The sequence below is a fragment of the Rhinopithecus roxellana genome, chromosome 20 (genome assembly GCF_007565055.1).
Source record: "Rhinopithecus roxellana isolate Shanxi Qingling chromosome 20, ASM756505v1, whole genome shotgun sequence".
Classification (NCBI taxonomy): Eukaryota; Metazoa; Chordata; class Mammalia; order Primates; family Cercopithecidae; genus Rhinopithecus; species Rhinopithecus roxellana.
In genome coordinates, this window is record NC_044568.1 from 17,166,861 (window position 1) to 17,303,725 (window position 136,865).

General features: G+C 43.1%; 1 protein-coding gene across 4 annotated transcripts; it reads left to right on the top strand.

The window, feature by feature from the left end:
* Window positions 1-2,089: 2,089 nt before the first annotated feature.
* NUP93 (nucleoporin 93) lies at window positions 2,090-118,384 on the top strand. Of its 4 annotated transcripts, XM_030924876.1 has the most exons (23): window positions 2,090-2,214; window positions 19,961-20,153; window positions 30,324-30,441; window positions 51,838-51,876; window positions 71,093-71,155; window positions 78,248-78,376; window positions 90,679-90,753; window positions 94,502-94,591; window positions 96,697-96,836; window positions 103,091-103,223; window positions 104,652-104,809; window positions 105,946-106,111; window positions 106,399-106,492; window positions 107,322-107,513; window positions 108,229-108,355; window positions 108,471-108,543; window positions 108,836-108,880; window positions 110,375-110,491; window positions 111,509-111,627; window positions 112,854-112,971; window positions 113,413-113,496; window positions 115,298-115,426; window positions 118,107-118,384. In XM_030924876.1, exons 2-23 carry the CDS (start codon window positions 19,975-19,977, stop codon window positions 118,215-118,217), a joined length of 2,499 nt encoding a protein of 832 aa, XP_030780736.1. In that variant the 5' UTR covers window positions 2,090-2,214; window positions 19,961-19,974; the 3' UTR covers window positions 118,218-118,384. The 4 variants fall into 4 exon arrangements, with proteins under 4 accessions (XP_030780736.1, XP_030780737.1, XP_010363756.1 ...); XM_030924877.1 differs by lacking the exon at window positions 115,298-115,426; XM_010365454.2 differs by lacking the exon at window positions 51,838-51,876.
* Window positions 118,385-136,865: the final 18,481 nt, after the last annotated feature.

Genomic DNA, 136,865 nt, shown 5'->3' on the forward strand with positions numbered 1-136,865 from the left:
TCTGGCCACTTTTTCCATTTAACATTACGTTTCCAAGATTCATCCATGGTGTATCTGTGGCTGAAGCACACTTATTTTTCACTGCTGTGTAATGCTCCATTGCATAATAACCCACAATTTATTTATCCTTTTTTTTTTTTGGTTAACAGATGTTTGGCTTGTTTCAAGTTTTTTGCTAATATGAACAGTGCTGCTATGAAGATTCTTGCTTACAACCCTTGTACATATGTGTAAGAGTTTCTCTAAGGCATATATCTAGGAGTTGAATTGCTGGGTTTTACAATGTAGAAATACTCAGCTGTAAAAGGCAAGTGTCCTGGATTTTCAATTGGCAATGTTGCACAAGCATTTGTCTATGTCATTAAAAGTTCTTTTTTTTTTTTTTTTGACATGAAAAGCAAGGTAAAAGTATAAAACATTATTCAGATGCAAGATACTATTATCTCTGTGGATATTCTGATCACAGCAGAGTCTGGTTACATATTTAATAGCTTCAGGGCAAAGCACCAATTATTTATAGAGAACTCACAATATGCCAGTGTGAGGTATTAAAAATAAACAAAGCTGGACACTAGTTGCTATAGACTTCTTTTTTTTTTTTTTTTTTTTTGAGACGGAGTCTCGCTCTGTCGCCCAGGCTGGAGTGCAGTGGCCGGATCTCAGCTCACTGCAAGCTCCGCCTCCCGGGTTCACGCCATTCTCCTGGCTCAGCCTCCCGAGTAGCTGGGACTACAGGCTATAGACTTCTTAATGTTTGTGTCCTCCCCCTTCAAATTTATATGTTGAAACTCTGCCCCCCATTGAGATGATATTAAGAGGGTGAGGACTTCGGTAGGTGATTGGGCCATGAGAGTGAAGCCCTCATGAATGGGATTAGAGCCCTTTTAAAAGAAATATTGGAGAGATCCCCTCACCCTTCTTCTGTGTGTGGTTACAGGGAGAGGAGTGCTATATTAGTCCGTTCTCATGCTGCTGTGAAGAAATACCTGAGACCAGGTCATTTAAAAGGAAACGAGGTTTAATTGACTCACAGTTCCGAGTGGTTGGGGAGTCCTCAGGAAACTTACAATTATGGTGGAAAGCACCTGTTCACAGGGCGGCAGGCGAGAGAATGAGTGCAAGCAGAGGAAATGCCAGACGCTTATGAAATCACCAGATCTCATGAGACTTACTATCGCGAGAACAGCATGCCAGAAACTGCCCCTCCATGATCTGGTTACCTCCACCTGGTCTCACCCTTGACATGCGGAGATTATGGGGATTATAATTCAAGGTGAGATTTGGGTGGGGACATAGAGCCAAACCTTATCAAGTGCTATCTGTGAATTAGGAGGCAGGCCCTCAGCAGACACTGAATCTGCGGGTGCTTTAATCTAGGGCTTCCCAGCTTCTAGAACTGTGAGAAATAAATTTCTGTTGTGTGTAAGCCATCCATTCTATGGATGGGTCTGAGCCCACTTGTCCCTGCTCACCATCTTCCAGCCACACAGCCCTTCTTTCTAGTCTCCAAACACTAATCTGGCTTTCCCTGGAGACTTCACTCTTGTTCCCTCTGCTTGGAATTCTTTGAAGCCGGAACTTTGCAAGCCCCATCCTTTCTCATCCTTGTTTATTCAGCTCAAGATGTCACCACCTCAGAAAGGCCTCCCTTCAACATCCAAGCATTCGTCTCTCCCATCACCCTGTTTTTTCTTCATAGCTCTTCTTGCGAACTGCAGTTACTTATTTATTATATTTTGTTTCCCCTGCCAGCCTGGGAACTCAGTGAGGGCAGAGATCTTGTCTGTCGTGGTCGCCACTGTGTTCCCAACTCCTAGACTAGGGCTTGGCCCTTGGATGGCGCTCAAGGAGTAAGAAATTCCTTTAACTTAGGGAATTCTGGAATCGCTTTCTCCCGGCAGAGCCGACTCTAACCAAGTGGGAAAGGTGAGGTCTGCGGCTGCCTGTGGCCCGGGGTGACGGTTTGGCCCAAGGCCCTGCCTTCGTCCCGCCCCCGGCCCCGCCCCCGGCCCCGCCCCCGGCCCCGCCCCCGGCCCCGCCCCTGTTCTTGTCCTTCCCCACGGGTCTCCATAAAGTTCCTTTGGCGGCGCGCCGCGCGAGGGTTTCTGGGAGCAGCCAGCCTTGGCCAATCAGGAAGCGGGGTAGAGCGGCGCGAGAAGCGGCGGCCGCGTCCTCAAGCCGGCACCTGAGCGGCGGAGACGGCTGTAGTACAAGGTAAGGGTGTGTCTGGTCGCGTTCTTCCGACCCTGGGCTTGTTCTTGAATCCAGGACCGCCGTCACTGGGTGGAGCGCCGTACCCACGCTCGGAGCACCGCCGCTCACACTTCCCGTTCTCCTCATGGCAGCCGGGCACGCCTGACGCCGGCGACACAACGCCTTGTCGAGCCGCCCCAGAGGCTTAGAGTCGGGCCGCACCCCTGGGGGTGCCTTTCATTCGCCCACTTTCTGAATGTAGAACCTAGGCCTCCCGACTCGCTCTTCCCCACTGTGGCGGCCTCGCGCCACGCCCCTGCCCTCACCTCCACCTAGTGCCCCGCGAGCCCACCCTTCCTAAGCCTGCGCCACAACACCTGCCTGCTTACCTTCCTGACCGTGCCCTGCCTACTCGCCTACCCCTCGTGGACATACCCTCTAGAGAGGCATTGCCCTGCGAGGGAAGGGGGCTTTGGGGCGAGGGCAACTTCTCCCAACCCTTGGCTTACCTTTTGTACATCCAAGAGGATGCTAGTGGTTGGAACCCAGGGGTGGCCCACCCTTCTCTGTGCTTACTCCGTCCCGTCCTCTGCAAAGGCGAAGCCCAAGTTCACTGGCTTTCTTTTGGAAAAATTATGGGGCCGGCCCCATGGGTCCTTGGAAGTGTGAAAGACCCGTTGACAGAGCCTCTGGTCTGGGTTTGCCCTTCTGCTAGACGTGGGAAGGAGGTTTTATTTATTTAATCTTTGTTTTGACCAAGTTGTCTTTCAGCAAAAGTGAGGATCACCTTTTTGTATTCTTTCCGGGGGATGTGGGAGGGTATCCTCGGTCATCCTAGCTTTTCTTCTTTATTTTTTTTCTTTAAATCTTCCTTTGTGCATTTGTGTTTGCAATATTTTTATTTTCATTGATGGTGATCTCATAGCATTAAATACCTACATATCAGAGGCTAACAGATTCCATATTTATATCTCCATCGCTGGCCTCACCCCTGACCTTTATCCAGCCACCCACTTAATATCTCCACTGAGATGGATGATAGGCAACTCAAATTAAACATGCCAAGAGAGGGCTAGGAAGCTCCCCTTCATTACCCTCCCCAAACTGCTCCTGTTGCCTTTTTTTTCATCTGAATTATAGGAAAGACCCTGGCTAATAACCTTTGAGGCATTGTTGACTGCTCTCTTTCTTTTTCTTTTCTTTCTTTTTTTGGTTTTCTTTTGAGACAGTCTCCCTTGGTTGCTCAGGCTGTAGTGCAGTGGTGCGATCTCGTGTCATCGTGTCACTGCAACCTCTGCCTCCCAGGCTTAAGCGATTCTCCTGCCTCGGACTCCCAAGTAGCTGGGACTACAGGCGTATGCCACCTCGCCTGGCTAATTTTTGTATTTTTAGTAGAGACGGGATTTCACCATGTTGGCCAGGCTGATCTCGAACTCCTGGCCTCAAGTGATCTGCCATTTCAGCCTCCCACGAAAGTGTTGGAATTACAAGTGTTGGCCACCACACCCAGCCCTCTGTGTTTAACGCCACAAATAGTACTTGCCACCCTAGGCCAAGTCACTACTTCTGGTTTGGATTATTGAAATGGTTTCCCATTTGGTCTTCCTGCTTCTGTCCTGGCCCCTATTTTTTGCACAGCAGCTAGAGGGATCTTTTTAAAACACAAGCTGTCAGATTGTATCATTCCTTTACTTAAAAAAAAAAAAAAAAAAAATCCCTCCAATGGGTCCCTATCTCATTAATATGATAGACTAACCCCTTTACAGTGAGCTATAAGGCTTTTCATAATCTGACCCACTGTTACTTTCCCAGTCTCATTTTCTGCTCCCTCCCCTTCCACATGTTAGACATGCTTTGACCTAGGGACTTTGTGCTTGCCAGTTAGTATCCATGTAGTTTGCACTCACTTCTTCAGGGTCTTTACTAGGGAGGCACCTAGTGAGGCTTTCCCCATTTCCCACCTCCCTTCATTGCTTTAGTTGTTCTTAGCACTTACATTTTATGTATTTTTCTTGTGTATTGTTGTCTTCCCCCTGTAGAATGTGAGGGGATTTTTATCTGTTTTGTTCCCTGATGTGTTCCTAGCACCTAGGTCTGACACACAGTAGGTGCTCAAAAAATATGAACTGGATGAATGTTGCTGGCACTCTTGCAGGCATGGGGATGCAGTGGTGAATGAGACAGGCCTGCCCTCATTGAACTGATATGCCTATGGAGGGTACCACTAGCAATAAAAGCACAGATAGGAAGTGTGATGTCAGGGCTGTTTCTTTTTTTTTTTTTTTTTTTTTTTTTTTTTTTTGAGACGGAGTCTCGCTGTGTCGCCCAGGCTGGAGTGCAGTGGCCGGATCTCAGCTCACTGCAAGCTCCGCCTCCCGGGTTCCCGCCATTCTCCCGCCTCAGCCTCCGAGTAGCTGGGACTACAGGCGCCGCCACCACGCCCGGCTAGTTTTTTGTATTTTTAGTAGAGACGGGGTTTCACCGTGTTAGCGAGGAGGGTCTCGATCTCCTGACCTCGTGATCCGCCCGCCTCGGCCTCCCAAAGTGCTGGGATTACAGGCTTGAGCCACCGCGCCCGGCCTCAGGGCTGTTTCTTAAAGGAGGACAGGGATATTTGAATAGAGACCTGCTTGAAATGAATGAGCAAGTCATGGAACTATCTGAGAGCACTGCTGGTAGGGAGTAGAGCAAGTGCAAAGCCTCTGCAGTGTGAGCAGCTGGAGATGTAGTGAGTCTGAGGGTCTGAACCAGCTTCTTGATGGACTGACATAGAAAATAAGGTTAATGGATGTGCCAAGGAGAGGGACAGGTTGGAGCAAAGATCCGAAGGTGAGAGGGGCCACTCCTCATGAAAAAGTTTATTTAAAGAATGTGGAGTTAGAAGGAAGATCTTTCACAAGGTGTGTTCAGGGAACAGGTCACTTTAATTCAACAAACATGTATCTGGTACCTATTATGTGCCAGACTTAATGCTGAAGACTCAGAGTTGAGCATCTGTGGACCTTACCATATAGGAAATTTGCCACTAGAGAGGGAGACATATGTGTGATGAAATAATCACAACTACTGCACTAGGGAAGAACAGTATAGAAGATTCAGAATAGTGTGGGAGGAGTTTGGCAAAGGTGAGACTTTCCCAGCTGGCTGCAGCGTACATAGGAGTTCCCCATGTGACAAGATAGGGTTGGGGATGTGTTATAGAGAGTGTGTACCTAGCACATACAGGAGTATGAAGGGAGGAAGCAGGCATCCCAAGGAATAGAGAATTACTAGGGTATAACTGGGGGAAGGCAGCAAGAGATGAGGGTAGTAAGGGTGGCAGTGTCTGTTCTATGGAGAGCACCCTTTATAGCTCTGTCAAAACACGAGCATCTTATTCTGTAGGGGATGGAAGGTGTCCCTGATGGACTTAAGGCAAGAAAGCATTTCAGAAAAACCTCCCTGACCATGGGGAAGCTGGTTGGAGGAACAAGAAGGCTTAGTCGGCATGCAAGTCAGAGAAGTGGCGAGAGATGAGGGTATGACTTTGCAAAAGGTTTGAGAAGTGGATCTTGAGATTGGTTGAGTGTTGAAGAGGTGAACGGGGACCCCGGGGTAACTCAAAGGTGGTTTCTGGCTTACTTGACTGCATGCTAATTGTTTTACCAAAAGAGACTGGGAACCCACGAGAAGGAAGCATTGGTGGTGGCAGTGGCTAAGGGGAGAGAAGTGATGAGTCTGATTTGGGACATGTGTAGTTTGAGGCACCCATGAGTCATCCAGGTGTAGGTATTAGGTGGACAGTTGGAAATACTGGCTTGGGAAAAGAGTTGGGCTGGACATAGAGATATGAGAATCCCCTTTGTTTTGGTAGGTTAGCGTCCTCCTAGCTCACTTATTTGCTTTATATTAATGTCTATTAATACCTACATCTCTTCTCCCCTAAATAACATAAAGTTTGAAATATTTTGTAGCTTTATACTTTTTTATAGCTTCAACAGTGTCCTCAAACAGCTAGATCCCCCATACACATTGCTAACTGCCAGAAGAACCTTCCTCAAACCTTGCCAGAAATTCCTACATTGATCTGTAAGGTACACCAAAGTTATAGTCTTCTCTTCCTTCATTCATTTAACACATATTTATTGAGCATTAGGTGCTGTTGTTCAGTGCACGAGGAATGGGGCTGTGGACAGACCAGACCAGGTTCCCAGACTCAAGGAGCCTATTAGGAGACAGACAGTAAATGAACAAACAGGTAGACATGTGATGCCAGAAATTGATAATGTGCTACCAGGAAGATAAAACAGAAATGTGGTAGAGTGGACAGTGGGACTGCTTTAACTGGGGTGTGCTGAGAGGCTTCTTTAAAAAGGAAACCTTTGAGCAGAGATTTGAAGGAAGTAAGGAGGTGAGCCAGGTAGGCATTTTGGAGGAGAATATTCCTGCAGATACAGAGGAAATAGTGACTGTGAAAGCCCTAGTCAGCAGTGTATTTAGCGTATTTGAAGAAGAGCGGAAGGTCGTAGGACCAAAGCACATAATCCTGGGGAAGAGTGGTAACAGAAGAGTTGGGTCAGGAGGCAGTCATGTAGGCCTCATAGCACAGGGTAAGGACTTTGGATCTCAGTCTGAGTGTTGAGGGCTATTGAAGGTTTGAGCCCCTTCAAAGGCTCCTTCCCAGTGTGGTGTGGAGAACAGACTGGGAAGTGGGAGGGGACAAAGAACAGGGAGACAGGAGGCTACTGTATCACCTAGATGTGACACATGAGAGTGGCTTGCATCAGGATGATAGTGGTAGAAGAGACAAAAAGTGGGTCTGACTCATGTATATATGAATAAATGTAGTGTAGAAATGAATTGCTTATGTAGGGTATAAGAGGAGAAAAGACGTCAAGGACAGTGTCAAGGTTTTAGGCCTGAGCAACTTCTAGCATGAAGATACCATTTACTGAAATGAGGATGATGGAGAAGTTCCAAGTCCCTGTTAGATGCTAGAACACGGCCTTCTCCTTCTAACCCCTCCCACTCCATGCACCTTACTCTCTGTGCCCATCTCTGTCTTTGTGACAACGGCTGTTGCCCCTGCTGAAAAACCCGTGTACCAGTCGGCTCCTTTGGACACGAGAGGTCTGCTGTGAGGATGACATTAGGTTATACAAATAAAGCCCATAGTGGGGACTCATACACAAACAGAGCTCAGGAGATGATGTTGGGCAAACAAATGAATGGAGTAAAAGGAATTTAGATGAGGGAAAATTTCTGTAGGTAATGTGTATTGAGGAAGACCATTTGGTAGGTAGGACTTGAGTTGGTGGTAATAATGATAGCTAATGTTTATTGAGTGGTTACTATGTGACAGGTGAAGGAGATACAGTTACTTTTCCATTTCACAAATGAGGTCCAGAGAGAGTAATTAATTTGGGCAGAGTCATCTAGCTAAAGAGTGAAGGAGCTGGCTGGAGCTCAGGGCTGCTGTGGAAGGTTGGGTAGGTGTTTCTTTTTGGGAAAAATGGCACAGGGCAGGACATGTACAAGGATGGTCAGGGACGAAGTAAATCAGGTGACTGGTACACAAGGTTTATTCTGGGAGGTAGAAAGTTAAAAGCAGTATCTCACCTGGATCCCTGTGCGTGGGAGCCAGTGAGGTTTTTTTGAGCAGGGGCAACAGCCATGTCAGAAAGAGAGATGGGGTTGGGCGCAGTGGCTCACGCCTGTATTCCTAGCACTTTGGAAGGCCAAGGCGAGCAGGTCACTTGAGGTCAGGAGTTCGAGACCAGCCTGCCCAACATGGTGAAACCCCATCTCTACTAAAAATACAGAAGTTAGCTGAGCGTGGTGGTGCGTGCCTATAGTCCCAGTTACTTGGGAGGCTGAGGCAAGAGAATCGCTTGAACCTGGTAGGTGGAGGTTGCAGTGAGCCGAGATCTCACCATTGCACTCCAGCCTGGGGGACAAGAGTGAAACTCCATCTCAAAAAAAAAAAAAAAAAAAAAGGAAGATAGAGTAGGGTGCATGGAGTGGGGGGCAGGGCTAGAAGGAGGAAGGCCATGTTCTAGCATCTAAGAAGGACTTGGACTTAAGGGAATGAAAGTCTGGCCTTGGGTGATAGTGATGGGGGTGAAAGCAACAGTTAGAGGATGTTGCAAAAATATGATTACCGCATGCCATTTAAATCTGTTTAGGAGCTGGGCGCAGTGGCTCACACCTGTAATCCTAGCGCTTTGGGAGACTGAGGCAGCGCATCACCTCAGGTCAGAAGTTCGAGACCAGCCTAGCTAACATGGTGAAACCCCATCTCTACTAAAAATACAAAAATTAGCCCAGCGTGGTGGCGCGTGCCTGTAATCCCAGCTACTCGGGAGACTGAGTCAGTAGGAGAATTGCTTGGACCCCAGAGGTGGAGGTTGCAGTGAACCGAGATCATGCCATTGCACTCCAGCCTGGGCAACCAAGCAAGACTCCATCTCAGAAATCAATCAATCAATCAATCAATCAATCTGTTTCGGTAATGAGAGTTTGGAGAGAGAGGAATCTCATGTTATCTGAGTCTATAGTATTTCATTTCCTGAGTTTTAGTTAGAGAGTAGCAATAGTTTGGATAATGAGGAATACCTACCTGCTTGCTGTGGAAAAATGTACCTACATGTGTTTGGTTTCTGAGTCTGAGAGTGGAGGGACACCTGTAAGTAAACAATCTGAGGGCACACAGAGACACAAAGGAGAAGGGACAGAAGCCAGGGGCAAAGGTGGAGGAGGAGTTGGCGGTGGATAACTGCATTTGGAGACATGGTGGGTGTGACAGTTATGTGCTTGAGAGGAGATGCACCAGTGGTGCCTGGAAACTCACGGTTGGAGTTTGAGTGCACGGGGGCACGTGTGGATTTGACAGTCATTTCCATTGAGGCTTCAGGGGCAGTGGTGAGACACACCCTCTGAAGTAGGGAATTCAGAGCAATATTAAAATTAACAAGTTATTCAGGAGATTGAGACCATCCTGGCTAATACGGTGAAACCCCGTCTCTGCTAAAAAATACAAAAAACTAGCCGGGCGACGAGGCGGGCGCCTGTAGTCCCAGCTACTCGGGAGGCTGAGACAGGAGAATGGCGTGAACCCGGGAGGCGGAGCTTGCAGTGAGCTGAGAGCCGGCCACTGCACTCCAGCCTGGGAGGCAGAGCAAGACTCCGTCTCAAAAAAAAAAAAAAAAAAAAAAAAAAAAAAAAAAAAAAAAATTAACAAGTTATTAAAAATTATGTGAGATCACATATACTCATGGAAAAGAATTTGCACTGATAAGGGAATCAAATGAAAAGTAGAAAAGTCTCCCAACTCTCACCTTCGTAATGCTAGATTGTTTCTTGCTAAGTTAGGGCTTTGTTTCTTGCTATTCCTTCTAAAAAACTGTGACTCAGCCTTAAGTATACTGCTCAGGGAATTTTTACACATTTTTCACTCTTGTGACCACTGTCCATATTGAGATACAGAGCATTTCTGGTACCTTGGTCAGCTCAGACCACCATAACAAAATACCAAAATACCTGTTGTTCTAGCTTAAACAGAAATTTATTTTCTCACAGTTTTGGAGGCTGGAAGTCCGAGATCAGGATGCCAGCATAGTTAGGTTCTAGTGAGGGCCCTCTTCCTAGCTGTTCACTGTGTAGTCACGGGCTTTCTTTGATGTGTATGTGTGGGGAGAGGTAGGTGGAGGAAAGAAAGCTTTCTGGTGTGTCTAAGGGCACTTATCCCATCCTGAAGATCCCACCCACGTCACCTCATCCAAGTCTAATTACTTCCCAAAGACCCCATCTCCAAATACCATCACATTGTGGGCTAGGGCTTCGACATAGGAATTCTGAGAGAACACAATTCAGTCCTTACTACCCAAAAAGCTCTGCTGTGCTTTCTCCCAATCAGCACTCTCCCAGGGATAACCAGTATTCTCATCTCTAGCGCCATAGATTAGTTTTTCTTGTTTTTAAGATCCATATAAATGGAGTCATACAGTGCTTTTTTTTTTTTTCTTCTTCTTCTTTTTGTATCTGGCTTCTTCAGCTCACTGTGATGTCTGTGAAATTCATCCATGTTCTGTGTAGTCTGTAGTTTGATCTTTTCCATTGCTGTGTGTTTACCAAGGTATGAATATACTGCCATAAAAAGCCCAAGTGGGATAATTCTGTACATGCAGTGGTTTTAAAATTATTATGGGAGGAACCCAGACTTTTGTTAGAATCTGCACACCTTCTGCCTCCCAAGATGTGACAACCAAAAATGTCTCTGGCTATTGCTGAGTGTCCCCTGTGGGGCAGAGTTGAGTAGCATTGGTTTAGAGAGAAGAGCAAGAGCCAGAGCCAAAGCCAAAGGCCTTTGGGGGCTGACTTGGCGATCTGCCCGTTTATGCTAGTTGTAAGACAGCTAATATTCCTAAGGTTCTCTGTACGGATAATTTCCATCACCACTAAAATGCGGCTGTTTCCCAGGAAGCATCAAGTAAGTTTATTAAAACATCTCACATTTGTAAATTCTTTAAGGTGAGCAGGCCCTTAGATACCACCTGAGCAACCCCCTCATCCAGAGAGGATCCAGCCCCAGGGTCAGAGGGCTGGTGTGGGATGGAGCCAAGCTGTAGTCCACAGCACTTTCTTCCCAGCTGGGCCTTCTGCAGGACTGGACAGCCAAAAGTTTAATAAAGTTACTTATGTGGATACTTTATTTTTCTTTGTGATGCCAGGTTATTACTTCTCTTTGCTCATTGAAGAGGAAATGATACAAGTGATATTTTATGTATCAGGAAAGCTGATACTATGCTTTCCTTATTGCAAATATTGAGTCATTGAGGGCAGTACTGCTACTAAATCACCCCAGTCTTTCTCTTCTGTCTAGGTTAATTTATTTTAGGTCTTTGTTTTCTCCAGAACTCTACCTTCTGAATAATGATAAGGTTTAACTCTTTTACTTAGTCTCACAGGGCTATAAAGAACTTTCCAACAACAATTTTTTTTTTTTTTTTTTTTTTTGAGACGGAGTCTCGCTCTGTCGCCCAGGCTGGAGTGCAGTGGCCGGATCTCAGCTCACTGCAAGCTCTGCCTCCCGGGTTGACATCATTCTCCTGCCTCAGCCTCCCGAGTAGCTGGGACTACAGGCGCCCGCCACCTCGCCCGGCTAGTTTTTTGTATTTTTTAGTAGAGACGGGGTTTCACCGTATTAGCCAGGATGGTCTCGATCTCCTGACCTTGTGATCCGCCCGTCTCGGCCTCCCAAAGTGCTGGGATTACAGGCTTGAGCCACCGCGCCCGGCCCAACAATTTTTTTTTTATCCTCTCCTCTCTCTTCCAGAGGTGTCTGAAACTGATGTCAAGATGTAATTTTTGGGGGGTGGTTGTAATTGACAGCTGACAGATAATAGTGAAAAGTGGAATGATATTGTCATCTAGCTAGTTTATGTATTCAAAAGATAGGAGAACAGAATCAATATTAAACTTTCGATACCTTGAGTGAGGTTTTTCTCATCAATCTTGGATGAGAAAAGAATCAAAGAATCAGAATCATTCACAAGAATATTGAACACCATTCTTGTGTTTTACTCCTGTCATAGTGCGATTAATAAGGTTTGAGGGCAAAGTTTCTGCTTAAAATTAAATGCTAAATTTCTTTTGAATCACACCTTCATTATGGAAGTCTGGATTTATAATAAAAAGCATATTTGATAGTGGGCAGTACAACATACATTTCAACATTCTAATTGTCTTCTAGAAGTTCTTACTTAATGATACAAAGTTGTGATTAAATAAGTTATAATTTGGGATTAAATATTTACTAAAAGATTTTTTGAAGCAGAGATGTTTATAATTAAATGATAAAATGTTGCCAAATTGGCAACTTTGGAAAAAAGCTAAAATAGCATTTTACAATGATATAAATCAGCAGAGTTTATAAGATACTTTTATGTATCAACAGCTCCTTGAAGTAGGTAGAAATTATCATTTTTGATTGATGAGGAAACTGAGACAGAGAAATTGGAGTTTTATCTCAGAGGGAGATCAGTTTATCTGCTAGTAAATGAACAGTCTGGATTGGAACCAGGTGTTTGGGTTCACAGTGTAATCTTCTCACCCATTCTGTCTAAAATACGTTTTTTTCCATTTCTTTTACTGTTATTAAAAACAGTACTGTTTAGTGTTATTTTACTGTTATTTGAAATTTTTTAAATAATCAAAAATAATTATTTAAAATAATCAAAAAAGGAAGAACATTGTCAGTTGTACATTTGGAAGAAAGGATATAAATAGCAACATCTGTTACTTTCTCTGATGTATATAAAATCTCCCCCTTTGACAACATAAAAAAAAATAACAGCGCTAACAACTGTTTTTTTTAGGTTGCATGATCTTTGAAGTTGAAAGAGACAATATTTGGGTATGTTACTACATACATTTTACTAAATTAGAATTCCTCAGTCAGTATTGTTTGATTATACTGAAATTCTGCAGGAAAATAGCTGGTGTCATCTCCCCATGCAAGTCAGTGATTGGAGAGAGATTTCTTTAACATGGAAGAAAAGACAGATGGCTTTGTCTTTATTCTTTCATCTTTTTCTCAGCCCTTTGTATTTCTTGGATAAATGTGCTGTTTGGATTGTGGGTGATAAGGAAAAGGGAAAATTCACATGGGTTTAATATGTTGCATTATACTTACAAAGAACAGTGGATTCCCTTTAGCATCCTGTGCATTAGGTCAATGGGACAGGCATCGTCATTTACAAAACAGATTTCTTCCCCAAATATGCTTTCCAAATGAACAGTTTAAAGAGGAAACGAGATGGCAACACACCTATTGTGTCACTCATTTTATCTTTTTAACAATGTTTTCATACTGGGGCCTAGTTAGGGTAGCTTACTTATCAAGTCTAGCTTCAATACCTTAGGCCCAAGGGTTGGCAAACTATGGCCTATGTGCCAAATAAACTAAGAAGGATTTTTACATCTTTGGATCCTTGGGAGGAAAAATATCCAGAGAAAAATATTTTATAACCATTTGAAAATTATATGAAACTCAAATTTAAGTGTTCATGATTAATGTTTTATTAAAGTACAGCCATGCCTGTTGGTTTACATATTATCTGTGCCTGCTTTCAAGCTACAACAGCACAGTTGAGTAGTTACTACAGAGCCTGGCCCACAAAGCCCAAACTATTCACTACCCGTCCTTTTACAGAAGAAGTTTGCTCACTCTTGCCCTAGGAGACTAGAAACTGGGCAAACGTTTGGCAGATATGTCTAGGATGGATGGCTCTGAGGCTCTTTTATAGCTTCCTTTGTTTCATTTTCTCTTTCCCTTTTTCAGCTTTGGTTCTTTATTTTTCTGGAACATATCCTGGGAGTAACATAGGCTTAAGTCTAGAGAACTAGTGAGTAATAGCTATTTCTGGGATGACGCAATGATTCCCCAGCTTGAGAGTCCGTAAGACCTGAGTAAAGGAAGAGAGGTATTCTACTTGTGGCTGGTGCTTTAAAAATAAACAGGCCGGGCGCGGTGGCTCAAGCCTGTAATCCCAGCACTTTGGGAGGCAGACACGGGCGGATCACGAGGTCAGGAGATCGAGATTATCCTGACTAACACTGTGAAACCCCGTCTCTACTAAAAAATACAAAAAACTAGCCGGGCGAGGTGGCAGGCGCCTGTAGTCCCAGCTACTCCGGAGGCTGAGGCAGGAGAATGGCGTGAACCCGGGAGGCGGAGCTTGCAGTGAGGTGAGATCCGGCCACTGCACTCCAGCCCAGGTGACAGAGCGAGACTCCGTCTCAAAAAAAAATAAAAAAATAAAAGAAACCAATGAACTAATAATATCAGAAAAGATATGTGAGATTTTAATATAATAAGCATGAATACTATAACAGACAAAGATTCAGACCATCTACAAAATCCCGAAGGGGCCACTCTTAGAAAATACTGATTTACAATGGTTTAGAAGTGTTTAGCTGTTTGAATATTTAAGTGTCTACTCTTCTCTGGCTCAATTAAATATTTAACATAGTTAATATATTTGGAATGTGGAAATGATTTTATTTTTCGTAAGACTCACATGTTAATAGTAAATGAACTGAAATTATTTTGTGCATTTTTGCTCTGCCTTTATATTTAGTTCATTTCACCTTATATGCAGTTTGGGCATTTTTTCCACCTCATTGATGAATGTTGATATGCCCTAAAGGGACATGTGTTTTAGACACTAAACGATAGGTGAACGCAGACCAGCATAAGGAAGTAGAAGTTTGGCCAGCCCTTGGTTTAGCTCTAGGTAGGAGCTCTCTCTTTCAAACTGTGGCTTTTACTTTTTTCATTTAGTTCATTTGCTCAGCATCCTCTAGGTGTGGTGAAGAGATCTACATTATGGGACCTTTCCACTGAGAACATTCCTTATTTTTAGCATAGTGGGGTATCCTACTGTAGCTTCAGAAAAAAGGCGGGTCATTGTCCTTTGCTTGGTGGCAGCAGTCAGGGCGGGGAGCTTTTTATTGAAGTGTGATACACAAATCATGAGTCTAGATTGACTAATTTTCTGAAAAGTGAGCACACTGTCAACCAATGGTTAGATCAAAAAACTGAAAATTGCGAGCCCCCTTGAAGCCATCCTCATCCTTCCGCTTCTGTCCTTCCCCCGACAAGTGTAACCAATCTTGCCTTCTAACAGCAGTGATAAGTTTGCCATTCAGTTTAAGGTTCTCAGTTGCCCAGGTTGTTGAGGAGTTTCTATGGAGGCTCGGTAGCACTTCTGCCAAATCCTACTTACAGGGAGAGTAATTTGTTGCCCAAGGCCCTGATACTTTGCGATGCTCTCTGAAGTGCCTGCCAGTGTTGCCTTGCCAAAGGATTCCCAACCACGCCCAGGAGCTTAGTCACTGCTGTCGTAAAGGAGCCCTAGTGCTGTTCCGCTGTCCCTGCTGGCCTTTTCCTGTGCAGCCCCACTTGTGCTGCATTGATTGCTCCGGGTCCTGCTTCCATGGTTTCTTAGTGTTGCTTCTTCCTCTGCCTCTCCTCCATAGTTCCCCAAGGATGCAGCTGGTGTCTAGGCTGCATGGCCAGATTTTCCCAACGCAAGGCTTGGACTTCAGTTTTTTCCCCCATAGATCGTTTTAATTGTCTCTACTGGACAAAGCTTACTGAGGTTATTTTCATGATTAGTTTTTAGTCTTTTGGTCAAAGTTGATTTAGTGGTTTAATCTCTATATTTTGTGGCTAAATTGATATTTTGTGGTGGGGATAAAAATTGTCCTAAATTTATGAAATTAGGCATAAATTGAAGCATTTTAGTGCAGTGGGATGATGAATACATCAAAGTATAGATTTAGTTGCACAATGAGGGTAGCAAAAAATGTATAAATTTGGAAACTTTAATTAAACTTTTTTGTATAATTAATTTCTACTGGTTGAATAATAATGCAGGACAGATCCAGTTTTTCCCAAAAGTAGTATTTCATACATACCTCTCTTTTCTGCTGTGCAGATGTAGAACAAGCTTATTTTCTCTTTACTCCTACCCTGAAGTTTTGTAGCAAAATTCTTTTTTTTTTTTTTTTTTTTTTGAGGCAGAGTCTCGCTCTGTCGCCCGGACTGGAGTGCAGTGGCCGGATCTCAGCTCACTGCAAGCTCCGCCTCCCGGGTTTACGCCATTCTCCTGCCTCAGCCTCTCGAGTAGCTGGGACTACAGGCGCCCACCACCTCGCCCAGCTAGTTTTTGTATTTTTAGTAGAGACGGGGTTTCACCGTGTTAGCCAGGATGGTCTCGATCTCCTGACCTCGTGATCCGCCCATCTCAGCCTCCCAAAGTGCTGGGATTACAGGCTTGAGCCACCGCGCCCGGCCGCAAAATTCTTTCTATATGTGTCTGTTTCTTTTGGTTTCTAATTCTGTTCACCTGGTTTTTGGTCTTGATATTTAGAGGGAAAGCACCAGTCTGGACCAAGTGTGATATGAATTCATGCCATTTAGACTGTCACTGCCTTATGCTGTGCTGCCTCAAAAATGTTAAGTATCATTTGGTAGTCTGATACCAACTGGAAGGGAATGTTTTTGTTCAGGTCTCTGCTTGCTAGTGGGTGCCCGTTTGGCAAGGGGGTGCAGGAAGTCTTTGAGAAGGACAGACTCTCACCAACGGAAGAAAAAACCCCTCCTATTTATTCAAAATATGAGTACCTACTATGTGTCAGGCACTTCTACTGTTGTAGAAGCTTGGGGTACGTCAGTGAACAAAACACTGCTTGTGCAGCTTATATTCTCGCAGAGGTGACAGACAGTAAAGGATATGGGGGATTGCTGGGGTGGCTTGTACTTTTAAATAGCTTTCTAGGGCCGAGCGCGGTGGCTCACGCCTGTAATCCCAGCACTTTGGGAGGCTGAGGCGGGCGGATCACAAGGTCAGGAGATCGAGACCATCCTGGCGAACATAGTGAAACCCCGTTTCTACTAAAAATACAAAAATTTTAGCCGGGCGCGGTGGCAGACTACAGGGTCACAGCTATTCGAGAGGCTGAGGCAGGAGAATGGTGTGAACCCGAGAGGCGGAGGTTGCGGTGAGCCGAGATCGCGCCACTGCACTCCAGCCAGGGTGACAGAACCAGACTTTGTCTCAAAAAAAAAAAAAAAAAAAAAAAAAAAAAATAGCTTTCTAGGTTGGCCTCAAAGGCAGGGTGATAGGTGAACTGAAACAGATAGGGAGTCAACCTTGAGAGTTTCTGGGGGAGGAACATTCCAGTAGAGGAAACACGGAGTGCAAAGGCTGTAAGGCAGGAATGTGCCTGATCCGTTGGGGACCAGTAAAGAGGCCCCAGAGTGGCTGGCACCTGTGAAAGGAGTGGAGATAGGGCTGGAGATGAGTCTGAGTGATGAGGGGAGGTGGGGCCCCTTTTGTAGGGTTTCTTTCTGTATAAGAGGTTTAAGCAGGAGGCATGTGATCTGACTGTAAAAGGATCAGTGGTTGCTGGGTTGCTATAGACAGACTGTGGGAGGCAAGGGCTGAAGCTGGGAGGTTTGGGAGGGAGACTGCTGAGAGAGTCTAGGGAGGCAGCTTGGATGTGGGGAGGTGGCTAGGTAGAGATGGCGAGGACAGGCAGATTCTGGATGTATTTTGAAGATAGATTTGAAGGGCTTTGTTGGTTGATTGGATGTAGGATATGAGTTATGGGCCATCATGGGTTGGTCCAAACAACTGAATAATGAAGTCTTCACACACTGAGAAGGCCAAGGGGCAGGTTTTGTGGATGAAAAGTTAGAGCCCAGTTTTGGGATATTACGTTTAGGATGTTGTTCAGAGATTCAACCTTTATTTTACCATTGTCAAAACCATTATATATAATTAACTTAAAAAAATCTTTATTAGACCATGTTAAAGTAAATGACTGATTTTGTATTAATTACTTATACCAAATTCATTGCTCAAAATATTTGGGGTGGGCTGGTCATTTGAGAAGCTGAGCATTTCCTTTGTCTGACATAGGAATAAAATATTAGATGTATTTCTTTCTTCCTTTATCTTTCTTTGTCTTCTTTTTTTAATCATGGAAAAGTTTTGTTTCTTTCGGTTCTTTATTTAGGGATTTCCAAAGTTTTCCTCATGAAAGAAAAAAGTGTTTTCTTTTCCTTGACTCTGTTAGAAAAATTATTTTTATCTTAGAGTAAAAATAATGGGCGGGGGGGCGGGGGTGGGGTGGGGATCCGAAGAAGGGAATGCTTTGCTTTTCTTTTCCCTTTCTGGTGAATGACCATGGTTTTGTGTAATTAGTAGAATGTCATTGGCCTTGAACATTCCTGAGAAAACAACATTTCTCTGTCAGGGCGGAGTAGTTGTTTAAAAATGCCCCTCTCCTCAAAATTCTTGTGTTTCTTCCTCTCTCCCTGAGGATACCTTCCTAATTCTCCCATCCCCATTTTCTCACAAAAAAAGATTGCAAATTACAGCCTGATTATATTGGGTCAAAAAAATTACAATGTTTGTTTAGAAACTTGAGGTTAAGAGTTATTTTGTACGTTAATTTTTGTTGAAGATTAAAGTCAGCTTGGAACTTCACAAAGAATACCGAAGTGGCTTTATGTTTACTCCAGCTGAGTTATTTTTGTTTTACCCTTGTTCCCTTGCCTTTAAAGTTAATGTCCTTTAATGCTCATTTTTAAAAGTTCTTAATGGATTTATGGCAGTAACAGTGTCCTTTTGACAATTAACCTGTGCTTCGTAGCTGACGTATAATTATTCGCCAACATGACAAAACCCGTCTCTACTAAAAATACAAAAAAGCTGGTAGTGTCACCCCAGTTGGGTATGGTGGTGCACACTGTAATCCCAGCTACTTGGGAGGCTGAGGCATGAGAATTGCTTGAATCTGGGAGGCGGAGTTTGCCATGAGTCAAGATTGCGCTACTGCACTACAGGCTGGCTGACAGAGCGAGACTCTGTCTCCCAAAAAAAGGAAAAAAGTATAATAAGAGCTATTGTACAAGTAATTTTTTTAACAAAAAATTTTCTTATTAACCTTTTAGCAATGTAATTTTTTTTTTTTTTCCCCAAGACAGTCTCACTCTGTTGCCCAGGCTGGAATGCAGTGGTGTGATCTCGGCTTACTGCAACCTTCCGCCCGCCCGCCCCCGCCCCCCGAAGTGATTCTCCTGCCTCAGCTTCCCAAGTAGCTGGGATTATAGGTGTGTGCCACCACACCCAGCTAATTGTTGTATTTTTAGTAGAGATGGGGGTTTCGCCATGTTGGCTAGGCTGGTCTCTAACTCCTGACCTCAGGCAGTCTACCCGCCTAGGCCTCCCAGAGTGCTGGGATTATAGGCGTGGGCCACCGTGCCCAGCCAATTTTCTTACCATGGTGCTACTTTTTATCTTCTGTTGATTTAATTAGTGGTAGGAGTTAAAAACATTCTCTTGGTCAAGAACCTTATATAAGAATAGTGCATTATATATTCTGTCCTATTGGCATTTCTCAAAGTAGCAGGTACAGTAACAAATCTAATGTCCTGAATGTCGTATATAGCAAGCAGGCACAGATCTGTGCTCTCAGTAACCTTGTAAGATAAAGAATGTATGATTGGAGACCTGGACTTGAGTATAAAAAAAAAAAAGAAAAAAAAGAATTTATTCTATGTTAGTGAAGGAGCAGGTGTATTAGAATAACAGTAGGGGAGAGAGGGAGAGTTAGTGGTGGTTAGTCCGAAGATTGCCTGTTTTCCTGGTCTTGGTTCAACCAAATCACAGTAGAGAGTATTCTCGGCATGTAACTCAGCCTCTGTGAACTGGAATTTGTTCTTTCTACTCAGGAGCCTCACAGGGTGGTTGTGAGGATCATTTGAGATAAGGTCTTACAAATTGCCTGGTGCTTTTGGGGTGGTAGTGCTTTTCTAAGATGGGTGAAGAATAAGAGGTATAAGGTGACTGTTCTTTAAGCCTCCTAGAGGTTGCCACAGTGATTTCCATTTCCTTATCTGCTTTGAGTCTGTGGAAGGAGGCAGGAATTCTGGTCCGTGACTTGATATCCATGCATTTGTTCTGATGGCAGAAATCAGTCTTCGGGCTGTCAATATGCACAGAAATGATCTGTTTTTTCACAGCCTGACTCATTTTCTCTGTCAGGCCTGTTCTTGGGCTATGTTCAGGAACAAATCCTGCTTGTTGATGAGCTGTGTCCTCGTCTGTTTACAAAAAGTTCTGCTGTTTTGTTAAGCTTGTAACAGATTCAGGCAGTGTTTGAAACCTGTCTTTCCCTTGATTTAGATCTTTTCATTTTTTCTCCCATCTAGGATCTGCATCTCCAATGGATACTGAGGGGTTTGGTGAGCTCCTTCAGCAAGCTGAACAGCTTGCTGCTGAGACTGAGGGCATCTCAGAGCTTCCCCATGTGGAGCGGAACTTACAGGAGATCCAGCAGGCGGGCGAGCGCCTGCGTTCCCGTACCCTCACACGCACGTCCCAGGAGACGGCAGATGTCAAGGCGTGAGTACTGGTAGGGAGGCCCCTTTACTACTGGGTGGCTTGGGGGCAGGATCTGTTTCTTCTTTCCTGCCTTGAATTCAGATCCAATCTGTGAATGACAGCCACTAGCCAGATTCTTGGGAACTCAGAAAGGTTTTATAAAAGGACAGCAGCCTTGGTTTGTTTCCCTGCTTCTCAGGTTTTCTAGCCTGACTGATATCACAGGGAGAGATGATGAGCTGATATCACAGGGAGAGATGATCACAAGGTGGGAGGGGGTAAAAGAGTTCTGTCATGCTGAATCTGGTCACAGTAGTTCCTGCTTGAGGTCAATGACTGTTGGGTCATAAATGGCTCCTGTTATGTTAATACATATGGGCCCCACAGATAAGTTACCTTCAAAGCCAGAGAGCACTCAGTGATGAGGACAGGTTTTAAGAGCATTTGGAAGAAATTGATGAGCAGTTAGTGATGTGAAACCATCCAAGTGAGGAGTGATTCTGTCTGCTTGTTGTCACTGACCCGGGAGGCTGCTTCTGAAAGGCCTTGGAAATACAGTGCCCCCAGCTGATTGTAGAACAGGAGAGTGAGTGAGCCCCAAGAGAGTGCAGCTGGGGAAAAGTGCTGACTGACTGGGCTGGCAGCCACTGCTGCCACACAGCATCAGTTGGGCTGTTGATTCCACAAACATGTGTTTAGGATCCACGCTGTGCCAGGTCTGGACTATCTCTGGGGCGACAACCATGAATTAGACATGGTTCTTGCTCTCAAGGAACTTATAATGTGGGGAGTGGGGCAGAAAAAAACTATGCTGCTTTCCTTAAGAGATGTGATTTACCGATTATTTACTGTGTGTTACAAGCTTGGCTAGACTTAAGATTTTGCTTAATTTTCACAACCATCATTAGGCTACAATCTCCACATTACAGTTGAGCAACAAAGGCTCAGAGAAGGCAAGTAACTTCCAGATCACACAGCTGGCGAGTGGTAAAGTAAGGATTCATACCTAGTGAGGTTGACTCCAGAGCCCATACTCCTCTGATTGTGATGGAAGGGCATGGGAGGATGGAGAGGGTGCTGCTACTTGTGCCTTTGATGGGTCTGGAAAGACACTGAAATTCTGTGCAGGAAATATGGGAAATTGTCAGTCATCTCCTCAATCTTCATTCCTTGAACTTGAGAAAGAACTAAGTGCTAGTGTTAACGTGGGACATTGTCTGCTCTAAGCATTTAACAGATGTCACGGGAGTATTATGTAGGAGTGGGCTACATTCTTGTTCTTGAGAGCTGAATGTTTTGGCTGCTCTGTCGAGTCAGTAAGGATGTTGTGGAAATTCTTCTGTAGGCCTCCCCAAAATGTTATTTTCTAAAATAACTAGTTGGTTTTGGTTCTGTTGGCATTGGTAAAGGCAAGTCAGAGGAACCCTGGCAGGGATTTTTCACCCTGCAGCCTTGCAGCTAAGTGCAGCCAACTGCTTCCCTACATTGCTTTTTCACAGCCCAACCAGACTTTAGACACTTCTGCTAACTTGCCTTCCCTGTAGGCTCCTTACCTGCTTCTCCTGGCTGCCTATGGTTACCCCCAGTCTTGAGCATGCAGGCTTTGTGCTGTATGCAAAAATGCTGCTGAAGTGAAAGGCCCATGATGTCAGCTGAGTTGCTATAGTTATAGTTTAATTGCATCAGCTTTACAACCTATTAAGAGCAAAAAGGGAAAATGTTTTCTTGGTAACAATTATCAGTCATGCTCTTTTTCTTGTAAATTTCCATTCTTTTTCATCTCTTTCTACCTCAAATTCATTATTTTAGGGAGGAGGAAGTTGGAATGTTGAAAGAATGGTTATAGGGTGGGGCAGGTGCTTAAAAAGAAACCAAAGGGCTGATGACTGTATTTTTCCATCTTCTTGATAGGCAGAGACATAAAGTGTGGTGTGAATATTTTAGTACATACAGTATGAGGGCAGAAGAGAAAACTAAGTAGGAAAAATTTTCTTACATGAAATAAGTTTTGAAAGAAAATTCTGTCTTTAAGATTTTAGATTATAGATTTAAGATTGAAATATTATGTGCCAAATTTATTTATTTGTCCAAATACATTGTGTTGAATATTTTGTTTTAGAGAATAGCTTTGGTAACTTTTTTTATGTGTGTCTTTGATCTTTTAAAATTGTTCAATTTTTTCACACATGAAGAGTATGCCTAACATATATAAAGATGTAAATCTGGGTTTGCAGCCCATGAGCTACATCCAGCCTTAAAGTTTTATAGGAACACAGCCAGGCTTATTTGTATTGTCTGTGCTGCTTTTGTGCTACAGTATGAGAGTTGAATAGTTTTAACAGAGATCATGTCCCCTACAAAGCCTGAAATGTTTACTATATGCTGTTTACAGAAAAAGTTTGCTGACTCTGGTATACATAATAAAATGAATGAATACTCATATGCACATTGATCAACTGAAACAGAATATTGAGCTTGGTGCCATGGCTCATGCCTGTGACCCCAACACTTTGGGAGGCTGAGGGAGGTGAATCGCTTGAACTCAGGAGTTCAAGACCAGCCTGGACAACATGGCAAAACCCATCTACAGAAAATTAGCTGAGCATGGTGACACGCACCTGTAGTCCCAGCTACTCGAGAGGCTGATGTAGGAGGATTGCATGAGGCCAGGAGGTCAGAGGGTGCCCATCATCAATTGCATACCTCTCTTTTCTCATCAAATATGCTGCACTAGATTTTTCCATTCAAACTCTGAAATCAGACAACTTGGAGGTCTATAAAGGAAAAGCCAGTAGTCAGTCTTTCTCCCTAACTTTGTCATCCAACGTAACCAATGTTATTAATTTGCTTATTTGTTCACATACTTCTCCATGTTCATGCAAAGCATATATAAACATTTATTTTCCCAAAGTTTTACAGCACATTGTAACTCTCCTTGTGATAATACTATAAGCTGTTGTTTAAGCTCTTACTGTCAGGCGCTGTGCCACACACTTTATACGCATTATGTAATTTCTTTTAAAAATAACCCTATGAAAGTGTTATGTGTGTTTTAAACTTGAGGAAAGTCAATAGTGAGTGGCCAGGCTGGAATTTCAAATCCAACTTAGTAAGAATTCCTCATATTTGTATGGTACTTTTCAGTTTCTGAAGGATTGTCATAGGCACTGTCCTGACTAGTCTGCAGTGCCTGAGAGGTAGGATAGGCATTTTTCCCCACATTTAACAGAGGAAGAAACTGAGGCTTGGAAAGGTGATGTATCCAAGATTTTCAGTAAGTGACAAGTGAGACTTGAACCCAGGCCTTCTGATGTTTTATGTGCTTCCCGTGTATGCTGGGAACAGTCCTTGTCCTTTTACTCTCCTGGAACTAGAAGGAGACTCCAGCTTCTGTGACTTTCTGCTCATGGGGGACCGCCTGGCTTTTGGAAATTGAAGCAGTTAGAAGGCAGGGAACCTTCTAAGGATTTTTCCACCCTTACAGACTGAAAGTTTCTAGTACAGGCTTTATTTATAAAGCCATCCCTGTCCTAGGTTCCCTGTCTCCTTCATCAGTCCTTTCTCTCCCTGCATATGCATCGTATAAGCCATATACTGCATAAGCCACACACTGAACAGTTTCTACAGGTGTCCACCACTTAAATGACCTTTCTTTTCTAACAATTCTAGTAGCTAATTTTTAAATTCTGAGGTTCTCAAAATCCTGGTATACGTTAAAATTATTTTGGCACTGGATACATTCTTATGTGTCTGGTAGAGTACAGCACCATGGGACAAAATTTAGACATAGCTAGCAAAATTGACCCAGCAATTCCACTTCTAGGGTTTTGTCCCAAAGATATACTGGCAAAAAACACCCAAGAAAACCCTGTGCACAAGGATATTCATTACAGCATTATTTGTAATAGCAAAAATTGAAAACAAATGTCCATCAGTAGGTGACTAGTGGAATAATGTAGTATGTCTATGTAGTGGAGTACTCTTCAGTAGAACAAAGGAATGAGAGTATACAGTAACATGGAGTGATTCCAGGACATATTAAGTAAAAAATGCAGGGTAGAGAAAAGTGTTTAGTACTCTATCATTTGTATAAGAAAACAAGTGAAAGACATCCCATGTTCATGGATCAGAAGACTTAATAGTAAGATATTAATATTCCCTAAATTGCTGTACAGATTCAACACAGTCTCTATCAAAATCCCAGCTGGGATTTTTTGCAGAAAGTGACTAGTTGATTCTGAAATCCATACGGAGATGCAAGAGACCTAGAATAGCCAAAACAATCTTTAAAAAGCAGAAGAAAGTTGGAAGAATCACACTTGCAATTTCAAAATTTACTACAGAGTCACAGTAATTAAGACTATGGTACTGGCCTAAGGACAGACATGTAGATTGATGGAATGGAATTATTAATCCAGATAAACCTATGTGTCTGTGATCAGCTGATTTTCAACAAGGGTACTTAAACCATTCAGTGTGAAAAGAACAGTCTTTTTCAACAAGTGATGCTAGGACAGTCATGTCAAAAGGACCCAGAAACCAAGTTGAAGAGGCTTCTACTGGCCAAAGATGAGATGATTTGATCATCGATTAGGATAATAATTGCATTGGATTGAAACATATCAAATATGTTTAAAATTTATGAGTTTATATACTAAAACAAAACTCATTGATTGCCTTTGGAGAGTACTAAAGAACCAACTCATTATTCAGGGTAATTACATAGTTGATTTTAGAGTTTCTTGGAATGGAAGTGTTCTAGCTAATAAAGGAATTAGGATATTAGGATACCACCATTTTGCAACCACTGAGGAGTAAATGGATCTAAGCAATCATCATCAAGACTGCAAATATTTCAGGTGGACATAACCAGATATTAAATACCTCTTGATGTAAAGTATATAGTAATCTAGCCATAAAAATAGTGCTACCTCAATCTAATCAAACCCTTGGAACTTTGAATTTGCAGGAAATACAGAGGACAAAGGAGCATGTTAAATGATATCATGGGGATTCCGTCAGTAAAACGTTTTCTGTGGGAAACTATAGAATTGCTACTGTGAGTGCAGTCAGTGGATCAACAGCATCGGCATCAACCATGAGCTTTTTAGAAGTGGAGACTCTCAGGCCCCATCCCAGACCTATTAAATCAGAATCTACATTTTTAACAAGGTTTCCAGGTGATTCATATGCACTTTTTTTTCTGTTCTGTACCTTTGTCATCACATGTACATTTAAAGCTTGAGTAACACCGCTTTACAAGATAAATAATCCAGAGTCTTCAACAAAGAGATTATAAGAAAAAAAATGAGATGGAGGGGCAACGTGTTGATGAAAAGAGATTTAGGAGGCATATTAATCATCCACAAGTAGAGACCTTATTTGGATTTCATTTAAACAAACACAAATTTAAAAGTTGTGAAAAAATTAGGCAATATCTTGGATATGCTTCAAAATAAGCATATTTGTTGATAGAGAGAAATAGGTAGGGATGTAGATGAAACAGGGTTGACTACGACATGCAGATTGTTGGGGCTGGGTGATGGGTATAAGGAGGTTTACTATTTTAATTTTTTTGTGTGTGTGAAGAAAAGAAGTTTAATTGATTCACATTTTCACAGGGTGTACAGGAAGCCTGGCTGGGGAGGTCTCGGGAAGCTTATAATCATGGCAGAAGGTGAAGGGGAAACAGGCACATCTTCACATGGTGGAGCAGGATAGAGGGTGAAGGGGAAAGTGCTACATACTCTTTAACAACCAAATCTTATGGGAACTCACTGTCATGAGAACAGCAAAGGGGAAGTCTGCTCCCATGGTCCAGTCATCTCCCACTGGGTGCCCCCTCCAACGTTGAGGATTACAGTTCGACATGAGATTTGAGTGGGGACACAGAGCCAAACCATATCATTCCACATCTACCCCCTCCCAAATCTCATGTCCTTGTCACATTTCAAAGCACAGTCATGGCTTCCAAACAGACCCCCAATGTCTTAACTCATTCTAGCATTAACTCAAAAGTCCAAGTCCAAAGTCTTATCTGGGACAAGGCATGTCTCTTTGCCTATGAGCCTGTAAAACCAAAAACAAGTTAGTTACCTCCAAGATACAGTGGTGGTACAGGCATTGGGCAAATGTTCCCATTCCAACAGGGAGAAATTGGCCAAAACAAAGGGGCTACAGACCCCATGCAAGTCCAAAACCCCGGAAAGGTAGTCATTAAATTTTAAAGCTCCAAAATAATTTTATTTGACTCCATGTCTCACATCCAAGCACACTGATGCAATGGGTAGGCTCCCAAGACCTTGGGCATCTATGCTCCTTTGGCTCTACAGGGTACAGCCCCTTTGGTTGCTTTCATGGGCTAGTGTTGAGTGCCTATGGCTTTTCTAGGCACATGGTGCAAGCTGTCAGTGGGTCTACCATTCTGAGTTCTGGAGGATGGTGACGTTTTTCTCACAACTCCACTAGGCAGTGCTCCAGTGGGGACTCTGTGGGGGCTGCAACCCCACATTTCCCCTCCACACTGCTTAGTAGATTCTCCATGAGGACTCTGCCCCTGTAGTTGACTTCTGCCTGGATATCCAGACATTTCTCTACATTCTCTGATAGCTGTTTGGAGGCTCCCAAAATTTTGTGTTTTTAATTTTTTTCTATAATAGCTTTAAATGGGTGGGCCACTACAATGGCTGTAATAAAAAAGATAGTAACAAGTGTTGGTGAGGATGTGGGAAAATTTGGAATCTTTATACATTGCTGGTGGGAATGTAAAATGGTATAGTTGCTTTGGAAAACAGTCTGGCATTTCCTCAAAAGATTAAGCATAGGGTTATATGACCCAGCAATTCTGCTCCTAGGTATATACCTAAGAGAAATGGAAATGTATACTCACACAAAAACTTGTGCAGGAATGTTCATGACAACTTTTAAAAATGATAGCCAAAAGTGGAAATAATCCAAATGCCCATCCACTGATGAATGGATACATAAAAGGTGGTATATCCATGCAATGGAATACTATTTGGCAATAAAAAGGAATGAAGTACTAATACATGTTTCGACATGAATGAACCTTGAAAGCATTATGTTAAATGAAAGAAGCCAGTTAGAAAGACTGTATATTGTGGTTGCATTTATGAGCAATGTCCGGAACAGGCAAATATATAGAGACAGAAAGTAGATTAGTAGTTGCCAAGAGATGGGGGAGGTTTGAGGGGGAATGGGGAATCACCACCTATTGGTCAGGGGCTGCTTTTTGGGGTGATGAAAATATTCTAAAATTGATTGTAGTGATGGTTGTACAATTTTATGAATACATAAAAATCACTGAATTGTAGGCCAGGCATGGTGGCTCACACCTGTAATCCCAGCCTTCTGGGAGGCCAAGGTGGGTGGATCACTTGAGCCAGGAGTTCAAGTCCAGCTTAGCCAACATGGGGAAACCCCGTCTCTAGTAAAAATACAAAAATTAGCTGAGTGTGGTGGCATGCACCTGTAGTGCCAGGTACTGGAGAGGCTGAGGCACAAGAATTGCTTGAACCTGGGAACTGGAGGTTGCAGAGAGCTGAGATTGCGCTACTGCACTCCATCCTGGGCAACAGAGCAAGACTCTGTCTCAAAAATAAATAACCAAATTGTATACTTTAAATGATAAATTGTAAAGCTGGGTGCAGTGGCAAGCATCCTTAGTTCCTGCTACTTGGGAGGCCAAGATAGGAGGATCTCTTGAGCCCGGGAGTTTGAGTCCAATATTAATCACAACTGATCATAGTCGTTGGGAGGAAAGTTTGGACTAGGTTACTCCTGAAACTAGGTGATTCTAATGTGCAACCAGGGTTGAGACCCACTCTTTTTTTTTCTTTTTTCTTTTTTTAATTTTTAAAAATTTTACTTTAAGTTCCGGGATACACGTGCAGAATGTCCAGGTTTGTTACGTAGATATACATGTGCTGTGGTGGTTTGCCGCACTTATCAACCCGTCATCTAGGTTTTAAGGCCCACATGAATTTGGTATTTGTCCTAATGCTCTCCCTCTCCTTGTCCCTCACCCCCTGACAGGCTCCAATGTGTATTGTTTCCCTCCCTGTGTCCATGTGTTCTCATTGTTCAACTCCCACGTATGAGTGAGAACATGCAGTGTTTGGTTATGTGTCCCTGTGTTAGTTTGCTGAGAATGATGGCTTCCAGCTTCATCCAGGTCCCTGCAAAGGACATGAACTCATTCTTTTTGATGGCTGCATAGTATTCCATGGTGTATATGTGCCACATTTTCTTTTACCAGTCTATCATTGATGGACATTTGGATTGTTCCAAGTCTTTGATATTGTAAATAGTGCTGCAGTAAACATATGTGTGCTTGTGTCTTTATAGTAGAATGATTTATAATCCTTTGGGTGTATACTCAGTAGTGGGATTGGTGGGTCAGATGGTATTTCTGTTTCTAGATCCCTGAGGAATTGCTACACTGTCTTCCACAATGGTTGAACTAATTTACACTCCCACCAACAGTGTAAAAACATTCCTGTTTCTCCACAGCCTTGCCAACATCTGTTGTTTCCTGACTTTTTTAGTAATCGCCGTTCTGACTGGCGTGAGATGGTATCTCATTGTGGTTTTGATTTGCATTTCTCTAATGATCGGTGATATTGAGCTTTTTTTCATATGTTTGTTGACTGCATAAATGTCTTCTTTTGATAAGGGAGACCCACTCTTATACAGAGTTAACTATTTAGGATTATTAGAGGAGAGAGGAAATATATGGCAACCTAGAGGGAAAGCCCCAGGAATGACATCATAGTTGACCTGGAAGAGACAAAAATCTATAGGAAGGAACCTCTGGGTAAATGTAATCTGTTGCTGTAGTATTTATTGGATTAGAACTACATATGTGAAATTCTTTCTCTTCTCCAATAAGTCTGTTAGTTCAGGATTGAAACTTTTAGGTGTTATACCTGTAGGTATACTGACTATTAAATTACTCAAAGTGAACACAAATGTTATCAGTGAAAGTTTTCAGTACTAATTTATAATCCAGAAACAGTCTACAAATTAATGGACTGGATATGGTGGTTCACGCCTGTAATCCCAGCACTTTTGGAGGCTGAGACAGGAGGATCGCTTGGCCAGGAGTTTGAGACCAGCCTGGGCAACAGAGCAAGACCTTGTCTGTAAATAAAATAAAATAAAATTAATTGATTTCCCCTAAGTTTCTTTTTTCCAGAGAGTGTTCTAGATATTAGTGCAATCTTTTCTTTAAAAAAACAACCCTTACATTGTTACCTTGCCCCAGGTGAGTAGAAATAAAGCTAACTATATTATTTCCATTTCTCTTCAAAAGCATTTACTGGTCAGATAACAGCCTTCTATATTATTAGACTGGGCAGCAGAGAGGGAACCTGCAGATGTGCTGAAGATGGTGTTTGGCTTTTGAAGGGAAGCCATGGAGAACTGACCTTGAATTCTGGTTTGATTGCTCCTGGGCAAATCATTGATCACCTTGAACCTTTAGTTTCCTTAGCTCATGAATGACGTTTATACTAGGTTACTCCTGAAACTTCTACAATGTTGTAGTTCACTATATCCATCTACGGAGGCTGTAAGTGTAGGATGGTGGTTAAGAGTTGTGCTATACAACCCGGGAGGCTGAGGCAGGAGAATCACATGAACCTGCGAGGCGGAGGTTGCAGTGAGCCGAGATCCTGCCACTGCACTCCAGTCTGGACGACAGAGTGAGACTCTGTCTCAAAAAAAAAAAAAAAAAAAAAGAGTTGTACTGCAGAACTACATGACCTGCCTCTGCCACTTCCTGACTCTGTGACTTTGGGCAAGCCTCTTTATACCTTAGTTCTCTCATCCATAAAATGGGGATGAATGATAGCATGTACCTCATGGGTTTCTTTACTATGACATGTTTGGAGCAGTCTAGCCTATGGTAGTAGTATCGTTTTATTCTAGACAAGGTTCTCAAATTTAGGCATGCTTAGAATTTGAATCTGTTACTACAAAGTACAGTGTTATGGCTCTTATTCCATGTGATTTCTATGAAAAGATATAAAACAACTATGTAAAAGTGTCTGGACGGTATATAGGAAGTTTTGAATGAAAAATACTCTCCAGTATTTGATGAAGCATATTAGATGTCCTAATCCTACTTTTTCCCTTACTTATATCTCCCTATTGTATATCCTCACATAGGTCAGTTCTCCTTGGGTCTCGGGGACTTGACATATCCCACATCTCCCAGCGATTGGAGAGTCTGAGTGCAGCCACCACCTTTGAGCCTCTTGAGCCCGTGAAGGACACCGACATTCAGGTAAGGGCTGCCAAGTGCAGGTGGAACCCAGAGCATATAACCCAGGCTGAAGACCCTGGCCCTTTATTAACCAGCTGATTAAGGAATTTCAGTTTTGTTTGTTAATTTTCTTCTTCCTCAGATATTAAGAAAACAGTAGATTCAGCTTTGGAGGTATAGTGGAAAACATTGGGTTATTTTCAGAGCTCTCTGTGTAGCTGAATTTAAGAAAGCAATTCCAACCTGCACTTTTTAGATTATTATAATTAGGAGAACAGATTTCTCTTCTTTCCTTGGGTTTAATCCAAGGCTCAGAGACATTAGTCTGAAGTTTCTTTCGCTTTCTTTGCTGGATGTCAAATAATTTTACTGTTCATCTTCCACATTTCTTTTTTACATCTTGCTTGTATTGGTTGGCAAAGAGCTGGGGAAAACTTAGAGTACTATTTACTGAAACCTACTCAATGATTTCCAAGAAGTGTTTGGCTGCATTAGTGGCACCAGGAAATAGTCTAATAGAGCACTCCAGTCTCATTTAACCAAACATGCCACTAGCAATCGATAGCTGTTTTAATCTAATCAGAAACTGACATAAAATTGTTAAGGAAAAAACTCACAGTCTGTTTAGTTTTTGAGGAATTGGAACACTGCATTTGCATTAGTGAAGGGACAGTGGGGCACCATTTTATTTTTTTTTATCATTGATTTACCTGAAAATGAAAGGATGCCTCCTGCAGAGGCAAATTCTGGTAGAAATGGGCAATATTATTTGAGCTGAATTTGAATTAACACTCTTTACCCCAGTACCCTTCCTAAGAACCATTTTAGTCCATCTAATGGCCACATTTCTACTGCATTTATTTGAATTCAGAAACCTAAAACTGTACTTTGAGTTGAGAGTTGAAGAACTATAGATATTTTTCCTATTGCTGCTATGTTCCCAAAGTATGAAAATCCAGTTTTTCCAGTTTTATATGCTAAATCATATTTGCCTGTCAACTTATAATTGCCTTCTCATTTCCATGTAATCTTAAAATGGCATGTATACTTTTTAAACTTTTTTTTAAGTTTTAGCCCCCCTCCCCCATACAACTGCTTGAGGCTCTCTGTTAACAAATATGTATAACAGGGATGAATAATCACCATATATTTTGGGAGTATTCCTAATAATATGGAAAGAAATGGCACCTGCTGAAAGGGTTTTTGTTTGTTTTTAATGTTGAAAATACCAAAGAATTTGTTTGTTTGAAAAACAAAGTGTTTTTTACATTTTCTTTGATATTCTTAGAGTGGATATTTGGAATACTCAACAGCATTTTGTGATGCACTTCATGCATTTCCAGTGATGTGAAACTCCATTTTTTTTTACCTTAAGGTATTGACAGGTTTGTAAATGTATTGAATTGTAATGATCATCTCATGTAATCTTGTACTTAATCAAGAATACCCTCCTTCAACACTACCATTAGATGGTTTTCTGACAATATATGCTTAGTTACATCAAAGAGAATTTCTTAATTTGCAAAGAGCGCACCAGAGCTTTGGTCCTGTACCACTGAGAAATCTTTGAACTTTGCGATTAAGGATGCTTCCTTTTCAAAAGTTCACCTCTTGGCCAGGCACAGTAGCTCATGCCTCTAATCCCAGCTTGGTAGGAGGCTGAGGTGGGAGGATTGTTTGAGCCTAGGAGTTCAAGACCAGCTTGGGCAACATAGTGATACCCCCTCTATTTGGCCATTCTTGCATTGCTATAAAGACATACCTGAGACTGGGTAATATATAAAGAAAAGAGGTTGAATTGGCTCATGGTTCTGCAAGCTGTACAAGAAGCATAGCACCAGCATCTGCTTCTGGGGAGGCCTCAGGGAGCTTTGACTCATGGCAAAAGGTGAAGTGGGAACTTGCATGTCACATGGTGAAAGCAGGAGCTAGAAAGAGTTGGACGGGGTTGGGGGGGGTGCAGTGGGTGCCACACACTTTCAAACACCAGATCTTATAAGAACTCACTGTCATGAGGACAGCACCAAGAGGATGGTATTAAACCATTCATGAGAAATCTGCTCCCATGATCCAGTCACCTCCCACCAGGCCCCACCCCCAACATTGGGGATTACAGTTCAACATCAGACTTGGCAGGGACATGTATTCAAACTATGTCACTCTGTCTCTACAAAGATAAAAAATTATCGGGATATGCTGGCGCACGCCTGTAGTCCCAGCTACAGGGGTAGGCTGAGGTGGGAACATCACTTGAGTCCAGGAGGTTGAGGTTGAGGCTGCAGTGAGTCCTTCCTGTGTGCACCACTGTACTTAAGTCTGGGTGACAGAGCAAGACCCTGTTTCAAAAACAAAAAACAACTCACCTCTTCGTTGTGCTGTTCCAGAATAGCTTCAAAAATGCAAAATGGTCAGTCCAAGATAACTTTTGATTAATTAGGAATTGATCATCTAGACCTGAAGTAAGTTTAAGGCTTACTAGTTTTGAAATAAGTTCTCTGTTGACTTCATCTTCTTACCAGCAAAGGCTTAAAGGAGAAGATTTAGCTTTGGCCTAATCTGGGGAAACTCTCTTTTATCAACAGGGATTGGAGGTTTTAAGTTGTGTTGTGTGGTTCAGTTGACCTGTGCTTAAACTTCTATACACATATCCTTCCCTGACTTCCTGTTTAGTAACCAAGTGTAAGAGCCAAGCCAGCTTGCACTCCTGGCACGGAGTGATCCTCCTCTTAATTCTTCTCATAACGTGTTGGTTATCCAAGAAGAGTAAACTTGGACATTTTCAGTGATTTGTCTTTAGAAAAGCCACATATACTATTTGATGGACTTTTTTTTCATTTCTTTTAATTGCTTAATTGAGATATAATTCACATACCATGAATCTGATGGACTTTTGTAATTGAACTTCTGTTTTTCAATCAGTGCATTTTTTTGGGGTGAGAATGCACCCTAATTCCATGTGCTATCAGTCAGAGTGAAACTATTATGTCAATTTATAAGCCACTTAAAGTACTGTTCATAAAAAGGAAATGCTGATGCATTCTTTGACAAATACTGTCCAGGACTTTGTACTATCCCTTGTTTGCATTACTTATAAGCTTAAAGACATTTTGCCATGTATGCATTGTCCTTTTCTATTTGGTAAACATTGATTATATTTCCTTCTGCTTCTAATGGAGCTTGAAATTAATATGGGTTTTTGTTGTTACCATTTCGTTGTTTGTCATAATCAATAATGTTTGTGCGCATTGTGAATGCATTTTTTAAAAATTGCAGTGACCAGCAGGGGTAGTATATTAAAGAAATGCCACTAAAATATATGTGTGGATGATACTAGTAGAATTTTTTAAATGTTTATTGATTTTATTTTTTGGAAATGGTCATAAAGAAGGCCTACATTTGTGTAATAGAGGTGAAGAGTGATAACAAGACATGCTGCTAAAACAGCTGTACTGGATCTTTTCTAAATGACTTTGTAGTGCTTGGGAGTATGTGTCCTCTCGCAGAGATCCACTTGCTCACTTCTGTTTTTGGAGAAAAAAATATTGAGGGCATATTGCACATCTTTACTGTGATCTGAACAGATCTAATGTATCATGGATAATGTATTATATAATAATAAAGTGCAAATTTACATAGTTCAGTTATATTCTGGGCTTTTTCACTAGATTGCATGTGTATTTCAAGAAGTCTATGCAGAAATAGCCTGAGTTGGCCATGAAAATGGGAGGTGCAGTTTCTCAGCATTAGGCTATATTTTTAAATGGCATTAGACTTTCAAAATGACTAAGAGTGGAATTGGAATGTTTCTAACACAAAGAAATGATAAACACTTGAGGTGAAGGATATCCTGATTGACGATTTGATCATTACACATTGTATGCTTGTATCAAAGTATCATGTATACAACATGAATAAATATAATTATGATGTATCCCTAATAATTAAAAATATTTTTAATGGCATTAGACCATTGCAGAGCAATAATAAATAATTGCCAAACTTAACTATATTAAATTCCTAGGGATGCTGTAACAAAGTACTGCAAACTTGGTGGCCTAAAACAACAGAAGTTTATTCTGTCACAGTTCTGGAATCCTGAACTTTGAAATCAAGGTATTGGCAGCACCACATTCTCTCCATAGGCTCTGGGGGAGACTCCTTTCTCTTCTGGCTTCTGACTGGCTCCTGACATTCCTTGGCTTACGGCAGCATAACTTCAGTCTCTTCCTCCGTCTTCACAGGGTTCTTCCTTGTGTGTGTCAGGTCTACCTTTTATGTCACATAAGGACACCAGTCATTGGATTTAGGACCCACCCTAAATCCAGGATAATCTCTTCTTGAGATCCTTAATTACATTTGCAAACACCCTATTTCCAAGTAAGGTCACATTTACAAGGACCAGAGGTTGGGACCTGGATATATCTTTTTGTGGGACACACACTTCAACCCACTGTACTTATAGTGCCAGAAATTTTAAAACTGTTACTGTAAAGAATGAAACATCTTCAAATCTAACTCCATTTCACATCCACGGGCAGTATTGGGATAAGATATCCATTGCTAGTCGTTCAGTACTGCAGGTCCCAACTAAGTCTCTCATGTCATCCTCATCATTCTCTTTTGAGCCTTTGGGAAATGAGGGTGACTACTTATCTCTGATTTCAGAATTTAATAGTAGTTACTCTTTCTAAACATGTTAACAGTCTGTAATGTATTTGAGAGGTGTATCTAGAGACATTTTTCAACTAGAAACTCTCTGCTTCTTAAAGTATTAAATACGTAGTTTTTAAGGTAAGTATAGATGGCATTACATTTTGGCATTTTTCCAAGGTAGAAGGAACTGCTTGTGTGTGTATATATATGTAAATGCCCAACCCATTCTTTTTTCTTTTATAACTTATATCTTTGCTCACTGCCTTCACTTGTCCTGGAACATCCAAGCCCTAATTTCAGTCTAAGACCCTTAAGCTTTCCTTAGATATCACCTCTTCCCTAGTCTTAATAGACCTGTCTTCCCCACAGCCTCCAAATATAGTATATTGGCTTCCATGCTTAGGAAAAGACAAAACTTTCTGAATGCTTCCTTACAAAGTAAATAGAAATCTAGATTATGTTGTTGGAATTGACTTAGCAGCCAATTCTAATCTTAGTTAAGTGAAAATTCAGCTCCTTCTACCACCGCCCTCTCCCCTAAAAAAAAGACTCTGTTCTGAAGGTCTTCATAATCTGCCTAAATCTCCAGATGGAAATCTGTCCTATATGAGTAAAGAGGAAAAGAAGTGATAAACAGGATAAAATACCTTAAAAAAATTAGAGTCAGGGAAACTGATCTACCATATGTAAGACTAAAGGTGTGATAATAATTGACTGTTAAAAACTTGTTTTGCTTGCCACGCACTGTGTCTATAACATATTCATTATTTTCTTCCTTTTTCTGTCCTTGGAAATGTAGAATATGCTGAAACCACTTTTAGTTTGTCTTTTAAATAGTAAAATAGTAATAGTAAGAAGAAACTAATTGGCTTTGGTAAGTATAAAAATGAATCAATGGCCGGGTGCGGTGATCCCAGCACTTTGGGAGGCTGAGGCAGGCAGATCACTTGAGGTCAGGAGTTCAAGATCAGCCTGGTCAACATGGTGAAACCCGTCTCGACTGAAAATACAAAAATTAGCTGGACATGTTGGCTCACGCCTGTAATCCCAGCTACTTGGGAGGTTAAGACAGGAGAATCACTTGACCCGAGAGGTGGAGGTTGTGGTGAGCTGAGATGGCACTGCTGCACTCCAGCCTGGCCGACAAAGAGAGACTCTATCTCAAAAAATAAATAAAATTTAAAAATGAATCAATAGTGTTGTAACCCCTTATCACCTGAATTATTTTTATAGTCTATCTTTTAGTTTTCTATCTTCTGCTCCTTAAATGCAGCTATATATAACAGCAAAGAGGAAAAGTAGTTGCTCACTAATTGGGTGTTTGTAGTACTGGCAAGTTGTTGGTTGGGAACAGGTTGCAGAAATCCTGTGGCAGTTTGTTGGAAAGAGGGTCAGATTTGCCTAGAATGATTAGTATGCTAATAGCTCTTTAGGAATTACTGGCAAAATATTAATATTGAAGAAAAAGTGCAGTAAAATTTCCTTAGCTTGAATCAGTTAAGGGAAAGTACAGTCTGAATGGGTAAACAGTATCTTAATTCTAAGACTGAAAGAAATGCAGTTGTCATTTTCATCTGTTTCTGAAACTGAAACTGCTAAGTATGTTTACCAAAAAAAAGTATTATTACCAGACCTGCTTTAGCAAATCTAAGGAAGAGATGAAGTTCTTGAGAGTTGCATCTGTTTGCGTACTGATAATTTGTGTAACGATTCTGAGAAATGGTTTAAGTAGGCAGAACATCCCTGTCTTCCATCTTGTTTCTGTTCTTAATATGCCTGAGTAGGCTCTTCTGCACAAAATGGTGATCTAGCCCAAATTGGATGATTTTGAACTGATGAACTGTGGACCCTGAAGGAATAAGACTTGACTCTCTAAATATTTTCACATAATATAAAAATATGAGGGACTATTCCATGGAATCTAATGGTGTGAAGGCTTTTAGTTAAGCATTTGTGTTATTGATCTCCTTTGTTATATTCCTCTTGTTCCTAAGAGAATGAACAGGATGTTCATGATACCCTTTCTTTTGAGTTTCTAGAGGGATTTAATGGATATTTGAATCTTGGTCTTTCTCAGCTTATGACAGCTGCCCATCCTGGACTTAAAACAACCTATAGTTAATGCTCCTGGGCTCAGTAGGAGTGATGAATCTGATAATCACCATATCCAAAGTCTGTTAGTTGGAGAGAAATCCTTTCCTGGGACACTGGGTACATTTTAGGCCAAGATTTGGGTGTAGTGAATGAATTGCATGTAGAAAAGACATTACATCTTACTGTGCCGTGTTCTGTTTCAGGGACAATAAGTGGTGCCAAGCTTTGTCCCCTATGTGAACACAGTGGTGTCTACATCACACCTACTTAATAAACATATTTGCTGTTCCTTGTCATTAAACCCTGACCCAGTATAAATCTTAGAGTTGGTAAAAAACAAGTAAACCTGTAAAAAAAACATAGTGTCTTCACAGAGGCAGGCTGATATGGCATCCTTATTCGTGTTTATAATTAGGTAGCCTAATGCTGATCACAGTGGTAAGAAATTGAAATGATTTAATTTTTCTGCCTGTCCGTGATAAGGGAAAAGGTAGGCATTGTGGTCTGGTGGCAAAGTATGCAATTACATTAAAGTATTCTGTGAATGGAATTAAAAATGGTAACTTTGGAATAAAAATGGGTCTGGGGAAAATGTGAAAAACTGCTTTTATGTGAGCCAGGGATATAAGATTTCAGCCTTTTTATTTATCCATTCACACTTACTTCTGAATGCAGAGCTTTCAGAACAAGCAAGTAAATGGATGCTGAATGCATTCTGAACGAACAGGAAATGACAGGCTTTTTTGTCTTCTAGGAGGTTTCTTATATCCTATAGTGAGCAAGAGAATATCAATTACCAACTTAAAGAAGAAAGAAGTTGGAATTGTTCTCTAAGAGTATTTTGGAACAAGCCCTGTGGCTAAAATATTTATCTGACATTTTAATAGAAGACTTCAGATATTGACCAGGCTCTGGTGTCTTTGAACTGGAGTTGAGTTGTCCCCTCCCTCCTTCACCAGCTGTCTCTTAACCTGCCGATATCCACTGATGCCCCAGCACTCTGGAGATGAGAAACATAGATTGACATCTTCAGTCTGGCATCTATAAATTGCTTGGTTGCAGGAACCAGAAATGGGCATGTCTTTTTATCTGCTGAACTATTTGATACTGGAGTAGTTGTGATTTAAATGGTGGTTAAAGCCTTGTCAAATATTGAATGTTTTACTGTAGATCAGTCTGTTGTTCTCAGGTGGCAGCCCTTTACCCAGTGTGCCACTTTGATCTGCTTGCCACAGCACCTTGTGATCTCTTATTTCTGTTTTGGAATGTTCAATCCAAAGCTGTGCAGGCCTGCAGCCTGATGTGGCAGTTGGCAAACTGAGGCTTCTCAGTTACAAAACTTTGGAGCCCAGGTTGTTGGTGTCTCACTAAAAATCCATGATCTGCGGTAGAACTGAGAGAGGGGATTACATGGAGGGGAGACCCTTGGCTTTACTTCTTTTTGTTTATTTGTTTGGTGGAGACCAGAAGAAGCTGGGAGGTAAGACAGGCAACATCCCCTACTGACAAGACCTAGACTTATAATTTTCTTTTTTTTTTCCAGGGTATCAAGCTTAGGCAGCAAGGCATACCTAATTCTTCTTTTTGTTTTTTTTAAATTATACTTTATGTTCTAGGGTACATGTGCACAACATGCAGGTTTGTTACATATGTATACATGTGCCATGTTGGTATGCTGCAACCATTAACTCGTCATTTACATTAGGTATATCTCCTAATGCTATCCCTCACCCCACCCCCTCCCTACAATAGGACCCGGTGTGTGATGTTCCTCTTCCTGTGTCCAAGTGATCTCATTGTTCAGTTCCCACCTATGGGTGAGAACATGCGACTTAGCATTTTCTTTTGCTGCAGTGTTCTAAGAACCAGTGTGTATTGCTATGTTTTAAAACATCTTTCCATTTCATAGATGCTCAGCTTCCATCTTGCACTTCAGATATGGAGAGGCTGAATGTGTTCCCCAAGCCCAGGTTGCTGGCAGCCATGCTGGGACTAAGGCCCTTGATTCTGACAGCTGCTGGTCTGCAGCGATCACAAGATCAGCAGTGGTGCACACACCACTTTAATTATTCTGGAGGACAGAAGAGTCAGTCCTCGCCTCTCACTGTGGAGTGGCTGTGAGGCTGAGATGCCATCAGCAAAATCCTGCCTGTGCTTTCCAGAAAGCTGCAGCACTTGAAGCATTGCAGCAGAATCTGCTGAGCAGGGCTGGGCGGGACACAGCTGCCAAGAAATTATTCAGAAAGAACCCTTGTCTTATAAGACATATTTGCAATGAAGACTAGGCTATTTGTTTAATTTATGAAACAAAAGGGAGGGAGGGTTAGGTCAGCAGAATGTAGGTGGGAGTGTGGATTTCCTTGCTGATTTTTAAAAATTACTAATTTGGTTTATTTCTTTGAATGGGATGAACAAAAGGATATGGGGGAGAGTTTCTTCCACTCCTCCCTTTTCTTTAAAAAAAATAGTATATTTTAAAATGCTGTTGCTATCTTAGGGACAGGTAGAAACAGCCATGGAAGGTTATATGATATGCTTGATTTGCTCAAGGTACCAGAATACACTAGTGTGATATTCCCTGGGAGTTTTCTCTCCTCTTCTAGTAGGTTCTGTCACTTTCACAGTGCACATCAATCTGTCTCAACAGGAGTACCAGTCTCTAAATGAGCAGGGCCTGGCGGACCCTTGAAAGTTTATGGGCGTTTACAGGATCATTTAATTCTGTAATGAGGTCCTAAACTGCCCCAGATGTCTTAGCATTGAATGAATATGGTGGTAGGTGTTATTCATTCAAAAGGTGCTTTTACTGAATCAGTGCTTCTCAAACCAGTTTTTTTTCTTCACTTTGCTTCAGACTGAGAGATACTTTTATAAAATATAACAAAAATGAATTACTAGGAAAAAAAGACATGCAAAATATAAGCCCTTTTTAAAATTGGATTTGATAGCTATAAAATTACTCAGTTTGCTATAAAAATCTCTAAATCCTTATTGTCGGTTTTTGCACTTATCTGCTGCAGACTGGGAGCAAACCATTTGCGGACCAGTGTGCCTTTGACCGTATTTTGGGTACCACAAGTTTAAATAGTTGTGTTTTTCTCTCCTTCCCTCTTCCTTCCCTGTTTCTCACCATTGCAGTGAAACATAGTACCAGAGGCATTAAATTCTTGTCTTTTGGCCAGGCGCAGTGGCTCATGCCTGTAATCCCAGTACTTTGGGAGGCTGAGGTGGGCGGATCACCTGAGGTCAGAAGTCTGAGACCAGCCTGACCAACATGGAGAAACCCCATCTCTACTAAAAATACAAAATTAGCTGGGTGTGGTGGTGCATGCCTGTAATCCTAGCTACTCGGGAGACTGAGGCAGGAGAATTGCTTAAACCCGGGAGGCGGAGGTCGCAGTGAGCCAAGATTGCGCCATTGCACTCCAGCCTGGGTGACAGGAGCGAAACTCTGTCTCAAAAAAAAAAAAAAAATTTTTTTTTTTGGCCAGGTGCGGTGGCTCCCAGCACTTTGGGAGGCTGAGGCGGGCGGATCACAAGGTCAGGAGATCGAGACAATTCTGGCTAACATGGTGAAACCCCGCCTCTACTAAAACATACAAAAGATTAGCTGGGCGTGGTGGTGAGTGCCTGTAGTCCCAGCTACTCAGGAGGCTGAGGCAGGAGAATGGTGTGAACCTGGGAGGGGGAGCTTGCGGTGAGCCGAGATGTGCCACTGCACTCTAGTCTGGGTGACAGAGCGAGACTCCATCTCAAAAAAAAAAAAAAAAAAATTGACTTTTGTTTTACCCCAGCTAACATAGGGAGGCAAAGCCAAGGTTTATTGAACATTTATTATGTTCAGATGCTGTGCTAAGCACTTCCTAGGCTTGCACATTTAATCTTCCCAGCAACCCTCTGAGGTGGATACCTACTGTTAACCCCATGTCACAGATGAGGAAGCTAAGGCTTACAGAGGCTAGGGATGCCAGACCAGAGCTCCAGTCTGTTGATTTGAGTCTAATACTGTGCTCTTAGCCCCCTAGGCTTTAAATTTCATTTGCGGACTAAGACTGTTTTAGTAAAGGAGTGAATTTTTTCAGAATGTATTAGGAGGAGGAAAGTTAGTGAAAGTATAAAATAGAAGTATAATTGATCTTTCATTTAGAGCAAAATAAAGAGTAGAAAGCCCACAGTGCCAGAGAAAAGTATACCATCTTTTGAATGGATGTGGTATTCATAGCTCTTATTTACACAAGCTTAGTAGTAAAATAACGGTGATTGAGGAAGAAGCCAGAACATACTTTCTCAACCCTGATGTGAACTCTTGCGGAGTGTTGGGAGGTGGTGGTTGAGGGGCATTCACTTTGCAGAAAGACCAAACCTATTTCATCTGTTTATCTCCAGGTGCTTGCTTTTTTTTTTTTTTTTGCCATAGTTTTCTGCTTGCTGAGCTGTCAGTTTAATTTGCTGTCTAAAACTCAGCCTATTATTTTTCAGGTTTGCTGCCCTACAGGTATACTGTAAAGGATTTCTGTGAAATCCTGGAGCAGCTTTTAGTTTCAAAATGCCAAAGCTTTGTGCTTGTGAAAATAGGTTGTGTTCAGCTTCTTGCTTGATCATCTTTGTTTTGTTTTGCTTCTGAAGCTGAACTTGAGTTAGAAGCATGATGCTAGAAGCAATTTAAAGGGCACATCAAGTTTTTACTGTAATACTGAACTATTGATTGTTGACTTATTTGTAGGTTTAATGCAAACCCATTTCCTTACTTAGCGTCTGACTGGCCATTAAGCCCTGGCAGTGTGCCGGAATGTTGAAATCTTGTATTGCATAATACGATTTGTCTGTCTAAGGGTATTATGTATATTTGGTTTTAAAGACACAAAGCCCTCACCTTTGTGTGTATATTCCAGGATCCAAGACAGATTTCTCTACAGCAAAATTCTTCATGTCTAAGAGTGTAAAAGTGAGGAATTGACTTTCAGCTGAACATTAACACCTGATGTCTTGCAAACTGGTACTCTTTGGGCTATCTGGCTTTTATAAACAAACACAATCTAGCATAACAGAATCTAGCATAACCTAGCATAACAGAATCAGGAAGAGAAGACTAAGCAGGGAAGGGAGAAGGGGTGTCAGTGAGTATGGAAGAGTAGGTGACAATTAGGTTTGCCTGGTTCCACTCTGCTGGCATGGAGTTGAAATTAGAATCTAGGTGAAGAGCTGGTGTAGTGTTCTGTTCATGGAGAGAGCTGTCCAGGGGCTCAGGAGTGGTTGGAGAAGTCATCATTGGTCACAAAAAACTTTCACTCTCTTCTTTCACAGCCTGGGTATCTTTTGACTGGAATAAAAGGTGTGTTTTCACCCCTCCAGTTAAGGCTGAGGGAGTGAGATGACAAAAACATTACATCTGTGACTTTGAGAGCAAATGAGAACCAAATGGCTTTAAGCAGGAAAAATTGACTTCCCCCACCCCCACCAATCACAAAAATAAGATGGGCTTAATTCAGAAAATTTGGAAAATGGCTCCATAGTCACTTTCTTGACTGCTGTACTCCCCCTTGAAGTTGTTAGAACAGGTACCGTTTGGGGAGTGTTGAACTTTTTAAACCAGATACTTGAAACAGTAGAACATCTGCTGTTTGAAATGACAAGGAAAATTGATAATAGAGAAGTGAGGGACTGGTACATGAAATGTGTGTTAGAAATAGACTGTAAAAGTGGCCCTCATAGGCCGGGCGCGGTGGCTTGTGCCTGTAATCCCAGCACTTTGGGAGGCCGAGGCGGGCGGATCATGGGGTGAGAAGATCGAGACCATCCTGGCTAACACGGTGAAACCCCATCTCTAGTGAAAAATGAAAATAAAAATGTGGCCCTCGTAGCTCAAAATTGGTCAATTCCTATAAATTGACACAGTGTCTTTTCCTTTATTCTGTAGTGGAAAGCTTCCTTATGTGCAAAAAGGGATCAGAGATGTGCTGATTTCATGGACAACCCTTACATCATTTCATTATCCCCTCAAACTATTTGGAAGGCTGGTTATTGAGAAGTTCTGTGACTTTGTCCTAATTTGGAAGATTTAGGGGGAAGTAATAGGCCTGGAACTTTGGATGAACTTTGGGGGACACATCACAATAATCTTTTCATTTGTATGGTACTTTTCAGTGGGCTTTGTCATTCTGTTGTTCCACACTACAGTGTATAAGATGGATTGATTGAGTGTTGGCATCATCTTTATTTAAAAGGGGAAGAAATTGAGACTAAGATAGATTAGTTACTATAAAAGGTGGAATTTGAACCCAAATAATTCTTTTTTTTTTTTTTTTTTTGTGAGACGGAGTCTTGCTCTGTCGCCCAGGCTGGAGTGCAGTGGCGCAATCTCGGCTCACTTCAAGCTCCGCCTCCCAGGTTCACACCATTCTCCTGCCTCAGCCTCCAGTGTAGCTGGGACTACAGGCGCCCGCCACCACGCCCGGCTAATTTTTTTTTTTTTTGTATTTTTTTTTTTAGTAGAGACGGGATTTCACCGTGTTAGCCAGGATGGTCTCGATCTCCTGACCTTGTGATCCACCCGTCTCAGCCTCCCGAAGTGCTGGGATTACAGGCGTGAGCCACCACGCCTGGCCCCAAATAATTCTTTATACCTTGCTTGTCCTGTAGTCTTACTTTTCTTATGCCTTGCTGAGGAAGGCATCAAGTGATGGATTCGTTGGGTAAATGCCATATTATTCTTTTCTGCAAAGACACTAAGCCAGTTTTTTCACTACTGGTCGAATTTCTTAATGTTTTGTCCCTGCCTTTCCTCTGACTGTTTCTCATCTGTTTTCTATGGAATGACATTTCCATTTATTCCCTCCAGCATGAAAGACTTGCTGGTTAATTAAATTAGGGATGGGAATGCTACTTAGAAGAGTAATTTGGCATGATTGGCTTCTGTGGACTATACACCGAGTGGTGAGAAACCTCATTTTTTCCATCTGAGATAGACTTTGGAACAAAAAGTGATACTGATGTTTGTTGATACTGCTGACATAGTTTACTGCTGTTTTCCTTTATGTGAAGTGGTGCTGGGTTTATGCTGTCTGAGTAGGTCATTGCTGCCAAGCAAAAGAAAAGTAACAAACTGAAACAAATGCCGTATTTGGAACTTTAGGTGGGCTGGAAGGAATGTCAGGGGTTTTAGAGCAGATTGAAGGAAATATTTCTTTGTTTTGTTTTTGTTTTTGCCATTGTATTGCTTTGCGCTTTACGCTGGATACCGCCTTCTCTGTTCCCTTCCCTTTCTCATTCTTTTTCTTTTTTAGTCTTTTCTCCTTTCTTCCTTTCACTTTTGCTTTCCTTCTGTCCTTTGCATCCCCCTCTCTGCCACCTGTCCCCTTGCCTCAGCCTTTTTAGACTGGCTGTCAGCAGGAGCTGCCATTGCTAATGAGAGTGTACCAGATGCCTCAGTGGTATTGAGGGCAAAAGAAGGGTAGAGAACATGGTTGGGCAGAATTTTTTCTCATATTTCTGATCAAGTGTGAGCTGTAAAAACATGGCTGTTAGAATGGCTCCCACAGCTTGGCAGTATGCACCCACCAAAGCTATCTTCCTGTGGAATGAGCACAATTGGAGAGTGAGATTGGACTCCGGATTCTTTATACCTTGTATATACCTTTATACCTTGCTGAGGAAGGCATCACGTGATGGATTGGTTGGGTAAATGCCATATTATTCTTTTCTGCAAAGACACTAAGCCAGTTCTTTCACCACTGGTCGAATTTCTTTCTTTTTTTTTTTTTTTTTTTTTTTGAGACAGAGTCTCGCTCTGTCGCCCAGGCTGGAGTGCAGTGGCCGGATCTCAGCTCACTGCAAGCTCCGCCTCCCGGGTTTACGCCATTCTCCTGCCTCAGCCTCCCGAGTAGCTGGGACTACAGGCGCCCGCCACCACGCCCGGCTAGTTTTTTGTATTTTTTAGTAGAGACGGGGTTTCACTGTGTTAGCCAAGATGGTCTCGATCTCCTGACCTTGTGATCCACCCGGCCACTCGGCCTCCCAAAGTGCTGGGATTACAGGCTTGAGCCACCGCGCCCGGCCCGAATTTCTTAATGTTTTGTCCCTGCCTTTCCTCTGACCATTTCTTACCTGTTTTCTATGGAATGCCATTTCCTCATCGGGGGCCCAGAAGCTCTGTGGGAGCCTAACCTTGCTGTCCATCAGAGGTGGGCCTCTTCTTTGTTTCTCCACTGCCCTGCATACTCTCATTACTTGTGTTTTCTGCATTGGCAAACCCCAAATAAATGGAATTTAGTTTTATTTGTCTAGCCAGTTTGCTCATGTTCTGCTCTTATAGTATGTACCCTGAAGTGCATTTCCTTACTTTGGCCGTTGCCTGAAGCCTCTGCTAATTTTCTACCCTTGTTTTTTAGTGTCTGACTCAGCTTGGTATTGAGGGCCTGTAAGAGTTTTCTGTTACAGTACTGTGTGATATTGCGAAATATGTATTTGGTCTTGGACCCTGTTTCCTCCAGCCTGCTGGGAAGGGAGAGGAGCTGAAGGTTATGTTGATCACCAGTGGCCAGTGGTTTAATCAGGCATGCCTGCATAAGGAAGCCTCCATAAAAGCCCAAAAGGAAGTCTTCTGTGTTGATTGTCATTGTGTTGTGAGAGCAGAGGAGACACAGTTTGAATTGGTTTGTCCTCACAAGTACTTAGTAAGCCGAGGTTTGGGGTGAGAGTTACAACTTATTTCTTATTAGAGGATTGATTACACATTAAAGCCAATTCTAAGTAGAGGGAGAACAGGGAAAGAAGACATTTAATTGTATTTCTTTTGTTTCGGAAATGAAGTTGTAAATTAATCTACCTCCCAACCTCATATATGCTTTTCACCATTTGTTAATTATTCATTCTACTTTCTTTTTTGAGGATGGGGCAGTGTTATGGGATGGGGTTTATTTTGGAGCAACAAGTGCATTGCAGAGCCTTTTAGGCGTCTAGGCTTTTCCTTGGGAGTTAGGAAGGGGAAGGAGCCACTGATCTCATCTCTCTCTTTGTATTAACTTTCTAGCTCAGGTTGGGTTTAATTTCCTCCTCCATTCCTCTCCTGCCCTGAACACCTTTGGCAACCAGAAAAAAGCCTTTTGGTCAGTGATTCTAGAGTGTGGCGCTCAGACCGGTAGCATCAGCATCACCTGAGAACTTTTAAGAAATGTGATTCTCAGGCTCCTCCCCAGACCTGTTGAATCCGAATCTCTGAGGGTGCAACCCAGAGTCTGTGTTTTAACAAGTACTCTAGCTTGAGATCTACTGAATTAAGTGATAACAGAAGTCTGGTGTAGGTAAACCTACTTTTCTAGGTGTCGCTGCCAATTTTTAAACTCAGTCCACCTGTGGACTAATACTAATTTTTTTTTTTCACTAAACTGTAAACAAAGCAGCCTGCAAAGCAATGTATTTATCTTTTAAGTGTTTGAGTCCATAAAAAATTTATAACGACCTTTGTTTTTATCTTTGCTTCATCGAGGACATAGTGTTCAATATAATATATGTTTAAAACATATATATTTTAAAACTTACAACTTATAATTTGTCAGTTATAATTGTTTTCATCATAGAGGTATTGAATCTGATATTAAGGCTGTAGCTCAAAATATACTACCTAAAAAGTAGTCAGAGCCCAGAGGAGAATAAAGAAGAGAGGGAGACATGGGAAAGGAAAGTGGGAGGGTTAATAATCCCATCTTAGTTAATCATCATTACCCTCTCTGATTGCTGTGAGCGGATGTGCTGTTGCTTCTGCAAATGTTAATAATTCATGGATGGACTATGCCAAAAGAAGGCCTTAAATCTGGTCTCTCAGCAGATTAAATACACCGTCTGCCATCAGTAGGAGCCAGGAGAGATGAAAGATGGACTTGTTGTTTTTATTCATTAACCTGATTTCTCTACCTTTCTCCCAGCTCCTCTCATTCTCATTTTGTTCACTTCATTTGCTTCTCTCTGTATGCCCCCCACCCCCACCGTTAAATATGTGCTAGGGATTTTGGGTCTACTGTTAATGACATTAGATTTTACTTTTCCTTAGCTGCTAGTAACAACAGATGCCATGAGAGAAAGCAGAGAAGCAGAATAAGTATTTCTTTGGAAATGTCTAAATCAGTCTGCATATTTGAAAAATGTATTAAAATGTGCTGCCTGTGTTTTAGAAATCATTTGAAATGGCTTCTCTTGGCTTTGAAGAGAATCCTATTGTATAGATAGTTGAAGATACATGCAGTGCTCTTACTTTATCCTGGTCTGGTGGTATTTTCTCATTTCACAGATGAAGAAACTGAGGCATGAGGTGAATGATTTGGTTACCTAGAACCCAGTTGTTCTGACTCTATTTTCAGTATGCTTTCCACTGGACTTGATCACTGCTTGATTTTAGAATTCATATGTGGGTGGTCCTATCAGTCACCAGATTAAGTTTTGTTTTGTTTTGTTTTTGAGACAGAGTCTTGCTCTGTTGTCCAGGCTAGAGTGCAGTGGTGTGATCTGGGCTCATTGCAGTCTCCACCTCCCAGGGTCAATTGATCCTCCCACCTCAACCTCCCGAGTAGCATGTCACCATGCTTGGCTAATTTGTTGTGTTTTTTCTAGAGACAGGGTTTCACCATATTGCCCAGGTTGGTCTCAAACTCCTGAGCTCAAGCAATCCACCTGCCTTGGCCTCCTAAAGTGCAGAGATCACAGGTGTGAGCCGCCACACCCAGCCCAAATTAAGTTCTAATAATGTGTAGGTAGCTTCATAGGAACACTTCACCAGATTAAATGCTAAATGATAGTTTGCCAAGAAACACTACAGTTGGAAAAGGCTGATGACCATCTGGAGTTATGTAGACATTCCTAGAACTTCTGAATAATAATACTCAGCAATTTATAGGTTAATCAGTCATGTTGAGCACTTATTTGTGCATGATGCTGTGTTAAGCACTTTAAATGGTTGTAATATAGTCCCCATTCTTATTACAGTTTCAGTATTTTAGGTTTTCCTGAGGGAATCTGGCTACTTAAAATGCTCCAGTATCTTCTTAAGGGTGTGAGATGGCAAAATAGTAGAACTGGAAACATTTTGGTCTCCTCAGTAGTCTGCTGGAGGACTTAGTGTTAAGAAGCATGTTAATAAAACTGGACCATTGTTTTTAAAACCATTTGCGCATCCCTGCTGGAAGACTGATGGAGAGAACAGTGTTGGGAAAGTGGATTTTAAAATCAGCCTATTTTTCCAAAAAAAAATTTTAGAATTGCAGATCCTTGTGCCCCTATTTTGAGATGAGGAGGGCACAGGTACAGGGATGAAAGCCCAATCCAGTATTTTATAGGGCTCCATAGACAAGGCCACCCCTCCCTTGCCATGGTTGTCTATCCTGACCTGAAGTAGGGGTGAAGAAAGGCAGGGGTGCTCTCACCTCTCTCACCCTTCGTGTAGGACCGGTATCCCACAGGTCATTACCGTAGTTGCTATTTCAAATTCATTTTACTGTCATTTCTCAGCATTTTTACTCTGGTTATAGTTTTTTTTTCCTTAAGGTTTATATCCTTGAATATACTTTTATTTGTTGATGCCAGATTTTTTTTTTTTTTTTTATCGCTTTGAGGAATGCGATTTTCAATTTTATAATAGGGATTGATGGAAAAATAAAATTTTGCCTTTAAGTTTTCTTCATAGAAAACTTTCAGAAAGCTACATTTTATTTATGTCAGTGGGTAAAACTCTAACCTGATAATGAAAGAAATAGTTTTTTTTTTCGCTTGTTTAAATCGTTGAGGGTTGGATAATTTTAATAATCCTTTTCTTTCTGTTGAGGAGTCTTTTATTTTGTATTTTTCTTACCAGTATCTGGCCATATCACTGTTTTCCAGATAGTAGCACAAATAATGAATATGTGCAAAAACTATATAAAAATTAAGGTTTTAGTGTCTTTTCTTTAACATAATAGTAAAATTATGATGGACTCTGCTTTTAATAAGCAAATCCAAATCTGAATATCTGGATTTGTAAAGAAACGTTGGGACAATGTTCAGCTTTAGTATTCCTTCAAATAACAGCTTCCCTGCTGAATTTAAAATAGAATTTGTTTAAAAGAATTCTATTTACAATCAACCTGGCAAGAAATACATCTGTTGTGAAAAGTACATTGGTAACAAGAATTAACAAGCTAGAAGTCATTCTTGTGCAACCACCACCATCCCCCATGTAATGACTTAAAATTCCATGAAATCTGGGGCTCTAGCAGGCACCCATGCAGTTTTCCTCAGTACATGTCCCATAGTGCTGTGCCAAGAGCTCTCTCTGTAAGGAAACAAGAAAACCAGGTCTTGGGCCCAAAGCCAGGACCTGGGCCAGAACCTGAGTTTGAGTCTCTCTGTGCCTGAAATTTTGTGGCTATGAATCCAATAAACATATATCTTATTATTCCATCTATTTTTTACTGTGGTAGAACTTCTTCACATATTCTACAAGTTCTTGCTGAAAGTCTCATTTGTTCCCTCTGTCTAAATACCAAGGCTTAATAGATGCTGAGAGAGAGAGAGAGAGAGAGAGAGAGAGAGAGAGAGAGAGTGTGTGTGTGTGTGTGTGTGTGTGAGTGTGTGTGAGTGTGTGTGACAGAAACAGAGACAGACCGATAGGAAAAGAGCCTTTCCCATTTTGATTTTCAGAAATCTGGGAGCCTGCTTAAAACTGTAGTGAATTGCCCTGGAGAAATATTGAGAACTATACTCCTCTTCCCATTTTAGCCTCTTCCCATTAGTAATTGCTTTTATTGGGGAACTACTTCTTGAAAACACATTTAAAATGGAAATCTTAATTCTGAAATTTCTTTCACCCAATTGCATTTCGTGCCTGGCCCACCTATAAACCCTGCTCTCTCACCCTTTTGGTTTGTAGTCATATCAAAGGCAGAACCACCACTCTGGGGAAGTAGGAACTTGGTAGCCAGGAAAACTTACTTTTCCCTGTTGTTTCTTGACCGCTGGGCAGTCAGTCTAGTTTGTGTATCAGCAAGAGAGAATGAACTGTAATTTGTTTTATTGCTAAATAAGGCTGTGCAGAAATCTTCTGTTTTTTTATTGACTGCCTAAATCTAGTGTTCCTCACTTAAAATAATATTCAGGATGAAATGTCGTGATAAATTAGCAGATTGCTTTTTCATTCTCAGCGGATTAGTAAGGACAGATGAGCTGTGAATGCCATACCACTGACTTTGGGTCAGGCCTCTCATTTTCCCCAAACTTCCGTGGCTCTACTTGCATGTAATAAGGAAGCCAAGCTTGGGAATTGAATACTGTTGGTAATGATGCTTAGTCACAAAAAAGAGCTTAGTGCCTTGGCACATTGGCCAAGAACTGCCTTAGTATTTTACCACCTGAGGCTGGAATTATCTCAGGGAGCTGAAAAGATTTGAAAGAACAAGCAAAAGTAATATTTAGCTCTCCTTTAACTGTAACTGCCTGCATCTACCTGGGCAGGGCTTGGTAAACACTAATAAAAATTAGGAAGTGGTTTTGTTGAGTGCCCATTAAGGACAGCACTATGGAGATAATTCGAATAAATACAAATTCTTGATGCTGCCCTCTGGAAGTTTGTCTTCTACCTGGAGAGCCAGCACCAACATTCCTGCAAGATCAAACTGTCCAAGCTGTGTAAAGTGACAGACAGACTGAATGATTCTAAATGCCATGGGAGTTCAGAGGCATGGAAGCGGTTAATAATGACTGAATTCTAGGGTAGTTGGGAAAGACTCCCTGGAACAGATGGGCCTTGAAAAATGAAATGGGTTTAGCTTGCAGGAAGTGAAAGAAGAGTAATAACCTGACCAAAGTCAGGGAGGTAAGAAACGGAAGTTATGTGCTAAGAAGAAAAGTCTGTCAGGGAAGGGCAGTCAAACATGGAAGGAGTGACTGCCAGGCAGTGGAGTGTAGGTGGTAGGTGTTGAAAGTTTCGGAGCATGTAAATGTTGAGAAGAAAGGAGGGAGGGCATGGCAATGCTTATGGAAGTTGGTTTGGCCAGTGGAAGGATAGCTGCTAGATGACATTCAGAGGCAATTGTAGTAATACAACTTTGAGGTGACGATAGCCAGGACCAATGTGGTAGCTGAGAAAACAGAGGAAAAAGATGTGTGAGGGACATTTGGGATAAAACATGTGTCACACGTGGTGCCTGATGGACTTCAGAAGGATGTTCAGAAATTGCGTGAGGTTTGGGGCAAGGAAAAGGATGGGTGCTTTTTGTTGAGGCTAAGGAATTGGAAGATTAACTAGATTGAGAATTGAGATTTCATTTCCGTTTCTGATGTTCTGGTAAGCTATCACTGTGGAAATGCTCCTGAAGCATTTGGAGATGGGGTAAGAAAATTGCTCAGAAAACAGCTCCATACAGAATTTTCAAGAGCCACGGGCCTAGAGAGAATTGTGGCAGTAAAAATGAATGTGTAATAGGATAAATGTTTAGCAGGGGGCAAAGGGCGCAGGTCTCAGTGAGAAGAAGCCAGGAGGAGGTTGGTAGCGATGGGGTGGAAAGGGAGCAGGGACCCAGCTATCCCAGCTATATCTCAGAAAGCTGGCAGTTTGGTCATAGAGGGAGTCATCACCCAGCCTCACCTGGCTTCCTTCTTTACTCTTAAAAGCACTTACCCACCAGTACTATTACTTGATCTTCCCAACAGCCTGGAGAACCTGGCAGAAGACAGAGCAGAGGCCACCAGGTATCTGTAAAAGTTTTTCTGGGTAAATCCTGTATATGGTCACTGTACTAGAGAGCTCTACAGTTGTTCACTTGAATGTTATTTTACCTGGCAATTATTATAGCTCTACTTGAACCACAAAAGTTCAATAGCTCCCTTTTCTAGACTATAATCTCTACATTTGTTTAAGTGAGCCCACTTTAATCCCTTTTATTAATAAATGCTGGATCCGTTCGTTTTTAACCCTTTTCTTTTTGTGTTGGTTTTTGGTGTCTAGGGTTATATAAAGCCAAAATACAAAATTAAACAATGGACTACCCAATTTAGGAGTAGATCACTTTATGTTCAGTTAGTGACAAATAAGTAGAGAAGCACCTCCTTTGTAAGGTGACTTCTTTGCAGCATTTTTGTTGTGACCTCCTTACCTGTTCAGGCATCTGGGGTCTGAAGGCACTTCTGCTCTGAGGTCCTTTCCAGCCAGCATATCTTGCAACTCCAAGCCAGACTCTCATCTAGTTTCCTTGGGATACTCGTAGATGCAGGAGGAAGGGGCTGAGCTGATTTAGAATTTATTCTAGCTAGCATAAAGAAATACCCTCTTAATTTATTTGTTGGCAATACTAAAGAGGAAAAATGTCTTAACAGTGACTTGGTGAGGTTATTTTCAGTAAATAAAGAGGGTTTTCTTACTCTCCTGTAGTGAACCTCAGATGTGTCCCTTGGGAACAGGTTTTACATCCGTGAAATAGTTTGACTTTAACCACACTTGGGTCTTTGGGTTCTTTTCATCCCCAGGCAGAGACTCCTATTGCTGTATATCCACCATGCTCCAATACAGTATTTATTTGATCAGAAACAAAAGAGTTTGCTTCTTGCACTGGTTCAGAGAGAGGTCCCCCAGGATTGTCTTTTGTTCAATAATTGGAGCATAAGCTGAGCCTGGTTAATTTCAGAGCTACCCTCAACACACACATTTCTCCCTCCCTCCTTGTGCCGTTTTCTCAGCTGTTAGGGGTACCTTGTATTGGGTCTGGAACGAAAAAAGCTTGATTGTTGAATGTTAGCTACAACTACTGTGACATCTGCTATGGCACCACATAGCACTGTTGGTGCAGTTAATTTTAAGTTAGGGTAAGAAAACTAGAAAGCTCTTCAGCTTTACAGTGCTTGTTAACACATGCACCTCCAAATTATGCATTTGGTGTTATCACAATGAATAAAACAAAGGAAATAATGAGTTGATTTTTATGCTAGTAACATAAGTTCTTTCATTGTTATTCACTATTCAGACCCCAGTGTATTCCTATGTTCATTCTTTTTAGTTTAGTTGGGGTTTTTTGTTTGTTTTTGTAAGGCAGAAATGTCTGAAACATCTCAACTCTGGGTATTTAATTGGCAAAAGTTCTGATATAAGAAATAAGTTAATTATATTTGTTCTTTTAAAGGAACAATGTAAGTTGGTTTTGCTTCTTAAAATACAAAAATAATGATGGTAGATGAGTAAGAACCGTCAGTAGTCAAATTCTGTACGCTAAATAGCCAAGTTAATATTTATATAAAAATACATCATGAAATTGGCAAATATTATGTGGCTTTCAGGTTCTGCAGTATAGATGTTGGTTTTGCAACCAACAGATTGCAATCTTAGGGTTTGTGGGTTTTTTTTTTTTTTTTTTTTTTTGAAGAGAGAATGGTTCTATTTTTCTTTTGCAGTCTGCACCATGATGATGGCCCATCACCTGACCAGCCTGACTTTAATCATCTGGTGCCTTGGTCTTAGCGTGGCTCTATCTTTGCTTTTTCATAAGCGTTCCTGTAATTTTACAGTTGTTTGCTGCACTGAATTTCCTTTTTTGACAGTGAAAAACATAATATTTTAATGTAGTCTTTAATTTTCAGGTTATATGTTAAAACATGGAGGAAAAAAATCCCTTCCTGAGTAGCACTTTTAAAAATCATTGCAGTAGAATGGGAATATTCATTACTTACACATCATATATTTTCCCCTAAATGTTGTACAAAGAAGTGACAGTTGAGCTGAGCATATGTTAATAAAAGGTCTACATTTTCCTGTGTCAGTGACAGTTTCATTGGCTGAATATTCCTGAAATGCAAATAACCTCTGTTCTTTTCAAAGCTATAATTAATCTGAATAGTTATTAAACAGTATCAAAATCTTTTAACTACTAAGAGGCCAAACATTTAAGATGGCGAATTTACTGTTCTGCTTGAAGGACAGTACAATTGACAAGGGCACAATGATCCGAGATGCTTCTGTATGTTGTATCTACACATGCTGTAGACTAAAATGGCAGAATCTGTCTGCTGCTGTATAAAATCTTTTAACTACCATTTATTTTAGCATCATGGCATGTGCAAATTCCTGCTGCTCAGTTAAGGGACCAGCTTCACAACTGGTGTTACAATCTGTGGCCACAGCACTGCATCACAATGCAGCAAATGCATTTTCCACATTAACCAAACATGACAGCTGAAGCGATTATTAACCGTGCAAGATGTCGGAAGTCATCAAAAATTCACATCAGAGTAATTGCAGTGGTTTGGGTTGGGGGAAAAAAGTATCATAGCATTCCTTGCCTACATGTTGTCTCTCCCCCTCTTAAATCTTAACTTGGTACAGTCCGTTAACAATAAAATACCCTTCTGTAACCTATAAACTGTTACTCCCATCAGTTTGTGCTTTCAAACTGACGGCTGACTTCTCTGAATTTGTGTAGAGCACAACGAATGGTGATGCTGTGCTCCGGGGGCTGCAGTGCACCCTTTTTAAAGGGACCCTGCAATCTCATTGTTTAATTTGACTCTTTAGTGCTTCAGTCACATCAGCACTTGCAGAGGGGTTGTTCTTTTCCTTTTTCTTCTTTCTCTCTTTTTCTCTTCTCTCTGTTCTTCTCCCCACCCCCATCCCTCAATTCAGGCAGTTTGGGGTGGGAAAAACTTGAGCACTGGTTCCGACAGAGCTCATCTCATATAAGAAGGTATGGAAGAGCTGCAGTGACCGACAGCATCGACCGTTCTGTAACTCCTTAAATTTAAGAGCTGCAGGTAGGATTGCCCGTGTTTTAAGAAATTAAGACAAATGGACCCTGGTAAATAGAGTGGCAGCATGTTGTTGCAGTGCCTCTGAAAGACAAGGTCTTGGTTTGTTTGAAAATTTGAGATAAATTTGGAAGTAGTTAATTCATTTGATAGAAGAAGTACTTGATTCTTCTGAGAATTGTTCAGATTTGTATCTTGCCATTCTAATATTTTTCTTTTAAAAATCTATTGGGTGGGGCAGCATTTGCTTAAAGATTTAAATAGTTGGTTATTGGGATTTTTGTGAACTTCTTCTTTAAGTAGCAAGTAGTGTGGTCTTTAGGATTTTTAAAGGAGATACATGTGAAGTGCAGAATTGTTGCATGAGGTGGAATATGAAAATAGAATTTATTTTACTTGCTAAAACTAGATCCTCCTTTGAGATTGCAGGTGAGAGAGAGAGAGTGTGTGTGTGTGTGTGTGTTGTGTGTGTGTGTGTGTTGTGTGTGTGTAGGATTCTTTAGGAATTCAGTCCTTTATATTTGGTGATTAGGGACAAAGTACCATTAGAAATTTTTTGAACTATCTCACGAAATGTTTTAGCATAAGGCTTGAAATGAGAAGAATTAAATAGTAACACCAAAGATGAGGATTTCTAAGTATTTACTAAATATTGGCAATTTAAATTGAGATGGTTCTTTTTTATTTCTTAAATTCAGCCTCAAAAGAGATGATAGGAGTCCTTTAAGTATATTTCAAATTTTTGGCTAGAGAATATAATTTGTGTAAGTGAAATGAAAACTTCCTAAGTCGTGTAAGCATTATCTGGAGGGTGATAGAATTACAAATGTTGCCTGTAATACTTTTAATACCTTGATTAATATCAAAGATACAATACATTTAATTCTGCATTAAAAAGCAGCTTGTTTGTTGTCTTCCCTTAAAAGCAACAACAAAATATGATGATGTGTATGGCTTTTTATCCTAAAGAATGTATTTGTATTGTGGGACCTGTGGGGTCTGGACCTCTTTCTGAAGCTTATACTTGGAAATTGTTCACCCTAGTTGAGGGGTTTATTTCCTTTTGGAGGTATGGGGACTTTCTTCACTCTTAACAATAGGAAGACTTGAGGAGCTGTCAGTTGTGGAATAGAGGAGAGCTGCTCAGCAGAGGGAAAGGAACTGTGAGAATTCGGCTCCTCTTGGCATTGGAGTTCTGGATTTACCCATGACTAAGATTCCTTTGAAACTCTGACCCAGTGCAGCATTGCAAAGAATCGATTTCTGAGATGAGACAATGAGATGTGGTTTGCATTTTGTAAAGATGGAGGAAACCTCTAACACTGACCCTGTATGGGAGATGACTCAATTATCCATGCCTTGGTATGGTTGCAAATTATTCTCCTTTGTCTGAAGTGGGTGGATGCCAGCGCCTTCATCAGAGCTCCTTAATTTAATGTATGGAAAATGTCTCAGCCACCATTTTTAACAATTAGCTGTATCATGGTCGAGGTGAGCTGGATTCTGAAGGCAGCTGCAAGGCCATTTCATTTACATTAGGTTCTATGGCACAGAAGCTTTGTTACTGTAAAACTAAGAAAATGAATTTGCACATTGTATAGAAGAGTTCTTTAGGAAGGTGGAGAATATTCCCACAAAGAAAATGGAATTCTTTTGTCTACAGTAAGTATTTCTTTTACTCATATAGCGGGGAGAGGTTGAAAATTTGCTTTTGGTTGAATATGCAAAATAGACTTTTAAATGAACGCTGCAGATATGAAAAGTGTAACACAGAGGTTCTTGGATTTTTTTTTAATGTATTTCTCAAAAACCAGGTGTGATATGTATACTTGAAATATAGGTTTTATGAGTGATTTTAGCACATGGTTTTAATTATTCATCAGTAATTTCAGTTAATGAGAAGTATGAATTTATCACTAGTCATGAATGGAAATGACACTTGAGAGGAAAAGGAAATCTGAATATGATAAATTTAAAAGAGTTCAGGTTTCTTTTCCCTGTCTTTTAAAAGCACTCTGTTTTCCATTCCTGAAAAGAATTGCTGGATTTTAATTTTAATTTCTTATTTTTGCTCTTGTTTTTTATGCAAATGCTTCCAGGTTAATGACCTGTAATAGCTGATTAAAATACACAAGAAACAAATGTTTTGACAAAACAAGATTTTTGTTTTCAAAGATGAATAGATGGAGGCTTTCACTCTCACTCATGGGAATAATTTTTAGTGCCTTCTACTTAATTAATAGTTGTGACTTCAAAGCTGCTTGTGTAAAACTCTTGTTTGTAATTGTAAGCTTATAAATCTTGATTATTAAAATTAATTGGATTTGACCCAGCTTATTTCTTTGTTCCTTTGTACTGTTACTAAGAGGAAAGAAGTGGATTTTAACTTTGATTTGTGTTTCCTTTAAAGGCTGAAGAATTTTTATCTTTTAAACCCTGAAGAATTTATAGTGAGTGTATTTTATAGTAAACTTTACCATGAAGAATTTGCTCAACATGCTTTATTAGCTGTTTCAGGAGTTGAAGCTTCACAGAACGGGGTATCTGAGAATCCTTTTAACTTGATATCAAATTTATAAAGCCAGCTGTTCTTCTAGGTCTTATCGCACTAGCTCCTGTTTATCCTACTTAGTGAGTGCTGTCTTCTCTAATTAATAGATGTTGGAAGCTAGGGAGAAAATGATTTTCTTCACATCAGCCTTTTCATTGACATAGGAAGGTTCGGTTGTTCTAAGCCCTGGTTAGAATCCTACAAGATCCATAAATCTGTGGCACAAATATTAATTTACAGAATAAGAGCCTAAATAAATATATGGTAGAATGCAAAGGATTCTTTTCCCTTGGCTTTTATGAGGCTTGCACCTTGAAAGAGTTTTAGGTCAGCAAATTAGAACTCCATTTTAAGTGCAGATTTGCTTGCATAAAATGTTTGGTTGGATGACATGGGGGGTGTCACAAAGCCTCCCTTTGAAATTTTTACAGTAAAACTTGGTTGAAGATCCTGGTCTTTTTTCCTTTTGCTGGCTTTATTATAAGGCTAGGTATTAAGTACCCTGGGGGAGGTAGCAGAGACCCAGTTTATTCCTATATTCTTTGCCTCCACCATGGTCTACTCAAGTTTGGGTGCTCGGAAGAGGCTGTCCTTTCTGGTACTTGTAGGGGATTCCTGAACCTCTTCAATCTGGAAACTTCAGTTTTCTCATGAAATTTTAGCCTGGCTGATAGTGAAGAATCAGGGATTGGTTCTTTTTGCAACAAAAAGTGTATTTGTATCAAACCTTTGACTGCTCTGGCAGTACCATAATGTGGATAAGCAAGCATGTCAGCCAGCTCGCTAGGAAACATTCCGTGGTACTAAGATGGCAGAGAGGAAGGAGTAAAATGGCGTCACCAGGAACACTGTGATAAGGGGTGGACCGCACGAATTATTTTCTTTCAATTAAGTTTGAAGACACCTTTAGGAGCACTGCCTTGCCTATTTATAGCCATTTTTTATTGTTAGAAGATAAAAATTTTGAGATTTTCGAAGATATAATTAGCACTTATATGTAGATGGCTTCAAATGTTCCTTTTAAGAAATTGATGGCAAATATGGTTAAAATAGAATTCAAAGTATTTTGTATTAATACTTCTGAAATGCCTTGCCTTATGCTTTCTTTTTCTTTTTTAGCATAAAAATTTACTCCTTCCAATATAGGGTGAATTTTTAGAAAACAAAGGACAGCATGCTTCTCCTTTATGGTGAGGTGAAGTAGCATTCCTACGAAACTATGTTATTTGTCTCTGGTTTTCATTCTGGCTCTTTGTGGGTTTTAGTTATTTTGTATATAAAATATGTATTTTGGCCACCTTCAAAAATAAAGTTTATTTTCTTTTGTGGTTCAGGGTATGGATTATTTTGCTATAATGGACTATGTGAACAGTAGTCATAGTGGTAATGACAGTGTTGATTTCTCACCTGTTCCCACCTCTCATGGAGTTGGACTTCTGGTGCTGGCCTTAGAGTTTAGTGCAATCAGCTCATGTTACAGTTAAGTAAAGGAAGGCTTAATTGCAGTTAAATAACTTTCTCAAGGTCGTACATCTGGAAAGCAGTCCATTTTGCCCTAAATCTGGACCACCTGACTCCTAATCTGTGCTGCGCTATGTCTCTGTCTGCATCTGACTCCATTTCTTTCTCTGCCGGCTTGCTGGTGACTGATTGATCTAATGGATTGAGCTTTCAGCAAAGTCTGTCTTGTCTTTGCCTTAGCAACCTAACTTACAGAGATGTTCCTTTTCAGCTGTGCCAGAAATTGCTTACTGAGCTGTGCTTGGAGTCCTCCTGGGCCTGTGTTGAAGATGATAAGCATTTATAAACAAACATTTAAAAATAAACTCTATCTTGCAAGTTGAGATTTTGGGTCCATTGTGTTGACTCGGCGTGAAGGGTGAAGTCTCCCGGGATGGGCAGAGTTGTTACGTTCATGTGCTGTAAGCTAGGATGGAGCCAGGCATTCTGACATGTTCTTTCAGCGGGTCATGACCTCTTTAAGTCTAGGTATGAGGGGTCCTGCAGGGCAGAGTCTCCCCTTCTCCTCTCTGTAAGGATGAGCTAGGTGAAAGGTGTTAGCTCCCTGTCAGTTTCAGGCAATTTGTATTTGAATAATGGTCTTACCATCCCTCTTTACAGGCAACAGCCTGTATTTGCCACTCCAGCTAAGCAGTGTTTCATGTTTTTCATAACTGTGGTGACAATAATGAGTGTTGCATTCTGCAGTATTCCTCAGCTCTGACAGGGTAAAGGCACAGTGTTTCCAAACTTAATTAAGGTTTTAGAGAGTGTGAAATCACCAATACTGTTGACAAAGGAATACCTTGACAAATTCCATTTAAGAGAACGTGAAATTACAGAAGGGAAGGTCTGTTTGTTTTAGTAGTCTCCAAACAAATTCATTTTTGAAGAAAGAATGTCTGAATAAGAAGAAACTGCAGCAAAACCAGAGCTCCCTTTTCTGTGACAGATCTGTGATGATTGGTGCTCCAATCCCATCAGCATAAGCATTGCTGCATAGCAGGAGGAGCTGTGATTTTCGACTGCAGTGTAAATGACTGACACCGTGTACCAGCAGGGAAATGTGAGACTTGGTTCCCCAACATTGTCCTAACAGCGCTCCTTGTGCTTGCAAAGTAGAACTCGAGGCTTAATCCTGAGCGCTGTAGAAACCAGCCTGGCAAAGCTGCTCAGCTCCCACCTGACTGACTGCAAGACACACCCTCTGCTGTCCTTTCCTGCTCATGGCCCCCAAATCTTGATTTTGTTTCTTTTTTCCAAAGGGAAAAAGACACTAGATACGACAAAGCTGGAGATCTGTGTGTGTGCTTTTAATAGTACAGGATTGCTTTAGTGGGTTCTTGTAGGGTAGGTTTCGGGAGCTGTGGGAAGGAATGCTGGTCATGATAAAGGCCGTTATTGATGCATTCCCGTTTATACTGCAGTGCGGTTTTAGCATCCAGAGTCCTTTGGATGTGGATTAATCCATTTTGAAGGTAGATATCAGTTCCCTAAAGACATATTGAAACATTTTTTATCATCCCTGAATGTATCTTCCTTACCTTGCCCATCACCTTAGCGTGACTATGAGATTAATATTTTTTAGATCCATTTATACCTTGGGTGAGGAGAGGGCTCTGCTGCTGCTTTTTGAAGCCAGACATACTGTGACACACTGTTAATATTCCATTTGTGAAGCTAGATTGAACCATTTTCTCCTCCAAATCCTCTCTTTTCTTGTGTCTCCAAAGTTTAGCCCTAGCCTTTTTGGAGTGGTTGCGGGAAGGGGATAAAATGCTCACAGTTACCCCTGCTTTCTCTCCTGGGGTTACCTCAGCAGTCTGAGAGCAGTTGGCTGGCTGCTCTCCCTCCCCCCACTGGACTTCTGTCGCTCCTGTTTCCCCTACCCTCCCAGGAGAGGAGAGAGAGGATGGCCAGCAGAGGCCCTTCCGCCACAGCCTGGCACATCCTGCTGCATCACGGCCCTTCTCACTAGGACACGCACAGGCTCTGGCCTGATTTTCTGGAGGTGGTAAAGTAGCCGTACAGAGCAAGTCAATTCCTCTCCCTATCCCTCTTGTAACCTCCAAAGGAAAGTTGCTTCTACAACCCTAAAAGGGTAGCATAGGGCTTTGCTGGATTTGGGAGAAGAAGGAGGTTCTGCTGAGAAGCATTTTTTTTCTCCCATTGGTGCCTGGGTAGCCATGATTTATCATTTTATTCATTTATGTTATGCCCTTAACTTGTTTCCACTCCATACGGAGTCTCAGAGCCCTTTAGTAACTGAGCTGGAAGGACTGCTTTTCTTCCTGAGATGACCAGAGAGAGAAGTAGCAAATAACAGAAATGCCGCAGGGCCCCTAAAAGGGGCAGAACTGGCTTTGCAGCAGTAGCACGGAGATTTAAATGGCCATTATAGGAATGCCCTTAACCTTGGCCTTCCTCCCCAAGTGCAGCAACAGATGTGCTAAGCAGCCCCAGCTTGATACTGTGGTGTAGGTATCAGAAGAGCCATCTAGTACTCATGTGCCTACATTGTGTTGACAAGGGAGATGTGTCATGCATCTCTGGTCTCCTCAGTACCCCACCACAGGAATGGCATGTCCCCATTATTGCAGATGACTTTCCCTGTAGCTTTCCCCTCTGGGTCATGGTGAGTCTCACCTCTTATTTATTTATTTATTTATTTTACCCGATGCTGAAATCTTTGAAGTTGGGTTTTTGTTGCATGATAATTTTTTTTTTTTCTCTTTCTGGGAGGTGGAGGGGTGGTAGTAGGTAGGGTCTGTGAAAGGCATTTGGATAGATTTACATTAGTGTCTCTAAGGCCTGTAGCTTTCCCAGAAGGCAAAGGTGCAGATGGAATTATATCACAGCTATAATGGCATGCCCCTGAAGGGACCAAGCATGCCAGCACACTTGGGCTGAAGTGTTGCCTGTAAAGCCCTTTCTGGTCCAGGAGGAAACACTGCCCAGTGCCATGTGTTGTCAGGTTTTGAATCACCTTATGCACATTCAATTCTCTTTAACCTGTGAGAATTTATAGACCATTCTGAAAACCAATTTAAATCATGGGGGCAAGTAATTTGTTTTGCCTTAATGGACACAAATCCATCACATAATTGTGTGGACATTTTTTTAGCCCAATAGCAGAAACAATGTACAAAATGGAACCCAGCAGTCTTGACAGTGACAGATGGCCTGGTGCCCGCACAGTGCCATGTTATATCGCCAAGGTCTGCCACCTGTGGCTCCAGAGCTGCCTGCAGCAGTGATGGATCTGCTGAGCTGGCAAATGGTAGAACTCCACAGCCACTCTTACAGCGTCTGCTGCCACCTGCTGAATGAGAGCAGCTAGGCTTTTGCATAAATGCACAGCAAGAAATCATATAACAGCATTAAAAACATATTACAGTTGGTGAATGTTAGCTCTGCCCGCTTAGCGCTGCTTTCTGCAGGGTTATTTTTTGAAGTTATATATGCACTCTGTGAACGAACAATTTAAAGTATTAAAATTTTTGTAGAAAACAAGCAGTAGGACCAGGTGCGGTGGCTCACACCTCTAATCCCTGCACTTTGGGAGGCCGAGGCAGGTGGATCACCTAAGGTCAGGAGTTCGAGACCAGCCTGGCCAACATGATGAAACCCTGTCTCTACTAAAAATACAAAAAATTAGCTGGGTGTGGTGGCATGCACCTGTAATCCCAGCTACTCAGGAGGCTGAGGCAGGAGAATTGCTTGAACCCAGGAGGCAGAAGTTGCAGTGAGCTGAGATGGTGCCACTGCACTCCAACCTGGGCAACAAGAGCAAAACTCCATGTCAAAACAAAACAAAAAAACAATCAGTGGAACTTTAAATATCTGAGTTGGAGAAGAAAGCCTGGACTTGCTATTCAGTCTATATTCCTTGCAGAAGGAAATTCAGTCTCTCATAGGCCTTGTCAGCTGACATTTTATGTATTCTTATTTTATTGCAGTAATAGTGGTCTAATAAAATAACCAAACATGCTATAAACCCTTATGGAAGTTCACCCAAATCTTGAAACTGCTCAAATTTAAAAATTTCTCTGTTCATTTTCTGGGCTTTATCAGTAATGAACATCTCTTTGCACTTGAAAAAATCCTTGAGGCACTCTCTGCGTGGGCACCACAAAAGGGAGCTAATGAAAAGCGAGTCCACACCATCTGATAAGCCCAGAGGCTCTCCAGGTACTGGCAGGATTTCTGTTGTGCTCATCTGAAAACAGTATCTTACTTCATCCTTCCTCATTTTCTCCATAAGTAGTTTTTTACCTTTGTACTAATTTTATCCAAGAGAAGAGGTCATTCATTTGTTCAGAAATTGGCAAGAAGGTTTGGGAGAGGTTCAGGGAGTAATTATTTTACTTAGAATGAGCTGAAGCAAAGTAATGGTACAACTTACACTTCTGTCTTCTTAGAATGTGGATACTTCTCCATTGCACTAACTAAAGTACTAACTTTAGTACTAACTGAATACTTAATAGTATTCCAATACTTATTGCAATTCGTACTTTATCTTCAAGCAGATCCTTTATTGATTAACTGCTTTATTATATTTTCTTTACTCCTTCATTGCTTTCTGGCTGTTGCTTGTGTCTTAACAATGATTTGTCAGCAACAATGACCATTCCTGATGTCACTGCTCATTTTGTGTTGATGTTATGTTGATTTGGAATGTTGGCTACAGATTTCCTATTAATTTGTATGTATTGTACATATTAAAATGAGAGATGATACCTGATTTTTGTAGCACCTGGCATCTATTTTTGTGTCATACCAGATACCTTCTGGTAAATGTCCAGCCTGCAGTAGATGCCTCACTTTTACATTTTGATATGGTGGATTGCTGGTTGGTCTGTTTAATGGAAAGAGACATGAGATAGTCTCTTGTGTTTTGAAGGCCATGAAAACATGACTATTGCTTTGTAAGACTTCGTAAGTCTTTGTAAGACTCTTGTTTATTTATTTTAACAGGAAATTTGTATGTTCATCAATTCAGACTTTATATAACTGTCCAACTGTCCAATCACTTATCTGCTATAGGTGGGGAGGACAGAACTGTGAAAGAACCAATGTGAGCACTTTTTTGCCATCTGACTTTCCTGGATAAGGTGGATACTGAATTTTTTTTTTTTTTTCCACAAAGTCTCTTATTTATTGTACTTTTCACTTTTGAGAACAAATAAACCAAGAGAATTTGGCCATTTGGCAAAAACAAACATCCTTTTGCTCACTGCCTTTTTCTACAGTAGGAATTAGCTGCCATGTATATTCTGAAACCAAGAGTCTGCATGATAGGTAAAAATAAGGCAGTTTCATGCCTTTCTTGACCTGAGCCATTTAAGAGCCACCTTGGCTGCCAGGTCCTTGAGATGTGACTACACGTTCCTTAGGAGAATCAAGTTAACCTCGATGTTACATTCTGGGTTGTTCTTTGCCAGGATACGTTGCAAGGCAGCCAAGCACTTTCTCTGTCAAAGATGGAACACATGACTGGAGATACTGCTTGGGCAGATGTGTGGCATTTATTGTTCCACAGCAATAATAGTAGCACTATTTTGGAATACTATGGTGTTGACCTCTAAAGCAGTGAGTTCAAGCTTTTAGACTATGACTCATACACACGTACAATTACATATATATAATTGAAACAAAAGTTTCACAGAACAGTACCCATACCACATATCTCTGTTGCATTTGTTTTATTAAAAAATGCTGATTGGGCCAGATGTGGCAAGAACATATAATCCCAGCTACTCTGGAGACTGAGGTGGGAGGATCACTTGAGCATAGGAGTTTGAGGCTACAGTGAGCTGTGATTGTGCCACTTGTCTCTAGCCTAGGCAACAGGATGAGACCCCATCTCTTAAAAAAAAAAAAAAAAAACCAAAAAACTGGTTGATTTCATGACCCAGTTGTGAGTTCTGAGTCATATTTAGAAAACCGCTGTTCTAGAGGAATGCCAAAAACTTGACATTTCTTGTTTCATTTCTTTCCTATGTAAATGTATGGGGCGGGGGGTGGGGGGAAGAATAAATGTGCAAGCATAAAATACCAGTTTATCTCACCTTGATTTGCTGTGATGAGAGATGGCATGGAGAGTGGAGAAGGGAAAACAATGGGTTACAAAATTTGGGTTCTGAGTCTGAACTTTGCTGCGTATGAACTGGGTCATCTGGACATAGAACCCCACAGTGCTTTTAAATTGGTAGAAGCTCAAGAAACCATTTTGTACAGCTCACTCAACTTTTAAACCTCTGTTAAGGATATACTTCAAAGTATGATCCAGTTAAGTAGTATTGAGAGACAGTAGCTTTGGGTTAAAAATGAGGGCTAGAACCAGATGTGTGTAACACACTTATACCTAGCACAACATAATCACCATTTAAGTGTTAGCTATTATTAGTATACCATAAGTATTCTCTGAGCCTCAACTTTATCGTTTGTAAAGGGGAACCTGATGATTAAAACAAATTTAAGGAAATTTTACTCTCCTCCTGGGTTCCATCCTTTTAGAGAAAGAAATTTTTTCTTTATTTTTGCTGTTTAGAAGTTTACCCTTCCCTAAGTATCTCAGAAATAGTGGGTCTTGACAGTCAGAACTATGTTTGAATGTTGTCTCTGCCCTCTTCCTGGTCGGGAATTCTTGCTCAAGTTAGTTAAATGTGGAAATCTCAGCTTCTTACCTGTAAAATGGGGCGGGGGGAGGGGGGAGGTAGGGGAGAGTGGGGTGATCATGTCTGTTCTTTCATATTGTTAAAGGATTAGCAGTAATGTCTTTGAATTGTCTGGAGCAGTGTCTGGCCCTTAATTGCTTCCTGAATGGTGGCTGTTATGTGTTATAGAAAGCTGAAAACCAAAACACATTTGAGGAGCCAGTTAGGCAAGGGTCTGTTTCAGCACACTGGCAGTGAGGAGCAGTACACAGATGGGGAAGTCAGGAGGAGTTAGTTTACCTAGCTGGCCTGCAGGTGTTTTGGGGGGTGTTCTTTATTGAGCTGACCCACAGCAGAAGGATCAGATGGGGGACTGTGAGCAATTATAAGTGCTTTTGATGGGAATGAAGGGATAGCAGTGATGGGGAGCTCTGAGGGTCGTCATTACATGCTGGCATCTACCAGCAGCAGGTGAACTGTTGGGCCTTTTCTGTGCCCAGGGGGCATCTCGGTGGCAGGGAGCCAGTTCATCCTTCAAGTTCCAGTTCCCTTCTCCAGAGAACTCGTTTTCCCGTCAGCTATACACGTACATCTCCTGGGTGAGGCATGAGAGGCATCTCACAGGAGGAGGAGTTTGGAGGGAAAAGGAAACAGTGGGTAGGAAAGGGAAGTCAGGAGATCTGTGGGGGACCTGGACTGAGGCAGGTATGGTTCTGCCTAACTTTTTAGTTCTTTAATTCCAGCGGGCTGTTACATTTCCTTGAGTTGTGGGTTCTTTGAAAGAAACTAACTGCCACTAGATGGCACACAGATCCTAGCAGTATTCTGGTGTATAAGTTACTGTTTTATACTTTGGGAGGCTGAGGTAGGCAGATCATGAGGTCAGGAGTTCACGACCAGCCTGACCAATATGGTGACACCCTGTCTCTACTAAAAATACAAAAATTAGTTGGGCGTGATGGCACATGCCTATAGTCCCAGCTACTCGGGAGGCTGAGGCAGAGGAATGGCTTGAACCCAGGAGGCGGAGGTGCAGTGAGCGGAGATCGCACCGCTGCACTCTAGCCTGTGCGGCAGAGCGAGACTCCGTCTCAAAAAATAAATAAATAAAAATAAATATATATATATGTATATATGTTACTTAAAAAATTATTTTGAAAAGACAGACCACTAGTGTGTTTTTTTAAAATAAAATATGATGTATAACCTATTTAGCACTTCATTTTAGAAAGGAAGAAAGGATGAAAAATAAAAATTCAGAATCTATTTTGTGAGCTCAGTTTGTACTTAGAGTCCAGTTTTTGAAGTATGTAATGGTTAATGGTCTTGTTTATATGTGGGTGAGGTTTGACTCACACACATGCTTCATTTAATTTATCGAGAGTTGTAAAATGTAGCCTTATAGTAAATATTTTAAAGACCAGAGTAGGCCGGGCGTGGTGGCTCAAGCCTGTAATCCCAGCACTTTGGGAGGCCGAGACGGGCGGATCACGAGGTCAGGAGATCGAGACCATCCTGGCTAATACGGTGAAACCCCGTCTCTACTAAAAACTACAAAAAACTAGCCGGGCGACGAGGCGGGCGCCTGTAGTCCCAGCTACTCTGGAGGCTGAGGCAGGAGAATGGCATAAACCCAGGAGGCGGGGCTTGCAGTGAGCTGAGATCCGGCCACTGCACTCCAGCCTGGGCGGCAGAGCCAGACTTCGTCTCAAAAAAAAAAAAAAAAGACCAGAGTAATCTATCCCAAAGCAATAATGTCTTTTTTTTCTTCTGTTTCATTCTTACTTGAAATTTTATCTCTCAGAAATTTGGGAATTGCATTTCTTGCGGAATATTATTTTGCTTTTCAAGAAATGTGTCTGGTCATTGCTTTGCATTTGTGTTGTAAGTGTGTGAGAGTGTGTGTGTGTGTGTGAGAGAGAGAGAGAGATATGAACATGGGTGCCATTAAAAGAATGGGATGGGCTGGTCATTGACTGGAAAGAACGGAGGAAGCCCAGAGAAGGAATGTGACAGAACATCAGACTTAACCCAGGTCCCTCCCCTCCCCATAACCAAAAAGAAAATACTAGACCAGGCTTTGTGAGGCAGTGGTAACCCCCTCCCCTCCCCCACTACCCCCAAGCGTAGCTTGTTTGGACAGTCAGCAGCATAGAGGCAGCCACAAAAAGGTGCCACAGAGCACAATTCATGCCTGCTCATTGTTTGGGAGCATTAGTCATTGATAATAGTTTCATAGCTTTGTTTATGAACTGTGACACTAAAGCCTTTAGCTTTAGCCACATTGGAGACCACTAATGAAAATGTATTTATACTAAAGGTTTATTGACTTGACATAATCATTTGCTATGAAAGGTACAAACAAGGCCCATTAAAATCTGCCATTGTTTTATGTCTGGGTCCCCTGTGATGGCCAAAAGCAGGTAGGGGGTGACAAGCTGCTGCACACTTTTGAATGGACCATGTGGGTTCCTAGCTTCCTGTGCTCTGGTTTATTGATGTCATTACATTATTAGGCAAATGACCGATGCCATTCCCCATTCCACCCCAGTTATCAGTATATGTATTTGGAGAGTCTTCGTGTTGTATCCTCAGAGCTGCCTGAGAGGCTATGCTGGAGGAGTCTTATTTTTATTTTTATTTTTATTTTTTGAGATGGAGTCTGTGTTACCCAGGCTAAAGTGCAGTGGTGCGATCTCAGCTCACTGCAACCTCTGCCTCCCTGGTTCAAGCGATTCTCCTGCCTTAGCCTCCCAAGTAGCTGGGATTATAGGTGCCCGCCACCACGGCTGGCTCATTTTTGTATTTTTAGTAGAGACAGGGTTTCACCATGTTGGCCAGGATGGTCTCGAACTCTTGACCTCAGGTGATCCACCTGCCCTGGACTCCCAAAGTGCTGGGATTACAGGCATGAGCCACCACGCTTGGCCATGGAGTCTTTAAGAGAGAACTATTTCCTGGGCTCCTGGTCATTGTCCCTGTCCATCCTAGTGTACTGCCCAGGTTTTGGGGTGTGACAGCACGTGTTGGGGAGACTTAGGCCAATACGTAAGGAATTTGGGAAATTTATAATTAGTAATGTTTTATTTAAATGTACATCCCCAACATTATCCTGCCTCCCAACCCACCTTCTTAAAAAGACTGAACAGAATACACTAAAGTGCCACATAATGATGATTTGGTCAAGAACAGACCCAAATATAAAATAGTGATCCCATAAGATTACAATACCATATTTTTGTTGTACCTTTTCTATAATTAGATACACAAATACTTACCATTATGTTATGCCTGTAGTATTCAGTATAGTAACGTGCTGTACAGGTTGGTAGCCTGGGAGCAACAAGTTATACCATATGCAGCTTGGTGTAGTAGGCTATACCATCTAGGTTTGTGTAAGTATATTCTATGATGTTCATACAACAATGAAATCACCTAGTAGGAGGCTTTCTCAGAATGTATCCCTGTTATTAAGTGATGCATGACTGTATACTAAAACATTACAGTTGTTAAATTACAAAATGATCAAAAACTAACTGTAACAGTAAGTTTCCAATGCAAGAAAATGATAGTGTTTTAATTTAGCTTGTCATTTTAAAAGCTTTTGCCAAATTCTACTTTGTATTACATTTTCCCAAAGTTTCTTTAAAAAGCAAAAACAGAGCTGGGCACGGTGGCGCACGCCTGTAATCCTAGCACTTTGGGAAGCCAAGGCGGGTGGATCACGAGTTCAAGAGATTGAGATCATCCTGGCCAAAATGGTGAAACCCTGTCTCTACTAAGAACACAAAAATTAGCTGGGCATGGTGGCATGCGCCTGTAGTCCCAGCTACTCGGGAGGCTGAGGCTGGAGAATCGCTTGATCCCAGGAGGCAGAAGTTGCAGTGAGCCGAGATGGCACCACTGCACTCCAGCCTGGCAACAGAGTGAGACTCTGTCTTTAAAAAAAAAAAAAAAAAAGCAAAAACACAAGGCTGGATGCAGTGGCTTACGCCAGTAATCCAAGCACTTTGGGAGGCAGATCACTTGCGGTCGAGCCAACTTGTTGACCTCATCACGGCCAAAGTGGTGAAACCCTGTCTGTACTAAAAATACAAAAACTAGCCGGGTGTGGTGGTGCACGCTTGTAATCCCAGCTACTTGAGAGACTGAGCAGGAGGATCGCTTGAACTTAGGAGGCAGAGTTTACAGTGAGCCAAGATCGTGCCACTGCACTCCAGCCTGGGTGACAGAACAATTTTAGACATGTATAAATGCACCAGTAGTGGCATGCTTGTACCTTGCATTGGAGTGTAGGTGGATCTGATTTGTAAGGTAACTTGAGTTCTTCATATTACAACTAAGACTTTGATCTCTACTTGTCAATTGATGGGTCATCTTTCTTGTTCCTACTCAGCCCCCAACCAGCCCAAACTATGGAAAAGAAACTGCCCCCTTGAATGAAGAGCAAGGTGTTGGCAGGGAAGTGCAGTCTATATATCTGTCTGTCTGCAACTGTGGCTGTCAGAATAGTGTCTCAGCCCTTTTCCTTTTGGATCTCGGCTCAAGCAAATAAGGACAATGAACAGCAGCAAAGAGGTCATCCTGGGCATCTCTTTCATTAATAGAAGTCACCAACAGATCTAAATCTAATCGATTCTAATAATAGAGCTACATATATTGAGCCTTGGGTCAATAACTTGATTACGTTATCTTATTTTTTTACAAACAAGTAAGCTGAGGTTTAGGGAGTTTGGGCGACCTGGCTAAAATCCTGCTGCTAGTAGTAAATGGAGGCACTAGGATTTGAAACTGCCAAATTTCAAAGCCTATCCTTTTGGCCATTGTGTTACTGTGTAGTTGCATTTTGCAGGCGTTTAACCTGTTTATATTAAACTAGACTTGTAGGCTGTCTTTTCACCCTACCTATATTAAACGAGCAGTGGAGCAGACCTGAAACAGACAGTGCACATGACAAAACCCTGGAAGAAATGTGTAAAGAAAAGATTTTTAGAATTTCCCAGACATTGGCCAACAAGTGAAAAGCATACAGACAAATGGGCGATGATGATGTCCTCAATGTTAGAAAGAAATTAATATAAACCAACAGAGAAATATAGACTAAGGAGCAGTTAGAGGAACTGTGACTAGCTCCATCACCAACGCTGTATCTGCAATATGAGCCATTTAGGAATTTTGAAGGACAGTCTTGATTTTCCACTTTTTACATGTTTACGGAATATAGAACCCCACACTATTGTTTCATAGGGACTTTACTTTCTAACAATCATCATGTGCTCCCAGAATGGAAGAAACTAAGAAACATCTGTAAAAGTCATCTATTTTGATGTTTTCAAGTTGGGAGAGTTTTGTGAGGTGGAGGTAGGTAGCATTCTAGATACCATTATGGTTATTGTTTGTCTCGCAGTATACTTTCGATTTTTTGAAAGTTAGTTTTAAGTTGTGTTAATTTTTCCCCCATTTGTAGGGCTTCCTGAAGAATGAGAAGGACAATGCCCTGCTGTCTGCCATTGAAGAGTCCCGGAAGAGGGTAAGAAAATTAACTAAAATGTAGATGTATACAGATGAGGGCAAGAGGGTTGGGCATGGTGGCTCACACCTGTAATCCTAACACTTTGGGAGGTGGATGTAGGAGGTTCGCTTAAGCCCAGGAATTCAAGATCAGCCTAGGCAACATAGTGAGACCCCATCTTTACAAAAAATACAAAAAATTAGCTAAGCATAGTGGCACACGTCTGTGGTTGCAGCTACTCTGGTGGCTGTGGGAGGGTTGCTTGAACCTGGGAGGTATAGGCTGCAGTGAGCCGAGTCGCACCACTGCACTCCGTCCTGGGGGACAGAATGAGGAGTGAGATCCTGTCTCAAAAAAAAAAAAAAAAAAAAAAAAAAAAAAAAAAAAAAAGCAGATGGGGGCAGCAATATATACTGGGGAGTGTAGGATCTGGAAGCTGGAATCTCTTACATGCCCAGTTCTCTCCTACAGAGAGAGTTCTACAGGAACCATTTTTTGAGAATACCATGCTTTATAACTCTGTATGTATTTAGTGACTGAAATGCATCTGAGACACCGGACCGGACAGTTAACTATTAAATTAATCTTAAAATGGAAAGACCAGAAAATTATTGGTTTCATTGTTATTGTATAAATGGTATTGTGGTTTCTACTGAATCAGCAGTTCAGAAAAGCAGCTGTGATCGCTGACAGTTTCCTTCAACTTATTTTCCTTTTATCACACAATATTGAGTGGACCACCTTTTATATTAACAATTTCTCCAAGCTCAAACACACACACATAAAACTAACTCCATGCTTGAAAAGATGGTAAGTTCACCAAAGAGCAGCCATTATGTGTGCAGCAATATTCTGCAACAAGCAGTTGTGCAAGATACTCAAAGATTGTTTACTAACATGTGAGTTATCTCCGTTTATTTCTGACAAGGATCCAAGTATCAAAATCTTTCCATAACATCCCATTATAGTGAAAGAGATTTTTGGGCCCTTGGAGCCTTATGGTGAGAGAGAAGAAAGGCTAGTTGTCCTCTGGAATTGGTTATAGAAGTGCAGCTTTCCCCAGGAAGGAGGCTGGCAGGGTACATTCCATCAGCTAGCAGTAACCCTCTCTGCAAAGGGAGTAGGCTTGAAGTGAGACCTCTGTTTTGCTGTTTACTTATTTAGTTCTTATATCCAATGAAATTTATTCATTAGTTGTGTAGTTCAAAAATAATAAAGTGAAAAAAGTGTTGCTTCTCAGTGTGCTTTATTAAAATATTCTGTGAAGGTGAACATGTCTCAGTAGTACTGAGGTGAAATAGGGCTCATTATTTAAATGACTGATATGTTTCATTATCAAAATAAAATTCCCATCATGTGCAGTGGCTCATGCCTGTAATCCCAGCAATTTGGGAGGACGAGGCAGGTGGATCACTTGAGGTCAGGAGTTCGAGACCAGCCCAGCCAACATGGCAAAACCCTGTCTCTACTAAAAATACAAAAATTAGCTAGATGTGGTGGTGCACACCTGTAGTCCCAGCTACTCAAGGGGCTGAGGCAGGAGAATCGCTTGAACCTGGGAGGCAGAGGTTGCAGTGAGCTGAGATCATGCCACTGCACTCCAGCCAGGGCGACAGAACGAGACTCTGTCTCAAAAAAATAAATGAAATTCCCAAAATTTCATTAATTATATTGTTGGTGATAGTACTTAGTCACAGATAGAAATTCACTTGATTCAGATCTGAAAATATTTTTAAAAGGGTTTTCTTTTGGTTCACACATTAAGTGAGTTACCAACATTGATTCTCCTGCTGTAAAGGTCCAATGAAATTAAATTAGGATTGTGGAATGCCACCAAGCTTTATTAATCCATTTACCCCGCAGAATGTGTTTCTGGAATTGGCAGTCTCTGAACATTGTGCCATACTGAGACTAAATTTGCAGCCAGCCAAAACATTTAGGTGACATACCACAGTGCGAAATGTGTGCATATGTGTTTGTGAGGGAGGCATTCCAGTGTTGGGAGCCAGCCTAGGGGGAGACCTTTGACCTGTCTGGACACCAGGAAACTGCCACTGAGCAAGAATCATTTTCACACAAAAAGTGAGCAACTTTCTAGTATTTTTGTGATTATTTCACGTTTGAATAACTTGCCAGTGTCCTGCTGAAATGCCAAGAAAACAAGCTACAAAACCACAAGTGTGTCCTGTCTTTCCCCATTTGGCACATCCCAGCAAAAATGGAACAACATTATCAGAACATATGCAGTGTTTCTAAAAGCCAGCAACAGTGCAGTAATAAATGGGTGTGAAGTCAAAGCATATTGCCCTCTTCCTTTTATGAAAATGGGGTTCAAATGCTCCCCACCTGCTCTTAATTCAGCTGCCCAATTCTTTCCGTGCTTTTTTTCTTGTGTTCAAAGAGAGATATTTTCCACATATAGTAACTTGAAAGATTCAGATTTAATTTTTAATAGTTTCTCCACTATTTTGTCATTTTTTGTGGTTTGTTTTGCCTTCCTTTTAATTTTTAGATCTCTCCGTACTCTTCCAGTTTATCCTTTTCCTTTTCCCTTGGGTTTCTTCTTAACACTGCTTCCCACCTCACCTTAGACTCTCACTGCCCTCCTCTTCTCTTAGTTGTTAGTTGAGCAGTTCTGTTGATTCTGTCTCATTAGTTCCTCTAGTTAGCATTCTTCTTTGCACTTTAGTTCAGTGATTCAGATGTGGATATAAACAGAATAGGTTGGAATAGGACAGATGGGTGACTAATCATCCCTGATTAGCCCACAGATTGAACGTTCCATTACCTCTAATGTAATTAAGATAAGCTGAGGGTGATGCAATTAAGGGAAGAGAATTTTGATATTGGATCATTTATTTATTTTTTGAGACAGGGCCTTGCTCTGTTGCCCAGACTGGAGTGTAATGGTGTGATCTCGGCTCACTGCAACCTCCATCTCCAGGGTTCAAGTGATTCTCCTGCCTCAGCCTCCCGAGTGAGCTGGGATTACAGGCGTCAGCCACCACGCCCAGCTAATTTTTGTATTTTTAGTAGAGATGGGGTCTCACCTCGTTGGCCAGGCTGGTCTCAAACTCCTGACCTCAAGCAATTTGCCTGCCTGGGGCATTTATTTTTATTTGAAGCTCCTTATCACGCTAATGGTAAATAGAACTACAGCAGTGTTCATTCAGGTTGTGAGGGTGTTTCTAAATGAGTAGCCTGGCATACTTTTAGATACATCTGAGGATTTGAACCCAGAAAGCTGATAGTTTTCAAAGTACTTTCAAAGTACTAAGCAGGAGTTCTTGGCACACAGGCAGGCAGCCCAATTAACAGGGAATGGTTAATTCCCACTGTCGTCATTCTGACCCTTACCTAATGCTGAAAGTCTGTCTCCACTGTCTTCTTCAGCAGTTTCTGTGGGTGGTATATTGTCTGTTTTCTTTAATTGCCTTTGCTACTCTGCCACTGTTAGCCAGAGGTCTTGTCCTTAAGAAAAAGACTTACTACACTTTGTGGTGTGCTCACTTTGTGTTGCAGCTCGGTAGGCTGTATAATGTATCAACCTGCCTCCTTCTATGCTACCTGATCCTCTTGCCACCTGATCCTCCATTTGACCTTGCTAGGAGAGGCTAGAGGCTGAGGAGGCAGTTGGTTTGACCACTATGTAGGAAAGTTTTAGACAAAATTGTGGCTCACACTTGTCTATTCTTTCTGGACAACTTCTAAGAAAATTATCTCTTCCCCTCCACCCCACCTTTATGTTCCATCATACTTCTCTTGATTTAAAATGCATAACTTTCATGTTTAAGTTTACTGGTGTGAGCAAGAAGCCAAGGTTTTTCTCTGGGTATTTTTCAGTTCAGGCTAACTGACTGGAATGGTCTATTCTGCCTGACTCTCAGTGAAAAGAAAAAAACCAGTTGGAAGACTGTTTTTAAAGTTTGTGATTATCGTTTCTCCTGTGTCTACAGAATATGTATTAGAAAAGGGTCCAGCAATGCACCAGCCTTCTTTCTAATCACGTGTCTCTGTGTGTGTATATCTGATGTCCTTTTTTCACATTTTAATAAATATTGGTCTAATTCGAAACATCCCAATTGTAGGAAGAGTATATGTATGTGATTTTTCTAACAGTTCCCCAAAGCTCATGCATATCAATATTATCAGTATAAATTATCTGTGTTGCCAGTAATAAAGCAGGCATTGCTAATACTCATTCCCTTATTGTTGCCTAATTAGATGCCAATCTGAATGTAAATGAAATGGCTTTTTGAAAAGGCTTAAGCTGATGGGAAACCTGGTCTGCCAATTGAAGAATAATAGGCTGAGAATGGTCATAATTCAATTTATCTGTGTTGTTTTAATTCTCAGATTTTTTTTTTGTCATCTTCCTTCTTCCCTCTCCTGCCCCCTCCCCAGATTTCATTTCTTTTTTCTTTTCCTTTTGAATGCCTTTATTTTGGCAGCTACCTGCAACTACTAGTAGACAGTGGCTTTTCAGTAACTTTGAGTAGACTAGTAGGCAGTTTAATCCCAGAAGGCTATTTTTCTTTTGCTGGTTTACTTCCTTCTATGAAAATGTTAGTGTTTCTTTAAAAAATAAAATAAAATCACTGGGGCCGAGTGCAGTGGTTCACGCCTGTCATCCCAGCACTTTGGGAGGCCAAGGTGGTCGGATCACTTGAGGTCAGGAGTTCGAGACCAGCCTGGCCAACATGGTGAAACCCTGTCTCTACTAAAAGTCTTAATACAAAAGTTAGCCAGGTGTAGTGGTGCATGCTTGTAATCCTAGCTGCTTGGGAGGCTGAGGTGGGAAGATGGCATGAACTCAGGAGGCGGAGTTTGCAGTGAGCTGAGATCATTCCACTGCACTCCAGCCTGGGCAACAGAAAAAAATATATAATAATAATAATAATAATAATATAAAACACTGGGAGAAACTTTTTTTCTTAGATGTTTATTATATCATAAGATACTATTGATTTTATAATCCATCACTATTTTATATGCTGCAAAGAAAAAATACTGCTGTGATATACGATCTAATTTCAGAGCTTTTATAAAGATGTTTATATTAGTAAACACATGGAAAGATGCTCAACATCACTAGTCATTAGGGGAACATAAATCAAAACCATAGTGAGATACCACTTTACACCCTTTAGGATGGTTACAAGCAAAAAACAGGGGAAAAATATATATATATATATGGTTTTTATATTTTTGTTTTCTGTGACAGTCTTGCTCTGTTGCCTAGGCTGGAGTGCAGTGGTGCAATCACAGCTCACTGCAGCCTCTGCCTCCTGGGTTCAAGTGATTCTCGTGTCACAGCCTCCCAAGTAGCTGGGATTACAGGCATGTACCACCACACCCAGCTGATTTTTGTGTTTTTAGTAGTAGTAGGGTTTCACCATGTTTTGACCAGGGTGGTCTTGAACTCCTGACCTCAAGTGATCTGCCTGCCTCGGCCTCCAAAAGTGCTGGGATTACAGGGATGAGCCACCATGTGTGGCCTGAGAAAAACGTTATTAAGTGTTAGTGAGGATGTGGAGAAATTGAAAACCTTGTGCACTGCAGGTAGGAATGTGAAATGGTACAGCCTCTATGGATATAGTATGGAGGTTCCTCACAAAATTAAAAATAAAATTACCATGCAGTTCCACTTCTGAGTATATACCCAGAAGAATTGAAAGCAGGGATATTTGTACACCCACGTTTATAGTATTATTCACAAAAGCCAAGAAGTGGAAGCAACTCGGGTGTCCATCAGTGAATGAATGGATAAAGAAAATGGTATATACATACAATGGAATATTTTTCAGCTTTAAAAAGAAAGGAGGCCGGGCGCAGTGGCTCAAGCCTGTAATCCCAGCACTTTGGGAGGCCGAGGCGGGCGGATCACAAGGTCAGGAGGTCGAGACCATCCTGGCTAACACAGTGAAACCCCGTCTCCACTTAAAAAATACAAAAAAAATTAGCCGGGCGAGATGGCGGGCGCCTGTAGTCCCAGCTACTTGGGAGGCTGAGGCAGGAGAATGGCGTGGATCCGGGAGGCGGAGCTTGCAGTGAGCTGAGATCCGGCCACTGCTCTCCAGCCTGGGCGACAGAGCGAGACTCCGTCTCAAAAAAAAAAAAAAAAAAAAAAAAAAAGAAAGAAAGGAAATTCTGACACTTGCTATAACTCTTAAGGACATTATGCTGATTGTCTCTGGCCTATTTCACTCACAAAAAGACAAATACTGTATGATTCCATTTATGTGAGGTACCTTGAGTAGTCAAATTCACAGAAACAGAAAGTAGAGTGGTGGTTGCCAGGAGCTAAGAGATGGTGGTGATGGTTGCACAACAGTGAGAATGTACTTAATACCACTGAACTAGACACTTTAAAATGGTTTATATGGGCTGAGCACCGTGGCTCACACCTGTAATCCCAGCACTTTGGGAGGCTGAGGTGGGCAGATCACCTGAGGTCAGGAGTTTGAGACCAGCCTGGCCAACATGGTGAAACCCCCGTCTCTACTAAAAATATAAAAATTAGCTAGGCTTGGTGGCAGGCACCTGTAATCCCAGCTACTCAGTGAAATAGGGTATGTTGCAAACAGTTGTCAGTAAGTTTATTTAATTTTTTCTTTGGAGACAAGGTCTTGCTCTGTTGCCCAGGTTGGAGTGCAGTTTGTTTTGTTTTGGGACAGGGTTTTGCTCTGTCACCCAGGAGGGAGTGCAATGTTGCGATCACAGCTCACTGCAGCCTCGACTTCCTGGGCTCAAGTGATCCTCCCACCTCAGTCTCCCAAGTAGCTGGGACTACAGGTGCACACCACTGTGCCCAGCTAATTTTTTGTAGAGAGGGTTTTGCCATGTTGCCTAGGCTGCTCTCGAACACCTGAGCTCAAGCAATCTGCCTGCCTTGGCTTCCCAAAATGCTGGGATTACAGTTGTGAACCACCACGCTCAGCCAGTAAATTCTTTAAAGATAATTTTTAAAGTAGATTACTTTTTCTCTACCTATGGAGAAGTGGTCGGTCTGGAGGGCTTTAGGTTTCTGTTGGGTCTTAAAAGAAACCATGTTTGTTTGTTTGTTTGTTTGTTTCCTGAGGGTCATTGTTCTCTGTTCCTTTGTGACAGACCTTCGGCATGGCTGAGGAGTACCATCGAGAGTCAATGTTGGTCGAGTGGGAGCAAGTGAAACAGCGAATTCTGCACACACTGCTGGCGTCAGGAGAAGACGCCCTCGACTTTACTCAAGAAAGCGAGGTAGCTTGAATGCAAAAGATAAACTACTCTTAATAAAAACATGAAGTCAAAGAATGCTTGTCTACTTGACTAGTATTTTTGGCACAGTGGATCACTGTCTTCCTCTTGAAACACTTTCTTCACTTAGCTTTTAGGATGCCACATTTGCCTGGACTTCCTCCAACATGTCTGCCTGCTTCTACTCAGTCTCCTTTGCTGAGCTTTCCTCAAATTCCCTGACCTCTATCGGTTTGAGTGTCCCAGGGCTCAGTCCTTGACCTCTTCAGTTTCTCTCTCAGTCACTGTCCTGTGATTTCATCTGGGCTTGGGGCTTTAAATACCTATCATCTCTATGTCAAAGAGTTTCAGATTTACGCCTGCAGCCTTGAACCTTAGTGTTAATTTATCTGTTAATTTATCTAGCCAGTGTTAATTTATCTAGTTGCCTTCTTGGCACTGCTTGTATGTCTCGTCACCATCACAGGTTAAGTATGTCCAGAATTGAGTCATGATAGCAACTCCTTCCCTATCCTCTTTCTCTTCTCACAGAGTTCCCTATCTTTATAAATGGCAGTTCCAGTTTTTCACTTGCTCAAATCAGACACCTCAGCCTCACTTTTGTCCTCTCCATCTTGCCCATTTCACACCCAGTCTCTCTCACATGTTGACAAATCCAGTTAACCCTGCCTTAAAATATACCCAGAATCCAACCACTTCTCACTGCTTCCATTTTTAACACTCTGGTACAAATCACTGTCATCTCTTGCTTGGATTATTGAATTGGCCTCCTAACTGTTTGTTGTTATTGCCGTGTAACGGATTACTCCAAACCTGGTTTGTTGAAAACAAGTGGTTATTTCTGGCTCAGGGTCTCTAGGCGCAATCAGGGTATTGGCCAAGGCTGCACTCATTTCAAGGCTAGATGCAACAAGCATCTACTCGCAAGGTCATTCATATGGCTGTTGGCAAGCCTTAGGTCCTCTCTGACTCTTGGCTGCAGACATCATTTTCTTTTCAAATGAGCCTCTATATTGTGCTGCTCACAGCATGATAGCTTGCTTCCCCTAGAACAAGAGGGAAGGGGTCCAAGGGAGAGCTAAAGAGCCCCCAAGACAGAAACTATCATCTTTCTGTAACTTAAAAATAGTATCCCACCTCTGTTGGTCAGAAGTAAGTCACTAAATCCAGCCTACACTCCAGGGGAGAGGATTATGCAAGGGCTTGACTACCAGGAAGTGGGAGTTACTGGGGCCATCTTAGAGGCTGCTGACCACTCTGTTCTTTGTGCTTTTGCTGTTGCATGCTGCTACAGTCTCTTCTCAACACAGCAGCAAGAACACAACTTAAAGGACAGGTTAGATTGTGTCACTTCTCTGCTCAGAACCCTTCAGTGACTCTCATCTCACACAAAATGAAAACCAAAATCTTCACTTTGACATGTGGGTCCCTACAGACCTAGTCTTGTTGCCTCTCCAAGCTCATCTTGTGCTGCTTTCCCCATTGCTCTTGCTGCACCAGCTGAATGGGCACCTTACAGGTTGCTTCAGCAAACCTGGTAGCCCTGCTTCTGCCTCTGGTCCTCTGCGCTTCCTATTGCTTCTGCCAGGAATGCTCTTTCCCCAAAGGACTGCATGGCAGTCTCCCTCACTTCCTTCAAATATTTACCCAGTGCCATCTCAGACCTTCCAGGGCCCTTAAATCCAAATCAACCCCTTCTTATTCAACACTTTGCATATCCCCTTCTCTTGCTGTATTTTTCTTTTTGGCACATCCTTCTGTGTGCCATAGTATATGTTTTATGTCTTTATATTGTCTCTTTCTCCCATTAGAATGTAAGCTTATTGAAGATAAGGATCTTTGTTTTGTTTATTCCTTTATCTCCAGTGCCTAGAAGAGTCCCTGGAACACTGTAGATGCTCAGGAAATATTTGTTGAGTGAATCATTTGACTGTAGCTAACTTCATGCTAGCTGAAGTATTAGGGATATATTGAAACAGTGTATTTTAGAATGGTTATATTAAGTAGCCGTTTTCTTAATTGCCAGTGGTAATTGACTGGCAGTAGTGCTAAGCTGAGATTTTTTTTCCCTTTTTAAAATTTAAAAGTATAAGCAGTGTGGCCAGGTGTGGTAGTTCACGCCTGTAATCCCAGCATTTTGGGAGGCCAAGGAGGGCGGATCACGAGGTCAGGAAATCGAGGCCATCCTGGCCAACATGGTGAAACTTGGTCTCTACTAAAAATACAACAATTAGCTGGGCGTGGTGGCATGTGCCTGTAATCCCAGCTACTTGGGAGGCTGAGGCAGGAGAATCGCTTGAACCAGGGGAGTTGGAGGTTGCAGTGAGCTGAGATCCGGCCACTGCACTCCAGCCTGACGACAAAGCGAGACTCCATCTCAAAATATAAATATGTATATATATGCAGTGTGGTTGTATGATTCAAATATTAAAGCACCTTGTCCCCAAATACCCTATTCTCTTCTCCCTTTGTCTCCCCCATAGGTAATCACTATTAGTACTTTCTTGTGTAAATTTGCAAAGTGTCTTTATACAGGTATATGAGACTGTATATGCTTATCCCCATTCCTTCTTACACAAACATTAGCTACTGCATGCTCTGTTTTGCATTTTTTCTTTCTTCCCTTCATGTGTCCCAGAGATCTTTCCTGAGAGGGATTTTGAGGCTACATCCAGGAGCAGCAAAAAAGAGTGTCTCCCTTTATCTGTGATTTTTGCCTTCTGCCAGAGGGAGCCAGGGCTTGCCACATATTTACCACCCAGGTGTTGAGGAAGGACAGCCCTGGGCTTTTTCGTAGCTTTTCCAGTTCAGGGTGACTAGTTCTGAGGCTTTGTCCAAGTTATTTAATTAACCCTGCAGACCTTCAGGGTCTTTACTGATTGAAATAAGATTCTTGGGGAAGATAGTGATAATATAAAGCACCTGACCCATAATAGCCATTCCCTATTGTCTTTTAAAAAGCAGTTTCATGTAATTTAGAGGTGAAGATTTAAAATTATGTTACAAAAATTATGTTACAAAAATTATAGTGCTAGATGTTTTCAGGTAATATCAGTGCTTCCTGATAAATCTTTTTTTTTTTCCCTCAAGTTATTTCATGAGTAGCTAAGATTCTTTTTGTGCATCAAGATAAGAAAACTGAGGCTCAGAGAGATACATAATATGCTGGTAAGACCCAGGATAGTTGGCCTATGGACTCTTACTCTACTGAGGTCTAGGTCAAGGATACGTACGTTGGCAAAGGGTAACTGCACATCCGATATCTATTCCTGGTTTGTTCCTGATTTAAACACCAAGGTTTTTGGTTTGGTTTTGTTTATTAAACTAGCCCCCAAATAAATAGATGCCAGAGTCATTGTGTTGGGAAATTGCTCATTAAGGACCCTGTCCCATATTTCTTAGACTTAAAGATTTCAGACTGAAATCAGAGTCTTTGGGAACGAAGAACAAATGTGTAATATCGTTGGTCAGCCTAATGTTTCTTTCTCAATTCTTTGTGAATCTGAGCAAATAATTAGAACAGCTCATGGTTTTATAAACTTCACTTTTTAAAATGGTGTTAATAGGTTGTGTTCTGTATTGGGATTTGGAAGTAATTATAAATTGATAATGGGATGTTCTTTCTTGATTGCTCTTCTCTTAAAAATAGAATAGTCTGTTTAGTAGACTCTTCTTACTTGACCTCAAGTCCCCTTGGAAGGGAGTTATCTATGCTTTTGCTATTCTCTATTGTGACACCTGGCAGAGTAGATAGTTTGTAAATGTTGGCAAGTGATGCATATAAGTCTTTCTTCAGATTATCCAGGGAATTGGCCTTTTCTGGAATCTTACAGATTTTGTTGTTTGTTGTTTGAACTTTTTTCCTGATGTATAACGTATATATGGAAAAGTGCGCAGACGTAAGTATGCAACTCAGGCTGAGTGCAGTGGCTTACGCCTGCAATCCCAGCATTTTGGGACGCTGAGGCAGGAGGATCACTTGAGTCCAGGAGTTTGAGACCAGCCTGGGCAACATAGTGGGACCCCGTCTCTACAAAAAGAATTTTTTTAATTAGCTGGACATGGTTACATGCTCCTGTAGTCTGAGCTACTCAAGAGCCTCAGGTGGGAGGATCGCTTGAACCCAGAAGGTTGGGTCTGCAGTGAGCTGTGATCGCACCACTGTACCCCAGCCTGTACACCCAGCCTGGGCAACACAGTGAGACTGTGTCTCAAAAAATAAAAAAAAAAATTAAAAGTGTACAGCTCAGTCATCACAAATGGAACACACCCAGATGAGGAAACAGAACATTACCAGCACCCCAGAAATCCTCTTTGTGGTCCTTTCTGGTCACTACCCCTATCAACAAGGGAAACCACTGTCTTGACATCCAGTATCATAAATTAATTTTACCTGTTTTTGAACTTTACGTAAATGGAGTCATACAATATCTGCTGTTGTTTCTAGGTGCTTTTATGTAACCTTTTGTATACTATTGGATGTACTTTTAAGCCATTCATTCTCATGGCTAAATAGTATAACTGCAATTTGTTTATCCATTCTAGTATTGGTGAACCTTTGAGTAGTTTCCAGTTCTTTTATAAATAGTGCTATTGTGAGCATTTTTGTGTTTTGGTGAGCACATATTTACATCTCTGTTGGGTACACCTAAGAGGGAAATTGCTGAACCAGAGGGTATGCATATGTTCCGCATTAGTAGATACTGCCAAACTGTTTTCCAAAATGGTTGTATTGGTGTACCCTCCCACCAGCAGTATGTGAGAATTCCATTTGTTCCATATCTTTGCCACACGTGATGTTTCTGTCCATTCCAGTGTGTTTGTGGAACCTTGTGTTTTTATAGGCCTTTTCCATATAATTTCCTTCAAAAGAATGGAAAGGTGATATCTTCATATGGACAAACACTTTGTCCACCCTCTTTATAGGAGACTACACAACGTAAAAGGCATAAAAGACAGGTTTTGGTATTCAGCAGGCTTTGGGTCCCCAAGCCTGGGCTTCCTCATTATGAAATATCATTTTTTTGTTGTTTTTTTGAAAGAGTCTCACTGTGTCACCCAGGCTGGAGTGGAGTGGCGTGATTCTCATGATCTTGTGGTCCACCCACCTCAGCCTCCCGAATAACTGGGATTACAGGCATGTGCCACCGTGCCCAGTTAATCCTTGTATTTTTAGTAGAGATGGGGTTTCACCACGTTGGCCGGGCTGGTCTCAAACTCCTGACCTCAAGTGATCTACCCTCCTCCCCTTCCCAAAGTGCTGGGATTACAGGTGTGAGCCACTGAGTCTGGCCATGAAATGCCTTTCTTGAAAAACTGTTGTTGTAAGGAATGTAGAATATGTAAAGTGGCCAGCTCGGTGCCTAGCATAGTGTACACAATCAGCACATTCTAGCATTCTTTGTGCGATTGTTGGTGTTTGGTAAGATACACATTTTTACTTTAATCATTTTGATATGGATCCATCCCTTTTTAAGTGTTTTCCTTGATTTATAAAGTATCGTTAGGAATCAAAAAAATATTTGAATATAAATAGAGGAGATAATTAAAGGAGTATGACGATATCTAAAACATTCTTTTCTGGGTACCTTATTGTCAGGAATAAGGTCATTGGAATACAGAGTCATTAGTTAAGAAGGCAGTTTCACATCATTTTGAGCTGACCTTAGCACTTGAAGGAAAATGTCCAAATTTGGGTAATTTAATATAAAGAGAGGCTCAAAGCTCTTTTTTTTTTTTCTTAGCAAAATGTACGCTAGGACATAGTGGTTTCTGAAACATGATTTTCCCCCATGCCTTCCAATAATAGGAGTTTCCCCCAGTTCCTTCTAAAGGAGACACTGGTAATATCTGTTCCTAGCAAGTTTTTTTTTTTGAGACAGAGTCTTGCTCTATTGCCCAGGCTGGAGTGCAGTGGTGCAATCGTGGTTCACTGCAAGCTCCGCCTCCCAGGTTCACGCCATTCTCCTGCCTCAGCCTCCTGAGTAGCTGGGACTACAGGTGCCCACAACCACACCCGGCTAATTTTTGTTTTTTTGGCAGATACGGGATTTCACTGTGTTAGCCAGGATGGTCTGGATCTCCTGATCTTGTGATCCGCCTGCCTCGGCCTCCCAAAGTACTGGGATTACAGGCATGAGCCACCATGCCCAGCCCCCCTAGCAAGTTTTAATAAAGGAAATGATGCTTCAGTAGCATAGAGTCAATTTGGGAAATTAATTTCCTTAGGATATCATTGGAAGAAAAGGGTATATTTCTTAGAGGGAAGTAGGAATTTAAAGATTGTTACTAACTCTTTAAGTTGTGGTGTGAATAAAAACGATGTGCTTTGAAACAAAAATGAGACCCCTGGCTACGAATCCTCGCATCCCAGTTTTGTATCTGCTTAGTGTGAGGAAGAACTTCCCTGTTGAGGCTTGCATGACAGCATGCAAGATTTGAGCAGTTTGGGGAATCCATGATGTACCTTAGCCAATTTTTAAAACAACATTTAAAGGTAAATTTAACCTGAGTGTAGTCTAGTGACTGCTTTGTGATATTAGACATAGTTAATGGGCAATCCCTTAATGTATTGTCTGGAAAATGACTCAGCAAGAAATAAGCTCATTAGAGAAGCTGAACTGTGGCTTAATAAGTGTAGATAATGATGGTAACATTTCACACTATGATATGTGAACAGTGTGTGTTGAACATAGTCTCTAATTTTGATAACTGTCTTAATACCATATTCCATCACTTCTCAGTCATGCATCTGTTTTACATCTCAACATCTCTCAAATCAGGATATGTCTTAAATTCAGTAGTATATCATTAACAGCATTTTAAAATATCTTAGTGATACATAAAATGACAGTGTTTTACAATAGGTGGACTATTAGATGAAATGAAATACAGTAGAATATGAACTAACAGTTTGAAAACTGCAGACCATAGGATTCTGAACTGTATTTTGTGACTCCCTAGCAGTTTCCTTGGGGATGGACCCAGTTTACCTGTTAGGGGTTTGAGTAGGAGTTCAGGTATAGAAAGTGCTCTGCTGCTCTTTCAAAAAGATTTTTTAAAAACCTCAACTCAACAGGCCCTTGATTTTATTGTCATGATGTATCATACACAAACTGTATGTATGATACATACTTGTGTGTTCTTCTGACAGTAGAGGAGTGTAGACCCACTCTGCTGCTCTTCCCATCCTGCACCCAAACACAACCTGTCAGTGATGCACACCCTTCCAGTTTCTCCCAGGTGCTTACATGCACATTTGTATATCTTATCAATTTATTATCACAAATAGATATCATTTTATATATTCCTATAATTTTGCATTATGTTGTTTTACATATTTTACAACTTCTCCTAGGTTGGTACACTTAGGTGTCTGTCGTTTTTTAGTAATTATAATAGTGTTCCAGCCTATGTGTGGCCTAGATATTCTTCTCATTTTGTCCATGGTCACACAGTCATTAGTAGGGTTAATAAGGTCACACAATTATTAGCTGGGTTGCATTTAGGACCCTCGTCCTCTCTGGTCCCTGGTTGGTGTTTTTTTCCTGGTAGTGCTGGACTTTTGCATACATATTTTAAAGCTAACTATTGTGAATTAATCACCGTGTTTCCATTTTGCTTACATAAAGCCAAAACATTCCACTTAGAAGTTAAATTATTTTCCATCTGCAGCATCATCATATTTTCTTACTACCCTATATTCATTTTACTAGGAGTGCTAGTTGCATTCCTTTTTTTCTTTTTCTCCCCCACCTTTGAGACAGGGTCTCTGTCACCCAGGTTGGAATACGGTGGCGCAATCTCAGCTCACTGCAACTTCTGCTTCCCAGGCTCAAGTGATCCTCTCGCTTCAGCCTCCCAAGTATTATAGCTGGGACTACAGGCGCACTCCGCCACACCCAGCTAATTTTTGTTTTTGTTTTTTGTAGAGACGGGTTTCGCCATGTCACCCAGGCTCGTCTTGAACTCCTGGACTCAAACGATCCACCTGCCCCCAGCCTCCCAAAGTGCTGAGATTACAGGCATGAGCCGCCACACCCTGCCTGCATTTCGTTTTTTCTAACTAGAATATGCTTTCCTTGGAAAAGATTTTTATGCATCCCTGGATACACTTTGTACAATAGTAGGTGCTTAATAAAAGTTTGCGGTTCCCTCCTGCCACTTTCTATCCCCATCCTGTCCTGGAATGGCTGTCTTGGGAACACCATGTACTCTGATGAGACCTTTCTCAGTTTGTGCTCCCAGAGACTGCTGTTTTTCCACATATACGTCTCCAGACTCCTGGGTGAGCTGCTTGTTTTCCTCTAAAAGAAGAAACCCTGTCATCTTCCCTGCTCTTTTGATCTCTGGCTCCCTGCTCCTGTCATCTTGTCTTGTCGTCCTTGCTATGGCTCCGCCAAACCCCACTGCAGAGAACCCCAGAGATTGGTGGCTTTCCCAGCCCTCAGGCAGTCCCTGGCTGTGGAATTCCAGCTAAATACTTGCCGGTTCCTCTGTTCAGGAATGTGCATGTACACATCCTCTTGTGGATAATTGACTTTATGTGTGGTGAAATAGCGGCTTGGTCAAGGGCAACTGAAGGATAGGTACCTTTGAAAACAAGAGCGTTAGGCAAAATTAATTTAAATGGAAATTTGAAGGCTGAAACCCAACTACTTTTTAAATGGATAATTTTAAAAATTAGGTTTTTAGCACTGGAAAATATTTCTCAAGGCTGTTCATGTATATTTAGCCACAACAACTGTGTCCTTGCAAAAATGCTTTAGTGCTGTTCTCCTTTTCATTTCTTTGTTTATTCTCCTTGACTAAGTTACTGGAATTAACAGGCTTAGTGCTGTGTCCTGTAAAAAGACTGTGGAATCTCCAGCTTTTGGATAGCTTTGTTTTAGAAAGGTGGCTGTCTTAGAGAACAGTCCTTAATACAGTGTTAATGGGAAGACTCAGAATGAGTCCAGAAGTATAAAATGCCCTGGCTGTGGAGGGGCTTCCATCAAACAAGGAATGTGTATTCATTGTAGAAAAATGAAATGAGACTTTCAGCCTGCACAAAGTAAAATACTCTAGGTCATGTTTCTGAGGTGTCCATATCTGTCCGTTGTTGTTGAGCGTAGGATTTGCTCCTGTGTTTGTTGTGGTGGTTTCTTTTTGTTTATAAAGTGATAACAGCTAGCGTTTATTGACCATATGTTGGGCACTGTGTTGAGGTCTTCCACTTATTCCTCACAACAGTGCTGTGAGGTAGGGATTCATACTATTTTTGTCCCCATTTAACCTTCATCCTAATCCTATGTGATGGATACCATTACCACCCCCCACTTTACAGCTAAGGAAACTGAGGCTTAAAGGGAGCAATATGCTCCAGGTCACATTGTTATAAGTAGTGGATCCAGGATTTCTTACTCCTCCTCCTCCTCCTCCTCCCTCCTCCCTCCTCCCTCCTCTACTGTTCTCTGATAACTGTTCTTGGAGAGTTACCCTGGGCTGCCCTGGCAGGCAGGATAGAGCAGTGGCAAAGAGTACAGAGTGTGGTGCCAGACTGGATTCAAGCCGCTGCTTCCTACTGAAGTGAACTTGGGCAAATTGCTTCACCTCTCTGTGTGCCTTTGTGTCTTCACCTGTAAGATGGATAAATAAATAAAAGTACCTACTACATATGGTTGTGGAGTTAATAACATGGAAATTCAAACAGTGCTTGGCACATAGTAAGTGCTCATTAATAGCTATTGTTATTATTGTAACCCAGTGGTTTTTTAATTAAATCTGTGTTTCAGGTAGGAATGCTTTCAGTTATGAGTAGTGGAAACCTTGAGCTTTAGTAGCTTGAATAGGGGTGTATATTTCTCACCTACCAAGATGTCTGCAGGTGTGGAGAGTGTTGATGTTAATCCAGTTGTTCTGCAATGCCGTCAGGGACCCAACACCTTTCTGTCCTGGTACACTACCCTCTCTAGCACATCCACCTACTTTAGGTTCACAAGATGGCTGTAGGAGCTCTAGACATTATATTTGCATTCAAGGCAGAAAGAAGGGGAGAGAACTGAAAAGCCATGACAGTCCCCCCGCCTCAACCCTCCAATCAATAAAAGCAGAAGCTGTCCCCAAGTATACTAGCAGGCTTGTGTTTTCATCTTATTGGCTAGAACTAGGGTGTGCCATTCCTTGCTGTAGTAGATTCTGGAAAAGGATATATTCAATGGTTTATAGGGATCAGCACATGAGAACCTATTGTTAAATTTTCAAGGAATTTGCAATCTAGTTGATATCACCTTGAATAGCTTGAAGTCTGCCATGGTGGAAGAATTTAAACTACAGACACCAGCAAATGCTACCCATCATCCCTTTTCCCACAAGCTGGCTGTTAAAAAACATTTACCAGCACACTATTGGGTACATTTATTAGGTTGGTGCAAAAGCAATTGCCATTGAAAGTAATGGCAAAACTCGCAATCACTTTTGCACCAACCTAATAACTCTAATTGCCAGCTTGAAAGGTGGCAGAGGGTAAAGATGTGAGAAGTAGGAATTGGGAATGGTCACTGGGCCAGCCAGCAGCATCTACCAAGATTAGTGAACTGTTTAAGCTCTTTTAATACCAGTGATAGTTGGAGATCAGAGCTGAGGGGACCTCTCAAGATCATCTAGGATAGCCCCTTCATTTGACTAATGGGAATCTGAGGAGGTGCTTTGCTCCAGAACCCAAAGCCAGGGAGTGAAGTGGCCCTCCTAGAACCCAGGCGTCCTTGACAGTCCAGTGTTCATTCTCCAGAACCAAAGGCTTCATACTGCCTTTCTGATAACTCCACTTCCCTCTTTTCCCGACTCCTGGTGCATGCCCACTGTACTCTTCCTTTTACCAGCTTCATAGTGCTGGGAAGCTTGGCTGTTATCATCCCCATTGGTTTCACAGAAAGCCTAGTTTAAACTGATTTATTTTAGATTTTAGTGTATAGAACATTCAGCTTTTTTTAATAAATGAGATAAGCTTAAAGAATTTGATCTCTGCGCGCGGCCTTCCTCAGTCCTCCACTCCTGTCGGGATGTCGGGACTGCAGGAACTCCGTCCGAGAGCCCCACCGGGGGACTCTGTCGGCCTTCTTTGCCGGAGGCCGACAGACCTCTTCCCCACACCTTAGGTGACCAAAATAAACTTGCAGTTTTCCTCCTAAAAAAAAAAAAAAAAAAAAAAAAAAGAATTTGATCTCTGCTATGCTGCAGTACAAACTAATCAGTGGGAACTTAAGAATTTACCTAATTTTGATCTGTATTTCTTTACAGAAGGAATAAGCTTAACTAAAGATGAATATTCTTTCTTAAAAAAGACTGAAATTTTTTCATACACAGTCATGCACTGCATGTGTGATGGTGGCTGGCTTCATAAGTTTATATCATATTTTTATGTCCCTTTTCTATATTTAATTATGGTTATATATATACATACTTACCATTGTGTTACAGTTGCCTATAGTATCCAGTATAGTAATAGGTTGTACAGGTATGTAGCCTAGGAGCAATAAGCTATGCATGCAGCGTAGGTGTGGAGTGGGCTAAACCATCTAGTGTGTGTAAGTATACTTTATGAAGTCCATACGATGACGAAATCTCCTAATGATGCATTTCTCAGAACCTATCCTCATTGTTAAGTAATATATGACTGTATTTTTATCTGACTCTCCTCTTCAGATTGTAAGCTCTTTGGGGACAGGCTTTGCAGGCTGGCTTGTTTTTGTTCTTATGGAGATGGATATACACACAGCTGTGCATGTGGCAGACACTTAGCAAATATTAACTGAATGAATGTCCAACTTGCAGTGGTCACATCTTCAGATAACAGAAAAGTAATCAGCAACTGTTGTCTTACTGTGGACTCTAGTGTGGAAATGTCTGAATCAGGTGTTTGACTCTCTAAACTGCTTTCCCTCAACTGCCTGATATGATTGATGAAAAAGAGGCCCACTGATAAAAACAATGGCCTCACTAGTGTGAAGACATGGGGAGGCTTGAGATTGAAACAGAATGTTGGAAAGATGTACATTTCCAGAAACAGTCATTGAGATATCGATAGGGTTTATCCAGCCCCTCACTCTTTTTTAATTAATCCAGTCCCATGCCTGCTCTCTTCTCATGTGTTCACAGTAAAAGTTGCATGTTATTGAAATCCCTAAAATCATCATTTTGAGGAAGTCTCAACTAGGAAACAGACTCTTGACACCTCTGTCAAAGACAAGAATATGTTTATGTGATTTTATTTCTTCACATGGCTGAATACTGTCCCTAACTGATTCTGAATGTGTATTTATCCACAGCCAAGCTACATCAGTGATGTGGGACCCCCTGGTCGAAGCTCTCTGGATAGCATTGAGATGGCCTATGCGCGGCAGGTGAGTGTGCTCTCAAGGGGGATTAAGCCAGGAAAATCCTTTGTGAACCTCTAGAGAATAAAAGGGAACAAAAACTTGTAAAAGTCAAACCCTGAAAGCAAGTTGTATTTTTTCATTTAGAGGACTAGTTAATATTTTACCATAGGCCACTGGAGAATTCTATCAAATAGTGTAATAGAATTACTCACATTTGATTTGAGGAAATTGAAATCTGTCCTTTACACTGACTACAGCATCTCAGTATGCATTTTTGGCAACAGTCCCAGGTACAGTAAAGCTTCAAGTAACTGCCCTGCTTAGCAAATGGAGTTCTGTATTAACTGACTTACCTGGTAGGCTGGTGGTATTAACAAATCCTTTTTTCACTCTTTGTTGAGAGAAATTTTCTAAATGCTTTTCTGTCTTGATAAGCATAGTGTATTCACTACTTAATACCACTGTTGTCCTAGAAAAGCTCATAATATTTTAGGGGTCATCCTTCTGGTTGTAGATGAGGACCGTCCAATAATATGGATATGGATTGAGATGCTTTGTGGTAAGCACAGGAATTCTGTTGGACTGAAACCACCCTGAGGACCATACGTAACCTGGAATTGAGTTTTTAAATAAAGCAGTGCCAGCCGACTTTGTGCTTTATTGTAATTTGCTGCTTTTCCCCACAAAGTACAAAGAAGAAAAAATATTCCTGTTTCTTGAATTGAGGGCAGTGGGCCTTCATCCCCTTAAGATTATCCTCCACCAGCAGTGGTCCAGGAATATCTGCTCAGCCATTATCACCTCCCGGATTCTTTGAGGGGGACCCAGGGGTCCCACTTATGGCCCTCAACATTACCCCCCTCATCCTCCTCCAGCCTGGAGTAGGGTGGTTGGAGGCAAAAACAGAGCAGCTATGGAGGTGAGCAGGAGGCAGTGAGAAACTGTTAGACCCGGTGCTCTTTTACCAGGGTCCCTCTCTTCAGCTGCCAGTTATTTAGTCAGTGGAGTTCCACATGAATTGAGTTACCTGGTTAGCTGATGGTATTATCAGAAGTCCCTCTTTTACCCTTTCTTGAGAGAAATTTTCTAAATGTCTTTTTAAAAATCTCTCTTCTTTGGGGTGCCATTGCCACTTCAAACTCCAGACAGCTGTAGCCCCCAGCTTCATCAGCTTCCCACACATGAGATCCTCTCCTTCCAACCCCCTCATGTTTTGCCACTGGCCTTCATTTATTTCCTCCTGCTCCAATTTTATACCCCTCTCTTTTTATTCCCCCTGTGCATCTGCATCCTTTACTCGTCACCTTCATTGTATGGCTGACTCCTCTATTGCCCCGGAGAGAGGCCTGATGAATTACAGGCTTCTGAAGAGAGAGACTGTATCTTCTACACCTGCAAAGACTAAAGATGCCATTAACATTTCATAGCACATACAACACCGTAATATTGTATCTGTTTACACGGCTGTCCTCTCCACTAAAGAGTGAAGCTTTATATCCCATGTTGAACAGTACCTTGCAAAGGAAGGCCTGTAAGAAATGATCATTGAGTGAATAAGTACTACATCATGGTTTAAAACCATTTTATTGATTGGTTGGTTGGGTGATTGACATGGAGTCTTGCTCTTTCACCCAGGGTGGAGTGCAGTGGTGCGATCTCAGCTCACTGAAGCCTCCGCCTCTGCCTCTGCCTCCCAGATTCAAGCGATTCTCCTGCCTCAGCCTCCCAAGTAGCTGGGATTACAGGCATGCACCACCACACCTGGGTAATTTTTGTATTTTTAGTACAGACCAGGGTTTCACCATGTTGGCCACGCTGGTCTTGAGCTCCTGACCTCAGGTGATCCACCCGCTTCTATTGGGAGAACCCGCTCCCGATATTTATGTGGGTTCTTTTCTATTTCTTAAGTGTCTCGGCTGGTTTGAGAAATAAAGGGAAAGAGCACAAGAGAGAGAAATTTAAAGCTGGGTGTCTAGGGGAGACATCACATGTCGGCAGGATCCGTGATGTTACCCAAGCCGTAAAACCAGCAAGTTTTTATTAGCGATTTTCAAAAGGGGAGGGAGTGCACGAATAGGATGTGGGTCACAGAAATCACATACTTCACAAGGTAATAAAATATCACAAGGCAAATGGAGGCAGGGCGAGATCACAGGACCACTGGATGAGGCAAAATTAAAATTGCTAATGAAGTTTCGGGCACACATTGTTGTTGATAACATCTTATCAGGAAACAGGGTTTGAGAGCAGACAACCTGTCTGACCAAAATTTATTAGGCGGGAATTTCCTCGTCCTAATAAGCCTGGGAGCTCTACAGGAGACCGGGGCTTATTTCATCCCTTCAGCTTCGACCATAAAAGACGGCACACCTTAAAGGGGCCTTCTGTAAGCCTACCTTCAGGGCGCATTCTCTTTCTCAGGGATGCTCCTTGCTGAGAAAAAGAATTCAGCGATATTTCTCCTATTTGCTTTTGAAAGAGGAGCTCTGTCTGGCTCACCAGTGGCCAGTTCAAAGTTACCTCTCTTGTTCCCTGAACATCGCTGTTATCCTGTTCTTTTTTCAAGATGCCCAGATTTCATATTGTTCAAACACATATGCTGTGCACACAATTTGTGTGCCGTTAACGCAATCACAGGGTCCTGAGGCGATGTTCATCCTCCTCAGTTTACGAAGATGATGGGATTAAGAGATTAAAGTAAAGACAGGCATAGGAAATTATAAAAGTATTAATTTGGGGAACTAATAAATGTCCATGAAATCTTCACAATTTATGTTCTTCTGCCGCGGCTTCAGCCAGTCCCTCCGTTCGGAGTCCCTGACTTACCGCAACATGCCTCGGCCTCCCATAGTGCTGGGATTACAGGCGTGAGCCACTGCGCCCAGCAAAACCATTTAATCTTTATAATAGCCCTGGAAGATGAATGATACTGATGTTCCCCATTTAACGTAGAGGAAACTACAGTTCAGCAGGGTCGTGATTTGTCTAACATCACTACTTTGGGAGAGCAAAGACTTCATATACAAAGTGGAATCTTCCACAAGAAGATTTAGAACCTAACTAGTTAAGATTTAGAGCTTAACCAGTTCTAAATCTTAACTAGTTAAGTCCTGTTTCATTTCCGTAGTAGGACTTAACTAGTTCTAAATCTGGAAGAGTGAATTTACGATTTCTACTATCATCATTTTAGCTCCTTGAAAATAAAATCCAAAGTAAGAGTGGTTTTCCCATAGCTTAAATATCACATAGTTCATTTTCCTTAAGAAAATCTTACCTGAAGAACAGAGATTCTTTCCAGGAGAAATGGATATTCCACATGTGCCTCTCCTGCTATTCTAACACTTGTGGAGGAAGGCAGTACCCAGCATTCCTCACTCCATCCATGAACCCTATACCAGGGCCATTTAGTCATTTTGAAAGAATTGAGTCCTTTGCCTTGGTTATTGGGAAGCAGCAGCCAGACCCCTTCCATTCTCCTGTCTTCCCCGGGTGCTTCCTCACTAGGACAGACAGGCACAGACCTGCCTGTGGTTCTTCTCCCCCTGGACCCCGCTGCTCCCATTCCTCAGGTGTTTGGAAGGTGGGGTGGCAGTTAGCTTTAGTGTGTTATCCACAGCCCCAGCACAACTGGGGAGCTGGCCAGTGTGCATGGCTCAGCCACTCCAAGGAAGGAAAGGTTGGCCGAAGTTTCTGCCGGCCATTGCCTGCTTCAAGAGGTTTTAAAAAGAGAAAGTAGATACTGTGCCATTTACTTTGCTTTTTATCATTTCAGATTTATATCTATAATGAGAAAATTGTAAATGGACACCTGCAGCCTAACCTGGTGGACCTTTGTTCTTCCGTCGCAGAGCTGGATGATAAGGTAGCACCTAGAGCTAATTCAAGTAGAAACCGGGGTCCAGTGTTTTGATGGGGCTAGCAGCTTGCCGACTTGGCTGAAATGTGCTGTGGAAACACCCCATTCTGTGGAATGAAATGTTAGCTGTTCCTCAGAGTTTTATTTTAAATAACTTTGGGTGGTTTTCTTGATGATGAATTTTTAAAAATGCATCTTCAAAAGGCCCTGCCAGTATCAATTGATAGTCACAAGAGTTCTCTTCAAGCTGTATTTGCTTTGAAGTCCCATCAGGCTTTTACTCCCCACTTACCAGTTTCCCTCCTTACACAATCTAATAGACTCCTTAATGAGAGCTGAATTGTCAAGGTGATGGCTTTTCACACCTGTGAGCCCTCGAACTTGACTCAGGTGGGACTTTTGTGAGCATTCTTTATGTACCACTGGTTCTGTTCCTCTGACAAACACATATACTGCCTTTATTTATTCTCCTCCCTCACCCCTTATTCTGGCCAGTTTTCTGCCCCAAGGGGCAAAAAAATTAAAAAAAAAATAAGTGGATGGTTGACTACTTGGTAGGTGGCTAGGAGGAAGGAAGAAAGGAGAGAAGGCTATTATGGAAGAAAGCACCCATACACAGATTTTTTTTGTCTTTTAAAAACTTGCTCAGCCCAGTGTGGTGGCTTACACCTGTAACCCTAGCACGTTTTGAGGCCGAGGTGGGTGGATTGCTTGCACCCAGGAGTTCAAGACCAGCTTGGGCAACATGGCAAGACCTCCTCTCTACAAAAAATAGAAAAATTAACCGGGTGTGGTGGCATGCACCTGTAGTCTCAGCTGCTTGAGAGGCTGAGGTGGGAGGATTACCTGAGTCCAGGGAGGTCAAGGCTGCAGGGAACCATGATCATGCCAGTGTACTCCAGCCTGGGTGACAAAGAGTGAGGCCCTGTCTCAAAAAAAAGTATCTTAACTTTTAATTTTTTTTTTCTTTTTCTTTTCTTTTTTTTTTTTTTTTTTTTTTGAGATGGAGTTTCACTCTTGTTGCCCAGGCTGGAGTGCAATGGTGAGATCTGGGCTCACTGCAGCCTCTGCCTCCTGGGTTCAAGCAATTCTCCTACCTCCGCCTCCCGAGTAGCTGGGACTACAGGCACCTGCCACCATGGCTGGCTAATTTTTTGTATTTTTAGTAGAGACGGGGTTTCACCATGTTGGCCAGGATGGTCTCAAGCTTAATTTTTTTTAATAGTAAAATGTAAGATAACCTAAACATATCTAAAGAAGAAAGTCAAGTTTCACCAATCATTCCACCACCTAGGAAGAGTCACATTTGTCTGGACAGTCTGAAGTTTTAATTTTTGAGAGAGACCATGAAAACAGGCTTTTCTCTTTTGCTTTGGAACAAGTATAAACCTTTTTTTCCAATCAGTGCTATCCTCTAAGGACTCATACATTTAAAGTATTTCCAAGGGTTTAGGGAACACATTGTTTTTAAGCAGAAGGATTCTGGGGAGAGGGAGTCCCAGCTGTGTGGTGGTAACACAGAGGAAAGAACGCCCGCTCCTTTCCTGGGATGCATCTTTTGAAGAGAGTGAGTGGGAAGGAAAATGGGAGGCTGTGACACTCACCAAGTAAGGTAAAAGCGGTGGCCCCTGGAGCGTCTCTGGGAGGATGAAAACCTGTATTATTAGGTTAAACTCTTATTTTAAGCCTTTAGAAACTCAGATAACCTTGTAAGGACTGAAATGCAGCTCTTTGAGTTTAAACTCCTAGAACTTTGGATGACCGTAAATGGATTCCTGCTCTCTGAAGGGATAACCCGCTGAGATTCAGTGTTTTTGCGACTTGTGTGTAGTTTTAATTATGTATGTGGTTATGTCAGACCTGGAATAGTAATTGATATGAAAACCAACTCAGGGCAGGGGTAGGGGCTGCTTATCAGTGGATGGAACTCTGAAGTCTGGCCAGCAGAGACGCATCTTCTGCACTGAGCTTAAGCCTAGCAGTCACAGACAGATCACATTAACCTCATCCCCCACCTTACTCTGCCAGCCTTAGAGGTCAGAGTGCCACGAAGAACCACATAATTTCTCTGACCCTGCAGCATTGTCACATGCAGTTTTGTTTATGTGCAGAGCATTTCTGACATGTGGGCCATGGTAAAACAAATGACAGACGTGTTGTTGACACCGGCAACTGATGCCCTGAAGAACCGTAGCAGCGTGGAAGTGCGCATGGAGTTTGTCAGGCAGGCCTTGGCGTACCTTGAGCAGAGGTAAGGCAGCAATAGCACAGTGGGGCTGGCTTTCAAATCCCTTGCAGTCAACTGTTTCTCAGATCTTAAGTTGTCCTCAGGCTAAGTGTGCTGTAGCTGGTATAATTTAAGATTTATTACGTTAAATTGAACAAGGCTCAGAGTTGTAATCCTGTTTCAGAAATCCTGTTTTACTTCCCTACCAGGACTGTTTCTGCAGTCACACATTAAAATAAAAATCACACATTAAAAAATCATGGTAGGTGAGCACTGTTCAAATTCCCTTTTTCTTTCTCCACACTCTGTCTCTTAATACGTAAAGCCATAATGCCTTAGGTCATAATCTTCTTATAATGTGGTTCAGCCATTACTCCTTAGGCTCTTTTTTTTTCTCTCCACATTTTAATTTTGCTCCCAGGCATTTTACTACCTTCAAACCCTAGGAAAACTCCTTTCCCCTTATTTTCTGACTCTTCTTGGTTAATTCCCCTAAGTCAGGGTCATTCCCAGCTGATAATGCCTGTGATTTATGCCCGGGTTTCTTTGCCACTTCCTCACCAATCAGAGCTGGTCACTGAGGGGTTTGTGGCAGTGCCTTTGTGCCCAAAGTATTGTTCCCTTCGTTAGTAGGACCCATGCCATCATCCCTCCCTGTGGATACTCCTTCCAATTCCGAATTGGCCAGCAGGGGTTGCCATGAGTGTGCAATAGAATCTCTTTATTTTAGAGACAGGGTACTGAGCCCCTCCCTGCTGGCCTGAGAAGAGAAAGCCAAGTTGAATACACTTGCAAAATTACAGGCCTTTGCCACTGAGCCTCTGCACCTGCCAGCAGCCTTGCAGTGAGATTGCCTTTTGTCAATAAAACAATATTTCATTAGGAAGTCAGAAGATTTCCTTGTATGTTACTGAGGTAATTCAAACTTGGTACAGCGGAGAATAGGTTTTTATACCAAATACTGTATTAATTAGATGAGAGCTACTGAAATGAACACCATCAGACACATTACACTCACTAGCTTCCATTCCCTGGTTAAGAAAAATCTGGAGCTCAAAATGGATTTTTATTCTCCTAGTATAGGAATAAAGGTTTATAAAATAATTCTTCTAAGCGTTGGCTGAATTTTTGTGATTAAGTTTTGGGTTTATCAATCTTCAGCCATAAAGAACCTACATATGTAGTAGCATTTATTCGTTACCAGTCAGCAAAATGAGCCAGAACTTCTTATACTATACAAAAACTTCTGCCGGGCGCGGTGGCTCAAGCCTGTAATCCCAGCACTTTGGGAGGCCGAGACGGGCGGATCACGAGGTCAGGAGATCGAGACCATCCTGGCTAATACGCTGAAACCCCGTCTCTACTAAAAAATACAAAAAAACTAGCCGGGCGACGAGGCGGGCGCCTGTAGTCCCAGCTACTCGGGAGGCTGAGACAGGAGAATGGCGTGAACCTGGGAGGCGGAGCTTGCAGTGAGCTGAGAGCCGGCCACAGCACTCCAGCCTGGGCGGCAGAGCAAGACTCCGTCTCAAAAAAAAAAAAAAAACTTCTAGGATTTTTTTTTTTTTTTTTTTTTTTTTTGTAAGACAGGGTCTGGCTCTGTCACCCATGCTGGAGTGTCATGGCATAATCTGGGCTCGCTGCAGCTTCTCCCTCCCAGGCTCAAGCAGTCCTCCCACCTCAGCCTCCCGAGGTGTGTGCTACCATGCCCGGTTGTTGTTTTCTTTTTTTTTTTTTTTTTTTTTTTTTGAGATGAAGTTTCGCTCTTGTTGCCCAGGCTGTAGTGTAATGGTGCGCTCTCGGCTCTGTGCAACCTCCGCCTCTCAGGTTCAAGCGATTCTCCTGCCTCAGCCTCCTGAGTAGCATGGTAGCCTGCCACCATGCCCAGCTAATTTTTGTATTTTTAGTAGAGATGGGGTTTCACCATGTTGGCCAGGCTGGTCTCGAACTCCTGACCTCAGGTGATCCACTGGGTTCGGCTTCCCAAAGTGCTAGGATTACAGGCATACGCCACCGTGCCTGGCTTAGGATTTTTTTTTTAATTTTTATTTTTTTTTTCAGTGAGTGTAAGTGTATGACTGCTCATGACTGCTTTTTTCTTGATCACTCTAATCCTTAACACTGGTGCTTGACTTCACCAGTGGTACTAGGCTGCTTTCCTTGGTTTTAAATCTCTGGTAAGCCAGTCCATTTCTTTAAGTCTTTTTGTTTGGTTTTTAAAATTATCTTGTTCCATTAATTTCTTTAACAGTGCTTCTTGGAGCTATTTGGGAATTTCCTTTCATAATTGTAATCTTTTTTTTTTTTTTTTTTTTTTTTACTTTAAAAGAGTAAAATTTTACTGAATGCTTATTTTCTGTGGGTCAATATTTAGCATCGTAATAATCACATGAAGCTACTGGAAACTCCTTTGTGGAAAGATTTCTACCTTCCCAAAAGTCAGACCATCCATGGTATTTGATGCTTGGCAACCAGTAGAGTAGATAGTTTGCTTTCAGTTCTCTTGATAATCATTTATCTTCTTCTATAATGAATCCTTCAGCAGGAAGAAACTCTTCTGTTCTGCTGACCTCTGGTAATCTTTTTCACATTGATATTTGGAAACGTCTCAGAAAATAGGCACAGTCTTCTTTTGTATTCTTCCTTTTCACTGCTACTTAGTCCTCTCATGAGTAAAATAATGCCATTATTGCATGCTCCCTTGTCCTTCTGCATTGGGATAATGCAGCAAGAAGGCTTTCACCAGATGCTGGTGCTGTGCTCCCAGGCTTCCTAGCCTCCAGACCTGATTTAAAACTGATGAGATGTTTCTTGGGCTGGTTGGTCTGAGGACTAGAGGTCATAGGTGGATCTTTCTCAGGGAGCAAAGAGCACGAGGACAGGGGATTGATCTTCTAAGGGAGGTCCCCTGATCCGAGTCACGGCACCAAAATGTCATGCGCGTCGGTGTGACGAGACCACCAAACAGGCTTTGTGTGAGCAACATGGCTGTTTACTTCACCTGGGTGCAGGCGGGCTGAGTCCGAAAAGAGAGTCAGCCCATAATTGTAATCTTAAGTTTATTTTTCACTCTAGTGGCATCACTCTCTGATGGCATCTTTTGTAAGCATTCATTGTCACCTTTGATAAAGGGGATATTTTAGAATAATTATACTCAGTTTTAAAATATTTTTCTCTGCTGCTCATTCACTGACAGTATGCATATAATAGTTCAAGTGATACAATGCACCAGATGGCAAAGTAGTCCAGTCCCAAATAATTTTTCAATTATAAGGCTGAAATGTTGTGAAAATGTAGGATTGGTCTGTCTCTTCCCTGCCACATTCCAAGATTTAAGGCATGATATATATATCTTAGCCCTCAAGGAATTTAGACTTCTTCAGTTTAGGCCCTTGTCAGCACATGGACTGTCTTAATTCAAATTGGAAGAGACCATAGTGGGCATCTGTTTGTCCTGGCTGCTTCAGGACTCCTCAATTTCTTATCCAACCTCTGCTTATAAATACTTCCAGGCCAGGCACAGTGGCTCATGCCTGTAGTCCCAGCACTTTGGGAGGCCACAGTGGGTGGATCACCTGAGGTTGGGAGTTCGAGACCAGCCTGGCCAACATCGTGAAACTCCGATTATACAAAAATACAAAAATTAGCTGGGCATGGTGGTACACGCTTGGCACAAGTCCCAGCTACTTGGGAGGCTGAGGCAGGAGAATCACTTGAACCTGGGAGGCAGAGGGTGCAGTGAGCTGAGGTCATGTCACTGCATTCCAACCTGGGCAGCAAAGCAAGACTCTGTCTAAAATAAATAAATAAATAAATAAATAAGAAATCCAATGATGGGGAACTCATTAACGTTTGTTAAATTTTGTTTGTTTTCCATTATGAAAATGATACATGCTTATTATAGAAACTTTGGAAGATGCTAAAAATAAGACTTGAAAAAAGAGGGGAGGACCCGTATACCATCTAGAGGCTCCTATTACCTTGTTATATTTCTTTTCTCCCCCCTGTTCTTGAAGTCTGAGTATTTTTTTTTATAACCGCATAAAATTTCATTGAGTCAGCCGGGCATAGTGGCTCACGCCTGTAATCTCTGCACTTTGAGAGGCCGAAGCGGGCGGATCACGAGGTCAGAAGATTGAGACCACCCTGGCCAACATGGTGAAACCCCTTCTGTACTGAAAATACTAAAATTAGCCAGACATGATGGCTACGCGCACCTGTAGACCCAGCTAGTCAGGAGGCTGAGGCAGGAGAATCACTTGAACCCGCAGGGCAGAGGTTGCAGTGAGCCAAGATGGCGCCACTGTACTCCAGCCTGGGGATAGAATGAGACTCCGTCTCAAAAAAAAAAATTTTTTTTTGGTTGAGTCTGTTTCCTGTTATTAAGATTTAGGTTGTTTGTTTCATTCTCTCTGTTGTTTTACTTAACCTGGTGTTGAAAACCTGACTTTTTGAAGTAGTCTGTGGTTTTTGACAAGAACATATTATATTTAGAAAGTTATTACATTAACCACATATTTGGGTATCTGTGAATTGGACTATTTAATCTTGGTATGGAAACACTTAAAACTACTACAGAGGATTTTAAGAAGCATGCTAGTAAATAAATGAAGAGGGAATGGTAGAAAAATCATCAATTTGCAACCACCAGTGTAATAACTGGTTCAGCAAGGACCATCGATGGAAAGTAAAACCGTTGAGTAAAAGATTGTTGAATAGAATACTTACATGACCTCCATGTATTGCCCCACAGATTACTTGTTAAGTACAAAGATAATAATAAATTGTAATGGAGAAATCTGATGGACACCTTTCAAGCAAGTGAATCAAATCTAGTGTTACCAATAAAGAAGCAAACCTGCTACCTATGTCATTGTGGGATTCAGTGGGAAGTGCCAGCATTAGCTATGTAGGGCTACTGTCAAAAAAGTTGAACCTGAATCAAATAATGATCCAGCTTACGAGATATTCTACCAGACAGCTGGCCTGGACTCTATAAATAAAAGGTCAGTGTCCAGCTGAGCATGGTGGCATGTACCTCTAGCCCCAGCTACTCAGGAGACTGAGGCAGGAAGATTGCTTGAACCCAGGAGTTTGAGGCTGTAGAGTGCTTTAAAGGCACTTGTGGGCCAGCCGTTGGTGGCTCTTGCCTGTAATCCCAGCACTTTGGGAGGCCAAGGCAGGCGGATTACTTGAGGTCAGGAGTTTGAGACCAGCCTGGCCAACATGGTGAAACTCCATCTCTACTAAAAATACGAAAATTAGCTGGACGTGGTGGCCCGCGCCTGTCATCCCAACTGCTTGGGAGGCTGAGGCAAGAGAAATGCTTGAAAACCCGGGAGGTGGAGGTTGCAATGAGCCGAGATCATACCACTGCATTTCAGCCTGGGCGTCTAGAGTGAGAATCCATCTCAAAAAAAATAAGGGCATTTGTTAATAGACACTGCTTCCCAGCCTGGGAACCACAGCAATATCCTGCCTCTTAAAAAAAAGAAAAAGATAATTGTCATGAAAGAAATATAATGGTGGAATTAATGGAATTATCTTAGATTAAGGGAAAGTGGCTTGACAATTATATTTTCTTGATGAGATTCTGGATTTAAAAAACTGTAAAGGACACTATTAAAAAATTGGGTTATATTTTTGATAATAATAAGAAATTAATGTTAAGTTTCTTGGTATCATAATGATATGGAGGTTAGGCAGGAGAAGGTCCTAGTTCTTCAGAGCCATATGGTATTTACAGATAAAGTAGCCCCTGATTTCTATAACGTATTTTCAAGTGGTTTGAGGGGAGAAAAAAAGCACAAGTGTGTATATATATGTGTGTGTGGAGAGAGAAAACATAAAGAAATGTTAAAAATTGGTGAATCTAGGTAAAAGGTTATGTGCATTCATTGAACTATTCTTTTAACTTTTTGTAGGTTTGAAAGTTTTCAAAATAAAAAGTTTAACAAGAACCCACCAGAGCATTAGGCTGTGAGCTGGAGCAATTATTATTCTGTATATGCACCCTTAATGTATTTGAAGTCCACAGTTGTGTTCCTCCAGGGATTCTTTTGAGTTTCCGCAGTGATGAGAAATCTACTGTGATCCACAGCCCACTGAGTAAATAATATAGTTTGCTTCATTAAGCATGTACTGTTTCCTCTTCTGCATTGAGCTTGAAGTCTAGGCCCTGCCCTTCCAAGCTACAGTGTAATGTCATGGATATGGGCATAGAGATGTGTAATAAATGTTTTCAATCTTCCCTGTTTTTTCCTTGAAAATTTTTCCAGTTATAAGAATTACACCCTTGTGACTGTCTTTGGAAATTTGCATCAGGCCCAGCTGGGCGGGGTGCCTGGGACTTATCAATTGGTTCGAAGTTTCCTGAACATTAAACTTCCAGCTCCCTTGCCTGGACTACAGGTACTGACAACTTTCTCTGTGTGATCAGTTACACCCCCAGAGCAGTTGCCCTCAGATGGGCATTTTCAGTTAAAATGAGGATATATGTGGAGACTACTGTATGGAGATAAGTTCGGAGAGGGGTGACGACAGAAGGTGAAGACCTCTTAGGAGGCTGGTAGTATAGAAGTCTAGGTGATGGTGGTAGTTGCTCAGCCCAGGGTGGAGGAGAGTGCATGGAGATGTCATTGGGTTCTGGACATGTTTTGAAAGCTGAGCCAGTAGGACTTGCTGAAGAACGTGGATTTGAGTGTGAGAGGCAGAGTCAGGGATGACTTCTGAGATTTTTGACTAAAACAGCTGGAAGAATGGAGTTGAATGTAGTTTTTAGGATGTGGTCTCTTCTCAGCTCATGGTCCAGTTGGGGAGATTATCATACATTAATGCAAAGAGCTAAACTGGAGCCTTATGCAAAGGGTGGCAGGATACAGAGGAGATTAGCTGCATAAAGAAGGTGAGATTCTCACTTGCTCTTAAAGAATAGGAGTTCACCAACCTGAAGTTTTGGAAAAGAGTGTACCAGGAGGAGGTAACACATGCACAGATGCATGGAGGCAGGAGAGAGTATCTGGAGGACTGGGTGCACAGTAGGGCTTGGCAAGCTTGGGGCCTACTAGTGAAGGCCTTAAGTACCAGGCCCAGCACTTTAGACTTAAACAACTCGAAGGGGTTTAAGTGGGCAAGTTCAGATCTGGGTTTTAGAAAGAGTCCTGCTGAGGGAAGGGTGGAAGTGCCAAGAAAGGAGGCCTGAGGCCTACTTCTGGAGGAGTTGAAGAAAAGCAAAGAGAGAAACGTAAGTGCAGGCCGCTGTGCAGACAAATGGCAAAACCAGAGTTGGGATAAATAGGCTGTAGTATTCGGAGAGTGGGAACAGAGCTGTCTCTCAGATCCCCCAGTGCCCAGCAGTACCTGGCACCAAGATACTGAGTAAAATGTTTATGACGTTTTATAAACTTGAGTACTATAAGGGTAGTCTCTTACTGGTCAGTGACATCTTTAGCCCTTGCTTTGTGGGGGTTGTAGGAGTGCATGTGTATATGTTATCACAAAAGAACATCACCCAGTTACTGTGGGCCCCGGGATTCCATGGAAAAACCACAGGGTGACTTTGGATCAGGTGGGGTACATAGCGCTTCAGAGGAAAAGCTCTGGAGCCATATTGTTACTTAACAGCTTACTTGGACAGATGACTTAACGCTTCCATGCCTCAGTTTCCTTGTTTGTAAAACAGGGAGGAAAAGGCTGTTGATGGTTCTCACCGCAGGGAGCTGTTATAAAGATTAAGTGACTTATTTTAAGGAGAGGGGCTTAGCTTGGTTTTAGCACATATGAAAGCAGTCAGCTCAGCTTTTTCTTGTTTATTTTGAGCACTTACTGTTCCTCTTTTAGGATGGAGAGGTGGAAGGCCATCCTGTGTGGGCACTAATTTACTACTGCATGCGCTGTGGAGACCTGCTTGCCGCTTCACAGGTAGTTAATCGAGCCCAGCACCAGCTGGGAGAGTTTAAAACCTGGTTCCAGGAGTACATGAACAGCAAGGACAGAAGGTATGGTGAATGAGGTGGCACGCCCAGTGGTAGCCGTGCAGAATCAAAGGGGTGACCTTCACTGTCGTTATTCTCTTTTCCCTGGATGGGTCCAAAACAAGTTTCTGCTTGGGGGAAAAAGGAGGTTTTGAAAGCAAATAGAACTTTCTTTGGAATAAAGAGTGAAAGGATTAGAAGAATGCCCCATTCTGACCCTGATGTCTAGGCATGCATGCATCTGTGTTTGGGAATTTTCCTGTTCCTACAAGGGAGGGGCTGGCTCAGGAGCATGATGTGAGTTATTCTGTAAATCTAAGGCACATCAAGGATGCTGTATAAAATGGGACTTTTTAAAAGTTGCATTTGTTAACACTTAGTGCTTCCAGTATGGAAATATGTTGTCATGTACTTCGTAGCTTAAAGGCTAGAATTAGAAGTTAGTAAAATTGAAATATAATCATTAATTCATTAAGTCTTTACGTTCTCTTGCATTAAGGAACTGCTAAGCATTAATTTTCCTTGGATTTTGCTAATGTAATTGGACTTAAGTTCATACTCAAACTGAGGTTATTATATATATGTACATGTATGTAGAAGAAATGGTGGTTACTGTAGTTGTACTTGTGAAAAACTAGGATACTTTTCTTGGCAGCCTTAATAATGTCGTGTCAAGAGATTGCCTCAAACCACAAGCCCCTGTCTTGCTCATATTAGAATTTAAAGTAGGGTTAATGTCTTAAGGTTCCCCCAGAAGGAGATTTGAGTGCAAGTTGTTTTTTTAGGAGGTGATCTCACATGAATAAGGGAGTGTGGAGGCCACAGAGGAGCTAAGGCAGTTAAGGGAAGGATTCACTCCTGTCCGTCACTGCTTGAGTGCTGCTGGGGTGTGGAATGGTGTTCTAATTCCCTGGCATTTCTGACCTGTCCATGAAGGCCTTAGCAAATAGAAAACTGGCAGGTCAATAGATGCAGGTGCTGGTAGTTGCAAGTCAGGTTAAAGTGATGGTGCTGAGGGGAGGGGATAGGGCAAAGACAGTCTCTCTTACCCCAATGAAGGAAGGCTTCCCTGCTGTTATGTGTTTGGGACTTGGGACGCTTTCAGATGCACTTGAGGATCTTTATTGAGTGTGTATCTGTCTGTTCCTTTATGTCTGTAGATTGTCCCCAGCTACAGAAAACAAGCTCCGGCTGCATTACCGCAGGGCCCTCAGGAACAATACAGATCCCTACAAGCGGGCCGTGTACTGTATCATTGGCAGATGTGACGTCACCGACAACCAGAGTGAAGTGGCAGACAAAACTGAGGATTACCTGTGGCTGAAGGTAGGCACGGTTTCCTCTGCCCACACAGGGCTTTACCCCTTTTCTGTGCTCATGTCCCCAGAAAGATTTTACCTGCGTAATGTATGATGCCAGTAAGGTGATCAGGACCAGCGGGTTCCTCGTCTCCTGTCCCCATTTTTTATTGGGTAATTCCCAGCTCATAACCATAGCCTTGAACACAGCTTCCAGCTGACATCATTGAGCATGGCTGCTGAACAGCTACAACTCTGTGCGTGTGGCTCACGGTGTAGTTTGTACTAATGCATGTGTTTCTCTTGGGGATTTAGTTGAACCAAGTGTGTTTTGACGACGATGGCACCAGCTCCCCACAAGACAGGCTGACTCTCTCACAGTTCCAGAAACAGTTGTTGGAAGACTACGGTAAGATCCTGGACATAACCACTTTTCCCTTCTCTTGTCTGTTTAAGGTGACTACCTCAGTTTTCCTCTGGGAAAATTTTTCATCTCTGAACTTTTGTCTGTCTTTCAAAACTCCTATAGATTGTCAAGGCAAAACAGCAAAACTACCATTCCAAATTCAAATAAAGAGCATGTGGCCTTAAGTAATGCATAAAACTTATATGGTCATACACAATAATCTCTTTTCTCTAATTCTTTGAACTATTCTAGTAGACATATGCTCAGGGAGAGACAAAGAAGACTTAGCTGTTGCTTCCTAGTTAGGTCTTACCAGTCACTAGATCTGAGCACAAAGGAGAGAGACAGAAATAGCCTTTCTTCTTTCTTCCCCCCTATTTTTTAAAAACTGAGAAGAAAAGAAGATTCCAAATAATGGTTACCAGTTGTTGCATTCCAATTTCTGTGACTATGAGTAAACTGAAACTCCTTTGAAATCTTCATTTCTTTCCTTGAGTGACTTAACAGGGTAAAGGAGATGGACACTCTCTGTGGTCCATTTTAAGATCCTTAACTCTGTTTCTCTCCCACCTAATGCAAGCAGTTGGAGTTTTACAGCACAGTCAAATTTCCAGTAATGTTTTGAGGTCTAGAGAAGATGGAGGAGCCAGGTCACATTTCACATGGCAGCTTAGTGTATTCAGGGCCGCCTTGATCAATTCAGGCTCATGCTGGTGCTTTCTTCCTGCCCATCTAGTCCTGTGGGCTCACAGGCTGCTGCCTGGGGGTTGGGCCACCAGTGAGCACCTTCTTTCTGAGTTGGTTTTATCTCCTCTCCTCTCCTCTCTCCCAGGCGAGTCCCACTTTACAGTGAACCAGCAACCCTTCCTCTACTTCCAAGTCCTGTTCCTGACAGCGCAGTTTGAAGCAGCAATTGCCTTTCTTTTCCGCATGGAGCGGCTGCGCTGCCATGCTGTCCATGTAGCACTGGTGCTGTTTGAGCTGAAGTTGCTTTTAAAGTCCTCCGGACAGAGTGCTCAGCTCCGTGAGTATTTGGCATTGGGTTGACAGTAACGTAACCACAGCATGTCCCTCTTTGGGCGACGGTGGCCACAAAACCACAACCAATAAGGATTTGAGCAAAGGGTACCAGTCATTTTAGAGCATGTGGACAGTTGAGCTTTTTAGATGATTAGTGTTAGGGTTCTTGCTTCCCCCCGCCAGCATTAGTATTCCCTTGGAAGTTAAGTATATAAAGTTCTGTTCAAAGTGCTAGCTTTGTGGCCAGTCTGATTGCCTGGAAAATGGTGAAGAAGCAGCCCCTAGAGTTATGGGTCTGATTCCCATTAGGGCCCTGGCTTTAATGACATTGGAAACCCCAGTCAGGCATATGCATACCAGACTAGGATGAGAGTCAGGGGAGAGAGAGGAAGTAAATGTGGATGAATGGCTGCGGGTTCCTTATTGGTGTAGCAAAGTCATCCCAGAGCATGTGCCATAATGGTCAGTTGGATTATCTTTTCATTCAGAGACCAACATATTAGTAATTTACGGCAAAGTGCTGTTTTCTTCACACTGGGCCTGGGGACAAATTGAAGATAGGGTGGTAAAAGGGACTGGCCAAAGCTTATATTGGCAAACATTGACTGGGCTGCAGGAGTAGATGCTGCTGGGTCTGTGGATTCAGCTTCCATAGTTTCTGGGTTGCAAGGGTCAGAGGAGCAGTGTGGTTGTGACCCATTCTAACCCCCACGATGCAGTCAGCCATGAGCCTGGTGACCCTCCTTGCATGCGGCGGCTGAACTTTGTGCGGCTCCTCATGCTGTACACCCGGAAGTTTGAGTCCACGGACCCAAGGGAGGCCCTCCAGTACTTCTATTTCCTCAGGTAACGTTTGCTTTTGACCATTTACTTCAGCTAGTTTCGATTTCTGCCATTCTGAGAATGACTGTTAGAGACCTCATGTCCAGACTAGAAACTGAGTTGTTTTTTTCCCTTACAGGGATGAGAAAGATAGTCAAGGAGAAAACATGTTTCTGCGCTGTGTGAGTGAGCTTGTGATTGAAAGCCGAGAGGTGAGTGGGTTTCCTTTTCTCTCCTCCCCATGGTTTTCAGTGTGCATGTTCCCGTGTTCATTCCGTACTGCATGTTTACTTCAATATGGTTGTGGTGGATAAGGCCTAGGGAGTTTTTAGAGTTTCTTTGGTTTCTAACAATGAAAATATTTATTTTAGTCACACTGATTTTTAGTTTGCGTGAGACTTATCCCATTCATCCCATTTGATTCCTCTCTTTTTTCTCTAAAGACTTACGGATTATGTTTATATCTTTGTCCAATAATTTGAGTAAACTTTTTTCCTTCCACAGTTCGATATGATTCTTGGGAAACTAGAGAATGACGGAAGTAGAAAGGTGAGTTAAATGCATCCTTAGAGAAATGTTTGTTAGCTGTTGGGGATTTATAAATATCAAAAGAATACACTTAGATTTTAAGATTCAAGGTACTAAAGATGCAAATCTGAACAGAGTTGCTTAATTTAAAAAATGGAATGAAAATTATGGGCCCAGACGATGACCTTGGTTTTACACACACTTTATATCTCCTTAAAATATGTTAATTTGTGATTACAAAGCTTTTTTATTATGTTCAGAATATTCATTTGTTCATGCCTGTCATTTTTTGAGCTGAGAATGCTATACATTTCTGCCATTCTTGGCTCAGAAAACATGCAAGAAAAAGAAATTGATTACTGCACCCATTCTCCCAAGATGGAAAAGTTAGACGTGCACTTGACCTCCTTCAAAATGCAGTTTCCAAGGGCTTTGAACTCCACAGTGACCCTGGAAATACTCCTGGAAGGCCTGAGGGATTTCAGGACTCACTATGCCCATTGGTTGTCATGGCAGGAGGGTCAGAGATCCTGTTGTCAGAGACCAGTCCTGGCCCTGAATCTCCCTGTGGCCTTTGGAAAGTCACTTGCCCCCTCAGGGACTGACTTTTCTCATTTGTAAAAATGAGTGGTTTGGACCCAGCAATCTGTAGATGATGAGCTCACACTGCTCACAGCATCTGCCTCAGAAGAAAGGCAAGTGACAGTGCTGATGACAGTGGCCTTGGCTATTGGGCGATGACAATCACCAGGCATGGTACTGAGTGCTTTACATAGTTTCTTCTTTAACAGGCTGTACTGGGGCCAGGAGGCTCCCAGTGTGTGTGAGTTGACAAAGCTGGAAACATAGATAAGACCTTATCCTCTCCTGCCTCCCGAGTGGCAGGGCACGTCACCTCGACCTGGTCCAGCCCTGAGAGTCCAGTGCCGGTGGAGAAGCAGAATGGCCAGGCAGAGATATTATGCACTTGCCTTCATTCTCCCAGGGTACCTAAGACCTCTCTCATGCTCTCCTGAGCATTTAGTTGCTGTTGAGTGGTGACGGTGATTTTTTTTAAAGAAATGTCCTGTTACCACTTGCCATGTGTTTTTTCAGCACTGAGTTCCTTTTGCCATCTGTCTTAGAAAGCAAATCCAAAATCTTTCAGATATTTTCTCTAAGCCTCCTGCTTTTTCTCTGTAGTTCCTACTCATCAGCAAACTTAAAATCATTGATTTCACTGACTCTCTGGGTCATTTTGGAAAATTAGAAAGCACAGATGTCTTACTGCTGACTCCTCTGTGCTTCTAGTAAGTCTGCCCTTTCATGTGTGGTTTTCTTGGTCTCTTTTATAGTTTTAATAGGACTTTATATCTTCAAGAAAGCCAGAGTCTGGCTGATGAAGTACATGCATTGCCCAGGACAAGCAATTTCACTTGAAGTATTTTTTGGGTCCTAATTGCTTCTCTGTTTTTAAAATAATAGCTCTGTGCACCCGTCTGTCTCTTCCTCCCCCTCCATAATTTGTCTTGTCAGCCTGGAGTCATAGATAAGTTTACTAGTGACACAAAGCCTATTATCAACAAAGTTGCTTCCGTGGCAGAAAATAAAGGACTGTTTGAAGAGGCAGCAAAGCTGTATGACCTTGCCAAGGTAAAGTGTGCCCGCTTCCTTCTTCTGCACTTCACAGGTCTGCCGGCCTTTCAGCATTAAATGTGCAGCCACTTCGACAGTGCCGTTGTTGTAGCACCCTCCCTGTAGAGGCGTTTGCTCTAGTGCTTAGATAATTAATGGTCCAGTCAGGACAGAATTCCCATTTTACAGCTGTATTTCTTCCCATAAGATTTTTCTGACCAAACAACATATTGAAAGGATGTCCTGCAGGCATTGAACTATTGTCTCACTTGGCAGCAGAATTAGCATCCATCACATTTCCATGGTGAAGCCACTGTTGAAAATGGCATTATGCTGACCCTGGCAGCCACAGACACACTGGGGAACAGTAGTGTTAGAAAATAAGACCACATCAGTGTGCAGGAAGGAGTGAAAGAAAATAAGACCACAGCTGGGCATTTTGAGACGACTAGAATACATGTTTCTACCTAAGAACAAATGATGACTAAGAACATATGGTAGCTGCTAAGGATTCTATGACCTAAACAAGATTACATTCTCTCCTTTATCAGCTGAGAAAAGTAGACCAAAAAAACAGCTATAGGCCAAGTGCAGGGGCTCACACCTGTAATCCCAGTACTTTGGGAGGCCAAGGCGGGCACATCACTTGAGGCCAGGAGTTTAAGACTAGCCTGGCCAACATGGCAAAACCCCGTCTCTACTGAAAATATAAAAATTAGCCAGGCATGGTAATGCATGCCTGTAATCCCAGCTACTCAGGAGGCTGAGGCACGAGAATCACTTGAACCTGGGAGGTGGTAAAAAATGCTTTGATTGAGGTATAATTAAGATGTAGAAAAATGTGCAATAATTATATGTACAGCTTGACGAATTGTGCATAGGTATATATCTTTGTAACACCATCCAGATCAAGATACCAAACATTTCCATCCATCACCCCAGAATATTCTCTTTGGTGGGTAGGAGGCATTATATAGTTGTTCCTTTTATTGATTATTTTATTGATTGCTTCCTTAATTTTAAAAACTTGAGCAGAATGCTGACAAGGTACTGGAACTGATGAACAAACTGCTGAGCCCTGTCGTCCCCCAGATCAGTGCCCCGCAGTCCAACAAGGAGAGGCTGAAGAACATGGCACTCTCCATTGCCGAACGGTAAGCCAGGAGCTGGCTCCATGGGACCCTGAGGGTGCCACTGCCAGTGCCAGGACACCTTTGCCCACCCAAATGCGTGTTCAGCTTTACTAGGTAACAGCAGACAGCTTTCCAAAGTGGTTCTTCTAACTCACCATGCCATCAGTACTGCGTGAGTTCCTTTGTCCCCACATCAGAACTAGCACTTGGTACTATCAAACTTAACATTTTTGCCAAAGAAATGGGTATGAAAGGGCATCTCTGTATTTTAATCATGCACATGAAGTTTAATTCTAGGCATTATGCTCACCTATATACTGTTGTATACTTTCATCAGCCCTCTCAAAGGCATTCAAGACCCAAGCTAGTGATGGTTGGATGGGGGAGATTCTTAGAGGTGTCGTGGCCAGTGTTTCAGACAACCTGGATCCCCAGTGAGTTAACTGAATTATCAGACTTTTAACTAGTTTAAGTCCCAGGCTGAGGCTAACAACATTACTTTTTGTGCTATCTATAGATATTGCTAATAAAATGACCCAGAGAAAACTGGGTTTGGAGTGCTTTCCCGGGGTAACACAATAGAGCATTCTTTGGTAAATGAGATATCTCCACCTAGCAAACAATCCCTAATGATGGCCACTCACTTTTTTGCGCGTCAGGACCTCCCACCTTTCATGAAGATTGGATGCTGAGATGATGGTCAAGGCTGGAGAACCACGCTCCATGTGGAGTACCTGTAGGTGGATTCATACCAAATCCACTATCAGTGCTTGGCTGTTTCAAAATAAACACCATTTTACACTCTTTAATTAACTTCACCCAGAGAGCTTAAGAGTTTTTGATGCTTTTTATATATTTTTTGTATGTTGAGACAGGGTCTCCCTCTGTCACCTAGGCTGGAGTGGAGTGCAGTGGTGCAGTCATAGCTCACTGTAACCTCGAACTCCTGGGATCAAGCAATCCTCCCACCTCAGCCTCCTAAGGAGCTAGAACTACAGGCATGTACCACCACACCTGGCTAATATTTTAATATTTTGTGGAGATGGGGTCTCGCTGTGTGTCTAGTCTGGTCTCTGACTCCTGGCCTCAAGCAGTCCTTCCGCCCCAGCCTCCCATGTAGCTGAGATTACAGGCATGAGCCGCATGAACCACACCCTACTGTCTTTTTAAATGCTATCCCACAGTTACGGATTACACAGAAATTCCTAATACACTCTCACTCCCCCCACCCCATTTTTGTCTTTCAGGTATAGGGCTCAAGGAATAAGCGCAAATAAATTTGTGGACTCCACGTTCTATCTTCTTTTGGACTTGATCACCTTTTTTGACGAGTATCATAGTGGTCATATTGATAGAGCTTTTGATGTAAGTTTCAGGAAAGGTGTTTGAAGTGCAGGTTAATGTACACCCTTGAAAATTCAAAACACTGCATGGAATTTACTTAAAACAAAGGAGCTGTTGCCAGTATGTTTGTTAAATGAAGAAGGACAAGTATAATCCTGGGACTTAAAAGGATTTCCTGTGTTGCTTTTTTTTTTTTATCCCCCTATTCCTTTCCCCTTTAATCTGAAAACAGATACATTTCTCAAAGTAATTTGAAATCTCTGAATTTTAAAAAATGTGTCAGAAAATGAGGATAAGAATTAAGTTGGCTAGTTAGAATCAAAGCCTTTGTGTGTACACAAGGGAGAATGGTGTTTTCTATGAAGAAGCCCTTTGGAGTATGTGAGGGTGCGACTTTACATGTAGAGAGATGAAATGACTGTGATGGTTGTCTTACATGGGGCTGGTGGTTGTTTTAAACAGATAATTGAGCGCTTGAAGCTGGTGCCCCTGAATCAGGAAAGTGTGGAAGAGAGAGTGGCTGCCTTCAGAAATTTCAGTGATGAAGTAAGTTCCTTCTTCCTGAGTTATGGAATTCCTTTTTCCCCACTTCCACCAAAAGCTTTTTCTTTTCCTGTACCTAATAGCTTTAAGAGTTCTAGTTACAGTAACTATCCAGACTGAGTTTTCCAGTGTGGTTCCCTTTCAGATACCTTGGCCTGGCTTTTCTGTGAGTGCATACATCCCCATCAGATTATTGTCTGAATTCCTGATTGAGAAAATACAGTCATTTCAGTGATTGACATGTTCTTGGGAGAAACAGGTTTCTGGTTGATCCTGTGACGTCTGATTTAATTCTTCTATTATCCATTTGTACTAGAGGGTATTTTGGTGCTTAACTCTGATCATCTTTAAGTAGTTCCATTGGGTACATGAAACACATCATGATGCACTGCCACCCTTGCCCTCCCTGATCTGTTTTGTCTAAAGAAGCAAATGCAGTGACTGTGGACTAAGCTATCACCCCATAAGCCCCAGAGCCGCTGTCTGTCTGTCGGGTTTCTAGCATATTGCCAACATCTAGCCCAGGGTGCTCAGCTGGGCTGCATACTGGCATCTCTAGGAGAGTTTCTAAGAACTCTCATGCCCAGACCCCAGAGATTCTGGTTTCCCTGACTGCTGCAGCCCAGACCTCTCCCAGTCATTCCAGTGTGTGGCCCAGGTAAATTCATCTCTAGAACTACAAACACTCAACTCAGCTCTCAACACTATGCTAGAACCAACTGCCTGGCTCTGGGATGTCACTAGTGGTCTTTCAGTTTAAAATTATTCCTCATTGAGCAGATGCCTTTTATAAAATGTCTCCGGCCAGGTGCGATGGCTCACGCCTATAATCCCAACATTTTGGGAGGCTGAGGCAGATGGATCACCTGAGGTCAGGAGTTCGAGACCAGCCTGGCCAACTTGGTAAAATCCCGTCTCTACTAAAAAATATAACAATTAGCCGGACATGGTGGTGCATGCCTGTAGTCCCAGCTATTCAGGAGGCGGAGGCATGAGAATCGCTTAAACCCAGGAGGCGGAGGTTGCAGTAAGCTGAGACTGCGCCACTTCACTCCAGCCTGGGTGATTGAGGGAGACTTTGTCTCAAAAAAGAAAAAAAGTTTCTGTTTTAGAGAAAGAAGTAAGGCCAGTTCTGCACATGAAGAGGGATATTGACTGCTGTGGTACACACAGTTCAGAAGGTCTTACCCCTTGCTGACTTTCCCTTTATACCTGCTGTGGTTTCTACTCTTAGCCACTTGCTCCTTTGTTATTTCTAGCCTTTCCTTGAATACATCCTTCATTGCATCAGAGATTAAAGTAATACTCCAGGGCCTGCCCTTGTAGACACTCCCAAGGACTCTGGTAGGGCCATGCAGATCCAGTGGAAACAGCCCACTGAGTTTGAGAAAGTGGGGAGTGGTAGGGACTGTGGAGAAGTAGCATGTGCACCTGTACCTCCTGACATTCAAATTCAAATTATGTATTGGCATCCAATCTGCTGGCCAGTCTAAGCCTAATGCTAACCAGATGTCAGCATGCTTTTTTTTTGGCTTGCTGCCCCTGACTAAGGGAAAAACAGCATAAACAGCATAAAGGAGCAGAAACAGTAACCACCTGACCTGAGCAGCATTGCTTGGGGTTTTTTCTCACAATTGATGTTTCAGTGCCATCAGCTCCTTTTGGGTGACTGTGTGGCTCTCCACCTGGTAATGGTGAGGAGTGATGTGACCAGGCCCGCCTGGAGCAGCCCACCCTCCCTCTATCTGTGGTTGGCCCGAAAGGCTTGGTTCTTTTTCTTTACTCCATTTTTCTCTCTGTGTAGATCAGGCACAACCTCTCAGAAGTGCTTCTTGCCACCATGAACATCTTGTTCACACAGTTTAAGAGGCTCAAGGGGACAAGTCCATCCTCGTCATCCAGGCCCCAGAGAGTCATCGAGGACCGCGACTCTGTAAGATCCCAGCATTCACGAGAAACATTGCTGAGCACCACCTTTCTGGTTTGGAATCCGTTGCACTCTTATTAAGAGACCACATGACCCAAAACTGCTCTTTCTCCTTAGTACCTGGCAGCTGGATAAATCTCGTGTTAGGGGGCTCCCAGAGGAAATCAGACATTAAAGGGATTGCTGCTCTTCTCAAGCTTAAAAAAATAAAAAGATGTGCTAAGTCTGCAAATCTTACCTTTTAACAGATGACACAGAATGCTAATTTCTAGTTGACTCCTTAAGAACTTCCTGCACATTTTAAAAGATAAGTTTATTTTGTTAGTCCTAGCTCATTAGTGAACACTTTTATTAAAACCATACTTTATTTTTGATCAACACATTAATTTAATGTGAACCCTTATTTCTCCTGTCACCGGTGTTCACAGTGACCCTAGAGAGGTAACTAGGACAGCATCTTATCCCCTCTCACAGCTGAGGAAACTGAGCTGTGGATTCGGGAAGCAACTGCCCTCAGGTGGCAGGTAGGTGAAGGGGCCATGTCTGGAGGCTGGGTCTCTGACACCTGTGCCCTTTCTGCTGCCTGTGGGACCTCTGGCAGTGCATGGGGCAAGTGGAATCCAGGTAGCTAGAACCCTGGGGCTCACAGCATATGTTGTCTGATTACAAAAAAAAGAGCAAAGGTATTTTTTGACCCAATTAAACCATAAGGGGATAGTACAATGGTGCTTTCTTTTCTTTTTCTTTTTTCTTTTTTTTTTTTTTTTTTTTTTTTTTTTGAGGCAGGGCCTGGCTCTGTCACCCAAGCTGGAATGCAGTGACATGATCTCAGCTCACTGCAGCCTCCACCTCTTGGGCTCAAGCCACCCTCCCACCTCACCCTCCCAAGTAGCTGGGACTCCAGGTGTGCACCACCACACCCAGCTGAGTTTTGTACTTTATATAGAGATGGAGTTTTGCCATGTTGCCCAGACTGGTCTCGAACTCCTGAGCTCAAGAGATCCCCCCCAACCTCAGCCTCCCAAAGTGCTAGGATTATAGGCCTGAGCCACCGTGCCCAGCCCCACAATGGTGTTTTTTAAAATTACCTTTCCTTTAACATTTCCACTTAATTTTTGATGAGACTCTCAGGATCTCAGTGTCTAACATCAGACTTGGTTTTGGCAGCCAAGAAGCCTTGTTCTGTCTTCTGCCTCTGAGGATGTCTGTGAGCTCTTTCCACTGTGACCCCACAGGCATTGTTGTTGACAAAACTTGTGCTTAGTGAAAGATGGTGGAAATTTCCACCTTTAGGAATGTGGGTAACAGTGCTCAAGAGTGGTCCACTGAAGTGGTCAGCCCATCCAGGTGTGCACCAGAGCATTTGCTGGTCTTCTCCCTACCCTGGACAGATAGGAATCTAAATGCCAGATGTGCCACCGGTGGGCTCATGGTGCCTACCACTTGGCAGGAATCTTTTTTGATGATAGAAACCCAGTGCAGTGATGTTTGTGAATGTGAGTATTGAGATGGTGGATACTTCTTGGTGCCCTATGTGCCACTTACAGTTCAGGGAGGCTTGCCCACTAAGAGGAGCTGGTCCCTGGCAGGCCATGTCCTATGTCTGAAGATCATTCTCCTGCCTGCCTTTTGCCCACCACTCTCCTTTTTCTTTCTTTTTCTGACAGGTAGGGGCGAATAGGATTAAGTAAAACGTTATATATAAAAGTCGCGTGCCCAGGAAGTCTGCAAGCCCACTGATGTCCTTGGTTTCATGGTTTAAAGTGAGATACTGCCCAGTAAGGGGGTGAATCCTTTTACTTGAACATCCCTAGAGCTCATTTCAAAGAGCCCGTGCACTTTCATTCACTTCTAAAGAAAATACAATGGGTATTCCTATCACAAAGTCAGATTTCTTTTTGTTTGGACATTAGTAAGGACATGCACTCACTAGTTTGTTTTACACATCAGGTAAAAAGCATTTGCTTTTCAATTTTCTTCTGGCATGGTCCTTAAGTAAGCCTAGTAGATGACTCTTCAGTTTTTCTTTAAATTCTTGTTACTAGTCCAGAAAGGTGTTTGTAGATTCTCCCGTTCTAGTCGAGATTTGGTTTAAATTTGTAGGGCCACCTTTTTCCCTCCTGGAACAATCCAGGAATTCCATAAATACTATTGCCTGGGGAAAGAAGGGCTAAGCATGTATGTCAGGAAGGGAGAAACAGGAGGAACAAAAGGAAGGAAGAGGAAAGATGCATGGGAGGAAGAAAGCCGGCGTGGGACTGCACAGTCAGCCCTTGCCTCTGGTGTTACAAGGGCTTCATGGGGCTGTGGAGACTCAGATCCCTGTGAAAGCAGATGGACAGAAACCAGCCAGAGAGAGAGGCTCTGAAAATTGGAGCAGGCAGTTCTGAAGCTCAGGGCTGTGTCAAAAGTTAGCCAAATGTGTTGGGGCGAGGCGGCTTGCCTGGCAAACCCATCTGCTTTTTGCTTAGTAAATGGGTTTGGATGCCTGTGGAACAGGGCCTCGGGGGACGAGCTTTGTTAACTTTGTGTCATGCTGAAGGAATACGACAGAGGAGGGTACGACTGTCATCCACCCACCAGGGATCTGTCCCTGACACCCCGGGGTGGAGGATGGAAGAACATGGAATAGTGCCCTGACTCAAAAGTTAACCAATTTCCTTTGCTTCCTTCCCTTTTCTCTCAGCAACTCCGAAGTCAAGCCCGAACCCTGATTACCTTTGCTGGAATGATACCCTACCGAACATCTGGAGACACCAATGCGAGGCTGGTGCAGATGGAGGTCCTCATGAATTAAGTGCCATGCTTTGGGGACATCTGGGTCGGCACACTGTCAGTACATCAGGCACATGGGCCCACTAGGGTGGGGTTTCTGGTTTTGTTTCTGTTGTGTTTTGTTTTGGTTTCTGTATTACGTATTTTTGTCAACACCAATAAATTTCTTTGATTTGTATTTCTTTTCAACATTCTTTTATTTTCTTTTTTTTCCTTTGAAATTTTGTTTACATTTTTATTTGTGTAATGGGAAATGCTGTCACTAGCTCTTGGGCCAGGGAATGAGAGGCTGTGTAGATATTCATTATTTGGTTAAATTAACCTTAAATAATTAAAAATTTACCCAAAATGAGCCAGGAAACAAAGCCTTTGGGAGTTACTTTTATTTAGATATAATATTCTATATAGCAGAGTCACGATTCATTTTCACATTTTTATTTGAATGTGAAAGTCAACCTCAGCCTTAGAAGATGTAAGATTTGTGTGTGAAATACCAAGCACTCCATGTCCTCCTATTCTTGGATGTGACTTAAGTCCAGATGGGCCAAGACCATCCCCCAAATCATCAGCTCTGATTGCAGGATTCATCAGTTTGCTGTTCTCTTGCAATCCCAGTGGAGATAAAAGCATAGACCTAGAAAAAGCCTTAAGAAAGAAGGCTGCAGGTGCCCCAACTTGCACTTGAGGAAGGTGTAAACCTTGCCACTGCACTCCTCTGTAACTGCTCCACTGTGAGTTGACTGCTCAGGCTTGTACACATCCCTCCTAGAAATAAGTTTAAACCTGTCTTTCCCTTCTCTGGTGGTCAGTTCCTCTGCTCAGACGACCCCCATCGCTCTTCCCTACTCATGAAGGTAATTGGCCAGGCAAGCTCATGGGTCACATGCTGAGTCTGCAGTGTACAGAATCCAGACCACCACATGGCATTAGCACTGTGGGTGTTTGCTCCCTGAGCAGTAGTTGTCACCCATCATTTGCTCTGTTTCCCCCACCAACAATCCCAAAGCCCTGAACTAAACCAGAGAGGAAATTAGGTCATGTTTGTTCCTGAATGGGCCAACGAGCCTTGAGACACTGGGCAGCGGTCTGCTCTGCTGGTTTGATGGATGGATCCCTGAGGTAGACTCTTTCCCAGCGGAATGTTAAGATCCCCAAAGAGTCCCCAAAGATGCCTTTGCTTGTAAGGAGAAGTTTCTGTCTTGTCACAGGGTGCGGTCATCCCCACCATCCCCCAGTTGTTAAAATAATTGTTACCTTTTCTATAATCTGTAGATAATGGGACTAACTGCTGCTTATCGGTAGGATTCCATGTTCCAGGAAGGATGCAACCTGAGGGTCAGTGGAGCTGTGTTCTGCCTTCCTCCTCTAGTCCCATCTTGTCACCCTATCTTCAATTGAGCTTTACTAGAAAGTCTTGAAACATGACCCCTTTAGAGGACTTGATTTAGCAAGTTAATGTGCTTAACTTAAATGTGCTGCTTAAATGTGCTGATTTAAGCTAATCAAATGATTTAATAGTGCTTTTTAAAAAAGTACTCCTGGCCAGGTGGGATTGCTCATACCTGTAATCCTAGCACTTTGGGAGGCCAAGGCAGGTGGATCACCTGAGGTCAGGAGTTCGAGACCAGCCTGGCCAACATTATGAAACCTCATCTCTACTAAAAATACAAAAATTAGCTGGGCGTGGTGGCAGGCACCTGTAATCCCAGCTTCACAGGAAGCTGAGACAGGAGATTTGCTTGAACCTGGGAGGCGAAGGTTGCAGTGAGCCGAGATTATGCCACTGCATTCCATCCTGGGCGAAAGAGCGAAACTCCATCTCAAAAAAATAAAAAAAGAGTACTCTGGCCAAGTGCAGTGGCTCACGCCTGTAACCCCAGCACTTTGGGAGGCCGAGGCAGGCTGTTCGCTTGAGGTCAGGAGTTCAAGACCAGTCTGGCCAACATGGGGAAACCCCGTCTCTACTAAAAATACAAAAATTAGCTGGGTGTGGTGGCGGGCACTGTAATCCCAGCTCCTCGGGAGGCTGAAGCAGGAGAATCACTTGAACCCAAGAGGCGGAGGTTGCAGTAAGCCGAGATTATGCCACTGCACTCCAGCCTAAGCAACAGAGTGAGACTCTGTCTCAAAAATAAGAGTACTCTGTGGACTTTTCATAAAGTGCGAGTTAGTGCTTTGTTTTTCTAATGCTAGATTTTACTTGCAGATAGAAATATAACAATGCCACAAATGAGAAGGCTCAAGTTGTTAATGTGTTTGCTCCTGGCTTACCTCTTCTTCACTATACCATGAGAATCGTGGATTTGCCTTTCCTTGCATTGTGCAGTTCTACTTGTCCCAGAGAGAACTGCACACCAGCCCTGCATCTGGGGGATGAGGTTCTTTGACCTGTAGATGAGTCCTAAAATGAGAAGGGAGAGAAAAGCAGCCAGACCTTGAGCTACTCTGCTAGGGGAGCTGTGAGTTGGGAGAAAAGTGGTCACTGGTTGGCAGTTGAGGACTTGCTGAGAGAGACATTTGTAGGAGAAATAAGATAACTAGGTTCATACCAGAAGGGCCAGGCCTCGAATGGAGCAAATCCCAGTTCTTGTCCTACCAGCTGATTCTATGATTGGGCACAGGCCTCGGATTGTGCAGAGATGAGAAACAAGCTGAATTTGCAAGGCCACAACATCAGGTTGTTATGTATCCATGATTACAGCTTACGCCCAGAAGTCATGACCCTGTGACAGGTTATTGGCTTAAGAACTCATCTTCAGCTCACTTTTTCAGAGAACTAACTCTTTCCTTAGATGTTGGGCCAGGATTTCACTATTTACTCAGAGAGACTAAGAGAAAGTGGCACTAGGCGTCTCTTGTCTTCCAGATGTGAGATTTCAATCTTTCTAATGAAATTGGGGCCACTTGGAGGCTGTCAGGGTTTGTTCTTGTCTCAGAATGGCTCATAATAAACTCACTGAAACCCTCAAAGGAAAGTACTGACTTGATCTGGATCCTTTTCAGAGGCCTAGAGATTTAATTTCACAGATTCTCTTCTTTGGGCTTAACAATCACAACAACAAAAAAAACCCTTGACTCCCCAACTTCAGAGGGAAAACTGAAGCAAAACTGGTGAGCTCTGCCACAACAAATGCCTCGCCTTTATCAATAACTCATGAGCCAGGTGGCCTCCTCAAAGAGCAGGAAGCGCCCGTTTACACTGGGGCCAGGATGCAGACCCAGCTCCTGTCCTCTGCGAACTTACAGTCTAATTAGAGCCTCTTAAGGACAATTTGGCAGCCACTGTTACTCTTCTGATGCATCATTTAAATCCTAGAATAGGCAACTTTAAAGCAAAGAACTATAGACTTTTCCACAGTGTCCAGCATTTGCTGACCGAAAAAAAACCTGAGGGTGATTTTTCTCTTTGGATTTTTACCCTTGCCTGCACCTAGCCAGAACCCTTAATACTAAATTTAGCAATCATATGTAGCTCTGCCAACACCCTCCTGCTTTAGACTGGATCTCTTCTATCCTTTTTCTCTATTAGGCACCAGAACTTTTGTCTAGTTCATTAGGTAGTTCACATCACTTGCCAAATTTCCAGCATGCCACTCAGGAAGTGACTTTAGCATCCTGAATGCTGAGTCAGAAAATGAAGCCCTGGGCTGGCGGGTTGCCCCAGGCCTGCCAAAGTCCTGAGAGTCCCCACACTGACTGCGAACTCTCCCTTAGCCTCAGTCAGCTGGGAGAGGAATTGAGCCCTGCATCAGCAAATAGGGGGAGAGTGTTACATATAAAATTCTTGATGGAAATGTGCGTTTTATATCAGAATTGGGCTTTTGTTCCTGCATCTCAGAAATATCAGGAAGAAGTCAGCATCTCATTAAACAGGAGTTGTCTAGAACTATGTAAGAAAATGTCCCCCATCCTTTATCCTACACTGAATCCAGAAGTCATCCCATCTCAAGCCATCTTCTGACAATTCCATAATATATCGGTATCCCTCACAGGGCAGGGACAGGAAGGAAATAAATCTATCTTTCTGCCACTTGTTTCCAACTGAAAGGAAAAAGTTACAGATTACTAAAGTGTCCTGAAAAGAGATTTCAAGTGGTCTGTGCTGCTTTTTTGCCTCGTTACACACATAACTTGTGATTGGCTAGATAGGTCACATGTATTTATCAGCCAAGTTTCCATTTCAGCAGATCATTTCAAAACCTCTTTGTGCTGGGCCGTGCTAGGTAGCTGGAATATCTGAGGTAAATCAAGCGCTGATTTGTTCCCAGAGTTGTGCATAATGCTTTAAAAGTGGGCTGGTTTTTTTTCCTCTTGGCCCGGATCACCTAAGTGAAGTACTCGTTGTTCTAAGTTGCTAACCCAGGGAAAGAGGATATTTTCCTGTCCTAACCTTGGTTTTTGAAATAAGCTTCTCCTGTGTGTCCTCCCTGGGGTCTCTGGCCCACAGCGGATTGCTCAGCGGATATGTGAATGAGCAAATGCTTTGCTTTGGCCTCCTGTGCCAAGCTCCTCCCCACATCCTCTCGAACAGCTCCATGTGCCTAGATTCAGACTCCGTGATTCACCATGCGGGCCCTTAATAGGCATTCAGTCTGAAAGAAGGTGGAGGAGAATAATGTCTCCCAGGATGAGATGAGACTCAGGGCTGTTCCTTCAACGACAGAAACTTGCAGAGCTGCACAGCAGCACGGAAACATTGAGAAGGGGGTGGAAATTTGATGTACTGTGAATAACGGCCAGATCTTTAAAAAGAAGGAGGGGGTGCTGGCAGAAACCCAGCTGCACTGGTACACTGTACGCCCAGCTGCCTTTGCCCTTGAGCTTTTATTTCTTGGGGATGGGGAGGGCAAAAAAGTTTGCCGTGGACACTGGCTTCTGTTTGAGCAGGAAGTGGGGAGCCAGTGATCCCAGAGGGGACTTCAGTATCAGAACATATGCTTTGGTGGCCTCAGCAGAGCTGGCCTAGGCAGGCTTTCAGGTGGCACTCGGCTTTATGGCCTGCAGATAAGGCCCCTTCATCTGGGTCAGACTTAGCAAATAAAAATATAGGACACTCAATTAAGTTTGCATTTCGTATAAACAGTGAAGAAGTTCCTAGTGTAAGTATGTCCCAGTTCTATGTGGCTTCCCTATCTGGGCTTGCCTCTGCAAGCCAGAGTACTTGCTGCCCAGAGACCTTCAGGCCTGCCACGGGCTGCCGGGAGCTCTCTAGTGGAACTGGATTACCCTGATTTTGTGCATTGTTTGTGCTTGTGTGGGCATCGGAAATTACAGTGAGATACGCAGTTTTGAAGAGCTCAGCAGGCAGCTGAGCGGGATAATGTGGGCCCCAGTTGACCTCAGTGTCTGTCATCTACTGTGTGTTTTTCAACCAGGAATTTCAAATACTTTGTATTTTGGAAAGAAAGGAAAGAGGCAAAGTACAGCCTTTTCTCACTTGATCAGTAACTTGTGTTAGAAACTCAGTGGGGGAGAATTCTTTGCGTTTTTCAGTTGACTGATTATTTTCCTTTTTTTCGTTTTTGCTTTTCTCAAGTCACTCTGTGTGGTGCTTGTGGGAGAAGGGAGAGGGTGGGAGAGCGTTGGTGGATGTGTTCTGCATGTTCCTTTCTGTACAGTAACTTGTGCATTTACTCCGTTTAGGATGGTTCCTTCACCACCACCCCTCTCTGTAGCCAGTAAATTTCTGGAATGTTCTCCCAGAGTGCCATGTGCCCCCTTTGTTCAGTCCTTCAGTGGAGCAGAAACCTTTCTCAGGCCTTTCCTGGGAATATCCTTAGCTGAGGCACAGCCTGGGGGCTCCTCAGAAGGTGACAGAAGTGCCTCTACCTGGCCTCGGAGGTTAATGAGCCAGGCCTTCCTCTTCACTCCCTGCAAAGAAGGCTCCTAAGGCTTATCCAGTCCCTGGGTCTGCGAAGTCCCCAGAGGTCTCTGTAAGTACAGGACTCCCATCCCAGCTCTGAATTTGTGCTTTCTCCCCATGAGCTTGAGAATTCTGGGGGGAAAGGTCAGATTCTGGCTGCAGGTGTGGTGGGACAGTAAGTCAGAAGCATTCTGGTGATAAACCCAGCATGCGGCATGCGTTCTGGGACTGGAAACAGCTAAGATCTGTAACCCCTTATTTTAGACCTTCAGTGGAAAGCATTTTAAATGGAGGTTGAGAGCCACTTATTGGCCTTGGGGAAGGAGAGCCGGAATTTGGGGGCCATGTTTTGGTGGGGTGGCAGAAGAGGCTTGGTCCTGACCTTGGAACAGATGTCTCCTGCTCTCTTAGACAGTAGCTGCCTGTGCTTTTGACCAGGGCAGGTGTTTTCAGGATCTGGGGAATGGGGTTCTGCTCGAGGACGTGCAGATGGCTAAGGGGGTAGGGTGTTCATATCTCTCCACCTAGAGACCCACCCTATCACGGTGATGGCAGGTCAGCTGCCCAGTGGCCTGTGTGCTATCCCTGAAGGGGCTCCACAAAAGAGTTTCAGCCCCTCCCTTTGCCTGGGGCCTTCAGCTTGTGCTGGCATCTGAGAGGCCATTTCCTGATGAGTCACCTGGGAATCTGGGCCTCAGACCCCATCAGCCGGTTTAATGGCCTCCTGTGGGACTGCACAGCACCTCCTGGAGCTGGGGCTGGCAGCCTGTGGCTCTGGAGGGGAAACTGTCGGGCTGGGAATGGTGGCGAGAGGGCCTCTGGGGGTAAGGGTGGCCCTGTTTATTTGGGTTTCTTTTTTTTTTTTTTTCTTTTTATTTGAGACAGAATTTTGTTCTTGTTGCCCAGGCTGGAATGCAATGGTGCAATCTCAGCTCACCGCAACCTCCGCCTCCCAGGTTCAAGTGATTCTCCTGCCTCAGCCTCCCAAGTAACTGGGATTACAGGCATGTGCCACCATGCCCAGCTAATTTTGTATTTTTAGTAGAGATGGGGTTTCTCCATGTTGGTCAGGCTGGTCTCGAACTCCTGACCTCAGGTGATCCACCCACCTTGGCCTCCCAAAGTCCTGGGATTACAGGCGCGAGCCACCACACCCTCACGTTTCTTAAGAGCTGAAGGCTTTTCAGTTGGGTGAGGATTCTTTCTGGGTCCTCAGTTAAAACCATTAGAATGCCACCCAAATGGCAAAAGAAGAAGACAAAGTTAAGCCCATTGGTCCCCCCAACATGAGTGACACCTCAGCTGTTCCTGGAAATGGCCAGGTTTGCATGGAAGCCCTGAAAAGCAAACAGCCACAGAGAAAGATGAGGACTGATGGTGGGAAGTGAGGCCCAGAAGCTGGGAAAGCTGCCTGCTGCCAGTGCTGTTGCGGGGAGAGACATTTTCGTTGGAGAGGTTGGCTGGAAATTCTTTTTCCTCAGTTTTCCCAAATGTGTCCTTCCCATAGCCCCAGTCTAGAGGCAACACCCCCACCACACCACTGACCCTACCACACTCAGGGTGGGTCTCTGATCAGCTTGACAGAGCAGTTGGCTTGAATTTTTAGGAAAATTTGAACCAAACCAAAAAGGACACTTTTTTTCTTCAAAAACAGACGTTTAAGATGTGGCCCTCTGGTGGCTGGCAGCTGTCAGTGGCATCAGAAAGCACAAGAACGTCAGACTTCCTTGAAAACTAAATTCTGAAAGGGTCTTCTCAACAGCGGGAGGCGGAGGATGGGAAGAGGGAAAGGTAAGGAACATGGAATGACCATGCCCTGGCCGGAGGGAGCAAGTCCTGGCCAGGCAGTTGCCCTGCACCGCAAGGCTTCAGAGCTTGGGAGCTGTGAGTCCTTCCATTGCCGTGAACCAGTTTGCTCTTGTAGGAAGCAGGCACGCCAGTTTCTACTCCATCAGGCCACTGGGAAGAGGAAGTTAAAACCTGTTGCCTGTCGCACAGGGGGCTCTCCATAAATAAATGTTCATTGTGGCCACCCAGCTCCCTGCCTTGTGCAGACGGTCTCCAAGACTGTAGGCACGTCCTCCACCACTGGGCTTCTGCCCTTCAAAACAGGGCCTGCACATGGGTGCAGGTCAAATCAATGATTCCCACCTCAGGGATGCCTTTTTTATTTTTTATTATTATTTTTTTTTTGGCAAGAGACAAAATTAGGTCAACGTTGATGAGCCAAAACTTTGCTAATGGGGAAAGACATTGACATGTCAAGTTCAACTTGCGGTTCCTGTTTCTTTAGGAACTGCTAAGTGGAGAATGCAGTTCAAGAAATGTTTAAGGGTCTACCTCATGCCAGGCATTATTCTAGACACAGGGTCACAATGGTGAACTGAATCAAGATCTCTGCCCTCAAGGAGCTTCCTTCTTAGTGGAGTGTGAGACAATAAGGGGCCTCTTCCTATAAGGGTCCCTCCTTCCAGGCTGGCTCAAGAGCTTCACTCATCCTTTCAGCACCCACCATGGCCCTTGAGGCAGGGTCCCATTCTGTCACCTTGGTTGGAGTACAGTGGCGCGATCTTGCCTCACTGCAACCTCCGCCTCAGGAGCTCAAGCGATCCTCCCACCTCAGTCCTCTGAGTAGCTGGGACTACAGGCACGCGCCACCACATCCAGCTAATTTTTATGTATTTTTTGTAGAGATGGGGTTTTGCCATGTTGCTCAGGCTGGTCTTGAACTCCTGGACTCAAGTGATCTGCCAGCCTCAGCATCCCAGAGTACTGGGATTATAGGCGTGAGCCACCGTGCCTGGCCCACTATGGGGTGATTTCTGAGACTAAGGTGCCATCTCTGCTTTCTGCGGTTCACTGTGTGGTTGGGGAAAGGAGAAAAGCAGGTTATGTCCATGTGCACACAGACACACCATAATCAAATAGGAAGCCTTAAGAAATGCCACCAAGAGCCTGGCATGGCGGCTCACACCTGCAATCCCAACATTCTGATGGCCGGGGCAGGAGGATCACGGGAGCCCAGGAGTTTGAGACCAGCTTGGGCAGCATGGTGAAACCCTGTCTCTATTAAATGTATATATACAAAAATTAGCCAGGTACGGTGGCATGAGCCTGCAGTCACAGCTACTTGGAAGGCTGAAGCAGGAGATCGCTTGAACCTGGGAGGCAGAGTTCAAGGCTGCAGTGGGCCAACATTGAGCCACTGCACTTCAGCCACTTCAGCAGCCCCTGTGACAGAGCAAGACCCTGTGTCAAGAAAAAAAAAACCCACAAGGAAGGGCCATATAAAGGGGAAAGATTCTGGCTGGGGATGCAGGGGCTGTCTGCAAGTGACCAAGATTCAGACCTACAGAGATGGGAGAACACTGTGGGGGTGTGGCCATCCTGCTAGCCCAGGATGCAGGGACCCCCCCCAGGTCCCCTCGGCCTGGCCACAGCTGGCCTGCTTCATATGCCCCAGCAGTGTCATGTAGCTGTTAATCTCTCCCATGACCCTGAAGCAGGAGAAACAGCAAGACTCAGGTGAGTTGAGGGGCCTGCCAGAGGTCCCAGGCCTCATGTTCATCCCTTACCTGGCCAAGCAGAAGCCTGACTCTAGGGCATCTCCCTTGTTCAAGAGGTAAGTATGTGGTGGGTATGGAGGGGACCTGGGGTATATGTGGCCTGTGAGGCAGAGAGATGAGTCAGGGGTGGTCTGACTTGGGGACACATACTTGTCTGTGCAAACCAATAATTATAAGGTTACCTGTTGTCCTTGGGCAATTAATCCAGCACAAAAGGGCTGGTAGCCAGTGCATGTATTCCTGTGTCTAACCAGGAGAGAAAAAGCTCTTTAAAAGCCTTTTACAACATGAAAGATAACTTAAAAAAAAAAAAATTTTTAGATCAGCAATCCCTTTATCAAGAAGAGCCAGATTCTGTGCTGGACACAGCCTTAGTTAACGTCTTCTTCCCTCCAGCTCCGCGCCAGCTCTGCAGTTCATATCACTGGCTTCATCTTAGAATCACCCAAGGAGTTTTGCCGCTACTGATTTTTAAGGCCCTGCCCCCTGAGCTTCCCACTTAACTGGCCTGGGGAGGGGCTGAGGCACTGATTCTTATTTTGTAAAAGTTTCCCAAGTGATTTTCATGCCCTGCTAGGGTCAGGAACCATTGCTGTGACTGAAGCAGGGAGTGATGAAGTAGGCCTCTGGACCTTTCTAAATGTGAAAATCCCCCAAACCCCTTCCTCAACACAGATTTTCATACAATGTCTGAGACGTACTAAATAGGAAGATACAAATTCTATCTGGTTAGGGAAAAACATGCACCACGCCAAGTCCCATTGGGTCACCTTGCCCACTCTATACCCATCAAGGTCAAAGCCAACCTAGCTGCCATCCAATGTGGTTTTTAATGTTGGGATGTTAACCATTAAAAATGGTATCAGAGGCTGGGCACGGTGGCTCAGGCCTGTAATCCCAGCACTTGGGGAGGCCTAAGCAGGCGGATCACTTGAGGTCAGGAGATCGAGATCAGCCTGGCCAACATGGTGAAACCTAGTCTCTACCAAAATACAAAAAAATTAGCCAGATGTGGTGGCGTGCGCCTGTAATTTCAGCTACTCGGGAGGCTGAGACAGGAGAATGGCTTCACAGATTGCAGTGAGCCGAGTTTGCGCCACTGTGCTTTAGCTGAGCAACACAGTGAGACTCCCTCTCAAAAAAAAAAAAAAGAAAAAAAAATGGCATCAGATAAAGAGCATCATTGTGTGTGAGGGGCTAGGGGGCACATTTTTCAGGAAGTCACAAGTGAATGAGCACTTGACAGCTCTGGTTGGAACCCAGGAACCCTGATCAAAGATACTCTTTCCCAGTGTCTGGCTGCCCCTGGCCTTCCCGCATCCTCCACTGGCAGGTGCACTGAATGGGCTTGTCCTGAGCCTCTTCAGTGCACAGTGCTGCCACTAACTGCAAGCTCCTTCCAGGTAAGGAGCCGACTTCTGTTCCCCAGACCACCCCTCAAACTTCCACTGTGGGGCTCCATACCCTGCAGGACCTGCACCGAGCCAGAGCACGAAGGTCCACCGTGGCCCCAGCCTGGAGTGCAAACTCCCCTTGGAGGCAAGCCCCAGTGTCTTCTTGCATCTGAACCCTGGGGTGTTGGGTGACCACTGGCAGAAGATCCTTTAGAGCTCTGCTGGGGGATGGTAAGGAGGTCAGCCACTTATTTCAGGTATTTGGCGGAGAGTCAACCAGATGATGTTGGAGAGCCTCTGGATACTGAGCTTCTAGGACTCTGAACGTTCTCTGCTTTTACATGCATGCAATGCCTGTCAAGGTCTGAGCTCTGATGACTCTAAAAGCCAACTCTCTGCATTTCTGCTTTTGGACCTGAGCTCCTCCTCTTCCCACTCCTCCCTCTGCCTCAACTTCTAAAAATTAAAAAGAAACCAACAAAAACGTTAGCAGCTGCCCTTACCAAAAAGCACTGCCTTAAACAAGTAGAGGATGACTGCGTTTTCTCCCACCTTTCTTTTCTGGTAGCTTAAGGGCTAGAACCAAAACAAATAAACAAAAAGTTTATATTTGCAGAGCATTATTAATGTCCTCCAAAATGCTGCTTTCACAAATCCCCTCTTAGTATCATCAGAAAACCCATGACTGGGTAGAATTATCTCCATTTGACCTAAAAGCACCAGGTTAGAAAGTAGGCTGAACAGATCTCAGCCAGGCCTCTCCGCTCACATCCTTCCTCACTCCCTGGACTGGGCCTGGCTTGAGGGAGTGGGTTGGGAAGCTTAGCTTTCAAAAGCAGCTCTGCGATTCTAGGCCTCCTGGTTCTGGTAGCAGGAGCAAGTCATAGGCCCCTAGACTCCAAAAATATCCATTAAAGAGTGTTCTGATTTGAAGTCTACCTGTGGAATTCAAAATGGAACAGAATGATCATGTTTCTCCTTTTGCTTTCAAGAAAAAAAGAATAGGTTTCCAATGAAATTTGAAAATGAAAGGCTGGCCGGGCACAGTGGCTTACGCCTGTAATCCCAGCACTTTGGGAGACCAGGGCAGGTGGATAACTTGAGCTCAAGAGTTTGAAACCAGCCTGGGCAACAAGACCCTATCTCTACAATAATTTTTTAAAAAATTAGCTGGGTGTAGTGTAGTCGCAGCCTGTAGTCCCAGCTACTCGGGAGGCTGAGATGGAAGGATCGCTTGAGCGTGGGAGGTGAGGCTGTGGTGAGCTGTAATCCCGCCACTGCACTCCAGCCTTGGTGACAGAGTGAGACCCTGTCTCAAAAAAAAGAAAGGTCAATGATAGTGAAGACAATGGGTTGGAGTCCTTGGTTTCTTGGGAGAGCACATTGGCAGAGTCATCAGGGTGGAGGAACATATGCTTGTGTCTGTTATTACAGGGCTGAATTTTTATTAGAATTACTGCTCCAGTTCGTGTCGATGCAGCAGGGCTGAGCTCCAGCTAAACCTGCATGGACAGATAAAGGGTTGACGGGATTTATTTATTTACTTGTTTATTTATTTATTTATTTATTTATTTATAATGAGAAGACGAAGAGGGGAAGAAAGTAAATCTCACTCTTTTATCAGGTAATGACTACTGATCATGATTGCACTTTCTGCCTTGGCTGCCAGGAAGCTCCAGACTAACATTGGACTTTGTCCTTCTTAAATAATTGCTTATCTATTTGCTTTTTGTGTCATCTGCCTCTACCCTGGTACAAGCCAGAGGAAATCATCCTCTCTCTGAACCCATGTAGCATTTATCCAGGGGTTTATGTATTCCTGCCTTGGCTTGTGGCTATTTGTTGGCCTTACCTCCTCTGATGAATGGTATGTTCCTGAGGACTATGGCCATGCCTTATCCTTCTGTGTGCCCTTCAAAATAGCCAGATTGTGTTTAATGCATATCTACAAGTGTGGAATGAATGTTGGCTAGATAGGATTTTGTTTTGTTTTGTTTTGAAGTCTGTCCATGAAGAAAAAGGAACTAGGAGTACTCCTTTTTCTTTTTTCTTTCTTTCTTTCTTTTTTTTTTTTTTTTTTGAGACAAGATCTCAGACTAGAGCCTGGCAAACACAGTTCACTGCAGCCTCAACCTCCTGGGCTCAAGTGATCTTCCCACTTCAGCCTCCCAAGTAGCTGGAACCACAGGCATGCACCACCATGCCTGGCTAATCTTTAAATTTTTTTGTAGAGACGGGATTTCTCTATGTTGCCCAGGCTGGTCTTGAACTCCTGGGCTCAAGCAATCCTCCCGCCTCAGCCTCCCAAAGAGCTGGGATTACAGGCTTAAGCCACCACCCCTGGTTGGGAGTCCTTCCTTTAACAATGAAAATGTCTTAACTCATTATGTATGTTTCCTTGTTGGCTTTAGCTATCGAGAGCTTCAAGTACTTTACTGTCCAACTGCTATAACGTTGTCCAGGTAGAGGACCAGGACTGCAATAGACACACCTGTGGGCTCCTCAAGGCTCAATTTCTTTCTTGCTTTTTTTTTTTTTTGAGATGAGAGTCTCACTCTGTCGCCCAGGCTGGAGTGCAGTGATGCGATCTTGGCTCTCTGCAACCTCCACCTCCTGGGTTCAAGCGATTCTGCTGCCTCAGCCTCCTGAGTAGCTGGCATTACAGGTGCCTGCCACCATGCCTGGCTAATTTTGGTATTCTTAGTAGAGATGAGGCTTCACCATCTTGGCCAGGCTGGTCTTGATCTCCTGACCTTATGATCCACCTGCCTCAGCCTCCCAAAGTGGTGGGATTACAGGTGTGAGCCCCTGCACCCGTCCTCAAGGCTCAATTTCTTGGTCCTGGTTGCTGGAGAGGTTGCAGTCCAGCCTCTGGCTTCCCAGGCCTTCCCAGTGCCCTGTACCTCCATTGTTTCTCTGCACCCCCTGCATTGTACAGGTTTTTTTTATGTGTGTTCCCCTCTTCCCCACGAGCATCAAGTCTGTGAGCCCTTGTGGGCAGGGACCCAGATTCCACCCTATGCACACCTGGGCCCTGGTGCCATACTGGCCTGGGGCAGCCATTGGTTGGGGAAGATGTTGTATGGGTTCATCACTGTCTCAAAACCAGAGGAGCCACACCCCAGAGGAGGAAGCCGGCGGAGTTCTGGTATCGTTGCTGCAGCTGGTGTTGTGAATCAGGCCGACGAGCAGCGCATCCTCTTACCCGGCTATTTCACGACACCAGGGTTGCATCATACCCATCCTCTCCAGGCGAGCCTCGTGGGACCGGGCCGGACGCAAGGACCTGGGGATGGGGTTGGGGTGGGAGTCTGTGTGAAAGCTTGTCCTCTGCAACCTGCTGGATCTCAGCCCAGACTGCTCCTCAGAATCACCTGGCAGCTTTCAAAAAGCTCTGATGTTTGCCCCTCACCTCCTCTTGCTCAGGTCCACAGAATCTCCAGGGTGGGGCCCTGGAATCAGCATTTGTTAGAGGTTCCAGTGTGATGCCGAAGTCTATGAGTAGTCAAGGGTGGGCCCTGGAACTCATAGCCAGGGTCACTGTCTGTTCCAGCCTGACTGTTGTCATAGCCTTCACCTGGCCCTCCCTGACCCCATTTCTTTCTGTCTTGCACCGTTCACCACACCACTGCTGCCCTGGGCCAGCTTTTCAGAAACAAATGGGGCCTGAGACCCCAGGACAAAGGACAGGCTTCTTACCCTGGCCTTCAAGGCCTTCCATCAGGGTTCTCTACTTGGAAATGATACAATCATTTCCTCCTTGGAGCTCTCCTGGGTCCCTCCTTCCTTTGAACCCTGCCCCACACAAATCCACACAAATGCTGGTTCTGTTGGCTCTGCCTTCAGAATCTATCTCAGCTCCCAACCCTTCTCACCATCCTGCCATCCCACAGCTATTCCCCAAGCCTGGCCATCACTCTCATGTACCTGCAGTGGTCTCTGACTAGCTTTTGGGGTTATTTTGTTTGTTTGTTTGTTTGTTTTGAGATGGTGTCTTACTCTGTTGCCCAGGCTAAAGTACAATGGGGAGATCTCGGCTCACTGCAACCTCCACCTCCCAGGTTCAAGCAGTTGTCCCACCTCAGCCTCCCGAGTAGCTAGGTTTACAGGCACCCGCCATCATGCCCAGCTAATGTTTGTATTTTTGTGGAGACGGAGTTTCATTGTGTTGGTCAGGCTGGTCTTGAACTCCTGACTTCAGGTGATCTGCCTGCCTCAGCCTCCCAAAGTGCTGGGATTACAGGTGTGAGCCACTGTGTCTGCTGACTAGTCTTACCTAGCCCTTCTCCCTCAGCCCATTCTCCAGACAACAGCCAAAATGAGCTTGTAAAAATAAACCTGACCATTGTAGAATAGAATAGGACACTTCTAACCCTGGCCTATAAGGCTACATGTTCCCTTTTACATGTCTCCAACGCCAACTCCTTGGTCCCTCTGCTCCAGCCACACAGGCCTCCTTGCCAGTCTTGAAGCCCACACCACAATCCTGCTACAGGGCCTTTGCATATGCTGTGTCCTCATCTGGAACCCCTGTGTTCATACCCGCTCACATGTGGGTGGCTCCTCATTGTTGAAGCTTGGCTCGAATTTCTGATTCTCAAAGAGGCCTAATGTACCCTTCCTAAGAAAAAAACTTTGTTTTCTTAACAGCACTTATCACTAAATGTATTATAAGAATTGCTTGTTTATTTACTGTCTCTCCCATTAGAATGTGAGCTCTAGGAGGGCAGGGTCTGTGTCTTGTTCCCTGTGGTGCCTTCCTTGCCTAGCACAGGGCGTGGTATGCAGTAGGCACTCAATAAACGCAGTGGAGTGAAGAAACAATTAGATCCCTTTTAGCTTCATCTCCCACCATTTCTTCCCTCCTCTCCCCACCCCACAGCACTATGTGGGCCTCAGTCCCACTGCCTCTTCCCCTGCGCTGACCACACCCCTCCTGAGCTCCTTTCCCTCCTCTCCCCTGTCCTCATCTTCCCTCCATCCTCACCCACACACCTACCCTCCCCTCTCCCCTCCTTCCTCTGGACAGCCTTCCTCCTCTGCTGGCCAGTTGCATGATCTCCTTGCTGGTCTGTCTGCCGGGTTAGGCTGTGAGGTTCAGTGCTTGGTACACAGGAGGAACACAATAAATGCCGAGTTGCCTCTGTAGCCGCAAAGACAGGAGGCCCTGAGATTCTGAGGTTGCAGCAGGGGCTTCTGTCCTTAGCGTTTCAGGACCTGCATCTGGGGTTTCTGCTTCTCCGGTTTCCTGACAGCTGAGTTTCTGTTTCTTCACTGCTCCTGTTCTGTCTGAGATCCAGGAGATCCGAAGGGCCCACTGCACTCAGCCAGGGCCGAGGGATGCCTGGCACTGGTAGAGGAGGCATTTCCATTTTGCTGCTGCAAAGCTGAGGTTCACCCAAGTCAGTTTCATGCTCAAAGTCACACAGAAACGGCCAGAACTGAGACTCTTTGCAGCCAAATCAAGGGCTTTGCTCCAGTCACATAGAACCTCAGATCAGAAGGGCCTGGCCCATGGGTTCTCCTGGAAGCCAGAGTCCTGAAAGATAGGGACTGTGTTTGACCTAGCACTGCATCCCCACTGACCATCAAAAAGAGTGCCTCTGTAAACATTTCTGAAATTGATTAAATTCCATCCAAATGCAACTTCCCCTTCCTGGGGGTCTGTGCTTCGGGACAAGGTGTCTGACAGTCTCTCAGCATGTCCTGTTGATGAGTCCTTCGAGGGGACCTGCTAAAACCCTATCTTACCCCATGGAGAGGCAGAGGGGCAGAAGAGGTTTCTTGAAGAAGCAAATGTCCCCCTGCAGAACAGAAAGGGACTTTGGAGCTGAACAGGCAAGGGTTTTCTGGAGGGAGGAGCGAGTGACTTGCCCAAGGTCACCCTTGGCAAGCACAGTCAGGGCCCCTCACTCTGCCCAGGGCTACAGCGCTGCTGGAAACCAGCCCGGGCCCCTTCAGGCTCCTTCTTCTGTGAGATCTTAATCAGGAATTTTCCACAGCTGCCCAGGGACAGGGTGTGTAGGAATGGTGTGAGCGGATAAAGGGCAGCTGTGATTTTCTCCAGACAAATGGCAGTTTAAGAGGGAGATGAGCGATAAGATCTGCCCCGAGGGCCCCATGGGAGGGACTGAGCGGAGAGAGGCCTCCACAAATCCTCTCCCCTAACAAAGCCAGGGTGGGGCCCTCAAGCCTTCAGCCCCACTGGCAGATGCCTCTCTGAGGAGGGGCTGGGAATCCAGGGAAGTTGGTAGGGAGGCCTGTGGGTCATTAAGAGGTGCCCTGAGAAGATTTAAAAATTAACATCTATGGTAAATGTATAAGCTTTGCAAAAAAAAAAAAAAAAAAAAGTGCACAGTGATCGTAACCTTTGGGGTTTGTCATTGAGGTCCTGTTATCCTCAGCTCACCTCTAGATGCGAAACTAGAGGCTGAATGCTGAGCTGAGAGGGCCTGTGGAGTGGCCAGTTTCATCAGCCCTGCTTGGGGTCATTCTGTCAGCCAGGGATTTCCACGGAGCCATCCTTTGCCGTCTTTGCTTCTGCGTCCCCTTCATAATTCAACAAGCGTTTGTTGAATACCCACTCTGTACTGTTTTGTTGCCTGGGATTATCACTGAGCAAAACAGGGCCAGATCCCTGCCTTTGTGAGTCTAACAAGGTGGATAAAATTTCTGTCTCCTCCCCAGAAAAGTGCACTGACGTATGAAAACTTATCCATGATTGTGTGGGACTCCTAGACCCTCATCTTGGAGGTGGACTGCCCAACAGTGTTTGCTGCCCTAACATAGACTGAGCATTTCACCTACCTGTTCTGCCTGGCCCTACAGCTGAGTAGGTACACCTGCCCCCAGTACCGCTGGACAAGGAGTAAGAGGGTTAGTAAGGGGGAAAGAGTGAGCCAGCCAGGCCTTCCTGTGAGTTCTCAATCACCCAGTGCTGACTTGCTGTTGGGGGTCATGGAGCCCTAAGGATTTTGACCACTGTGGAGCCAGTCCTGTGGGGGACCTGTGTGAACTCTGTAAGCCCAAGTCTAAGAGGCAGGGCTAGGGAGGGAGAGGAGGCGTGTCCCTCCATATCCCTCCCAAGGATGACCAGAGCCAGAGCATAAGCCAAGCTCAGGTGTCTAGAGCTGGCGATGGCCTTTCTATCCCCTGCCTCCAGGAAGAGCAACTTATTCTCTAAGAATCAGGTCAGGGGTCCCCTCCTCCAGGAAGCCTTCCCTGGCTGTCCCTACTCTGACCCTCCTCCAGGGACATCTCTCCCATTGCTACCCTCACTACACAGCTGGGCTGATCCGTTTCCACACTGATTTCCCGAACGAACACGGCAGCTTCGTGAGCATGGGCACAATGCCCACCATGGGTGTCCTTGGCTCCTATCGCCACCCATGGCATGGTGGGTGGTCAGTAAAGGTTTGTTGGGTGAATGGCAGCAAGATGGGAAACTCAGCAGAGGTGACAAAGAGATCAGTGATTTTCTTGTGAGCCACTAGGTCACCCCGCTTCTGAGTAGCAGACTCCAAGATAGGGGACTGTGTGCAGGGCATTCAACAGGGAGCCTCTTGGGGTCAGTCCTTGTGGGTAGAAGGGAAGGAAGCAGGACTGGACAGAGGGAGAAGTGAGCTTCGGTGTATACCCAAAGCCTCAGCTGGGGCAGGGTGCCAGGTCTTTATACCCATATCCGTCAGTCATTGAATGCTGGCCTCTGAGAGGAAAGGTGACCACAGGTGAGGCCAGCACCATAGGGGCTGACACTGAGAGCCCTCATAACAGCTGGGAAAATATGCCCTCCATTGCTGGCGACACATTAAGTGTGTGCCCACTAACTCATCTCTCAAGACCCTGAC

Excerpts from the sequence above, each read along its gene's own strand:
- NUP93 (XM_030924876.1), top strand. The coding sequence starts at position 19,975 with ATGGATACTGAGGGGTTTGGTGAGCTCCTTCAGCAAGCTGAACAGCTT. Across the intron at positions 71,156-78,247 it reads TTGAAGAGTCCCGGAAGAGG|ACCTTCGGCATGGCTGAGGA; the intron begins GTAAGAAAATTA and ends CCTTTGTGACAG. Across the intron at positions 110,492-111,508 it reads AGCTGTATGACCTTGCCAAG|AATGCTGACAAGGTACTGGA; the intron begins GTAAAGTGTGCC and ends AAACTTGAGCAG.